Source organism: Pelmatolapia mariae, linkage group LG9 (genome assembly GCF_036321145.2).
Source record: "Pelmatolapia mariae isolate MD_Pm_ZW linkage group LG9, Pm_UMD_F_2, whole genome shotgun sequence".
NCBI lineage: Eukaryota > Metazoa > Chordata > Actinopteri > Cichliformes > Cichlidae > Pelmatolapia > Pelmatolapia mariae.
The window spans coordinates 20,769,960-20,910,562 of record NC_086235.1 but is presented as its reverse complement, the minus strand read 5'-3'; the positions used below and the strand labels follow the sequence as shown (position 1 = coordinate 20,910,562).

At 41.9% G+C, this 140,603-nt stretch overlaps 4 protein-coding genes across 10 annotated transcripts; 3 read left to right on the top strand and 1 right to left on the bottom strand.

Moving 5' to 3' along the window:
* Positions 1-50,054: 50,054 nt before the first annotated feature.
* Positions 50,055-52,536, bottom strand: xkr9 (XK, Kell blood group complex subunit-related family, member 9). The gene is made up of 4 exons (XM_063484196.1): positions 52,444-52,536; positions 51,439-51,896; positions 50,877-51,091; positions 50,055-50,795 (listed from the first exon to the last, which is right to left on the bottom strand). The coding sequence occupies exons 2-4, from the start codon at positions 51,753-51,755 to the stop codon at positions 50,164-50,166; spliced, it is 1,164 nt and encodes a 387-aa protein (XP_063340266.1). The 5' UTR covers positions 51,756-51,896; positions 52,444-52,536; the 3' UTR covers positions 50,055-50,163.
* A 2,219-nt stretch (positions 52,537-54,755) lies between these two features.
* On the top strand, positions 54,756-62,327 carry tram1 (translocation associated membrane protein 1). Its single transcript, XM_063483346.1, has 11 exons — positions 54,756-55,019; positions 57,270-57,333; positions 58,196-58,317; positions 58,399-58,515; positions 58,601-58,659; positions 58,742-58,826; positions 59,018-59,088; positions 59,265-59,369; positions 59,447-59,590; positions 60,021-60,172; positions 60,809-62,327. The coding sequence occupies exons 1-11, from the start codon at positions 54,897-54,899 to the stop codon at positions 60,877-60,879; spliced, it is 1,113 nt and encodes a 370-aa protein (XP_063339416.1). The 5' UTR covers positions 54,756-54,896; the 3' UTR covers positions 60,880-62,327.
* Positions 62,328-66,505: 4,178 nt separating this feature from the next.
* ncoa2 (nuclear receptor coactivator 2) lies at positions 66,506-123,801 on the top strand. 7 transcript variants are annotated; one of them, XM_063483725.1, is made up of 23 exons: positions 66,506-66,768; positions 67,185-67,228; positions 82,306-82,388; positions 92,261-92,368; positions 93,296-93,468; positions 96,537-96,640; positions 99,259-99,436; positions 100,799-100,987; positions 103,211-103,312; positions 104,543-104,683; positions 104,863-105,010; positions 105,603-106,947; positions 113,042-113,240; positions 113,353-113,559; positions 114,350-114,553; positions 114,979-115,108; positions 115,278-115,443; positions 115,562-115,858; positions 116,856-116,936; positions 117,135-117,603; positions 118,404-118,581; positions 118,902-119,106; positions 120,332-123,801. In XM_063483725.1, exons 4-23 carry the CDS (start codon positions 92,280-92,282, stop codon positions 120,341-120,343), a joined length of 4,617 nt encoding a protein of 1,538 aa, XP_063339795.1. In that variant the 5' UTR covers positions 66,506-66,768; positions 67,185-67,228; positions 82,306-82,388; positions 92,261-92,279; the 3' UTR covers positions 120,344-123,801. The 7 variants fall into 7 exon arrangements, with proteins under 7 accessions (XP_063339795.1, XP_063339797.1, XP_063339793.1 ...); XM_063483727.1 differs by lacking the exon at positions 67,185-67,228 and having other exon boundaries at positions 116,859-116,936; XM_063483723.1 differs by lacking the exon at positions 67,185-67,228.
* A 1,844-nt stretch (positions 123,802-125,645) lies between these two features.
* On the top strand, positions 125,646-129,572 carry prdm14 (PR domain containing 14). The gene is made up of 8 exons (XM_063483731.1): positions 125,646-126,279; positions 126,549-126,602; positions 126,713-126,873; positions 126,962-127,232; positions 127,312-127,514; positions 127,845-127,946; positions 128,768-128,987; positions 129,412-129,572. Exons 1-8 carry the CDS (start codon positions 125,646-125,648, stop codon positions 129,570-129,572), a joined length of 1,806 nt encoding a protein of 601 aa, XP_063339801.1.
* Positions 129,573-140,603: the final 11,031 nt, after the last annotated feature.

The window sequence follows — 140,603 nt, the reverse complement described above, 5'->3', positions numbered from 1 at the left end:
GTCAGACACAACCAGACCAGACATTTTGAGAAAGAAAAAGTGGGTGTAGAGAGTGTCGGCCAGCCATTCTGGCTGCTCGGACAAAACAGACGGGAATAAAAACAAGAGCCAGATTGTGTCTGTTTGGCTCGTGTCACTCATCTGGTTTAAAGTCCTCTATCAGGTCTTTAATTTCTGAGGAGTTCTACCAACCTTTGCAGGGCGATGTATGGCCCGGCTGTTACTTGTAGGTTTCACAGTACTTTAATCAGTCTTAACAGTAACCACGTAATTCTCAAGAGGCCTGATCTTCACTGAACTCCCACCCACATCCTTGTAGAAATAAAAGGCACCACTACCTTGCAGATCCCATGTTGGGCATTCCTCTCCGGGACGTCCCAGGAAAGTGCCCGCCCTCCATAAAACTGTACTGCAATAATAAACAATATCATTGGTGATTTACGACCTTGCCCAGACAGTGATTTCATGCAGATTTTCATAGAGGGGGGCCTCTGACGGTGCATCACAATTGAACTAATATTGTATTACATGCATATCAAACTCCCCTCCAAAAAACCTGATCCACATCCACATGAGCCACATCTCTTTTACGAGCAGGAAGCCTATTAATAGTCCTGTGTTCTCTTGGTGGCTAGTGTGTCTCAACTTTAGGGGAATTTGTGTCTGTAGCGAGCAGATGTCCACAGGCTGAGACAATAAGAAAGAGGGGGGAACTGGAGACATTTTGACACAAAGCTTTTACCCTCAGCACTGCTGTGAGGAGTTACTCCTCAATCTAAGAAGCAGAAGCTCATGCTGTTGGGACATTAAATCATGTTTTTCTTCATTTTTGGTTTGCCTGATGCTATTTGTCTTGGGGCTGGATATCAAACCCACTGACACTGATTACAATGCCTCCATGAGTGCTTTCAAGATAGGGAAACGCTTCCAACTCATTTTCCTCAAGTGCATGGCTCTGTTAGCACTGGCAGGCAGCGAGAGTGGCAAACCTGTTGTCATGCTGTGGTGGGCAATGGTGCTAAACTAGGCCCTTTTGTTTACTGTTTGTTTATTTCTCAGTTACTGGGATTTGACAGACAGAGTAGGACAAGGACAGCTGGCAATCAGGAAGCTGTGGATGCCAGGGATCTCGGCCAGGAGTGTCAATGCCGAAGGGGCCGGGTGTCCACAGCTATGCCTGTCCAATGCAGACGAGGCATTCTCAAGTAAATCAAGACTGTGACACGCCATTAGTGTATGTTGGTGGAGGGTCTGATTGGGCCAAAATACTTTGGTCATGGGTGTAAATGAACTTGCTGAGTGGATTGTGCTGCGTAGAGGTCAGCCACGGTTAATTTGCGTACACACATTCAGACGCCTGCTAGATGAGCCATGTATTGTATTAGGATTTTCCAGCTTCTAGTGTTGCAAATTGTGTGAAATCTTACCAGAAGTGGTTGTTTTGATAGAGCCCAGACTGTTTTAATAAAGCATTGAGGTACAGTGGTAGTCACTGTGGATGGAGCCTCTCATCGTGCGTCCCACATCGAGGTCGGAACCATACTCGCTTGCGGACACGGAAAGCTGTGGATAAGAAGTCTTTCCTGTTATATTTTGTTTCTAAGTCCACTTGGAGTACAGCTGAAGGACAAATGCATGGTTTCAGTGATCATAAAAGAATGACGTAAACAGATGTGCAATCGTTGCCCCACTCAGACTTAAGCCGACTCGCATAGTTACACATAACTCAGCAGTAACTGCTGCAGCTTATGTTTAATTAATATGACACACAGCAGTGTGGCACTGCTGTTTCTGGCTAGTCGGCTTTTCTTTGTTGAATTTGGATGTTCTCCCTGTGCCTGCATGGGTTCTCTCTGGATAAAGCATGCATGTTAGGTCAGTAGGTGATTCTAAATTGATCCTATGTGTGAATGTGAGCATGAATGGTTGGGATAGTTGGGATAGGCAACAGTCCCCCTGCGATCCTGAATTGGATAAGCTGCTGAGAAAAGAGATGGATGAAGTAGAAACATGTTATAATGTAGCTTTCACGTTCTCTTGTGATCGCAGTGATGTCGGTTTGGTAGCCTAAGCCCTAACTCACTGCTGTGTATCACCTACAAAAATAGTTCTACAACAACTGATGTAGTTTGGCAGGTATTGAAACTCCTTCTCTAAGCAAATTCAGCAGCACCAGGCATACTTTCAAATAACCTCACACCACAGCTCATAACCTCTGCGAGGTTGCAGTGTTTGAGTAGCTATGAGAGCAAGCAGCGTTGCCAGGCCCAGAGTTGGACCTGTGCTCACTTTCTGCCCAACCACACATCACCTCCACCTGCATCTGTGGTCAAACACACACACACACACACTTCGTAGTATTTACTGGGCCCACTGCACCATTCCATTTGAAGGTGAGTGCCACAATTTTATATGGCCCGGCTAAAGCCACCCCCACAACCGTGAGCGTGCTTGCGTGTAAGTGTGCAAGTGCAACACTTCTAAGCTAACTCAAGAGCTATGAGCTACCAGGTCCCTGAGGGTTTATTTAACAGCCCTTCTAGACCTCCCTGTTTGCTGTGTGTGTGTGAACATGTGTAGCATACTTACGTGAATGTGCATTTGTGTGAGTTTTTGTAACGTTAAGTGTGTGTTTGCATGGACCTCCCTCGCGGGTGTTAATTGGGCCAGCTCCCTCCAGTTAGGTCTCGGACTGAGGCCAAGCTCCCTCTCGTCTGGCAGGAGAAACAGCCTCTGAGCCATTTTAATAAACTCGATGTCATCTGTTAATAAAACAGCCTCGAGTCCCACCTTGGCTTGTTTTTGCTCGATAAGTCATGGGTGATGTTTCCGTTCTCCCCACATATTTCTTCTTTAAGAAGAAATGAAGGAAAGGTGAAACCTGTTCATTTTATTTTATGTCCTCAAACACTAAACACAGCAAAGGTAACTAGTTTTCTCTGGTTTTCCGTGTGTGTGTGTGTGTGTCTTTATTCGAAGAGTGATTTGTTCTAGATCTTTAAGGGGTCAGTTATAGTTAAATGTACCCTGAAACGTTAGGTGTTAGGTGTGCAAATAAAATCCACTGTATTCACTACAACAAACTTAAAAAATAAGGGTGTTTTACAGTAAAATACTGTTTTTTGAGAATACAGTTGAATACCGTTAACCAAATGGTGATAATGATAATAATGTATTAACAACAAGCTACTGTACAATCATGTTATATATAAATTTAAATCATGTTGCATCCTGGCAGACTCAGGTAGCCATAAAATATTGTAGTAACCTAAAGAGATGGATTATGAACAGCCCAAAGAACCATGGAGTTTCGGTTTCAGTTGTTTGGACAACAAACAGTTGTGCAGCACATATGGTAAGGACAACTGTTCCTAAGACTGGTATCTTGTCATAGTTTAAGAAATAAATAAACTGCATTTAGAGTACATTCATAATGGGAAATAATACTCTGTTTTGGGACACAGTTCTTCAGGTTAAATATTTGTTGGGATTAAGGTGGTGTCTACAAGAACATTGGTATTTTAGTAACGATAGTGTTTTCTATGTGCTTTGGCCCTCCGTACAACCGTACACGACATTTTAGGTCAGAAACAAAGGTTCTGACTCGTTCAGCGATGAAGAAACTCCAGTTCTGTGTTTGTATGTGGACGAGGCAAAATAAGATTCTCAAAAAATCCCTGTTTTTTTAAAAAAATGCCAGTGTAGGTTTGGACATAGTCCAATTCACAAACTTGTTACTTGCATGATAACATGAAGCTTGTTCCAAGTATCTCCACTACACACTCATTGTGTACAGCTCCAGCACGATGCTGATGGCAACCAGTCAAAATAATGCTTGTGATTCCATCAAAAAGGCTTCAGAGCATTTCATCGTATTATATATTATACAGTAAGCTTGTGTACTATATAGTGCAATACTGTAATATTGTTACAAGAAGAACCTTGCCTAATTTAACACGCAAGTTTTTTTAATCATTATAATTTTTACAATGTTGGAATAGTAATAGTAACCTCAAATACGGATAACCAAAAAGCTTACAATAATTCCATATTTAGAGTCTAATAGGAGTAAGAATGAAAAAAATCTTACAATTTTGGCATCAACTGAAAATACAGAGGGACATTATGTCTAAAAAGAAGGCGCACAATAGTTGTTTTATGCCACATGTTTTTCTCTAATGGTATCTTCACTTTAGTCTGCTGTTTTGTTTTGTTTTTCTTTCTTGGGGCCGTGGTGGCCCAGTAGGAATGTTAATGTCCTGTTCCAGTTGGCTGCAAATGTTTCTGCCTCTATCTGGGCCCGGGACTCAGAGGAGATGTTAGGTAGCACAGTGTGATGAGCCGCTGTGACAGGAGAAAAATTTTCTATATCCTGGGTGACTCCACTCTTCTTGGGGATTACAAAGGGTTTAACTGGGGGATGAAGGAGAGTAAAGTGGTAAGTGACATTTCTGGTCTGGGAATATGGCATGGAGTCCAGCCAAGTCTACCGGCCCGGCCAGAAAATGCTAAAAAGGCTTGGGAGAGGGTAAACAAACGCAGCACTGGCTAGCAGTGCAGGAAGGAGGGGAAAGGAGGGAAGGGAGGAGGAGGGAGTCCAGGGGGACAGATCTGTTAACCATCAGTGGCTGCGTTTCATCCCGCCGCCCGTCTCCAGAACCTTCAAGGGAGGCTTTGTGTACCTGCTCTGCAGACAGGAGCTGGGAATTTGGGGAACAGGAAACCAAGGCTTGCCTCCATCCCTCCTTCCCCACAACCTAAACCCGTTCTCTTTCCCTGTGCCCCCGGCTGCCCTGCAACACACACACCCTGCATTCACCACATGCGATGCCCTCTCTCTTTCGTCACCCCCCGCTAACTTTTATACCTCTACCCTGAATGAGCATGTTGTACAGTAGGCCATTCAAAACACCCACACCCACACACTGGCAGGTAGGACTGATAAGGGGACACTGGCTTGTCCTACTACTTCTTGATGTATGAAAGAATAAATGTTTTTTCATGAGCTTACTTTTAAATCCAAAAGAATACTTCAGGTTAACATTTCCATCAGCAGTAGTCATTTCTCAGCTTCGACATGAATGCACAAAGCTTGTCCTGCATCAAGGCCTACATCCTACAGGCTGAATAAACCAGAGGTGGAGGTATTTTAACCTTAATGCATAACTCATGATTCTTCCTCTGAACCACCAAACAAGCGTACAACACTGACAGAGTTCACGATGCTAATCTTATGAGGTACGTCACAACTGGTGCGCAACTTGAAGGATATTAATGATGACAAAAAGCTGATAGGCCTATTACTTAGGCCTAAGATTAGTTGGGTAGAGTGAGAGTTCAGAAAAATAATCCATGACAAACAGTGACTGTATTCACTATCTGCTATTACAAAGTACAGCAATGATGTCAATCTTTCGATTTCTCCATATACTATTACGATGTCCAAGATGAGGTCATAAAAACAATCCAAAGCAGAAGGCCAGCCATTTTCTTACCTGCTTATCCAAATCAAGGTTGAGTCGGGGTTGAAAGCTCTACCAGCTGTCATAGGCCAAGAGGCAGAGTACACCCAGGATGGATCATTCAGGGGGAAGTGAAGTCAGAAGTTTCACAAACTGACTCTTGAGGCAGACTCCCAATATATCCCGATGTTAAGCTGTCAATCTTTAAGGACAAAACTAAATATCAGGGCTGCAAACCAAAGGCAATTTTGGCTTTTACATCTCATTTTTTATATCGAATTTACCCCATCTATTTTTTTATCACTTGTGTAATTTGTGTATTCAAGTTGTGTCTTAAATTTGTAAATTTCCCTTGTTCAGCTTCCAGTTCTACTAAAGACTAGAGATGGACCGATCCGATATTACGTATCGGTCCGATACTGACGTAAATTACTGGATCGGATATCGGAGAGAAATAAAAAAATGTAATCCGATCCATTAAATATCAAAAAAGCACCTCAGAAAACTTGCGACATGGCATAACTCGGATCATAACCGTAGCACGTTGGAGCAGTATGCGTCAGGTGATAGAGCGGCTGTGTTTATTTGTAGCCTCGCTACCAAACCAGCATTTCATCTCCGAGGAAGTGATCCCAGAGAGAAGTAAAGCAAGTGTGTAAGTTCATCTCTGAATGTTTGTAAAGCATTCCCACGTTAAGCTTAACAACCGATATATGGAGCGACTGCCTCTTCTCTCTCTCTCCCTCTCCTGCCGCTACTTCAATTATGAAACTGATTAATGATCAGCTGATCGGCTTTTCTGTCGCGAGTCCGTCTCTCTTCTTTGTTTTTGGCCCACTTTGCACCAGAAAGAGGAAACCAGCGGCTGAACAACAGCACCATGTTTAAGCTTGATAAGCTGTTGTTAGAATTTATTTCATATTACTTTCTACACCAGGATCCTTTTCTAGGCAGCTGACGGCTGGTAACTGTGCAGGGGCGGATCTAGCAAAGTTTAGCCAGGGGGGCCGATAGGGCATTAACAGGGAAAGGGGGGCACAAAGACATACTTTTCTTTCTAATTCTCATTTAAAATGTCTAGTTTTAATCTGATGTAAAATGTATAGAAGTCCATTACTGTATATAGTAACTGTTAAGTCTAATATACTCTAGTAAGCTATATTACTTTTTCCTTTGGGAAGATACCATCTGTGCAGTCTGCAATTCTGTTGAAGAAAGATATTGAATCTATTTAATTATTCTTGAAAAATGATTTATTTCTGTGCATTTTTTTTCCACACTGCATCAAATTAAAGTTGATTACGTCGATTAAGCATCATGAGGTGGGGGGTGGTTCCCTATTTTTTTTGCTGGGAGTTTGCAACCCTATTAGTTAGGTTGCTTAATATTTCTGCTAAGTACTCTTGAAAATACCAGAATAGGAAAGATGGAGTAGGTTTAAGTTTATTAGATTGATCAGTATTGCTGAACTATGAAATATTTTGGGTGCAGTGTATTTTTTACATACAGGTATAACAGAATAGCTTTAGTGTTGTTGTTTATTTAAACTTGAGTATGAACTTATACAAAATGCAGCAAGATGTTAAAAAAACAGTTTTATTGATTAAAAAACACTATATCGGATTAATATCGGTATCGGCAGATATCCAAATTTATGATATCGGTATCGGACATAGAAAAGTGGTATCGTGCCATCTCTACTAAAGACTCTCCAAGTAGTTGGCTGTTCCTGCTGTAAGGCTAAATGGCTAAATGGCTAACTAAAGATAAATTATATGAGTGTCACAACTAGGCCCTGGTGGCCAGTAGTTTGCATGGAAAATGAAAAATAATAAAGATACCACATTTGCATTTCTTGATTCCAGGACCTTTCCTTTAGATTTTTTTTCAGTACGTTTACCATGTAGAATCTGTAGTATAGCAAGGAGGCTTTGATTTAACATAAAAATACAAATGTAGCTTTCCTCATTTCTAGTCATCTTAGGTCGCAATCACACAGGCCAAAAGAAACATTTGTAATCCGGGTCGCAAAGAGGTATTCGGTGCTTGTCTGAAAACCTTGTTGCGATTACTTTGGTTGCTAGCAGATGGAAGATGCCAGCTTGTCTTCAAACACTTGCTAACTACTCTCCAAGTGGAAGAAAATCTTAAAAATCTGTGTTCAAATTAAACGTTGTGCCTCAGTACTGCAACCAACACATTTCAAAAGACTCAGCTTTACTTTAAAGGGTGTCCCTTTCCAGATTGTGTTGAAACTTTTCAGTTTTAGTAAAGCTTGGAGAGCAGTAATGGTGAGTGTAATGAAAACTATGGTCGACAGCAGCAAACTGCAAGCAACCAAAGCAAGAAGGGTTTTTCGGTGGAGCACCTTATGCCTCTTTGCACGAGTTTCCCCTTTCATAAATTCAGCATCTTCCCTTTACGATCAGTGGTTGTCAGCTGGTTTCCGAAAGGTCTCTAGGCCTGTTTGAATGTGGCTAGCAATGTGAAGTCTACATTTGTATTTTTATGTCAAACCAAAGCCTCCTAGCAAAGGTGTAGCAAGTTGTCCTGGAATCAAGAAATGCAAATATGGTATTTTCATTATGGAGCCCATTACTGAGCCTACTGACACGTTCAAATTTTAACATTAGCAGCTTCAGAAGTAATTTCTTTTTAACTATATTATAGTGTCTGCTCTTCTGAAGGAAATGGGTGGCTTATTGTCTTTTAATACTAGTGACGAAGAGCAATACTCATCCCTGGCACTGAATTGAAGCAGATCATAAAGGCTTCATTGTGAATGTTGACTTGTCTCCCAGAATGCTAAATTAAAAAATGGATGTAACCTAATACGGGATGGTAGCAGCGATAAGATCTAGAGTCAGCCCGTGTCCCTGCAGGCCCTTCTGCTCCTCGCTACACCGCAAGGGAAGGCAGTGACAAGAGGTGTTCAGGAAGCAGTGAACACCCAACAGATCAGGAGATATTTTTTTTTTGTTTTTAAGGTGAATAAATTCATTCCAGAACCTTAAATTACAATCACCTTTCAAAAAAAATGTCTGCTCTCGAAGCCCGAGGCACTGTTTGTCTAGGACACGGGGAGGGGAGGGAAAGAGGAAGTGCAAGGTGTTAGCTGACGGCAGTTGCAGTCAGCGAGATGTATCGGTGTGCGCGCGTTCTCGTGTGAATGTGCGTCTGTGCTGACATTCATAGCATTAGGTGTGTTTGTGTGTAATTAAAGAAAATTTGAGTCACTCCTAAATAGCTCTCAGAAGGGGGATTTTCATTATCGCTAGACTCAGCGGTGCACATGTGAGCGTATGCATGCAGAGCAGGAGAGTCGCCATGCAGTGCCATGACAACAGTGGAGCTGTCTGATCCTCTCTCTCTCTAATTGTCTGTGACCTCGTAACTGGAGAAGCGCTCTCAAGGCAGGAGGAGGGCCTTTCACACGGCAATCACTTTTGGATTTGTCCTCTATGCAACTCCTGAATACCACTTGCCAAAAAGAGGTGTGTATATGTGTGTGCGCACGTCAGTGTGCGTACGTGCAGGTGCGGCCACTTCCTTAACTCCCACCTCACATGTATTTGTCTTTTCTCGATTGGCTGCGGATTAAACGTAAGGCATGTCTGGATTAGACACCCAGGTCACATCAGGGGTTGATCTTTTTTTTGGTCTTATTGTGACGTTAATGAGAAATTTCAGGTTTGTGAAAATATTCACAAAGCTAACTTCTCTGACTTGCAACAAGGGAGATGATGAAATTCCTGTTAGAAGAATTTGTGCGAATCCAATAATGCTAATTAAAAACAAGTTCCTATCAAACCTTTAAGGTGCTTTTTATTACTTTTAAATTGTTTTGTAAATTTAAATTTTTTCCATATTTGGATTTCAGTATTCCAGTTTTGTGTACTAAGTGATAGCGAAAGTAATTCCAGGGGAATGCACTTTCCTCTATCTCTACACAGATCCCCCCCATCTGTCCTCAGAGATCGGGCTTTTTTGATGTCTCTGTTGTCTTCTGCCATAAAGGGGCCTCAGTAATGGCCCCTGTCACACACAAAGGTATTAAGGCCTAAAGCCTCTCTCTCTCTGACGCCACTGGCAGCTGGACCAGGGGAATAATTTGATTTGGTATTTTATGCTGGAAAAGAGCCTTTCTTCCCAAGCCACATTTGCGCTTGGCTTCGCCTCAGCCCAACAGCCCTCTGAAAGACTTTACATGACATTAACACATTTCAGAGAGCATTACGGCTTGAAAAGAGATTTGTCTAGACAAAGACATGGTTTATTTGTAGTTAAAGCTTCATTTCCTGCCTGTTCCTTCCTTGCACTCTTTCCCTGCACCTTTGCTCACCCCTCCCCAGCCCCCACCGTTGCCGACTCCTGCCGAGTGCACAATGGTTGGCGCCCTGACAGGTAAGAGGATTTCAATTAGTTTACCTCGGAATGGGCCCAGCAAAACGTGATTAATGAAAGCAATTAGTCTCTGTCATGTCTTCAGCACACTCCTGCTAAATCACCGGACTGCTCCTCACTGACGCTAAGAGCAAATTACATCACCCGGGCCCTCTCTTCTCCCTCTCTCCCTTCCTCTTTATGAGCTCCCTGTGTCTCAATGAAGAGAGCAACCGAAAGCAGAAAAAGAGAGGTATGAAACCCAGCTGATACCCATGTGTGAGGGTTTTTTTCTTCTTTTTACACTTTAAAAGCCTACCCTATAAACATCTACACTTTCTAAGGACCGGCAATAAAAATGAATAATCCTCACCGTTTTTTTTTCTAAATACCATTTAAAAAGATTTAGGACACTGCTGTTTAAAAAACTAACAGTTATGATACAGCGAGGAAACATTTCTAAATCATGCTGAATGCTGTATGTGTGTTTGCGTCATGGACTGACTGATAATATTTAGGCAATGAACAGCATTGTGTGTGTGTGTGTGTGTGTGTCTTATTTAATGAGGGGTAAATTAATCAGGAGCTTGGCTTTTGCTCCTCTCATTATAGCACTGATGATCTATAGCATCATACATCATCATACACTTCATAAATGTACTTTTCCCTCCATAGCATCATACTATACACACCGGTGTGTAAACTATAGTGGAATTTAGGAGGACACGGTTCAAACTTTTAAGCTTCAAAGAGCATTATGGGGTTTCTGCCACGACAGCTCACAACCTGCAAAAAAAAGATCAAATCCAATCAAAGGGAATTGACTGAGCCATAGATAATGTTTTGCTAGCTGCAGGCTGAGTGGAGCACAGCCAACAGTAATCACTGCACACTATGAGGGAAACAGCCCCACCTGCTCCAAAACAATTGCATGCACGCTTCTTCTTCTCACAGTATTTGCTTCTGTTGTTTATTTATGCCGCTATCCGTCTGCTTCCACCCATCTGTCTTTCTCTCAACAAGCCGAGAACAGGACACAGAGGCTGGCTAAGCCGCCGCGCACTGTGAATTTTTGCAAAAATGTGTCAGGCTGTTGTAGGTTTGCAAATGATGGGGCTATTTTAGCCTTAAGCACTCCAGTGTACCAACAATTTGCATACTGGCTAAACTATACAGCAATATAATAAGGTGTTCTTCTCAGGATGGCTTCAAACGCGCAGCTCTCTACCCCTCATCAGAGTCGGTCAGGCACGTTACTAAAACGACCAAGAAACAGTGATTGTTGTTTGTACTTCTCTAGTTTCGATTGTTTGATCCACATTTCATAATCCCCCCTTTTTTAAGGGAAGTTTTGTATTAGTTGGCAAGTCTGCTAGACGGCTGCTAGACGTTTGGTTTATTTTACTGTCGTCAACGGTGCATTTTTTTGTTCATGGTTAAAACACGTCTCTTAATAAACTCCATAAAATTATTTCATCTGGCTAAAGGTTAATCTCCTAAGCTCTACGCTGGCTTGTCTGTGGTCTTTGGAAAGGTGTGCTCGGGATGATAGGGCTTGCATATTTTGATGTGATCCGATTTCTTCATTTCCTGCATTGGCTGGGAACCTGGGAGCAGCGCAGGTTTTAGCTAGACCAGACGCTCCTTTTTTCGTTCTCTTCCGCTGCCATTCCTTCTCTTCCTCTCATGCCCTGCCTGTCAAATCTCGGGCTAATTTGACAGGCTTGTTCTGATGACAATAGGACAAATGAAAATCTTTGGCATCCTGGCCCGTCTGTACTCTCTGCGGTTCAAGAAGTCATATTTAAGGACAGCAATATCTGCATCTCCCCTCTCTGCACCTTGCCCTATATGTCAGATATTGGAAAAACCAAAATGATTGCACACCCACACCCGCCTTTCTCTCTCCATCTGTCAGTCTCTTTCACTCTGTCTCTCTCTCTGCTGTTGTCTAAGGTTTTCCTGTCACAGAGCCAAAATCTAATTGTTCAAACTCTGTCAGCCTCCGACACTTTGATATTTTTCCCAGGCTTCAAAAGAGCATGACAACAATAGGCTTGTGCCTGCAGGGCATACCGAGGTAGCCAAGACTATATTAGTTATCACGTCTTTATGTCACTGGCACGGCTCAGAGACTTTTACTGGGTGGAGGCGGGTGCTTCGGAAGGAAGGAGACTTGTTAGTGGTTTCTCAGGCGGCTTTTTCTATGCCTCGGGATATTTTTTTGGTTTGCAACGTACTTTTCGATACCAGCTCAGGTAAATATCAGGGGGTGTATGGTGTCAAAGACTCAAACGGGGCAGTGTCTTTTCTATGTTAATAACAATGTTGAGGTTTCTGTAAATGACACTGTCTTACTGTGTGAAATTTTTTACACATTGTTATTCACCCAACCACAAGGCAAAGTCAGTGTTTAAGGGTCTGGGATTAAGGATAGACACGCTCAGATAATTTGTTACAGATTTAAACTTGGCAGCACTTCAGAAACCCTGTGGGATCATTTCAGAGGCAAAGTTTTAACAAACTTTCAGTTGAACCCAGATCTTTAAAGAAAGATGTGACCTTTTGGCATATTACACCATTTGGTATATTATTGAAATAATACAGAAAAATAAAGCAGCCAAAGTTAGATACCATGCTCAAACTGTTATCAAGCTAAGAGGATTTATTCAGCCTTTATTACCAAATACAAATGTGATTTTGTCTCCATTTTATTTATACATACCTGTTTAACACTGTTACGAAAATGACAGTGCATAAGGAACATTTTACCTTGGGATTACAAGCAGAAGAACATCTCTGAAACGGCAGAAGACCACACTGGGTTCCACTCCTGTCAGCTAAGAACTGGAAACTGAGCATAACATTTGAAATTTGATTTCGTCTTTATTCAGTTTGAGCATTTTCGCTAATTTTCAATCAGACATAGCCTAGTATGCAACCTAAAGACATCCCTGTTGTTATTCAATTACTTAGAAACTGAGGTTACAATTCACACAGGTACACCAAAATTGGATAACACTGGAAAAATGTCAGCTGGTCTAAAGAGTCTGAATTTTTGCTTAGACATTTACATTGTAGGGTCAGAGTTTGAGGTAAACACCATAAAACTATCAATCTATCCTGCCTTATGTCAGTGGTGTAATGCATGGGGATATTTTCTTGGCAAATGTTGCTATCGTGGCAAAACAGACCAGAATCTGGAAGTTGCACCAAGTTGAATCTATGCCACTAATAATTAAGGCAGTTCTGAAGGCATAAGGACGTCCAACACAGTACTAGGAAGGTGTGAGTACAACTATCCCACTCATGAATCTGTAAGCATTTATATGTCCCAGATCTGCAGAGTTGCTAGGAAGAAGCTAATTGAAGCTGTGAACGCTTAGTGGTGGTAACTTTAAAAATATTTAGTTTGTTTATAAAGCCAAAAGTTGCTGCTTTATTTTGTCTAAGTGTCAAAAGATTATATTTTGTGCAGTAATTATTTTCTGAGATCATCTTCAGCTAATTGTTAAAGGAGGGCAATGCTAACATCTTAGCTGGCTCTTAAAAATATCTCTGTAGCATTTTATTAGAATTGTGTTTGCTGATTTAATTCACTAAAATGAGTGTTCTCTGCATGCGCTATTGTTATTGTAGCATTTATGCTAAATCGTTCGTGTTCAACTATTGAAATGCATTGGGCTACACAGTAAATTAGCATTTAGCTGTTAACTAGCTAACTGTGTAACTATTACAGCATCAAATCTGACCTCGTTTAAGTAGTGTGTTGTGTTCGCTTGCCTTCACACCTTTACTCTATGTCTAACTTTCCGAGATAGATGAAAATGAAAACAGGAAACACTCAAAATAAGATAACATTTTAAATTTGATTTCTTCTTTATTCAGGTTGAGCATTTTTGCTAATTTTCAATCAGACGTGGCCCAGTATGCAACCTAAAGACATCCCTGTTGTTATTCAATTACTTGTAATATAATTCTGTCAAGGGAACCAGCACTTGACAACAATAAGCATTAGATTGCGTTACACTTTCTTGTGTTTTACTCCACATAACATTAGTTCACTTTTCACACAACAGTGATCCAATTTCTGTGTTTCTCTGTAACAAGTATTGTTTAGTGTGGAGGTTGCCAGCAGCAGGTTAGCACCTACTCAGCCCTGCTAACATGATATGCATTCACCTCCATTGGGATATGCTCTGCACATTCTATTTATGGATGCTGAGTAAAATGACACTTCACCCTCAAACTCTACTGTCTGAAAGGAAAAAAAAACAGACAGAGGCCATACTCATATGTTGCGTGCAGGACAAGAGGTGGACAACCAGGAGTCATGCATCCTGAAGGTATGCCTCAGGTGGCAGTACTGCTACAGAGCATTGGTTTCATTCAGATTCTCCTAACCTCCTAACCAGACGAGAATATTATAGGTTAGTCAAAACCTCAATGATCAGACCACCAGACCCAAATAAATGGGATTAATTTAGTTCCCTCTCCTCCCATCTATGTAATCAATTAAACTACTGCAAAGACTTTTACCAGCTTGAACAGTGTGTGAAAATGGTTTTCACTGAGTCTCTTTTCAGCTCTGTGGGATTTCCTCTTGTGTCCCAGCGCTCCTGTTGAACAAGGAGTGGGTGAAGACAGAGCCGCCTAACAAGCTCCCTTCTCCGTCTGCGACCAGACTTTAACTCACTGTTGCAGAAAATGGCACTTTCCGCTGGGACAAGCGAGGTTTGGCCCGCGCTTCAGACGCAGATCGCGGCAAGCCTGCTGGCAGTAGCAGTCACTCAATCTCCAGCTCCTCTTCTCCCAGCAGCTGGGAACAGTGGGAGTTGCAGGCCTGTGATTACTGGCCAGGACACCGAGGTGAGGTGAGCTCAGACTCGCTGGTTTTCACTCACTCACCGGGAGCTCTGTTTTTACAAGCCTCCAAATGTGACAGGAAATGGGTAGCAAATGAGCTATGATGTCCTTCGTCAAAACACACCGCGTTACAGTTTGCTTTTTCCCAGGCTAAATATATCATACAATATCTATAATTAAATTCCAAGCTATATCAAGCAGACGTATAATAGAGATGGATAAAGTACAGAGAAACTGTCTGTGTGCATCAAAATGGAAATCTATCTGAAAATAGCAGACAGTGTTTACACAATAACTGGCCTTAACACATATGTCCATAAAATCAGACACACAGCCCGCAGGAAGCAGTCTGCGTCCTGATCTTCAGACATTTGATTCCCTCTTTTTCAGTCTGCTTTCTGCTTTTTGTCATGCATTTGCTGGTGTAGAAAACCCAGTGTGTTATCATGTCTGATATATTTAGGCTTTCCCTTTTATTGCTTTCCTTCCTTTTCTGTCTCCCTGCATGTGGAGCATCACTGCTCCCCCCTCCATGCTGATGTGTTTGCTTTGATAAGGCAACAGTGTGGAGCATTTGTATTACTGAGCTGCTTTGGGGCAGACATTTCTCCCTTAAAGTCAGAAAAAGACGCCTATGATTTGTTGAGACAGATGCACATGGTTCAGTTTTAAACAGTCTAGATTTAGACTGGGAGAAATTATTTATAATTCCCGAGGCTTCTCATTTCTCCTATGTTTGCACAAGCTGCAAAAAAGCCGAAAGAAACTGAAAATCGGAAGGCATTCTTGTCATTCCACCTGTCTTTATGAAATGGCATTAACTATACTGTAAAATGTATTAAAATAACACTTTAAACCTTAAAGCAACATTAAACCAGCGGCCTCTTTAACAGAGAAAATTCTTTTGTTATCACTTTGATAGAAAGCCGTCCTTATGCCATGCTCTCGCCGGGCCATTTCCTCCCATTTTCTTCCTCCGGTGACAGCGAGTGGATTTATGTGTATGCGGTTGCCCAGAAGACCCTGTACTGTACCCTCCCTGCAGAGCCTGTCACGCGGGCTGATGTATTCCCCTCCACCCCCTCTCCCTGGCCGAGCTTTATGATGGAAACTGATACAAACACTGTGATAGGGTTTCGGGATAAATTATTCACGCTTCCAATGCTCTCTGCTGCTGTTTCAGTTCTTAGAGGACGTCCATTTTACAAATGGCCCTTTTTTTAGCCCTCATCCTTTTAATTGATCCGTGGCAAAGACAATACATGTGTGATTGAGAGAGGGGGACGATCGCACGGTAAAAAGTTCAGGCGTAACACTTCGGTCGGGTTGGTGCGCGTCGTCGGTTGCTGGCTGCCTGTGCAGCGGGGCAATAGGTGCCTTAAGATTTACTGCCTGGTAAATGAAATGGCTGTCCATCGGTTGCAGGGGCGGCACATCAGCAGAGTCCTGCACTAATGTCTCTACCATCTGGTAGGATAGGCCTTTAATTGAAAAGAATTTCTGGACTGAAAGGGAAGAGCTGGACCAAGTCTCTCAGTCCCCCAAGAGAGAGAAGTAATGAAAAGAAAATAACTTCTCTCCTCTTTAGTGCCTATGGAACCCATAAAGAATAACAGGACATGGTGATATAACAGACGCACGGCCGTAGTGAGTGGGTGAATAACTTTCATATTACAGCCTACCATCTGCTAAGACGGTTTTGGAGCTAGGAAGCCAATTGGATTAAACGTTATGGCCACTTTGCTCACCGCGGCTTTTAGGGCTACCTTCAGGTGGCAGTTCATAAAGCATTTCTTTGTCAGATTTATTTAGACATGAAAGATGTGTTTTTGCTTTTGTGTCAGACGCACTCACTCCGTACTCCCACTTTGAGAGCGGGATTTTTCTTAAAACAAACAGGGGAGTGAAAGGAGGGGATGGCAGACATCCTGGAGGCCATAGAGGATAACTGATGAGTCTAGCAGGACTGAAGGGAGAATAACAACGCTCACCTTTAATGTGGCTTTTACCATTGGGATCCACCGAGTCCCAGACACAGCCGCTGTTGTGTGCGTTTGTATGCGAATCGCACGTGAATCGGAATCACGCAGGATCACTTCGTGCTTTGCACAAATCACGAATCTGAATGACTTTTGGGCTTTCGTCAGTCGTGAAGAAGATCGAGGCACGTCAGGGCTTCGGTATGCTCCCGCGCCACTTTGAAATCCTTCCACCTGACAATATTAGCTTCTGTGATGAGCGCACTGGCAGTGTGCATGTCTGCAAGGGCAGCCGTGAGCTGTGCTGGCTACGTTTGTGACAACCCTCCAGGTTTCCAGACAACTGGGCTATGTGAGAAAATATATCATTTCCATCCACTTAAAAAAGAAGAAGAAGAAGAAAAGAATCCTGCACCAAAACGTGCTGTATGAACCTATTCCATGCTTACTTTGGTTGACAAGTGTGCATACTGAATGAGGTCATCGTCTAAATCATTTTCAGCACCCAAAGGAATCACCCACACCCAAGGTAAACAGATATAGATACTAAAGGTAAACAAGAGGGGCTGTTTAAAGCAGGCAACATCAATGGGAGATACTGTACTGCAGCAGATGAAATAAAAACAAGCCGTAATAATGATGATTTTCTACATGTATTTTTCCACGTCTTTGTAAACATCAGCAGTGTTGAAATCAGGCAGACAGACCCTCTTTGAGCCCACATCCAATGCCTCTTGTGTGTTTTGGCATTTGCTGCCTTCTACCGGCATTGCGGCGGCGTTCGCGCACGCACGCGCGCAACTGAAAACGTACACACTGCTTTCCAGGGCGTGAACGCAGCAGCAACAGAGAGATACTCATTTTCCAGTTTTTGTCTAGAGGCGGCGGGGTCCAACACGGCTAGCGGCATTACATGTTGCACGCACAGAGACAGGCAAAGGACTGTTTTCACTCTCTGGCCTTGTTTTTTTTAACTTATATTTTTTGAGTCAACAGAATAGGAACGCCGTCAAATCCAAATCAGCAAATAAAGAAGGAAAACGCTCCTGTCAACAGAGCGCGAATGCGCAAGCAAGCCATGAACTTATGGCAGGAAAAATGTAATCAGATATATCTACCATTACAAATACAGCACTCAACAAATTGCACAAGGGTAAAGCGCTCTGTTAAAACAATAGCCAAGAATAGGCGGCATGACATGGGCCCCTGTGTGTGTGTCTGTGTGTGTGTGTGTGTGTGTGTGTGTGTGTGTGTGTGTGTGTGTGTGTGTGTGTGTGTGTGTGTGTGTGTGTGTGTGAGTGCGCAGACATGGGTCACAGCTTGTCCACTGACACGGACCCCATTAGATCAGATGACAGCACTTCATAATATTGACACATTCACAGCATGAGGTGCGCTATTCAAGAGGTCACAGTGCTGATGATATACTGTACGCACCTGACGTGTCACAGGCTAATTCTGATTCGGTAAACCGCCTCAGTCACGACACTAAACAAGAGAAAGCTGAGCTACATGGAAATATAAGAGTTTAATAGATGGCACACACATATATGCACACATACAGGTAGTGCATGCTGTAGTCGTGCATACATAAAGTTGTATAAAAGCACAAGTTAAACATATAGAGTGTGTGCTCCAATAAAGCTGTATATATGTATTGTATTTGTCTCTAGGCAGATTTATGAGAATTTTCTTTGGAGATTAGAAATGTTTGTTATTGGGAAAGTGAGGCAGTTACAAATGCATTTGCGGCTGACAGATTTTCATCCAAGCCACATGTTTTTAGGGTAAACCAAATGTGCTCATGTTTTTTATTTTACCTCCGTTGAAAGCTCTTGCGCATGTGCAGATTCGCCATTAAGTTTATAGCCACATCCCAAAAAAAGTGCCTGTAACAAAGATCCTTGTGTCATTTGAGTTGTGCCGATTTTTAAACTTACACACTTGGGTGACAAAAATGCAATGGTCAATGAGCTCTTAAAAGAAACAGGTGTTTTCTAAACTTTTGGCAGGGTTTAAGCTGATTTTCTGTGCTCATTTAGGGTTATTATTTTATGCCTATGCACTTATTTTAAAAAAAAAAAAAAACAATCAGGGAATCAACCCTGTCCACTTTCAGAGCTGGTCAGATTACCTCAGAATAATTTGTCAGTGTTTGGAGGGCAAATGGGATAATTATGATGCTGACGGCCAGGAGATGATTCAAACTCATGCTGAAGCCTCCCCAATTATGTGTGTGAGGTAAAGTGGCCTCCGCCAAAGCCAATGAGAGCCGCTGTGGCTCTCCTCGCCTCCTTGCTCTTGAACAAACACGCCAGTCAGACATCAATAGGAAGTCTCTCTGTTTTAGCATGCCTGACCTTTAGCCGCTGTCTCAGTCTGTGCCCACCAAGAGAAGGCCTGCACGTCCCACACATTCAGCGGTAATCACTAATGCCCGCATGAATAACATCATAAACCTGGTGTGACCCTCCTGTGGCTACCCAGCACCAAGCTGATCATCAAAGCATGATGGACAGATTGCTGCAGAAGACTAAAATAAATAAAACGGGCCTGCTGGGTGACAGCGAGGGGCTTTAAACGGTTGGTGATTGAGCATGGGAAAGAGGAGGAGAGAAGAGGGGAAAAGAGTGAGAAGACATGATGGAGTGTGTGTCAGAGAGCAGGAGAGAGAATAGCAAAGGCGGGGCCCCTTGTGGGGCTAGCATAGTCTGTGTTGTGCCATGCCACGGGGCCAGCTGGCAGGGCCCAAAGCTGGCATGACAGAATGTGACAGAGGATCCGGAGAGCAGGGACTCGGGGAATCCCGGCACAATAATGCGGATGGCAGAGGCTAAAGCCCAGATTTAATCACAGCCATCACACACCTGCCAATAGAAAATTACACAACAGATATCAATGGCAGCCTCTCCAAAGCATCGAGCCCTCAGCAGTGTTTCCAGGCAGGGCTAAGCTGTCGGTCACTGTGATACACATTCAGATCAACATTTATTAATCCCAAAAGAAGGACGATTTGCTCACAGCCTACTCCCACAGTCAAACTCACACAACCACTAATCACAAACACTGTTACACGTCAAGGCAGAGCTCAGCAACAATGAGGTCAAAAAATAAATAAATACATTAAAATTATGATAAAAAATAGAATAACAGAGAGAAATGTTTAAAAAATGAAAAACTGAAGGAAGATTAACAGCATTAAGTGATCGAATAGCTGAGGGAATGAAGGATTTTAGGTATCTGTTTGTTCTACGCTGCAGTACAAGTCAACGGTGACCGAGATGTTTCTAAGACTGCACTAACTGGATGTCAGTGTCATGAATAACACTGGCTTTATACTCAGTGTTAAAGCATCAACTTAGTACGAACGACTAAAAGTTATGAAACTACTCCAAGCAGTAAAAGAAGTGGCGCTCTTTTAACAGCCAAACAACGTGATGATCGTTTACCAGTTGTCCTGCAGATTCACCGTCTCAGCGGTTTATAGGTGTGTACATTTCCAGAAACATAATTAAGGTTTTTATCACCGATCCTTACACATTAAACACACGTTTTCATTCAGAAAATCTACAGTTTATGGACATTTCAACATGATCTTTGTGGTTATGTTTTATAATATGTTTATATTTTCAGTTTCAGATGTAGCTTCCAAGTTTTGAATATCGTACAGTCTTACAAAAAAAAGAAACGCACACACACATCCACACACAACGTTTGTTGGGTTCATCAAGGCTCGGTTTCGCTGCAAATTGACTTTTTTTCTGCGTTGTCAGAAATCAAATCACAGAGAATTTAGATTATATAATGACGATGTCGGCCTAGAGCGGCGCAAACACTCTGATTCTAACCAGAGCTTTTTTAGTGTCCCAGGCAGGCCTCATTTTCAATCATATATAATCATATACATACACACTAATCTACACACACACACGCACACATTCATCAAGTCAGTACGCAGTGCTCAGACTTGACAGGTAACGGTCCTGTGGTTTGGATACTAATCAGTCTCCAAAAATGTTTACATTTTTCAACCGCGCTGCATGCTTTGACTCTCAGGTGCCCCTGTATGGATTGCTCGGCCACAATTAAGATCCACCAAAATTGGAGCAATTTTGCTTGCTTAACACACACACATATATATATTCCCTTATGTGATGCCTTATATCTTTAGCTTTCTGTTAGATTAAGTTTGGGTGTTGTTGTTGTTTTTTCTGTCCAAAAATGTGCTAGGGATTCTAATTTTTTACATTTTCAGTCCTGTAAATTTCCTTCAAATAAAGTGACATCGTTCTCCCCTTCCCGCCGTTCATAACATCAGATCAGACTCAGCTCAAATCTCTCACATGCTCTCGATTTCAGCCTTTCTTTTATGTGCTTTTGCATGGACTGCGTGTGTTTATGTGTGTGCGTGCGTGTTTATGCTTCTGTGTGTCAGACCCTGACAGCTATCGCATCTGACACAAAGTGGTTGTTTTCTGAAGGCTTTGCCCCGTTTCATGTTCTAATAGCTTCCCTGTGATGGCAGGGAGGACCTCTGCTCTGCGCTGCTCTCAGCCATGACTCCTGCAATATTTACATGTTTACGCTCACAATTTCCATCTGTTGTTTCTGGAACAATCAGCAGCAGAGGCCTGGAGAGAAACATGGGGAACGGCTGTAAGTCGCGCTCAACTTGGGTTTCATGATTGGGAGGCTGGGCCTGATTATGCTCGGCTTGGGTGGAGGGGAGTAGTAGGCGGGGAGGGGGGGTGGTGGATTTGGTTTTCTTTTCTTCAAGGCCTTCCCAAGGTTTTTGATGGCGGGCTGGAAGTAAGCGAGGGGCTCTGGGGATCTGTTCGAGCTTGCCCTCGGAGAGATGCTTCACTAGGGTGAGATCAGTCGTTGCGGCCCGCTCGTGAGCCAACTGGCTCGGGCCGAGCTCACTAATAGATTTCAGATATGACACAAAAATCAATTGCAAGGGTTCATATTTGGTCAAAACCCATTTTTAATGTGGCTGATTATAAACTGGTATGTTTACAACAACCATTTCAAAAGGAGTGGAAGAAAATACAGTCATGGTTAATAAGTGGCTTGAGCTTAAGGACGATTTTCAACTTTTACCCTTTCTTTTTTTTCACTTTTATGATGTTGACTTTCAAAAAAAGACATTTCTTGACTTTAGGAAGAACATTTTGCACATGTGTTACTTAGTTAGGAGTTAAAGCGCAAACCCAAATCTTGTGTACTCTGCAGACCAGAAAAAATAAGGAAGGTTATTCCTAGAGGCTAGTTAGATATTATCAAAGTATCAGCAACATTGTTATGGGCTTCAAATGGAACACTAAATAATCATTTAGAAGTCAAAAGAAAACTATTACTACTGAGAAGTAAAGTTAAAACCCCCCGGGGACAAGTGGGAGCTCTCAGAGAAAGGGTGATACTGATGACTGTGTGGATAGAGGGAGAAAGAAAGCAAAGAAACACAGGCAGGATGAAAGGGTGTGTTGGTCCCTTGTGATGTGGCTGCAGACGCACCGGGTCTCAGCGTCAGCCTGGCCCAGCGTCGGGTTTCCCCATGCCGGAAGTGGCGCGTTTCCCCCTGGCGACAAGCTCTTCCTGCAAAATAAAGAAATCATTAGAAAGATGACAGCTGGGCCAGCCGACAGAAAGCCCAGGGGGCTCAGCCTCAGAGAGCTGCCACCCAGCATTAGCTGGCTACATTTGGCTTCGCCATCGTTTCCTTTAGAGAAGGTAAACCACCGCACTCCAAAGCGATTCCCATCGAGAGCAGTGCTCACTATGTCGTCCTCTGTCCCACTCCTAATTTTTCTTTTTTTCCATCTCTGATCTCGGTAGGCCTATTTGACATGCTTCTCTCACTCGCTCACATCCTTCAGCTTCGTACAGTCCCTGAGGATGACGAGTTAAAGAACAATGTCGGGTTGGCCATCAAGCGGTGAAATATTCTGACCCTTTGACCCTGAATCATATGAAGCTGAAGGGTTCGGGCTCAGGCACTGACCTCTGGCAATCATGGCGTGTGGCAGCCACACTGGGGCCTCCATAGGATGACTGTTTGGGAGCACAACACGGCACATTCCAACTCAAAGTCCTCCCAAAGCATTTCCTCCACAAACCATTGCTTACTTCTGTCTGCCAGATGAACATAGAGCCAGGCGACTTAAGAGTGCATTAAGAGAGCTCTTCCAAAAACCATCAGTACTTGACCTCAGCTGAAATGATTACACTGTAAGGAAGATATTTGAAGTTAATCCCAAAAGATAGGCTCATCATGAGCTTAAAGGCCTACCGAGGATCAATTGATGCGGCCTTACAGAAATTATGCTGTACTTGAATTTAGTTTTTTGTTAATTTAGGAGATGTCTCACTCATTCTTTTTTTACATTATGAATAAACAAATCGTTAAAGACTTGGGGAAATAATTATTGCAGAGACAGTTAGCTTTGATTTGCATTATGTCTGGGACATTATGTCTGGAACATAGACTGAATATTAAAGAAGGGCAGCCTCTGGATCTGAAAAGAAAAACCAGTGCCTTAAAATCCACACTTTTAACAGCCAGCAGGGGGCAACTCCTCTGAGTGCAAAAGGAAATCTGGTTATATAAAAGTCAATGAGAAAGTGACATTATTGATTACTAGACCTATAGCCTACAAAGACAACAACACAGACCTAGAGACCATCTGACTACCACTTTGTCAAGAGAGAAAACTGTGCAACTCGGGGGTTGCTGCCAGTTACAAGGTAAAAACGGTCACAAAAAAAGGGATGCAGTGCTGCACTGAAAACCTTGCAAGTGCTTTGGTCGTTAGCACGCAACCACGGTTATCTCTAGTTTGCATGGAAGACACCAATTTATCTGCAAATACTCTCCAATTGCTAATGAAAATGTGTGACACAAACTGGAAACATAGACCATTTGCCTTCAAAGTAAAAGTTGCACCTTTTGAAGTTTTACTTACCTATTTCTAGCTTGCATTGCACCTTTTCAGGTTTCAAGCAATTGGAAACTGTCTGTCCATGCAATGTCCATACACCTACTAGCAACCATGGCAATCTGCTAGCAACCAAAGAAATTGCAAAAAGAGGCTTTTGAAGCAACACCATCATTGCATCTGCCACCACCAGGAACCAACCGGTTGGTAAACCCAGATTTCTCTGTATCAACCAGACGCATAAGTTGACCAGCGTAGCAAATGGTCCTTTGAAGGTCTTAAAATAAATGTAATAATAGGGGATGCACATTTTCTAAGATATTGATCTATTCAGAATACATCAGATGACAAAGTAGGGTATGTTTTAGGGGATAGCTACCCTATCACATTTCAGCGTGCATCATCCTCGCTCAAGCTAGAAAATGCTCAAGTTGAGATGGGTCCTCACAGGTATCCACAAAAGGGTGACTACTTTCGTCTTTCACATACAGTCTGCAGTCTTGATAAGGTGACAATCAAAAGTCAGTTTGATTTTTAAAAACTAAATACCTAGTTACTTTGATTCATATATAAGCAAAAAACAAATCACTCCTCTGGGCTTAAAAATAGGCTGGTAGACAGTGGCTTGCGGTAAGTTTGGACTTTTGTAGGGAAACAGAAGTATATGCCCATTTGTCTGTTAGAGGTCACAGTAGCTGTTTATGATAGTTGTCAAGTTGTTTTAAGCTAAGCTAACAAGTGGCTGCTAGCTCCAGTATATAGCTGAATCTAGAGTAATCAGCACTTCTATTAAAACAATTATTTATTTATTTTGAAAGAAAAAAAGTTAATTTGAATCATTGGGCTTAGGTGATGATCAAACCATGACACAGCCTCACAAACACCTCCAGGTGCCATGACTCTGTTGCCATGGCGATTAGGAGTGACATAGGTTAACACCTGCTAGCGCTCACTCATGGAGATTAATGTGGCTGCTCGAGCAAGACACACATACAAAGGCACACACACTCGCATACTCACGCTAGACTCCTGTCCCCTCTAATGGGGACTGATAAAAGACAGGCTCCATCTCTCACAAACAGGACTGACTGGGCTGCTGGAGGTCAGCTCCGCTACAACCATTTCCATGTGCTGCTGCATTTAGACATTCAGACTCATGACTGGAAAGCGGTGCGCAGTTTCTCTGGATGCGCTACACTTCCTGCGACACTGTGACAGAAGGCGGGTGGTTGCACGAGGCCACTGTGATACTAACTTACAAAATTACATGTCAGCCAGCCAGTGGGTTTTATGTTGGTTTCTCTTTATTGTTTGACATGCTTTACATAACCAAAATAAGAAAGACCCTCTCCCCAACCCTCACAGAAAAAGAAAAATCAACTTTTCTCTTACAAATAAATGGCATGGTAAAACCTAAATGAAGCTGGATGAGCAAGTTGATATAAGCTGCTTTGAGGCTGTTGACACACTGGGGCTCATTTCCATTGTTGATGTCTGAGCCAGAGGCCATTGTGGTCATGGTTCAGGCTTATTTACACACACAAATGAGGCTGACAGCAGAGGCAGACGTTACACTGATGGGTAGATTGCCAGAATCAGCACTTGTCAGAATAGTTCTGTTGGATGCACCTAGAAGCGCTTCTGAACTTTAAAAGCATGCTAATCTAAATTCTAGAATGCATCTTATCCAAACATGATGATAGTCAGGGATAAATTTTGTATATATAAATTATATTGTTGTATATAGTTGCACATAGAGAAGGATTGGCTTTATGTCACATGACCATACGTCCAGGATAGTGCCAAATTAGTGCATATATGTGGATGTGTATGATTGGTTCTTTTGTTTTTACAGTTACCCTATTTGTGGTCCGATTTATTTTTTTATGACAGCTCAGCAAAAGGATGATAATAAAGGATCAGACAATAAAGTTGCTCTATCCAATACTATCAATGAAATAAAGTTTGCCAGCCAGAAGACTGAGGTTCATTTCTTGATCAGGACTTTGTTTTCCTTTGTTTGCTGATCACTTGCTGCTTATTTTCTAATGTGCAACACATTATTTCTTAATTTGCAGTGTTAGGAAAGATAAAAATGTTTAAGCTACAAGCCATCAGCAGGGCTGATATCAGTAAGTAACATCACTCGAATGTTTGTTTTCCTATTTGTCAAGCCTGAGCACCCATACAAGTGATATTTAGTTTAGTTTCTGGCTTTTTACTTTCAATTTGACTTGCTGGGTAGGTTTAGGCACCAAAAAAGCTTGATTGGGTTGAGGAAAAGATTAATATCTTCACAACTCTGCATATTGAAAAGTAACACCCAGTGCATTTCAATTTGATGGCAAAGGGCTTTTTTTTAAGTTGTACTTTATGTGACAAGCTGGGAACGAAAGACTCGTCTCATTGTCGCCATCAAAGCACTGATATCTAAAGGCAAGCTGTGCATGTCCGTTAGACGCCAGCAGCTTTTTACAGAATGGCAGTGTGTCATGCCTGCAGTGAAAACTGAAATCAGTCCATTAAGTACTACATAGAGATGTACTACTAGGAGTGAGGAAAATATATTTTTTAGTAGATGAACCTTTTAAACTGGTATTGCCCACATTTTCAAAAATAATGATGTAATTCTCTTTGATCACTGTCCTGCAATTAAAGACTTTTCCTTATTCGAGAGTTCACCACTGACTCCACAAGTGGTTTTCATTGGGCTGAGCCGCCTAGAGCAGCTACTAGCCTCCATGTCGGCCGGCGTGTGTCCCGGAGCAGTGACTGTAAAATCCATTTGGGACGCTAAGCCCTTAATGATGACGGGATGCTGAGGTAAGGCAGGTACTCTGCCTAGCCTCCTAAACTCTGATGATTTTGGGGCAATTCTAACTCCCCTGGACTTGGGTGTCCATCTCAGCCAAATCACTCACATGGTACTATTTACTTGGCCTGTTAGCGGGATAATCGGACCTTTTTCTTCTCTTTCCCTCCCCCTGGTTCTAATAGGAATTGATATGCGCTATTAGAGGGTATTCGCTGTGTAGTTTTTCCCCACATGAAAGCGGTGGTCTGTTTACAGAGTTCTAAATAATTGGGATTTGGAAAGCATTGTCATCACAGTTAAAACCAGGGGAAGGATACAAGGCACTTAATAACAACAAAGAAAGAGATCCACAGGCACGCCGCACAGACAGGGCAGAATGTTCAATCCATACACTGATATGTAACCAGTAAACTGTGGGTTGGCATGTTTTTATGGAGCACATATTTCCTGGAGAATTTAAGGAAGCGCATTATTTTGTAATGACTTGGAACAATCTGTGAGGCAGAGGATTCCTGGTTCACTGTGACATTGTTTTGTTTTGTTTTTTTTCAGGAAACTGATTTGATATCAAATGTAAAAGACCATCCAAAACTGCTCCTAACAAAACAAGCCCAATCAAAATGAGCAGCAATATTTCACTTTTTGGAGGGTTTTCCCCATCAGCTAAATCAAATGCTGCAGAATGCAGTTATAGAAATAACAAGATTACTAATAGCAAGACTTTTTCTTTCCCACATACTTCATATGCCAACTGCAGTACTCTTAATTCATGGAACACTGAAGATCTCAATCTGTTCGTGATTATCAACAATGCGTCGCTCAGCACTGAATCTAAAAAGAGCTGCTGTCACAGTGCTGTCACGCTATGGTTGCCACCATAATGGCAGACAACAATAATAAGGCCTTTTGTGGAACAGCCCTATAGGCCACACTGACCTATTCCAGTGTTCCTTAAATTCTTATTCTTTCTTTTTCTCTTTTTTCTGCAGTTGATCTGCCCTGTCATTTTGTGCATTTCTGAAGAAGACAGAGGATGGAGTACAACAAAGCTTGGAGGTGCAAAAATAGCCTTGAGGCTTTAGGATGCATTGTTTAGTGTCTCAATACAATAGGGAGGAGTGAGACGAGCCAAGGCTGGGAAACACCCCAAGGGACGAGAGTGGTGAGGTGGAGGCAAACTAAGAAACAAAGTCCCAGGTGACATTCTAGTGTCAGTGTCACGCATTTAGGGCACGGCACAGCGGTATCGGTGACAAGAACCACCGCGGGCTCCGGGACTCTGTCAGTGCTGCTGTGATCCCAACAGGGAGGAGAGGTTTTCAACACAGACCTTAAAGAACACAGCGTAGATCTTATATAAGGCCCCACTGATTGTACATGTTAAATGCTGTCCCTTTTCATGTGGTGATGGATGTCCCTGTGTCATACAGCGTATGCATAGGTGAAGTGAATGATTCTTGCTTATCTCCTCAGTGCTGTGGAATCCTGCAGAGCTTAACCAATTGTGCACTGCAGTTCATTTTAATAATACATAAAACCAACTTTTTTTTATTTGTTGCACTTCTTAGTCAAACTATCCTGGTGTGCAATAGATTCATGGTCAAGTTAACTTAAGCAAAGATAAATACGGTGCCTTTTAAGATAAAATTACAAGGAAAACAGGAAAAACAGCAGAACAGGAAATAGAAAATAACACAGTAACACACATTAAATGCTACTTGAATACCAGCTTAAAAGATAAGTCTTCAGCTGCTTTTTGAGCTCATAGATAATACAGACCTAAGCCAACAGACTGGACACTCTGCTACACAGCTGAGCATAGCTGCTGCTCCCCAGTGTTAAAAAAAAGCCAGATGAAGTGATTTAAACCTACCAGTTGCCTAAAGCTACAGTCACACAAGGGAAAACAAGTGATAATTTTGGTTGCAAATAAATTGTGGCTGGATTAATTTTATTTTTTGTCGCGCTGCAGTTGGAGATCACAGCACGACCAATGAAATAGTTGCTTTGAACACAGGGAACAGATCTGTTACCCTCCATAAAAGTACGTTTGGTACAAGAAAGTCAAGACAGCAATAAAATGACAATAAGACGGACTCAGCCTGGAATCAGTTTTCTATTGAATTTGGTGGAGTTGGTAATTATACGCAATCCATTTTTAATAACCTAAACACGGTGATAAATTTGTTGCCCAGTGCAAAGATATTCATCACAAACTAGTCGAGCTCATCGGCATAGATCGATTGCTCCGATTGATTGCAATGTGTCGGCAATCTGTCTGCGTTTATAAATTAGAAGGCAACTGTTTGCAAACCTTGGCCAGTTTATTTGAGAATAATCGAAGTCAGTCTGAGTCAAACTGTGATTGTTTGGAGACAGGTTGCCTCCCACGAGGTGACCTGTGCAATCACGATCAAAAGTAGTCGTCCAGAGGTTGAGGGTGTTGCCTGGGCAACCAGCTGGTCTCTGACAGCAAAAAAAAATGAAACGCAATCACCGGGCAACCGCTGATTTTTCCTGGTTGCAGTGAGGTCCTATTTTTACTCTGGTGTGAGTGAACCCTAACTACAGTGATTGCCTCCCACTTGGAGGGCAAGTGCAACACACCCTGGAGGTATCAGCTGGTCCAGTAATGATTAAGGATTCCTGCAGGAGTCGGAGGACATTCTCACGAAGGACATCACATCTATTTTGTTGGGACTCAGATAAGCAGCATAAATGGATTCAGATTACATTTCAGAGCTTTTGCGTCTGTCTCTTTCAGGTGTGAGTCTTTTCTGTTTTGAGATCCAGGCTGGGCCTCCTTCCAGTCACTGTGGTGGTCGAGCATTTTCCTATGACGAAGCAGGGCCTAGAGTAATGGATCCATTTAGCAGTAATATTCCTTAATGGAAACAGCCTAATTACAACCGCAAATAACCACAAGCCTTCACAAAGGATTAAATATACAATAGCAGAAAAAAGGCAGGTATACATTTTCCAAATGATGAAAAAGTGAAACATCTGCAGTTCTTAGCAGGTTCAAAAAAAAAGAAAAGAAACGTCTGGCCACGGGCTTGGAAGGAGAGAAAAAAATGCTTTGTCACTTTAGATTTCACAGCACCAGTTTGAACTACAATGCAGCCGGTTTGGATTTCAAAGTGCTCTAGTTCCAGAGAGAAAACAAAAACAAATGTTTGTTTTGTGGTTTATTGTGTTTTAATATGGCAGCAAGATGAGACACAAATTGAATGCAGGAAGAAGTAAGATGCAGCTGCTGAAATCAACGAAAAGGATCTCTCTGTCCAACAATCACGAGTAAGCCATGACCTAATCTTCCTTTGAGGAATATTTGTGATTTTGATTACCGACCAGTTTGATTATTTGACTTTTAATCTTTTGATTGTATTGCCCAGATACAGATTTCTTGGGTTTTTTTGTTTTGTTTTGTTGTGTTTTTTCACTATCTCAAAGGATTTGCTTGTTTTAGTTTCTTCTGACCTTTCAACTTACAGTCTAATCCACAGTTCCTAGCTCCATGATCTCAGAAATGAGTTTCATTAGAACTTCAAGGGGCGAAAGGGCAGAAAAGTGAAATGACCACTTCAAAAACAAACACTTAATATCAAAACTCAGCGACAAAACTATTCAGGCCTTGTCAAACTGTTCATGTCAAAAAAGGCCTGAATAGAAAATCCAAATGTCCAGGCTTATTAATAGCAGGCCACAGTAAATGACAGGTATAGTGAAACGAGGCCACCAGGGACTGTTGATTGTGAGTGAAGGCCTATGAGCATCACTCATCGCCGGTCGTTACACCCATCGCTCCTTTGGTTAGCCCCACTGGCTGCTAAAATTGAATCTCAAGTTGTGTCCTATTTTGGTTGCAGGAACAGGTGATGTGCTTGGCCCAGCTTGGTCCCTTGCCTCTGCACCACCCCCTTGGGGCTGTTAGTGAATGCAATGACAACATAGTTTGCCAAGAAAAGGAGCAGAGGCGAAATGGGCCCTCTAATCTTACGTCGTGGATCGATACCTGATTAGCACGGCCTGCGTGTGCACTGCTGTGCTTAAAATTGGGAATAGACATATTTCCTAATGAGCATCTGGATAAAAGACACCCGTCCCCCGATTTTGTTTGGTAAAATAAATCCACCTTGGACAGATAGTGGTAATTAGTCCAGTACTGTTTAATATTACTGTCAACTCGTGTGGCACGGAGCTTTCAGTCTCGCTTTGTTGCCCTTTGTTGACAAATGCTCGACTGACTTGAAAATATCTATCCAAATGAGGCAAATCTTTCATCCCCTGTGCCCTCTAACAGAGTCGCACACCATAAAGCGACTTAAAGCAATAATTTAACCAAGTCACTTTTTCAGTACATTCTATTATATATTGCTCTGGTCTCTAAATAGAAGTCAACACAGAGCAGATTTTTTGTCATTGTCAGCACACCTGGACTTTCCCTTGCGCCGCACCTGCCTGTCTGCTTGCTTTCAGTGTAAACTTCTCCCGACGCACTATTTACATGCCGGCCAAATCCTATTCAAATGCCTCCATCCAAACAGAGGAGCGTTTCAAAACAGACACCCTCAGTTGACTTGCGATCATGCATCAATTTGTATAAGGTCTCCTCGGATGCAAAAGCTAGAATAATCAAATCGAAGCTGCAGACATAATCCTTTATTGTTAATAATGCCACGGTAGGCCTTTACATATCAAATCTTCAATCTGAATCTGGCAGAATATAAATATCTTTCCTGTTACTCTGAGAGGGGCCCGGATCGAGGGGAATAATGCAAGAGTGCTGTGACAGAATAGTTGTTATTTGCCTGGCACACTACCTAAAACTTTCCAGCAATCTTTCAGTTATTTATACCATGTGCATGATTACAAGGACAGCAATAGATATGCACAAGCAAATTATACTACAATCTGGGATGCTTAGATTCGAATACCAGCATGCTTAACTCCAAAGGCCACACTAGAGAAGCGCATGAATCATGTGAGAAGGAGGAAATAAGAGAAATACAACATGCAGCCAAGAGTTCCACATCCCTGGTTTCAGAGGTACGGAAAGGAATATTAGTGTAGATTTATATATTTTGGTTAATTATGAGAATGAATGTGAGAGAAAAAAGTTCTGAGAGATGCTGAGAAACTACATTCAGGGGAGCCCTGGTGCTGTAACTTCAATTTGAAGAAATGAACCGTTCATATTAACTACAACGAAAGACCAACTAGTACAGTGGTTGCACTTTCCTGTGAAAGTGATCACATCTTTATGGCTCCCGTCGCTGCTCTTTACAGATCTGTTTCCCAGAGGTATTCGATGGGGAGAGCCAAAGCAGGAGGAAGTGTGGGTCTGCAGCCGGCATGTTAACAATGGCTCCCCTCAGACCCCCAGCCCGGGCCCAGCCAGTCATGAAACACCGTGGAGATGTTATTGACCTCAAGGTTAACTCTCCTCAGGTAAGCCTGGGAGATAATGGACAAAGAGCAGTTCTTTTACAGGTGGAGTGACACGGCATATCCGCGCCGCGCAACTCCTCTCGCATTGACAGATTTTCTAATTCACTGCAGATTCCCATAAAACTGGGTGGCCAGGGTCAGCTCTACCCAACAGAGGGCCCATTCATGCTGGGTGGGATAGGGGGCCTGGCCAAATTAACCTGGATTAATTTAAAAGAGCAAAGGGCCCTTACATCCGAATAAAATGAAGATCAATAAATTAAATGTCCAGGTCAGGATGTCAAGTTGTGGCGATGATCGACTTGCATAGGGAAAGCTACGTTCTTTGGCTTAGGCTGGTTTCTTCCTCCCCACCCCCACAAAAAAAAAAATGAGAGAGAGAACCTTAATTACTTTATTCCAAGGAAGAGAAGTGCTTCCATGCGTCTCTCTTTACATGCTAGAGTTGTGCTCCTATAAACACACTCATGTCAGAAAAGAATGCTCATTACTTCTCTCATTTGGCCCGGGATTAGTTACTGCAACAGAAAAGTCATCAAAGAAACCACTCAGAGGTTTTTAAACATGTTTGTATTTCACAGTAAGAATTATTATTTAAATGTGTGATTAATCTCTCTCATGGTTTTTCCAGATTTTTTTTCTATTTACAGCTAGATTGTTTTCCACTATATATATAGTGTCGGTGATTTTTTTTTTTTTTAAATCAAGTCTCAATGCGTACATCTTTAATTTGCCAACCTGAGAGGAATGTAAACTTATTCTTGAAGAATGCATGGGCCATAAAGGAAAAAGAAAACGCTGATCGTGGAGAAGCTAGACCTAAACCTGAACCACATCATGTCATTCACTGCACGATCAATTATCCAGTAAGGGCGGCCTTGTAAGGAGGCCATCTCATCATGCAGCCATTAATATCTAAACAGTGTCTGCCTGGAGATGACATGTAGGACAATGGAAAGAAGGTCTAAGAAATGACCAAGTGGCCCAAGCCCAAGCTGTTAGCAGATTAAAGTGACTTAAAAACGCAGGGGCATGAATTCTCCATGACAAAAAGATAAGACAGGTGACACAGAGAATTAAGGTTATGTGAAGGTTGTCTGTAATTTTAAGTCAAAGACCAAAAAACATAAAATACACGTTCTTCCTCTCATATTCATATGCAAAAAACACACACTTCACTGTTTAAGGAGGAATTCTTTGTGACTGTTTTGCTATGTCTTCAGTGCAGATGTTAACTCAGGCCTAAAAGTGAAACTTATTGTTCTCACGCCTAACACCCCTGTATACCCACATTTGTATTTTTATTGACTGTTTTTCAGATTGTGTACTTTTGCCCCTATATCTGATATTTGGAGTGAATAAATAGTTTCCCACTGACGTTTTACATGTGCAGCCACATACAGAGTGCTATATTGTTCTGAGATGGGTAACAGGGGTTTAAAACACTGTGGGACACTGTACACTAACCTTCACACCAGCCATGCTGGCTATATAGTGGAATGGGCACCAACCAAGGACACAAAGATGACGCCCAGTTAGCTAGCTAGCCAACTGTGTCGCTGTAATAGACTGTATGAAATATGAACGTAGCTTCCACTTTCAAGTGACTTACACCTGCATTCTACCTGAAGGCCTCAAGATGGCGATAGCTGTGGTTTCCTGTCGTTTTTCAGAAGTCTACCGGAAAATGGTCATTGGGTTCAGAGAAAGATGGCGGTGGATGATGACGGTAATCTCAAGGCCTCGAGGACTTCATAAATCAATGGAATGGTTGATTTTTTTAAAGGTAGCTTGCACCATCTTTTATAATGTGGTGTTGTGTGGTTTTTGTCCCCCTTACATTGACATCTTTGATGTTGAAGATAGATCAGAACTGGAGGTGTGACAAATACAACTCCTACTATGGCAGTAAGTGTACATACTGCAGTACATGAACTTACTTTTTCTTTTTTTTATGAATGAAAGGCATTTTTTGTTGTTGTTTTCTTTTTCTTTTCTTTTTTTGGCACTGAAAACATTTTTTAAATTTCCACCTCGACTATCAGTTGCATAACATTCGCACTGGCTTTCCAAATGAAATACCAAAGCTGTTGCATTGGTTGTTTGTGTGTTCACTACACAGGCTTGCTGAGACAGGCTTCACAAATATGCTAGCACGATACTTCCTCAGATTAGCAGTGCTGTTTACACAGTCCCCTGGTAATCTGGGCCACAGGGGACATACCTGTACTGTGTCAGAGACTGAGCTAGAGTTACACAGTGGGACCAACCAGCCTCAACAGCCCACACCAGAGTAAGATCCAAAGGGTCCAGTGGGATTGGCCTGGTTCCAAAAGGGTTGGCACTGGGTACAGCTGGCCTCGGCTCCCCCTGACAGATAAGGGGATGACTGGTGTGTGCATGTGTGTAGTTTATGTAAGGTGGTGAGTGGAGGAGTATACTTGCTGCCACCTCTATATCCTTCCTTCCTGTTCTTATTTTTTTGGGTGGATACTTTTGTAATTAGCTTGTCCACAGGTCCATAAGCTATACTGGCAGATACACATGCATGAACACAAAGAGGAAGCTTTCCGTCAGGTTAAAAAAAAAATGTAACCATGCCTTATGGGCCTGGACAATGACAGCACACAGATAGGAGAATACTGGTGTTATTGTGTACTGAGGGGAGGGCTGTTTTAATGGAGCCTAAAGCTGATGGAAAGATAATAGGAGAGAGTTGCCCTGTTTGAACTGCATGTATTGTAATCAGGCTTGCACACACACAACCACAAAAACACTATTCTGTGATTCTGTGCACCGGTGAGTGTGTGTATGTGTGTGTGTACTCACTGGACAGGGCCTTTCTTCCAGGCTCTCTTCATCCTTCAGCTGCTTCTGTCTACAAGCAGGACAAAGGGCAGGGATGCTCAGCACCTGTCTGCATACAAGCAAACTCAAAAGGTACTATTTTTGTTACTCTGGTATATGTAGAATTTGCTGTTTTGGATAGAAATCCTTGAGGAAAAGCTCGAATGTGTGTCTCTCCTCCAACAGTAACAACGCCAAAAATGACACCACCATAATTTGCTGCTACATGTGTACCAAGGAACAACAGAACAGGTTTGGCACGCTGGCCCTGTTCTGCATATTTCTGTGCCCATCTGCACTTCAGGTTATCTGTATGTCCATCCATCTATCTTTACCACACAAGGATATTCTAATAGTAGGTAATAGTTGACGACACAAAGGCTTTCTTTATCACATCAGGATTTCAGACCATGAGTTCGGTTTTCACAAGCCTATAAAGATCTTCTGCAAGTGCATTGAAAAGACATTCAAACACTGAAAAAATTTCACCTAAAGAATTACACAAACCACCCACACACATATATTAAGTATGTGGTAAGCTGCAAGCTGCAAAAGAAGCCAACATAGGTCTTCTGGGCTGAAAGAGCAAAGCAAAAGTGAAAGATGGAGCTGGGTGTAGCTGACACAGGAGTGCTGGTGCACTGATCTACTGTGCAGCATCAAGAGGCAGCACCGAACAATCATCAGCGGGAAATGCAAGCAGACATCTGAAGTATGCAAGCAACAGTGACGGCAGTCATCGTGGAAACAATTGCTATTGACATAGTTTTTTTATGTTTGGTGAAAAAAACAAAAAGGAGAAGGATTTGATGATCGGAACTCCTTGCCGACTGTTCAGTGGGTGGAAAATATTCAACTTTGAGGTTATGTGACACACACAGAGAATTCCACGATATGTCAGCAAATTATGGAAATAAATATCATGCAGTCAGCCAAAGACAAGAAACTGAAAATAGGCTGGCTTCTACAATAGGACGACGGTCCAAAACACGGCGCAAAATCTGCCATGAACTTCTCAAACACAGGAAATCTGCGGGTAGATTTTAACTTGTTTAAGATCTCAAGGAAAGCGGCAGAAAATTCCTGAGACTTTTAGCTGGCTACACAAAGTATTTGCAAGCTTTAATTCTGCCTGAGTGAGGTAACTAAATTCTGACAGCTTAATCATTTTTTAAAAAATTATTTTTCGCTTCAATAAATAAAAAGTAATTTGCTTCTTTTCCCGTCAAAAATCAGCAGAACTTTTGCATACAGCTGTGTAGTTCAGCTGAAAAACGAACATAGATTTGCACATCTGGTGCACTGCTGCAGTCAAACAGTGGCAAATGGAGAGCTGACAGATAACAATACTGCTTGTGACAATGACAACAATGATGAAGCCATTATCTACCCCGCCCTCCCTGGTCCCCGCCTTCTTCCTTAATGTAGGGGGCAGCTAAAGGGTGTGTTTAACATGCTAGTGAAGCAGGAGGATGATTCTGGAGTAAATCACTTGTGGAAAGGTGAAATGTGGCCAGCACGAGTCGGCCTAATCCATGCCAGACATGTGCAGAACACCAGAGGAGCAGGTGCAAACAATTGAAGCAGCTGTCAGTGAGCTGCCGTGATCTCTTTTGATATCTTAATTGTTAGTCAATCCAAGAGCAATTTTGGCAACATTGCTGTCAGCCCCAGGACTTGCCCCGCTTAGCTTCAATCTGTCAGGGCCTCGCGGGGCTCTGGTGCTGCTGCTCCCTCCCTGACTGAGGGCCCGTGTCTCCTGGATGTGTGTGTCCAGCCCATCGAGCATCTCCGAGGGAAATCGGGCCTGATTGCTGCCATTTCCGCTCACTTTGGAGGTTTGGGTCGGGGGTGCAGGCTAATGCTGATAATTGCCTTGCTTCAAAACTACTGGAATTCCTCCCACCCAACTCCGTCCGGCCCCGTCCCGACCCCCCTCGTCTGTTCAATATTCCCAAACATTGTGATTAGCATAACAGCGGAGTGTGTGTCAGTACTGATTTAGGTCTCCAATCTGAGACTCTCCAGATACCTCTGCTGCGGAGTCATTTAGGACAGGGGCGATCAGGAGCTACGCGGCTCGAGCTCGACAGATGTGGGATCGAGCAATCAGACTGTAAGAAGCACCACCAAGCTATGAGCTAATGCAGCTCTCAGCCAAATCTAGCTGAAGCAATTGTTCTAATTTAACGTGATAGCTACATTAAAATTCAGAAGTCCTTATATAAAAATGAAACGACACATTCATATTTTCACACACACACCCAAGCACACACACACCCAGACGCTCACACACATTCGCAGACATTCAAGTGGCGTCATTATAAAGAGATAACTCACAGTGCAGTGACAGTGAGTGACCTGTCTCTATCCATTCAAAGTGAGGTGAGGCCCAACTGTAAGGCCCAGCCTGACCCTCTCCGAGTGATTTATGTGGCCCCAGTAAGCCGGGTCTATTTGAGGGTCCGACGAGGAATGAAAGTGTTAACAGCGGGTGTTGGGGAAGGTGGGTGCTGAAGGAGAGTTATGAGTTTTCTCAGCTGAGCGCCCAGCTTTGGGTTTCTGACATTGTTTTCATCGGGGAGGGAGGGCAGAGTGGAGTAGTAAAAGGTTGGGGGGGGGGGGCAAAAAAGATGGGAGCAGGGAGGGGAGTGCGTGGAGCCCGCAGGCTTGAACTCCACAGCTGAACCACTGACCCCGACCATCCATCAGTGCAGGGGTGTGACAAGGCAGGGGCAAGGGTATGTGACAGGAGGGGGCAGGAGTGATGGGAGATGGAGGTGGGGGGAAAGGGACTGAGGGCTCTAATGGGCTTTGGGACATGGGAGGGGCTGGTCACTGAGGAGTGTAAGGAAAGGCTAGTGTACTGTAAAAGGATGCAGCAGATTAATAGGCGGAGATTTCTGGTTAAGATAGAACACTGATGTAGTTGCTGTGCATTACAGTCATTTGGTAGTGTGCAGGTCTAAAGATGGGGCTTGATTGAGGTTTGACTATCATCATATATGAGGTCAGAATGCTTTGCTCGACTCCTTTTTGAGCAACAATTGCAAGTGACCAAAATGTAAGTAATTAAGAAGTCAAAACTTCTACTGAGTACGTTTCAAAATACCTAAAAATAAAACAAATGCTTATGCTTTTGGTTGTGATCTCTACTTTTATTCACCGTGGAAACAAGTCGGTCTGTTTGAGCACAACCGGCTGCAAAGTTTGTCATATATTAGCTTTATATGCGACGCCACTTTTAGAAATAAAACTACCAGTGCTGGTCAAACCACCCAAACCTTTAAGAGGCAGAGCAGGTTCGCAACTGACTGCAGTAAATGTTTTGCACATCGCAGTTTGCTGATAGAAACTCAAAGAAAATAAAAGATTTTATATTTATCAAAATGTTGCTTTGATGAGTCCATGTGTTTTACCAACATTGATCAAGAATTTAAAAAAATTCAAAATGGGAGTCGAGCCATTCCTCTTCTGTAGACAATGGCTACAATTCTCTGTTACACTGTTTCCACTTTTAGGAGATTTAGACTGAGCTCAAAGCCAGACTGAACCCTTCCCCCATTTAGGCTCACGCTGCCAGCGTCTTTCAGCTGTTGCCCAGGACTCACTGTCACTTGGCTCCACTCACACAATGCATGGCCAGTGGGTAGACTGGACCCCGGTATCCGTCCTCAGAGGGGCATTGGCCCTCAGCCAGACAAGCCTGAGCCGCCCCCCTCGTCACACTGAAAGACTAGAGGAACACTAATGGTTAACTCTGAATCGGGACATGAGGAAGAGTCTGGGAGAGAGGGAAGGATGGTTTTAATATGATCCAGTTTGAAACTCCATAACACATATTCCGATTTCATTAGGGGCCAAAGATGGAGCCTTATGTCGGCAGCATTAGCAGTTATAGGGGTGACTGTGTTTGTCTGCTTGACACTGTGTAAAATAGGGTTAGGGTCTGGAGGATGAAGACACGGAAAGCGAGGAGGGGGCGGTGGAGAAGAGACGAAAAGGAAGAGAGAGTTCTGGGCCCTCCCAGTTAGGTTATGGCACTGCAGCATGGACAAATCCATGAGCAAGCGAAACCACTGTTTTAAATAGCAGGTATCTGGTGTCAGCCTACCCTGAGAGAGGCCCTCTCCATCAATATGTTCCTTTGCCCTTGTCTGCTCCTGATATCTTTATCTTGTCAGGACCTCTCCTGTATGTTCCACCTCAATGGCTTCCGTCTGTGCTCGCCCTCTCCCGTGCAGATGGACCTCTGCTGGTCGATCCGCTCTAGGCTCTCCAGGCTGGATGGCAGAGATGGGGGTGAGGGCGGGCGGGGTTAAGGTGCAGCGGGGGTGAGCTGTGAACGCAGTCTTATGTCAACCTGTAGTCTACAGGGGCCTCATTACAAAGACGCCAAAGGAGAAGCTTTTAGGGGGTAATTAGACCATTACAGATAGCCAGGGGAATAAATGGGCACTCCTTATGTTGTCTGAATAAATGAGATGTTAAAATGTGCAACTATTCTTTTCAGCTTCTACTACATTTGATACATTGTTACTGCAGGGAATAGTCAAATATAAAAAAAAAAAAAAAACAGCAGTTTACATGCTGAACAAAGAAATTATACTGCACAGGCATGTTTGATTAATGTAATTCTTAACATTTTAAGTGTAAAACAATAAAATATCCAAAGCAGTTCAACTTTTCTTTTTTATTATTTATAAGCCGCAGAACAATAACAACAATAAGTGCTTTTTCTCAGCGTAGATGCCAAAGACCTGCTCCTATCACAAACCCACTGTGTTGAAATAGACTCAGCGTGGATTGTACCAGAGTCCCGCTGGCCAGGAGGAAGCTTCCCCTGTTCTTTCCTGTAATTTCGAGCTTACCCTGAGATGAAAATGGGCCCGGGATTGTGGGAAATGACAGATGCTGCTCAGGAGGGCCATTGAAGAGGTCATATGTCATCACGGGGTCGCACATGCCCTTTGAGGAAAGGCTGAGGTGGAGAGGGGAGGGGGGGTGGGAGTTTACCCTTCCCACACTACCTGGGGAGACGAGACTTGCGAACACAGCTAACCTGGACCCGACTGACTCCTCTCACCTGTCAGTCTGGTGACGAGCAGACAACCCTGCATCGGCGTATGCGGTACACTGGCAGCTGTATGTGGTGCTGTAGTATAAGAAACTGCTCCAGCAATGCGATCCAACCATAAAAAGACATGAAAAGGCATTTCCCTTGTCTGACTTTCTATGTTGCCTACACTTTCGCCTTCGCGTCTATAGTGGGAAGCCTTGTGCTGTAGATTTACAAATATTACACACATAAATCATCACCATCATCAGTGACATGCTCCTTTGCCTGGTATGTCCTGTCTGTGTTAGAGTTTCTGACAGACAGGCGCCTGCACTATATTTCATCTCTGCCTCCCTCTCCTTCTCTTTTAGACTCTTGCAGTAACTTGCAGTGTGTGTGTATGTGTGTATACGTGGACTCGGTGTGTGAGGTTTTAATGGCCGTTGGTTACCTGCTCACATATGATACCCCTCCAGCTTGCTTGGGCAGATGGCTATTACTTTCCAGTTGTGAAAATCAAGCTTATATAAACACAGGCAAGACTGAGATGCACCAAACCAACTGTAGTATCCATCTTATAGATAGTATTTGTGTGTGTGTGCGTGCATGTGTGTGCGCGCAGGGCCGATTCTTTGGCGTCTGTCATGCACAGCCTATCCTGTGGAAATCATTAAGTAGGAGCATTAGGCCGTCACTTCCTGGCAAGGCATGCAAGTGAGATGAAGAGCTTTATCACTTTCCAGGACAGGTGGGAGCGTTATTGAAGGCAGGGCAGTATTAGTGTCGGATCAGAATCAAAAGTGAAAAGCAATTTTCACCTGTGGTTGATTTACTTTTGATTTTAGCTCTTGTAAAAAAAAATAAAATAAAATAAAATAAAATAAACGTTTTGTGGAATCTTTAGACACTGAAGCCAGTTTTTATATGCTCTTTTTAAATAGAGAAGAGGTCATTAACATAAATCACTGCAGCAAATAATCCACAATTTATGTTATTTTCCTGCATCTCATAAAAAATAATTAGCTACTATATTAAAACCTTTACGGGACAGCTTTGATTTGAATTTTCCGGTTTCATTAATTGCGGGATCTCTATGTTAGGCATGAAACCTGAACTTCTCACTGTCTTGAAACTCAATATTCCTTTTAGTGTCAAGGTTGGCCCTGTCCTGTTGCCTCTCTTATGGAATCTGCCGTCATGTGACTTGCACCACTGTCCCAAACTCCCTGGATTATTGATCACTCGCTGCTGTGAGTGAGACATTTACTGTAGCCCATATCGCTCCGCAGGAGAGCTGCGCACGGATCGCTTCTTTTCTCAATCGATAGATAATACAGTGGTAAATTATTCAGCCACTAATCTCGAAATCTATGCATAATAATAATAATAATAATAATAATAATAATAATAATAATAATAATGTGTTGTTGTTGTTGTTGATGATGCTTTTGTTATTATTTTTAACGCATTTACATTTTATAGCAATATTCTAATAGGCATGCAGCATAAAGGGAATTGCTATGTATTTTGTGTAACAAAATAGACCAAACAAAATAAAATTAACACACAACAAAATAAATAATTTCGCATATGCGTAAAATTAAACTCTAAGTTGTGCAATTTAAACGATTAGATTAATTGAAACATTATGCGGTAATATTTAGTGTATTATTCAGTTCTAAAATTACAAGAATAGAATATTACAACTTTTTTCACATTTTTTATGTCATCGACGTATTATTTTAGTGGAAAAATAGCTTAGTCTTTAAAAAAATATAATGAAAATTGGGAGTAAATTTAGCCTGTTACATATTAAATTCCTTTCCTTTTCTTTACCATCACTAAAGGAATATGATCCAGAATTTATTTTTTCTTTTCTGTCCTTATTACTATAATGCGTGCATATTTTTTATAATCGTTTACGACATTAGTTGCACTGATTTCCGGAATTCTGGAAATGCAACGAACAGCTTTGCATCGAAGACACAGGAGTGGCGGGCTAATTGTCTCAAATCACTGAACGGTATTTATTGAAAATCTAATTAGGCAAAGCACAGTTTGCTTGAAACCAGCCGAAGCGTCGGGCTAATTATTGCAGAGTGGAGATGAGTGTAATGAGGCCGATCAGGTGTCTGGCTCTCTCTGACTGCTGGCCTCTGGTCACACAGGGGCAGCCGGAGACTGGAGCCCTGGAAGGCCGAGGCCGTGGATGTGTTTTCGTGTATATATACCGCCATCTACTGGACCGAAATCAACCAGCTATTCACACACACACAAAGTCAGATAGTATCTTAAAATAAATTCAGAAGTGTCTGCACTGACACTGAGTCCAAACCAAACCATTTGTAAAAAATACACTAACCAGTAGAAGTAAGAGTAATAATTATAGGCTTAATAATAACATCATGGGCTTGATTAACTACAAAGCAAAAATCTGCTGTTATCAAAGTAAATGAACTTTTATCATGATACTTAAAAGCTATTTTTCATGCCATATCAGCATGAAAACCACTATCAGCATGTTGTTGTTGACTCGATATATGTGGTGCAGTTACACTTATATTTTTTTCTGGTGACCACTAGTTGACAGCCTGTGGACCCCTTGTAAAATTTTTAGAATCTAATACATTAATATTATGTTTCGTCTAACCTCATGATTGGCAGATTCAGATGCTCCATCAGGAAAACGACACAGCAGGTAGTCTGTATATTTCCTCTAATGAATCCTAAAAGTCCATTCAGAGCTGCCCAGTGGACCATATTCCTAAAAGTTGAAATCTTTACCGTTGCAAATGTGATCCGCATCGACAGGCAGACCTCACCCCGTTGGTTGAGAAAGCAGCAAAGGGCCTTATAAGCTAAATATTTTACACAAGCCAAAAACCCTGAACAGAGCTTTGTAATAATGCTAAAAGTCTCTCTGTGTGTATGTGTCTGCCTGTGTGTGTTTCCTGGGAGGAAATCCCACATGTGCCTGCCTGAACTCAGAGCCCTATTTGGGTATGCATGGAGCCCGGTGTGGACGGGACCCTTGGGTGGCCTAAACTATACTTTTGCTCCATAAAATGATCAATAATAATTATGTCAAATGTAAAACTCCTATCACAGAAGACGTTGCCAATCTTGAGAAGCAGGGGGCTGTTTGTTTGAGCTCTCCAATGACTTATTAAGGATAAAGCACTTCATTCATTCTTGCTTGCTTGCTCTTATGTACGTTCCCTGACCTTTGAGCAAACCAGCAGACATTCTTTGTCCAAAAAAAAAAGAAAAGAAAAAAAAAACAGCTTTTAATTCATTTCCACTTCCCCTGGTCAACTTTCACCCAGAGTCACCTCTGACCGCACTCCTCTATCTGAAACCTTCATAAGCTTTCCACAGATTTCTCCAACAACTTAAACTTTCAAACATCTTTGGCACAAATTACAGCCTGAGATCCTCTTGGCATAGGCAGAATGCAAAATAAACTGCCTCTAATTGTAATGCTATGACCATCTTCCCTCTGACTGTTATTTAGCTTGGCCACTGCCTGGGGCTTTGTGGTTTCAACCAAATAGCTCAGTCAGTGTGAGAGGGAGAGCGCATTATTATTCTCGCTGCCCGCTACACTGCACATGCTAATAAGGGAAGACCACTGGGATGGTTTTTTTTAAAGAGGGGGAGACGGTGATGTCATCAGTGTGCTTTATCTGAGTTGAGATCTGAAGGTGCTGGTGGTGGTGGGGGTAGTTTCCTCTGGTAGACTCTGGGGCCCAGGAGTGAACCCGTGGCTTTGCCAGGGACCCTTTTTAAGGAGATTACCAAGTCACCACACCTTTGTTGCATTACGGGCTAGACCAAAAGGCCTTGCACTGTGCACATCCCATTGAGATGCCATGCTGATAGCTTTTTGACACTCAAATGAAAACAGATAGCAGCAGTCATGTGAGCCGAGCATTTCTGCTTTCTATAAGTTTGAGGAAGTTGGAAGTTTGGTTTTTTTAGGCAAGGGGGTGACTTTCTAGTTATCGGATTCCTGATTAATTCTGTGAAATGATGCTGGCGGAACGTTTCATCATTAATTGTCAATAGCAGGACCACGAATTCAGACAAAACTAAAGACTACCTCTTGTATATGTGCTAAACAAATTACTCTTGGAAAAAAGAGAAAGACACATTTTGAAAAGAAAAGAAGGATCACTTGAGAATTGCTGCTGATCCACAATAAAATGAGGTCCTTATGGCCTTGTGAAAGTCCCCTGTTGGACTGTATTTTCAGTAATGTTAGAGGTATGAGCACTGAGCATTTCTAGATAAAAGGCAATAGCAAACCACAGTAGCCTGTTTGCTCAAAACTGTAAAAAGCTCTGACTTATTGTTTTGCCATAATGAAAAATTGTATGCCATGAAAATGTTTAAGTTGGTTTTAGTATTTTTAAAAATTCTCATCGCATTTGCTATTACAGAAAGAAGCTAGCTAAAGAAGCAATAAAGCTATGCTAAGTTTAAACTATCTGCCTGTTTTTGTGGATGTCTTTAGCTACAGCTTAAGCAAATGTTTTACCCCAGTTATTAATAATAATAAAAATCCCATTAATAATATCACTTTTGATAAACTAACACTTTGATACCGAGGTGCTTATTAACAAAAAGAGACTGTAGCTAATTTTATTAAGCTAACTAGCTTAGAAGGTCTCAGCTGCCATTTTATTAGACTATTGGAATTCTTATCATTCTTATCATTATATTTGGTTTTGTCAAGCATAAATTCACATTGAAACTAGATCATATGTAAGTTAATTGATTATTTATCGGTATAAAAATATATCTATTATATATGTATACGTGTAAAAAAAAAGAAAAGAAAATAATTTGTGTAAAATCTCAAATGATTATAAGAAAATTCTATCTTTTGTTCAAAATATTTAACAAAATATTTAAACTGCCATATCCAAAAGATTGGGCATATACTGCACATGGCCCATCTGGATTTTGTAGGTTCTACAGTAAAATAATAAGCCTAAAAAGCAAACTGAAGGCAAGTTTCAGTCTGTTGTGTTGCTTTTTAGCCAAACTTGAGGTAAACTTTCCCCTTATTGGCCGTGGCAGAAGAGGAATGGGGTGGCAGGCTGAGACTCGGCCCAGTCCCAGTAGGCGGGGGAGTTCCACAGTCTATTCCAGCCACACAGAACCTGATTTTATTGCCCTGATAAAACGTCCTCTGGGGTAATCATGACAGGCAGTTGCCCTCTTTTCATGCGCACGCTGGAATGGCACCGCAAGAAACCAGAGAGAAAATCACACATCCCATTTCTCACACCGACCTGTCCCTGTTGCTCAGGCCCAAAAGGAGTTTTATGGTCATTTCCCTCCCATTCACTGCAGATGGGTTAAATATTACATCAAAGGGTCTTTAATGTTTCACCTCTCACATTTCTTCTCAGTATCGAGTTCAAAACTAGTGTAGGCTGCATTTTTACAGTAGATTTAATGGATCAATGTCCATAATCACATTAGCACTAGCTTAACGTATAACAAATTTCACCATACCAGCATCAAAGACCTGACCTCTTGTTATAATCAGGCATAGCATCTTTTGCTCTACTCAAGATTTTTGGCCTTTGTGATACTGGGCAAAAAAGAAAATTGTCAAGGGGGTGATAAGCTGTTGTGTACGCGGCTCAGAGAGAAAATGTATGAGAGAAAAACGTTTGTCCCCCCATACTCATAAAGTCACAGATGCTTTGTACGCCCCCTTACAGTTTTCATGGCTCACCCTGATAATCATTTCCTTATCAGAAGACTTTTTTGCCATTTGTGTTTCTCATCGGGGTAAAGCTCTAATCCACAGGGAGTCCAAGGATTTTACAAACTTTCACTGGTGGCCATACTGATTGATGCCATTTTGACAGAAGGAAGAAAAAAAGAAAACATGATGTATGATGTTAAAAACTATACCACAGTGGCCATCGCTCAGCACTTCCTGTTTAAGTCCAACGGGCCATCAATGAATAATCCAGATTAGCAAAAGATTCAAATAGACAAACTGCAGACAAACTAGAATTGATGGCTTCCACTGAACCGCTCGAGGAACAGGCCATGACGTAAAAGGAAAAACATGTCAGGTTTTGCCAGCCAGGTTAATCAAGACAAGCTTCCCTTGCACAAAGATGTGTGTGTGTGTGTGTGTGTGTGTGTGTGTGTGTGTGTGTGTGTGTGTGTGTGTGTGTGTGTGTGTGTGTGTGTGTGTGTGTGTGTGTGTGTGTGCTAGTGTGTTTGATTGCAGACTTGTGCATATGTACGTGTGAACCCATTGCTCATTCATAATATGCAATCTTATTTTACGGCTGATTGTATTTGCCATACATAGGCTGTATGCATGAGGTCCTCTTACCCATATTTCTACCCTGCACAGCACAAATAAACAAGAACACTGGATAATCCATCATCTTGTGCGCTGTGGGAGTGTGCCCAACATAAACATGGCTTCTGTTTTCTATCTGTGTCTATGTCTGTGCGGGAGAGACCGCGTGTGCGGGCTGGGATGGGTAGCACCATTATGTTAGTGCACGCTGATTGTCCGTGGCTGTGAAACATAAACCTCCTGCACTAAATGAGGATTATACAAATGAGCTTCCTCTTCGCTCTTTGTTTCTGCGTCCCACTGGCTGGACAAGACGCAGAGCAGGGAGCGCGCTTTGCTTCAGAGCTTTAAAGTCCTCTAAAGATGACTCACATGTGGGTTTGTGAAGAGCCGAAATGGGGTCAAGGTGACACGCCTGTAATTGTTTTAACGTTTATTTTCTATTAGCTTAGCTCCAAGGAACTGGTTTTGATTTAGGCCGGTAAAAGAACTTATATCATACAATCGTGTGTTAGTCTGCATAGAAGGGAGCGTTAAGTCTCAAGCAGGATCAATCTGCAAGCAGTAGGTGATCAGCTACAACCCCCTTCTCACAGTCATAAACACCAAGTTTCTTCTTAATAGAGCTAAGGTCAACAGTTTAAGACGTGTTTTCCACATCAATGCACTGATTTCCATTTTTCAATTAAAAATATGGGGCTATATAATAACCAGAGCAAATATTAGGGCCATATAATAACAGACTATCCCTTTAAATCAACATTCATATTTCACAATAAATATCTAAATAAGGAGAATGTCTCCCCAGAATTAAGATATGTCTATCTGAAGTTAATTCTCCACGCTAGATGACTCGTTGCTTCGGGCAAATTGATGCCTTATGTCAGAATTATAGCAACAACTGACCTCATCTACAGTAATTTCTGCTTAATCCCAGATTGACTTTCCCTCTTGACATACAAGACCAACAGCTACTCCGTAGCAAAAATCCTAGTAGTAACAATGGTAAGACCATTGTACCCACCATAATGCATACAATATCCTCATTCATTGTACGAGAGCTTTATTTACAGAACCCTCTGGGTAACGCAATGCCACGCTGTGATCACACACACCAGCCCACTGCATGTAATTATACTCAGCCTGCTCTCCAATCTGTCACTGCCCAACCTAATTTGTAAGTGTGCATGTACAGTGATTAAAGAAATTTCTGTGCCACTGCAAAAAAAAGGGGTGGTGGTGGTGGAGGGGGGGGGGGGGGGGGGGGTCTATCACTCCCTTCCTCCACATTTGAGGAATTCTCCCAGAATGAGGCGACGCTGCCATGTCAGAACGAGCCAGGCAGACGTGTACAGATCGCCAACATTGCTAATGCATCTAAGGCACTGGTGTAGCAGTCAAGCCATAATAATTAAAGACATACAGCATCTTAGGGCTTCATTAATCATGGTTTATATGGACTTTGAAGCCCTAATGAAAAACAGCCTGCCTTCCCGGGTTTATTGTGTCTGTACAAATTGTGGGGATGGTGTATGCCAGGAATCCCCCCCCCCCCTCATTTCTCCAACTCTGACCGGCTGTTCCAGGATGTAGTGATGGAAAACAAAAAGATAAGATTTGGTGAAAAGTTTAGCGGTGGTTATGGAAAGGTCACCGGTCAAGACTGTTTATGTAGACATGGAGTGCCATTCAAATCAGACAAATCAGAGCCGGTGCTGAGGCGGTGACAGTGGGTGATTGCATGCCTTTGTGTTGGTACTGCTGCCGTGTTGTGCGAGTGTTCGATAGCACCGCAAGATCAGGCCTTGACTTGGCAAAATGGAGACCTGTAGTGCTCTGGAGATTCATCTTTGATCTGGGTCTAGTTTCTCAGATTCTCACCGAGCGCTCCAGCATTTTCTGGAGGCGCATTTCAACGAGATCGGAGTTAGAGATTACTGGGTATTAAGCTCTCAGTGCCAGAAGTGGAAATTACTGTGAGGCTGTCAACGCCAGCGTTCTCTCTGCTTGTTTTCTCCTGGAGACAGGGAGGTAATGCTTTACTCAACACATTTTATCCCAATGGCTTGCGACTGTTCCCTGGCAGTGCTATCAGTGGTGAGTCACCGCCATATGTAGTTCGACAAAGACCACAGAGAGAGAGACTGCTTAGGACTCCAGCGCAAGACACATGTGTCTTCTCCCAATAAAAATCCCTCTGGCAGATTTACATTGCATTAGTTCACTGAGCCCGAGGAAATATACAGTAGAGGGCAGAGAGGTGCGCATTCATCATCTTAAATCCAAAGGTTGATGTGATTTTGGTTGAGCTGCAGTGAGAGTCCTCCTTGCAGGTGCTAATACCCAAAGGTAAGTTGTTAAAAATCAGCATCACGGATAATCTACACATACATTTCTGTCTTTTTGAACTATATCTAATCACCTTTGTGTTCTCTAAATACGCACAAATCAAATGCACGCCGTGGAGTTGGAGTGTGTCCGATGAGGTTCCACAGTAAAATTCTGTGCACTACCTTGCAGTGATTCATTTCCTCTCCAACAAAACTTCCTCACTTAAATTTGTCATTTTATGGAGTGCTTCTGACACGACACAACCGACAGATGAAAGTTAAAGTGGCCTCTTGGAGTAAACAAGTCAGAAAGCTCCGAGTTTGGCTAAATTAAAGGAAGGCCAGGGGTGAGGGTGGGGGTGGAGGGGGACGTGCTGCGCTTATTTGAGAGCCAACAACCATCGTGCTCTCTGGACCCTGCGGTTTGTCAGCGTTCCTCCCAGGTGAGCTCACACTGGGCCACCCTCCCCTCCCCTCCTTTTCTGCCCAAGCCAGGAAGAAACAGCGTCCGCAGCTCTCTCCGGCTTGACTCATACAATATTTTGCTGGTAGTCAAAACAAAATTAGCACTGGTTTGTTATTACTGGTTAGCTCATCCATGACCCCCTGTCTTCACTACTTCTCGGGGGGGGGGGGGGGGGTGTTTAGTTGCCACCTTTCAGTTTCTGAGTATTAGGATGGTGAGGATCTTTCTGGTAGCTACATTTACAGTAATATTCAAGTTCAGCGACATTACTGAAGTGGTAGATGATCCACTCATCAACTCTTGGTGAGCATCTCGACTGTCCAGCTTTCCTGTTTTGTGTGTGAGCCTGTACTTGATCAGCTGAACTATTCTTTTTTACTTTTGGCAAAAAGAAGAGATATAAGGCAATAATATATATGTTTAAGGCTTAAATAGTATACTTAAGAGTCATAAAAAATCAACTACAGTATAATTTTAAATATTATGAAAAATGTTAAGGAGAAAACATTAGAGGGATTAAAAAAATGGCTTGACCCCATCTTTAAGTAATCTTTGATGCTTTCTTACTAAAAGAACAACTTTGGTGGCTTTGTTACTGTTGCTCACGCTACCATTGAGCTCACCATTACTTAGAAAAGTCAGCCTAGATAATGGCGCCATCCTGTGTTGAGCGTATGCACTACAGGTCCACTTGCAAGATTTGGATATACAAATGTTACACTGCGCAACGCTTTGGTTGGTGGTTCACCAAGCTGCTAAGCTTTGGAAAATAATAGGGTAGAAATGCTAATATGGGTGGGGTGATGCACTGACAAACAAGCCTTTAAGAAGCAGGGGAGAAGCACAACAATGTTTTTATGTTGCTCTCATCACTGCTATATTATACTACACACACTTGGGGGAAATTGTTGATTTTATTAATCTTGTCTTTCAGTTTCTTCTAAGATTTAAAAGTCATGTGAAAACATCAAGAGATAATTCTGCTTTCATTAATATTTGCAGATTACCTGCTTTATTGCACATTGTAAGAATAAATAGGTAAAGAAAAACTAAAATAGACATTCAACCACATATATTATTGTCTAGCTAGCCACCAATAGTGCAAATGGTACCTTCAAAACCTCTAAAAGCTCCTTTATTTTATCTCCGTGTGAAATCGTTAGGCCGGTTGAACCTGTGCGTGTCTGTTTGAACCCTGTCACGCTAATTTGAAAAGGAAATTCTTCATTAAGGTTTCAAGAAGTTCTTGATTCTTGCAAGTGACTTTGTTTCCTTTGTTTCCAGGCCGTCCACCTCATCCTCTTCGCGCTGCACCCTTCTGGGGTGCAGTTGGACGTAGTACAAAATGAGGCACACCAGTCCCAGCACTGAGCATCCACAGATTAAACCGCTGATTGTCAGCAGCAAAGTGCTTGTTTGCAGCTCCGGCTTTAACAAAGCCATCAATGACGGCGACATAATGTTAATAACAGTGTAGAAAATGTAGTAGGTGGTCATGGCTACTTTTGTGTCTTGTCCTTTCACATTAAAAAATGTGAATGTCAGGATGACTCCTACAACTGCCCTGTAGAGAAACTCCAGGCTTCTGCCTGAGCAGAATTTGGTTTCAAGCAAATGTGTCCATATTGTTGCCAGCAGCCAGAGGACAGTGAGTGCTACTGTAGTGTAGATACTCAGTATGAGGAGGAGGCTGTAGCTGAGAATGAGGCTGGTGATGGTACAAATTTTGTAGAGGAGGTAGATTGCTGTGGGGAGGCCAGAGGGCATTTCTCTGATATGGGGGAGAGATCTCCGCAGGCAGCGGCGATAGTCCACCAGTGACCATGCAATGTTACAGAAGGAGAAGGCCACAGATAGACCTGAAAGACAAGAACAGGCAGTGTAAGTAATGATTCTTCAAGTTCGCACACATGTGTAGAGTATCTTTTGTCTCTACTTACACTGCATGACTGAGACCTCGTTGTGGCCCAGTAATATGTAAAGCTGTAAAAGGAGCTGGGGGGCACTCTCCAGGAAAGTCTCAAAGAGCTTGAGCATGCTCAGATCGGTGGCCATGCAAAACAGCTTCTTGTGAACTTCTCTCAGCTTATCCACCCCATCGCCATTTGTTTTCGTCCAAACCACTTGGAAACCCTCTTTCAGCAGGTGGTAATACCTAGAGACAAGGCAAACACAATGAAAACAAACAAGCTGCCACCCTGCAGTGCACGTGTTATTGCATAGCGTGCTATTGCTGCATAGATGGTGATTCATTTGTAAGGCTTTATCTTAATGCCATACAACAAGTTGAACACAGCTTGAATGTGGGCATTCCAGTTTATTAAATACCACTTTGTCAATGTGCGTGATTAACATAAAGCACGTTTTGACTCACAACATGCAGGCACTCCTTTTTATAGGTACAACAAGCAACTTCAAGTTAATTTGCAGGTGTTAAACTCAAAGGTCATATCCTACTTCGGCTACTGTGGTCTCATGAAAGCTGTAATTTTAATGGCATACCTGGTAAAGATGCCCAAGCCAAATGCATGCAAGACAACAAGCCCAGGTTTTGACATGTCTGATATTTCTTTTTTTCCTTCAGGGTTTAAGAGAGGGTCATTCAAGTCATCCCAATACCAGGCATAGCTGAAGATCTGAGTAACCAGTAGTCCGATCAGAATAAACATTACGGTGAACCCAGTCCAGACGTATTGTTCCTCTTGAAAATATTTCACAGCCAGTACAATGTCTGTCCAAATGTCCCCGACATACAGGAAGACTCCAGCGATGGTTAATAGCCATCGCACTTTGGTGTACCGAATGTCTGGCTGAAGCATCGTGTTGTCACTTGAAACTTGAAGTATCCGTCTGTGTTGCAGGCAGATGTGCTTTTGACTGAAGTTCAGTTGTGCTTTGAAGGGTCTGGAGAAATGCTGCTGTGGACCCTTTCCAGTGTTTCAGGGGCCATTTTGGTCAATCTGCAAAGAAGGCAAGCAAAGAAAGAAATATATATAATATACGTGTGTGTATGTAACATTTTGTCTTGTACAAACTGCTGCTTGTTTTTGTCATTGATATGAAATGCAGCGTGAGTTTAGTCAGGTGCTGCATGATACTGACCTTTGATCCATGTCATGAACACATAAAAAATCCTGATAATCACTTAATTTATGTAATAGAACAATTATTGATTATTTCTATCAGTGCAAATCAGAGCATTAGAACTCTTACATAAGAGACTGGATTGTTCTTACATTTCACACAACAAATAAGCCAAATCTATGTTGTTCAATTAGGAATTTTCAAAAGCTGGCAAAAGAAACATTTTGAATAAAACAGCACTGCAATTTAAAAAAAAAAAACAATTTAGTTTATGTTCAGGTACCTGATTTATAAAATTTTCAGATGTCATTTACAGATCTGTTTGATAATATTCAGTCTACACAGTTATCATTGCGTGTTATCACACTGAAATCAGGCTACAACAAAGCACTCTCACACACACACACAAGCATTTTAACTTACCAGTACACTCTGAGAGGAGAGAGGTGTTCATTCAGGGAAGGAAACTGTAAATGCCACTGTCCTTTCTCTTTTAAAGGGCTCCACCTCACATAACTATACAGTCAGGTCGGAAATGTGTATACGTGTATAGGAACAGGGTCACAGTTCACACTTCCCTGCAACAGTTTCATGTCTGATATCACCAGCAAGTGACGAAATGCCCGGGTTTCCACATATTTCAAAACTTGATAACAGAAAACTCGTGCACAACGATCTGTGTACATACCTTTTAATTGCTCTGAGCACATAGGCGTAGACAGGTGAAGTTATGCAACACCTCAGCGGATTTCCTGTAATCTGAATGATTACTGCAAGCATGTGATTACCTTTGCCTGAGCTCAATAAGCAGCTTGCCCTTCCCTTTTTCCAAAAGTGAAACATAGAAATGGCAAAAACAGAATTTAGTTTAAAAAAATAAATAATATATTGATAGATAAACATTGATATTGGCATAACAATGACTACTGTAGCTTCCTGTTATGACAACAGGCACAGGATCCTCACTGTAAGTTTTTGGATCTTGTCAAATATTCAAATAGGCTAAATCAAGTCCATAAGTAAGGATTCACATATATTCATATCTTTTTCACTTCTTTTCTAATAAAGTTTGAAGTCTATTTGTTCATAAGGGAGCCAAGATTTGAGTTCCTCCCTTGCTATATACATAAAAATCACATGAGGGCAACAAACACTGTGGCCTGAGGCCGGGTGTGGCTTTGCCCTGTATATTTTCTGAGTCAAATAAGCAGCTGATATCATTAAAACCTCTGGCATATCGATCAGAGGAAGGTGTTAATCAGTTTCAGCTGCTTTAGTGTTAATGAAATTAACCACAGGTGCACTAGAGGAGCAACAATGAGACAGTGTCCTAAACAGACCACTGACATTTTTCCCTCTTTGTTTTTTCTGACTGTTTGTTCACTAGTTTTGCATTTGGCTAGGGTCGGTGTGACTACTGATATCATCAGCTGATACCTGGACCCTACAGAGGTTGCACAGGCAATCCACCTTCTCCAGGATGGCACATCAATATGTGCCATTGCCAGAATATTTGCTGAGTCTAAGTCTAAGAGCATGGAGGAGATTCCAGGGGACAGGCAGTTATTCTAGAAGCTGGATAGGGCCTTAACCCATCAGCAGGACCGTAACTGTTTCTTTGTGTAAGGAGGAACAGGATGAGCACTGCCAGAGCTACAAAATTACCTCCAGCAGGCCAGTGAAGTGAATGTCTTTGTCAAGACAATCCGAAACAAACTTCATGAGCGTGGCCTGAGGGCCTGACGTCCTCTTGTGGGCTCTGTGTTCACTGCCTGGTACAGTGGAGCCTGATTGGCATTTGCCATAGAATACCAGAGTTGACCATCTCTGGCGCCCTGTGCTTTTCACAGACGAGAGCAGAATCAGGCTGAGCACATGTGACAGACATGAAAGGGTCTGGAGAGCCCATGGAGAACGTTATGCTGTAACATTGTTCATCATGTCTGGTTTGGTTCCTCCTGGCATGCCACAATTCCCAACCTCATGAACAGAGTTAGTTCCTGGAGGATGAAGGAACTGATACCATTGATTGACCCCCACACTCACCTGATCTAAATCCAATAGAACACCTGTGAGACATCATGTTTCAGTCCATCTGACGCTACCAGGTTGCACCTCAGGTTGTACAAATCTGAGAGGAGATCCACCTTGGACACCATCATCATCTCATTAGGAGCATGCACCGACTTTGTCAAGCATGAATACAAGCACTTGGGGGCCAAAATGGACTCATTTGCCACATCATTTTTTCACTTCAATTTTTTGGGATGTTTCTGAATTCAGCCCTCTGTCGGTTGATCATTTCTATTTCTATCAAATGATGTAGCATCCTTTCATTCCAAGCACATTAACCATTCTGTATCACTGTGGGTATCCAGCATTATTTTTCCTCCACTGAGTTTTTTTTTTTTTTTTTGAGCATTTGCTCATAAATTGTGTTTTTCCCTATCCCTATCCTTAAACAAAATGACATAAGAGTGCAAACTAATTCTCACTTTCTACTTTATGAAGGTGTGGCTTGGTCCAGTTTATTTTTAGAGTAAATTAAGCAGCTGATATGATAGAAAATATTTTAAGGGAATGCTTTCTCCAGCCACTAAACTCAGCTTACATCTTGTACTCCGAACCTCTAGGCAGCGACAGAGAGCCCCAGCTGTTACTCTCCTGTGCGTAAAGATGGCTCGTTGGTCAGGCGCACCAGCGCTCTCCGTGGACCCTCCCACTAGTGGAAGAGTGACACGCCATTCAATTGCTGCCTGGCCCGCTGCATGTAGGAAACAGGAGGGAGCTTTGAGCACAAGGATATCTTACTATCAGGCAGGAGGAGGGAGAAAACCCGGCTACAGTGAAGCAAAAGTTAGACGAATCGCGTCGACATGGGGATCCGAAAAAAGACTAACAAGAATCCGCCGGTGCTGAGCCATGAGTTTGTCATCCAGAACCATGCAGATATTGTTTCCTGTGTTGCTATGGTGTTTCTCCTCGGCTTGATGTTTGAGGTGAGTCCACATGTTGAATGGCTTATTTTAAACTGTGGATCACTCGAGGGATGCTCGGCAGGAAAAGTGAGGGGGATTATCGCTAGACGGAATGCCGAATACTCCCAATCGGTTCTCATGAGAACTGACATGGCTGTCTGATCTATTCTTCACACTACTTCCTCTCGTAATCGAAACTTTTCCCCATCACGATGGCCTCGCGTTTGCGTTTCATTCCAGAGCGTTCTAACCTCACTCAACTGCTCTCGGGTAATGATATTTACAGTGACTAAATATGATTTTTTTAAGCGTTGTGGGAACTAGTTCACTCACATCTGGCTCCTTTCCCACCTAAAATTCGACAGGCTATTTAAGAAAAAAAATCATCGACACTAAGGCCCGCGGTTCGATCATGCACGCAAAAAGAAAACCAAAAACAAAAGTATTTTTTTGCGATATGTTTTACAGAAATTTCCCATCAAGCGGCAAGTTTGCATTGCAGCACTTTATCGAGCTCAGTGGTTACGGTGTTTTGCAACACTCTGGACTTGGGTTAGTTTGTATGTGTTACGTGGCAATCGCGCAGCGGTTCACAGAGCGCTGTCATCGCCGAAACCCGCTTTCTCCGTCACTCAAAGTTGTCACTGGAGCTGGGAGAGCGCTTCAGACGTGACCGGACACAGCGAGCTGACACACGGGATCGTGTCACACAGCACGGCAGTCTCTTAACGCGCTGCAATCTGCTCTGCTTTGAAGCAAATCTGCGTTAATGTCAAAGCGCGTTTCATCCTAGGCGGAAAAAAGCACCGCCGCTGCTGGTGTCCAGCCGGCCATAATTAAAACTGCTTCCTGTTTGTGCTTTCCAAAGTAAAACTCCTGGGAACTACGTGCAGTTGGCAGCGTGGATGTTGAAAAGCGTGAAATTTGCAGGAATTGTTAGTTTTATCTGTGCTACTTTAGCTTTAGCTCTTTTTTCTTTGCTTTGAGATATTTATTTGTTGCAAGCCGGGTTCTCTTGCTGTGAAGGACTAATATGCAACTTACAACTGATATCTCCTTAGCTGCCTACCTTGATTAATTTCTGTTTACTTTCAGTGAGCGTAAAGACATTGTGCTCTTCATAATTCACATTTAGTGTCATGCATTATCTCGTGTTTTTAAATTATCAGACTAAAAATGTTGTATACAAAAAATACATAAGCAAAATGAAAGTTAAAAAAAAAATTGGAAGGCATAGAAATGTCAAGTATTTGTACCTGTTGTTTTGCTTTCTGTTTTAGTTTTCCCTCTTTAGGCCAGGAAAACAAATATCTCCACTATAAATATAACTATAACTGCACAAAATTAGTGGGACACAAAGGAAAAACTCTGACTTCTTGTATTAGTAAAAGCCTTTTTACTCATATGGACACGAGTATCTGGCCACCTGCACACTGCACCTGCAGGAGCTTTTATGACATCCCATTCTAAGTACATAGGTATTACATAATATGGAGTTGGTCCCCACCCCCCCTTCCTTTGCAGCTACGACAGTGTTCGCTCTTCTAGGAAGGATTTCCACAAGAGTTTGGAGTGTGTCTGTGGAAATTTTTGCCCTTTTATCCAGAAGAGCGTTGTGCTGAACGAGAGGCCCTCGCTCAAAGTCTTTCTTTCAAAGAGTTTTTGTTTTTGTTTTTTTGGATCAAGGTGGCACAGTCAAGTTCTTCCTAACCAAACGCATCCACCCGTTTTCCTTGCTTTATAGACGGGGACACAGTTGTCCTGGAACAGAAAAACCCTTCCCCAAACTGTTCCCACAAACCTGGAAAAACCTAGAATTGTTCAAAATGGCTCGGTAAGATTTAACATTCACTGGGGCTAAAGGGCCCAGGGGCCCCAAAAACAACCGCACAGCATTCAGTGATTAAAAGATAAGGCCCAGAATCTTGTGTCTATATGGTGTATAGCTTAATAAAAAGACTTTTACTAATATAAGCTGTAAGTTGTTTTTTCCATTGTGTCTATTGTGCAGAAAAGTTGTGTTTATAGTGACGATATGTTTGCTTTCCTGGACCGAATATGGAAAAGCATAACAGAGAAAGCAAACAGGTAAAAGTACTGAATATCGGTAAGTTTGTGTTAAACATAACAGCATTAACGCAGGTGTGTTATATTACCACTATATTCATACACATCCTAAATGTATCATTTCAATATTTAATAAGCATTTTGACTTGTATTTTGTACAATTGCTGTCTGACTGAGATTGACACGACTGCCTTTTGTCTGCAGGTCACCTCTAAGTTTGCAGTCTTCTTCATAACTGTCCAGTACAACGTCACCATATCAACAAATGGTAAGTTAACCAGTGGTGTGTGGCGAGAACAGATGTTTCAGTGCAGTACTTTCTTTTACTTGCTGCATTCCTCTCATTTGGATTCTAAAGTGGCACTTACGCAGCCCTACACAAACCCATTTCAGGGCTCTTCCCCCCCCCCCCGCTTCCGAGCTAAATTTAGTCTGCCTGATTTATAAAGTTCTCTTGTGGCAAGGTTGCGCCGGGCGAATTTGGGCTAAGGTGTAATATAGGCCTCACAATCTGAGTCCTGCTCCTTTCAAGGTTAACAGAATCTCTGCCAGCTGACTTCAGATACCGAGACTGCAGGACCTGTTCGTGCTGTGTGTGGTGTGCAGGCTTCCAGCTCGGTGATTCAGCTCTTATCTGCTGGACCTGACGACTTGCCGTATTCTGTAACTTATTTACAGCTCGAATCTCATGAGCCACATAGCATCCAGCGTCCTAATCTCTCTGCAGTGAGTGTTCTGAAACAATTTCAATGATGGCTGCTGTATTTTTATTTTTCAAGCGACCAATTGGATTGATTTCTTTGCAAGCTTCTGTAAATGATGACCAAAACCACTCAGTCCATCTAGAATACTTGCTCGGAACTGTGTTCACGTATCGGCTATCTCTGTTTTTATGGAGACTGAGCTCAAGGGTGCATGGAAATAAATGTAACTTTAGAAAGCTAGGAGAGATTCAGTGTGTATATTGGTGCAAATACAGTCTCTTGCGTTTTCAAAGCGGTGTAATTCTGCACAGCCGGTGCTCACTAATCCAAACATCTCACTCCAGGAAAGCGCACCTGACATTTTAATGTGAATCAATCACGGATGGGTGTTGATTTTTCACTCTGCATGACTTTTGTGTGCTGCAGAAGCACCAGAGGAGACTGCCGTGAACCACTTCCACCACGGGATCAAGGACTTGGCAACTATCTTCTTCTACATGCTGGTGGCTATCATAATGCATGCCATTATCCAGGAGTATGTGCTGGACGTAAGTGGGATAAAGACACGGAGTTAAGTTCATCTCTGTTAGAAACGGTTCTGTATTGTTCACTGCTGGTCATCTTTGCAGAAAATCAACAGGAAGAAGCACTTCTCCAAAACCAAACACAGCAAGTTCAATGAGTCCGGCCAGCTCAGCGCCTTCTACCTCTTCTCCTTTGGTTGGGGCACAAGCATCCTGCTCTCTGTACGTACAATAGCCAGCTGCCTTTGGTTTTTGTTTGCTTATGCCTGACCCCATAAAACATACTTAAAAGCTTGCTTGTTCTTAGGAAAACTTCCTGTCCAATCCAGTCAGCCTGTGGGAGGGTTATCCACATACACTGATGCCGTAAGTTGTGATGCTGATTGTGGAAATTCATCAATCATTTGGGACTTTTCTAAGCTTTTTGTAATGTCTCGCTTTCTTTCAGATTCCAGATGAAATTCTACTACATCTGTCAGCTGGGCTACTGGCTGCATGCTCTACCGGAGCTGTATTTCCAAAAGACAAAGAAGGTAAGAGGACGTGCGGAGCCAGTCGCTTTGGGATGGGACGATGTGACGCAGTTTCCTGTTTGACTTCCACGGCCAAGCCGCATTGTTTCAAAGTCTCATCATCCTCTCGCTTAAATCACCATGTGCAGAGCCGCACTGCTGTAAATATTTTGACCATGTTTGGCCTCCCACCCTTTGTGTTTACTGTTTAGGAGGATATTCCACGCCAGCTTGTGTACATCTCCCTGTACCTGGTCCACATCGCTGGCGCCTACATTCTAAAGTAAGAAGCGCCCACTGTAGAAAGCCTTTAATTAAGTGTGTGAGTTGGTGTGGCTTGTGTTTGTACACTGCCCTTTAGGAGAAAGTTTGTGGTGTCTCCTTGTGTTTTTGTTTTGTTTTGTTTTCCTGTCATTTGTAATGAAAAACTCTCTAAAGATGTTTCCTTGTGTGTTACAGCCTGAACCGCCTGGGTCTGGTCCTCCTTGTGTGTCATTACTTTGTCGAGCTTCTGTTCCACATTTCCCGTCTGATCTACTTCAGCAATGAGAACAGGCAACTGGGGTGAGTTCACTATTAGGAGGTTTTAGATCGAAAGCGAAAGAGGGCAAAGTCTTAAAACTTGTCCTCTTGTTTTGCAGTTTCACCATTTGGGCGGTCTTGTTTGTCCTTGGACGTCTGCTCACCCTGTCCCTGTCTGTCCTCACCGTGGGCTTTGGCCTCTCCACAGCTGAGAACCAAGGTTTCGATTGGGCCGCAGGAAACTTTAACGTCCTTTTTGTTCGGTAAGTGCTTCTGAGAGTAGAAATGGAAATATCTGAACTTGCTGAAATTAATTTCTTTTGCTCGGACAACCTTTTTTAAAATGTGTAATTCGTGGAGATTGAAGCTAAATTTCTTGATATTTTTTTAAAATTCATGTGCGGCAAATGTAAATTTGAAAGAACCGCTCATTGACCGCTCACAGTGGAGACGTGAGGCCTTCTTTGTAGACCTTTTAAGAGCATGTTGTATAGAGCTAAAATAAACCTACAGCAAGAACATCGTCATACAAAAGGAAGTGCACTCCTGCGTCCATAAATGAGCATGACGCGCAACCACAATGCGTCTTGTGCTAAGCAGATTAAACACTTCCTACTTTGTTTTTGTGTGCCGTTTTTACCAGTGTCTTATGTGTAAGATAAAGTGCGATGCTTTTATCCCTCTCTCTACTAGGGTAACTGTCCTGGCTGCCATCTGCCTCACACAGGCCTTTATGATGTGGAAATTTATCAACTTTCAGCTGCGCCGGTGGAGAGAGCATGCCCAAGCTCAGACCTTGAAAAAGAAACAAGCTCCTTCCAAGAGCAAATCAAAGAAAGACAAAGGTGAGAGCACGAGCATGAATTAGCTCCCAGGATTAATTAAGCTAACAACTTTCCATATTTAAAGCATAATATCTAGCTATTTTTTTTAGTGTAAATAATCCTTTCATGCCCTAGAATGGCTTGGATGTAACTCTACACCTTTCTTTCTTGGAGTATGTTCAGCTTTGTGGTGCATATGCAAATTAGAATTACATCTGAAGATAGACGATCCACTCTACCTTCACAGCCGCTGTGTCAAAACCCATTTCATGTAATTCTTTCTACAACATTAAAAACCTTGAATACCATCCAGTTAATAACATCTTTCCAATGTTGCATAAAACTCGTTCTTAATCTGCAGCCCTGTAGCTCATGCTGTGAAAAGTCTAAATCTGTGCTTTTGAGACCGTCGTTGATACACTGCAGCTCAGCCATATAATTCTTGCTTTTGAAACAATTCATGGATATGTTGGATCTTTACAGTAGCTACTTTTGGCTGCTTCCTTGCCACATGGGATCACCACAGTTGTACTTTAAAATACATGATTAAATGTCTTTTTTTTTTTTTTTTTTTTAAGTTTTTCAAATGAAAAAAACAGTACACAATTTAAAGGCTTGTATGCTCTTTCACATTTTTGATCTCTCCTTTTTTTTAAGCCAACGGAGTAAATGGAGTTAACTCTCACCAAGCTGATTCACCAAGAGCCAGAAAAGAGAAGTCCTCATAAAAACATTCCTCTCAGCCCTTTCCATCGCCTCCCCACCTCAGAGAACTCTCCTCTCACTCTCTGTCCCCTCCTCACGTCCGGCCCAGCAGATCCTCCAGCTCCTTGATCTACGACACGCATCTTCAGCTCCCACACACGACTGACCTCCCAGCTGGACTTCAAGGACCAGAATGCAGCTTCGCTTCTCATCCAGCACACCGTCATTTCTGAATCTTTGCCCTGCTGTGCTATTGTGAATGAAAAGAAAACCAATTTAGAAAATAAACTATGAAAAAAAAAAAAAAAGACCTTTATTTAAGAAGTGCCTATTGATACGGAGCGTTTTTTGTACAGAGTGTAATTTTAAAATTTCAGGAATGATCACTGCAGTGTTTTAATGTTTCTCCCATTTTATCTTTTCATGCTTTTTCTAAATACTGTGTATTTCAACTCGTCTCTTCTGTTTGTTTTTTTTCGTCTCCTTTTATTTATAACTGCTCGCTCAGCTCCTTTTCTTTGCCACCCCTCTGTGGGGGGATTTTGCAGACACTATATGTGAATTTCCCTGTAATGTCTCTTGTTTTCCCCTAAGTGAGGGATGCAAAGAGGAAACAAAATCTTATCTTTGTCTTTCAGATTAAGACTGGGGTCACAAATCGACTCAAACTCAGTGTTTTCTCCATTTCGTTCTTCAGCGGACACCTATAGATGGAACGTAAGGTAGAATATGGAGGTTTTTAAAGTCCCCTTATGAAAATAAGGGTGAGTGTGTAAAAAGCATTCGAGGAAAACAGGAGACATTGTTGTGTAATAGTGTAAGTAGATTCACGGTTCAGTATTGTGCAAAACTGCCAGCAAAGTAACCTGATGTAGCATTAAGTGTCAGAGTTCAGAACAGCTTTGTAATCAGATCATGAACTGTTGCGTTTGTATCTATAGTTCTAAGAAATAAACACGCCTTGTGTTTTAGCTTTGGATGACATGACTTTCTAAGAGAGACGGAAAAGACTTAATCAGGCAATATGTCGGTTTAGTGAGTTTGAATCGCTGTCTTGTATGATCCTGTCTCATTTGCTGTTTAAGTGGAATTGTTTCCCTGTGTTTGTGTGGCCTGCTTGAAAAATGTTCACATGAATGACTTGTTGTAAAAGCATGGACCGAGAATGAAACATAACTATGTTTTGTTTAGCTTTTAACACCCCCCCCCCCCCCCCCCCTCCCTTTACCCTACTGTTGACTGTGCCATATGAGCCTGGTTGATATGCCTTTTATTTACATGCCATAAGATAAATTTGCAAAGCTACAAAGAGCAATCAAATACGTTTTCAAGTAGTTTCCCAGTTAACACCGGCCTGTTCCAAAAGATTAACCTGTTGGGTATGCAGTGGTTGCCTTTAAGCCGCATGTGGATTTCTGAACCTGTCCTGAGGGGCTATCTTGATAAAGGAATAAAATGTATTGAAAACAAATTCTGAGTTATGACTTGTGTGTATTAATATCTGTGTGCACATTTTAGTTTTTATTTGAAGAAAGAGGCTCACAGTTGAGATCACTTAGATGAAGCCTGGTATTTAACGTTTGAATGCAATCGCTTCTTACATAGACGCAACACCTGCTGGGAACCTGGAGTGAAAAATCAAGAGTAGTTTATTTCACTAATATTTAATGCGAAGGGGGCAGTGTTACGACGAATTATGCCTCAACACTGTATGAAGCTTTTATTTTAGACTATACAAGTTAAAAGGGGGCTTTGTGTTTGTCGTGATTTTCTGTCACATAGGTATATGCAGTTGTGGTCAGAAGATGACATCCACTCACTATGGGTATGAATTTCATGGTAATTTGGGGATTTTAATAAATCGTTGAATCGTCCAGGATTGGACAATTCAACAACATAAATCTTTAGTGGCTTCAAAAAACAAAACAAAAAAACACACAAGAACTGGGTGCACAAGTTAAAATTTATTTGGGATTTTCTCTAATCCGCATTGAATCAAAAGTATATGTACATACACCCCCACTAATTTTTGGTTAAGTGTCTTTTAGCAAGTTGGATCACAACCATATACTTTTAGCAGCCATCACAAGCTTCTGGCATAATTCTGGCTGGATATTTGACCGCTCTTCCTTGCAGAATTGGTAGCATTTATTTCAATTGGTTGGTTTTCTGGTACAGACCAGACTTTGAAGCATAGCCCACAAACTTTCAATAGGGTTGAGGTCAGGGTTTGGGAAGGTGGTTGTAGAAGTACAATGTTAGCCTGCTTTATTCGTTCCAGAACAAGTTTTGATGTGTGCTTAGGATCATTGTCCTGTTGGAATACCCAGCTGTGTCCAAGTTTCAAACATCTAGCTTTTGACTTGAGGTATATTAGAAGAATTGGGAGGTAGTCCCCCTTCTTCATTATTCCATCCACTTTGTTCGATGTATCACTACCACTTGTACCAAACCAGACCCAGAGCATGATGTTATCACCACTGTGCCTGACAGTTGGTACAGTGTTATTAGGGTTTGAAAGCGTCACCTTTACTACTCCAAATGTACCTCTTGTCATTGTGGCAAAATAACTCAATCTTTATCTTGTATGACCATAAAACATTTGGTAGACTTGCAAATTTAAGTCGAGCTTGAAGGTGCTGATTTTGGAGCACAGGCTTCTTTCTTGGTCAGCTCCCTTTTAGCCTATTGTAATGTAAAACTTGATTCACCAATGGATAGCGGCACTGGTATTCTAGCAGTTTCCAATTCATGGCAGATTTGACCCTTGGTGGTTCATGGTGGTGATCGTTCCTGAACATCATGAACAATTTCCTCTTATCTGAGAGTGATAATATGGGTCTTCCTACAGGCCATGGCATTGGTATGTCCAAATAACTTGTACTTATGTACAGTTGTTTGAGCCAAAAATAAAGCTACAATTCTCCTTTTTAGATGTTCACTGAGGCAACTGGACATTCCTTTTGTTCTGAGTATTGATCAATCCAACAAGTTTTGTCAAACAAATTAATTTTTGTGCTGGCAAAGAGAATTAACCTGTTATAGTCAATCACGATCACTAACGAGACGTTAATAGGTCTTGGCCTTGGCCTCAAAGAAATCATTAAAAGTCCATAACTACTATAATGTTCATGCCCATCACTAGTGGATGTCAGCTTCTGACAACAACTAGTTATATGACAGAAAATTATGAACAACATGAGACCCCTCAAAACCTATATAATGAAAAATGTGTAAATTAATCTACAACTGAATACAAGACAGGAATGACTTCTTTTACCACTCAAACAGCCAGTTTCAAGCTATACATCCAATGCTCTTCATACAGTTAAAACCACATGCCAGCCTTTTTGGTTTGTAGTTTCATGCACAGGTAACAAAAAGTAATGTGTTTATCCCTACTGTAACCGATGCAGTCTTTGATGCCTAAAATCTGGGATATGGTCACTGTATGATTTATATATAGGAAATAGCTTTGCCTTCTTTTAATAGTTTTTCTCAAAAAAAAAAAATATATATATATATATATATATATATATGTAGGCCACACACACGAAGCTATTTGCAGCTCAGGTGTTTGGTTTGATCTAATTCAGATTGTCACCTTTTATATCCTGGCCAGTCAATTTTAGATTGATTTTTTTTAATGCAAAATTGATTCCAAAGAGATTGTAAGTAGAATCTGTATAAAGCTACACAGATTGCGGAGTTCCATTTTTGGGACGTCTTCTAAATTACGCGGATAAACAGTAAATCTATTTCTATTGATTTCACTGCTCAGGGTTGGTCTCATTAAATATCTCTGTTAGTGAGCATGATGTGAACATGATTGTTCTCTCTTCTCTGTTGGCCAGAGTGTGCATTCTTTCGAGGTGGAAGGATTCTCTGCGCCCAACATCTGGCTAGTAGATTAGAGGGGTTATATGTTATATTCATCTAGAAAGAAAAGATCAGGTACACCATCAGAAGATCTGCTGGGAAAGTCTAGGTTACCTGGCAACCATTCATATCCTTTGTTGAAAGCATTACAGCTGTTGTTATTAACACGTAAAATGACCATTATTTTTATATATATATATATATATATATATGATTGAGTAAATATGCTAACGATGTCTGACTATGTTCATGTCCTGAACATATCAAGGACATGTGAGAGAGTGGAAGACGGCGCTGGGTATCATGGCATGCCATCTCTCGGTTCGCTTGGTTCTGAAATATTTATGTTATCAGTTTTTAAGTTGTATTTTTTTCTGTATTGTTTTTATTTATTTATCCTTTTTAATCTTCAAATAGTTGTTCAGCACTTTGCTTGAAAGTGCTTCATAAATAAAGTGATTATTATTATTATTATTATTATTACTATTATTATTATTATTATTAACATAATCAAACGGGTGGGAAAGGTCTGATTTTTTTAAATAAAATAAAATATTTAATAAATTGTAATAAGAAACATCTAAGAAAAATAGTAAGGGCACCATAGCGTTAATTATCATGTTTTTTTGTTTTGTTTTATACATGTTTTATACATATACATCAAATGCCATGCCATATCTTGGAAGATGTTTAGCCACAGTTTCTTTTTTGACATTATTACAGAGTTACAGCAGCTTCATCAAGTACCACAAAGCAGTTGTTTCGTACTCCAAAAAAAAAAAATCTACTTCAGTGTGCTTTCTGTGTAACATTCACATTCCGATGAAAGTGAGTGGAGCAGCCAGGGTTCAAACCACCAACCTTGCAGTCGGTACATGATCTGCTCTAACCTCCTGAGCCACAACAGCCCTGTATATGTTAACTTCATTGAACTTGATTTGCAACATAAGAATGAAAAATTTTGCAAAAAGTCACACAAGGTAAAAATTCTAAGGTTGTAATTTTCAATTCCCATGTATTTCAAATAGGGTTAAAGGTCTCCGAGGGATTTCCATTCTAAGCCTAATTTTTCAGCTTTGCACCACTAGGAGGTGATGTTGTACAACTTTTAAATGTAAAGAAAACGCCTGCTTGCTCATTTGATCCACAGATAGTTGACCAGACAGTAAATCAAGGTAGCCAGATAAGCTGGAAACGCCTTGTCATATTTCTTAGGTTTTTAAAGCCCCTTTAGTATTTTTAAAGGCCCCTTTCGTTAAATAGCCACCAAAGTGGAATAGTGTGGCGAAAAATCATGGCCTTGCTGTACATTTCCCTCATGTATTTACTGTATCTGACGACTGTAATAGCGATTTTTAAACTAGGGTTAACCAGGACAGACCGAAATTGCACTTTTAGTGCTATGGTTGAAGTGAAACCCAACTACACTGCTTTCACCAGGCGTTTTATTCAAGGCACAGCGCTTACACACATCATTTATAGGCACACATAAATCTTTATGACCTTACATTTACACACATCTTGATGAGCCATTTCTCCACAGCTCTGGGGATATTTTCTAAATATATACATAAAAATGCACTTGTTCCCTGTGTGAACCTGGAGTTGGGGAGTTGCTCGATCTGCGCATAAAAGTACAACACATTTTTGAAATATTATTGACACTGACGTGGCACAGTGGCGCGTCAAAGTAACTGCTTGTCAGATAAAATGTTGCCAAATCCGACGCCGATCAATCAAACTGCAAGTGGCCGGGTCATCGTGACAGGTAAATCGCCGTAGGACTGCTCACGAGTCCCCCGGTCGTAACCGAGCTCATAGCGCTGTGGAGCCCCCGTGATGTGGTGTGGCGTGTGTGTGGGGGGAGGATAGGATCGCTACCAGCCAGATAAACACTCGGCATTGGTTTGCAGAGCAGGAGTAACATGGCGGCACAGTTAGCCAGCAGAAATGTTGTTTCACTATCGCGAAGGTCAGAGCTGCTTCGGATAAGCGGAATTTAACAGCGAGGACACGGCCAAAAGTGTTAAATCGTAAGTAGCCACACGCGTTTGTGCTCCTTGTCGAGACGCGGCTTGGTGTTTTTGTTTTTTTTTTCTATGTTTTTTTTTTTTGTGTGTGAAATCCGCTGAGCAGGAGCGAGAGGTTCTTCAAATCTCGGTTGTGTGTCTTGTCTGTCTGGCACAGGCTCTCGCTTCGGCGTTAGCTTAAATTAGCAAGCGCTAGCTGCTTGGCTAAGCTCGCCGCCTGTATCGGTGGTGTTTTCTGCAGCAAACTTAATTAGACGACACGGGCAAAAAGCGAGCCTTGCAGCGGGGAGTTACTGCAGCGTACGCGCTCCGCTTTTTATTCGGCGGTGGCCGCATGTGAAATGGGCAAAAAGTGAAAATGCGAACTGCACAATACTTTCATGTGTCATTGTGTGTGTGTCTGTTTTTTTTGTGCTGAGTGAGCGAGAGACCGTGCCTACAACACCGGACGAAGTTCGCCAGGGTAAGCAGGAGCCCAGTTAGCATGCTAACGATGTAGCCGCACAGGCTGGAGTCCCTTTTTTATGTTTTCCTTCTTCTTTTTTTTAACGTTGTTGTCAGAAAACGTGAGTCAGGACAGTTCCCATCACCATGTGCTTGAGCGGGCTGTTGTTGTTTGTTGTTGTACTATCCAAGCCTCATTACTACTTGACACATTAGGGTAAGTTGGCGATTCCCCCCCTTTCTCTAGGGAGCATAGACCACTTTTTTTGTTTTGTTGTTGCTGGTTTTCATTTCTTCTTCTTTTTTCCTGAACTAATGTTTCTCCTGTGTTTGACGGTACTACTCGTGGACTTGGTTACAGCAGTCAGAATGAGCGCTTTGTAACTGTAACTTTGTAGCAGTTTAAGTCAAAGTGTCAAAGTTGCCCATGGACACATGGTCACATGACACGAGCACAGATTGTGCACTACACTTAAGGTTGTAAGAGGATAAATCTGGAGGAGTTTTTTTTTGTTTGTTTGTTTGTTTTTTTTGTAGTGTATTTTGGCTTTGCTTTAAAACAGTAAAATTGCCATGGATTCAAACATGCACCAGTCGCATGTTGGTGGAGGAAGGAACTTAAACTGGAATACAGTTTTAGGCATTAATGCAGTGTCTGTTTGTGTGTGTGTGTGTGTGTGTGTGTGTGTGTGTGTGTGTGTGTGTGTGGTGGTGGGTCTGCTTGTGTGTTGCATTGTTGTGCCTGTGTTGAAGGAGTGCAGCACTCTCCTTTTTAAGGGCCCCTCTTGCATGACTGATTCTGGACTATACAGACAACACAGCTTGTGCCATTTCAATGTCTGTCAACTGTTCTCTCAGTAATGCTGCAGGAGCGCATCCCGTGGAACCAGTTGAGCAGTTTCTGTTGCATCCCTCTCCCCACCTGATGGTGCACGGGGCTTGTCACATCACCGATACGAGATTTAACATGACATGCTGTCCAGCTGCAGGTTTGACTATGGCTTCACTGCTTATATGGAAATGGGATGAGATGGGATTCTGTCAGATCTCACAGTAGTCATATGCAAATTCTGGAGAAGATGTAACAGACACAAATGTGGTTTGTTGTTTTCTTTTTTTCTGTGCTGCTGTGCATGTATGTCTGCATGCATCTTGTATTCATACATGCTGAAGTATGACCAGAGGAATATGCAAAAAAGTGTATTTCTTTAACTTATTGTGGGTTTTTTCAGCCCCCCCATCCATGTGTGCATGTGTTGTGTGTAAACCGCTTTGAAAGTATCCCTCTTTGCAAGCCTGAACAGCATTTAATCTCCAAGGCATAGAAGTTGTTGACTTTGTAGTTTGCACAGAAAGAAAATTGTTCAGGTATTTCAGTGTGTGGTGGATCGAGGCAGATTAAACTGTTCGTCCTTGTGAGAAAGTAAAGATGTCCTCCTGAGCTGACCCGATTTAAATTTTCAGGCTGTATTAGATAAGGGGTGTGGATCTCTTGTATGACGTGTATGTGACAGCCCACTACTGGTTAAAGGAATGCAGTCCTATTCAGAGGCAAACCTGCTTTCCAGCGCTGTTGTTAGATGCCTGTATGCTTTTTGTTTAGTTTAAAAGAAGAGACATACTAGACTACTGAAGAAAGGGGGGGAAAAAAAGAGAAAAAAAGAAAATATTTTTGTATAGCTTTCACTGAACAGAGTGAAAGAATGACTGCTGGGATTCACACAAGCATGTAAGCAAGTATGTGGATGTTTATACAAGGATAACTGGGTGGAAGTTTTCTCACACTCACTTGGCACTATTTGTGCGATGGGCGTTTCCTAAAAGCAGAACTCAGCCTGAGCGCATTGTAAACTGTAGCTCCAGCAACAGGTGTGTGGCACAGACGTGCCGGCCACGTCACATGATTCAGAATCAAGCCTTTCTCCTGCATACTTGCTTTCTTTTTGTTGTCTCACTCTGTGACAGACTTTTTGTATATTGCCCTTAAGGTCCTTGTGGCATCCTACTGCCTGTTAACCGTGTGTTCATAATTTCCTAAATCAAGCCAACATGTTGCTGTGAACTTGGAGATAAGCCCCTCCTAATATACGTGCTGACTTTTGTCCTAATGTGAGTTGCTTTGTTGTGTCACACGAAGTGATACTGTATTAGCTTGACCTTTGTTCTGCTGCATTTGTGTTGCCAATTCTTGGCTTTTTATTTTTTATTATTCCATTATCACAGCTGGACTAATATCTAGCTCCAGTAATGGATCTATTTTGGATTTCAGTCACACGGCAATTCTGTAATTGCATGCAACTTGTGTGTTTAGTGATTTGTGCAGACTTTCATTCAAAATGTCGTCTTTGGCTGTGAATTAATATAACTGAATTTTAGGGAATTTAATATTTGTCAGACAAAGCAGGGCATATGAAGGCAACTTTGACAGTGGTAAAGGAATGATCGATTTATTTATTTATTTAGATACAGGGTGTATCAAAAAGTATAATCCGATTTCAAAGTGCTTTAATTCAGTAGGTGTTCACGGGTAGCGTTTGAAACACGTACTGTTAAGAAAGAGGGGATTTGTGAGTTTCACGTGGTTGCTGGTAGGTAGCAGTGGCTGCAGTGATGCCAGATGTGCTTGGAAAACACATGTGAAAATTGAAAGTTTTGTATGTAAAACTGTAAATTTAGCCATATATTTTTACAACTTACTGCAAGCTTATGTGTCCATTACTTTGAAAAATATAGTCTTTTGAAACCGGATTATTCTTTTTTTGATACACATTGCATTTTATTGACCGATAAGTTGGCAAGCTAAGTTTTCCATTAACCTGTAAAGAAAATCCTCCCACAGCACTATAAACAGTTTTGTTAAGACTGACCTGGAGGGGGGAAAACTGTAATGACGTCTGGGGTCATGTTGCAATTTATAAATGCTGTCAAGACAGTAAAATAATATATAACAATAATAATAATATCATGTGATTCTGTTAAGTTTGAGTCCTGTTACGGGGTCTGCCGGCCATAACTCTTATCGCTGTGGTCACCTGTGGTCTCAGCTCGTTTTCAGTTTTATTTTATTTTATCTTACTTTATTTGTACAGTGTGAATAACTGTATACCACATGCGCAGGTGAATTCCTAAATCATAAGATTCCTGTAATCTTTGTCCATTGGTATTTGAAAGGAGAGGTAGCACTCAGATGCTGGCAAAATTACTGCTTCGCATTTTAGGGGATGGAAGATTGTAATTCAGTATGATCAATTAAACTAAACAATCGCATAAATTCTTAACTAAACTTTGGGAGGCATGCAGTAAAGAGAGATGTGTCAAGATGACGCTCGGATAATGTTGCCATGGGTAGTTTCACAGCTGACATCTGGCACCCTGACATGTGTTCAGACAAATGTGTTTTTAACAAGAGAGGGGGAAAGACAGCACTGGCATCAACAGGTTCTGAATGACGCTGCATTGGATACACAGAAACTTGTTATTGGTATGTTAACGTTTATCTTAGCAAATCTGTATATTTTAGACTTGTAACCAAAATTCTATTCAAATAACAGTTAGTTTTAGTAAAATGAACAGTGACTGAATACTCGTGTCTAGGATTCGAAACACAGTTGCCGTTGATGACTTATTGAGTTATTAATATGATCCTAATATGATCTGTTGACTGTAATCACTTGTATATGTTTTGGTGAGATTGTTAAGAGGTCGTTGTAAGCTGTTTTCTAGTTCGAGTTTACAGTTTTTAATTGTAGTTGGTTTCTTTAGTCTTCTTGGAGAGTAAACTGGTGGTCACTGGGGTTGTTGGGTGCCTAAAAAAGGAATTTCAAAAGGAAAATTATGTAGAACTTGGATCTCCCTCCAGGGAAAGCCTTGCTGGAGAAATCAGCCTTGTCATATGGTACCTCTGTGACCCATGAGCAATCTGGTGAACAATGATACTGCTGGGTTAATTTTAACACACAACTGTTTAAATAATGACATCAGAAGCCTTTTTAACCATGTCACATTTTAGCGGTGAACAAAACTACTCCTCTTGTTACTACACAGTTGCTAACATTATTAAATTGACTCATTTGAACCAGGCTGGAAGATGACATCCATGTGTCTGCTGCTTAGCACAGTCAGCTCTGACCATCACCACAGACCTCTGACTTACTTGAGGGCTTTAATGTTTTAAAGACAACAGCTAGCACTCACAGTTGTGCAGCTTCATATTTATGAGAATGTTGAAATGTATCGCTGGTCTGTTTTCAAGTGTGCACATTTAATTCAGTGTGTTTCTTTGCTTTTAACAGAGTTTACAGTGACCACTGGGGAATTATTACCTTAAAGTGGCTCTTATTTGTAGGTAGGTTAGATGTACCAGATTTACCTATGCTGTGTTATCTATCCATCACATGCTGTGAGTGTTTTCTTGACATGGTGCACCCCTCCCCTTGGTATCTATATGCCTTGTCTTGCTGGGCATCTCACCCTGCTGTCTCTGCGTTTGTGTTGTCATGGAAACAGCAGTGTGACAGGTCCTGGGTGGGCGTGAGGGATGAGCTGTGGGGTAATGGCCAGGTTTTTACAGCAGAGGGAGAGAAGAGGGTGTAACGGCAGTGGAGAGGTATCTGAAGCAAGGCCGAGATGATTGGTGAAAAAGCTGTGAGGGCTTTGACGGCAAGAGGAGAAGTGGGGGGGAGTATTTATCCCCTCTCTGCTTCAAGACTGTTTTCATTGTGTTATTAAATGAACTCAAATCAATCATCTCATCTATTTGCGATGTGGAGTGGAAAGAGAAACCACATTGGATATGGTTTCTCTTTTTAGTTAAACTGCTTGTGGGCTTTCTAGAAAAGTTCTGAAGATGCTTTGTCATCAAGTTTATCCAAATATGAGTAAAACCGCTGCTAGATAAGTTGATATACAGGATTTGAACTGATCTATTGGACAATTATGTTAATTTTTTTTTTTTTTTAATGGATATGTCCTTGTACTATGTCACGCGTCAGTACAATTTTGCTAGAAGGCAAGCTACATAGCGTTGAAAGAGCTAACAACAAAGGGTCTCCAGTATGAAGGCATTAAAGGTTCACTTTGCCAACAAGTTCTCTTTGTTTGTGCTAATTTGTGTCAAAATTGCGATTTAACAGCAAACTATGGGCAAGTTCTTTGACAATGTCGCTCCTGTCAGTTTCACTCTCATTTTTTCAGTTTATGTGTGTCCTTCCTTCCCATGACGAATACTGGATATTAATTTCAGTTCAGTTCACTTTTATTTATATAGAGCTCATTCTCAACAGATGTCAAGGTGCTTCATGAGGGAGTGAAGGAAATTCTACAGTTTGAAAATCAGACTTGTCTTATTAGCAAGTAATTGGCAACTGTAGGAGGTTTTGGTTTTTTAAGCAAGAAATCTTTAGGCCAGCCTCAACGATCAGATTGGGACCGTATTATTCAGTAAACGGAGCAAAGGTAGCTGTGCTGATATCAGGACTCTAGAAGTTTGATTCTGAGGTTAGAGTTATAACTTGTGCCTTAAGCGTGCTCAGTATTTGGCATTCAAGGACACCAGTCTGTGCTAAATAATGAGTATGTCAGTTTAATGTAATATTTCAGAACATTTAAGCTCAGTAAGTAAATGTTATTAATCTTGCATTTAATGATAATAAGGACGGGCTATTTCTCTGTGGCAGTTAGCTTATGAAACACCTGCATTGTTAAGGGTGTACTCCTGGCTTAAGAAGGGCCTTTGGTGTAATTGTGATACATCAACTTGCAGTCTGTGTAGCCTTATTTGGACAGCAGTGCATTTTCCTTTTATGACCTTTAGTGAAACTATTTAAAGAGATGAAATCCCATTTAGCAGATCTGTTTTAAAAAATACTACAAATGCTGGTGATTTTCCTCTTCTGGGGGTGCTTCTGTGCAGGAGAAACCCTGCGAGATGTTTGAGAATGTTTTGACATTAATGTTTTAAAAACATCAACACACAAAGATTGACTCATGCCCTACTCCCATGGAGACTCCACCAGGCCTCTCGGGATGGTGATGCTCACAGACAATCCAATGATTTCAACATTCTGCGCTCCTCCACTTATGTAGGTCAGCCACAGCAAAGTGCATATTGATCTCTTAAGCTAAATGATATTGTGATATCTACTGCTTATTGAGAAGAAGGTGCCCTCAGCCTGTTTGGCTTTACCAGAGGAGACAGCAGAGGTCACATGTCTATGTGGCTGTTCTTCTGCTGCTGTTTGCCCTTTTGTTTGTTAACCTGGTATGGCTCAGCTGTACAATACTGTAGATCTAACAATGCGTAAGGTGCTCATTGTTATTTTAGAGGAGCTCCTTCCACAGTCATCGCTAGTGTAATGGAAAGATTACTTAAATAAAACTAAATAAATGTCTAAATAAATAGACATTCATGGAGAGCTTTATGGTAAAGGGAGCTTGGCGTTTTCTAATTTGATGCATGACAGGATGTAGTGCGTTGTAGATAAGGGTCTTTGAGTATGCTGTCTTAATTTGTGTGAGTGGGTGAATTGCCTTTTTCCTCTGCCACAATGTGTTTGTGGCTCTGGGTGCTAGCATGTGGTTGGCATCTTTCCCACTGCCCAGGATGGAATCCTTGGCACTGAAGGAGGGAGAGAAAACTTGGATTGAGCAAGCTGCCTGCTGGAGTTGGGTGGGTGGTCCAAAAATATGCAGTGTGAATTGGTCTTGAGAAAGCCATGCATTCACTCTTGTTCTAGGACAGAGGTAAACGCCGCACTTCCACCGCCATCACAGGCCGAGCTAGGGTGGCAGGGAATGATGTGCAGAGCAGCAGCATTTCTCACCCGCTTGTCATAAAGCCAGAGGAATGCGGGGATTCAGTTTCAGGCTTTTCACTTCTGTGCACATTGTGAGAGTCAAACTCTGACCAGTGCGTTTTCTCCTAACCCTCCCATCTCTCTCATCTCTCTGTCGACCTCTTTCTGCTGACTCAGCAGCGTTTCGTCAGTGACCTATAATGTGGTTTTGCGTGCTTTGTCTTTACTGCTTTCAGTGGGCCAGGGAATCTCCTTAGCCGACCTGTGTTTTCAATCTGGACTAGAGTTTAGGTATAAAGCTGAAGCACTGTAACCAAATAACACCAGCACTTCAGTTGTTGGGCTTTTATATAATTGAGCAAATAATTAACAAGAATTTGCTGAACTAATCTGCTTTGATTATGATAAGTGTAAAGTAAAAATTGAAAGATTTATTTTTTGTTGTTGTTGTTGAATGTAGAAGAAAGCTTGTGATGAGACCAAACAGCAGATGGGTTTGAGCATAGTCAAAAAAAATTGTCTGACTGCTCAAATTATTCAGCTCTCAATCTAAATCTACTACATGCTAAACACGGAAGGAGAGAGAAGTAAAAACAAAGCAACACGTAAAGAGTTTTTCCTCTGTGATGTTTCACTTATGAGTGGTTTTTTTGTTTTGTTTTGTTTTTAACACAAAACCATCTTTTTTTTCTAGATGTTAAGTTTAACAGGCTCACATCATGCAAATACTGACGGCGAGGCTGACAGCCTTAGAGACGTAAACTTAAGTCTTTGTTCAAAGTACTGAAAGTATGCATGCATACCTCCATGCAAAAGTGTGGCTCTGACATTTGCTTTTGATTTTGGTTAACAGTGGAGTTTTACCACCTAAGATACAGACGAGAACAATTTTGCAGCTTGCTTGTAGGATAAATGCCTGGTTTGGGTTAGTTGTTTGGTAACCTTAACCCATCCAATTCCTACGTCAAAAAACTAAGATGCAGTTAAAGCCCACACACATCCTTAAAGGCCAGCTCTTATAGTGGCCTTAAACTGGAACCTGGTTTTGTTTTTGCGAATTTTATAACATTTGAGTGTTTTTCTTAAGTGCCTGTTTTCACAAAAATCTCTAGTCCGGATTTAAGCAAAAAAAATAGTAATTGAAATTCACATGTGCAAGCATTCAAATGCTTAATAACTTAATAAAATGTTTTCTTTCCTGTCGGAACTGTCAGATATTTGTCGCTCGTGTTTGTATGTGAGTGTGCATGTGTTTGTTTGCATGTTAACGTGCTACCATTCATGCCTGAACTCTAGAGATTTGTGGTTTTGGCACCTGAAGATGTGGGCTGTCAAAACAAAACTCCCTCCCATCTCATCTGGCAGTGGAGTTCAAAACAAAGGCCCTCGCTGGAGAGGAGATTACACAGGAGAGGCTGAGCACTGATGCTACGCTGTGGAAGCCAACTGACAGTATCTTAATTTAACAACTCTTCTAGTGGGGAGAGCTTTCTTTGGTATTAAAAGCAGTGCTGACAGGAAATAATTTCATATCCTCATAAACTGAATATTTAAATAATGTATCACTAATGTTTGGAAAGTTGCCTGGCACTTCAACTCCTTTTTTCTGATTCCATTTTTTTTAAATCAAAAATGTACTTATTTTCTTAAATAAATAACCAAAGAAAAAGTAACCAACAGAGACAAAAAAGACAAGAAATTGCTCCTCCAGTTTCACTCATGGCAGTCCATAAAGTCTTTCCTCAGAGATAAAAAGGCAATTATAGTAAACAAAATTCTAAAAGAAATAAAAATCAATTAAAGAAGAGCTACATAACCCGTGACAAACAGCTACTCTTGCTGTTCTCTGCTTGATTTAAACTTTCCTAAACGTTTGGAGTCTACAATAATTTCCAAATGCTTTTATCTGTTAGTTTATGTGTTATTCTTTCAGGTACAAGCTGGGCATCATTTATCTAGTGCACAATAGCCATCTGCACTAAAGGTATAAAACCATTATGCACTAGATAAATACGCACTAATAAGGACTGAAAAGTATTGTTCGGTCTAGTTAAAATTCTTTTGAAGTCGCTGAATAAAACATTTTGGAATGAGGCCAAACGCAGTAAAACGCTACGTAGACATCGTCGAGAAGACCTGCTGAAGTTCAAACTGAGCATCAGAATGGAGGAGGAGGGTGTTTTTAAGTGACTTTGAACGTGGCATGGTTGTTGTTGCCAGATGGGCTGCTCTGAGTATTTCAGAAACTGCTGATCTACTGGTATTTTCCCCACACAACCATCTCTAGGGTTTACAGCGAATGGTCTAAAAAGAGAAAATATCCAGTGAGTGGCAGTTCTCTGGGTTAAAATGCCGCTTTGATGCCAGAGGTCAGTGGTGAATGGTCAGACTGCTTCAAGCTGATAGCAAGGCAACAGTAACTCAACAACTGCTGGTTACATGCAACCAGGATTTGCAGAAGAGCACCTCTGAACACACAAGTTGAACTGCAGGGGCAGAAGATCACACCAGGTGACACTCCTGCCAGCTGGGAACAGGAAATTGAACCTATTAAAACTTCTAAGCAATTTTCATTTATAATCTTTTCAATTTAGATTTAATTTGTGTTCTTCAGAAAACATGACACCAGAGTTTAAGTGATCCAGAACTTCAGTCTTTTCAAGCAATTTAGAGCCTAACATCCAATGTGTGCCCAATAAGGAATATGTAACCTCCAGCAATCACAAGGCAAGTTTAAGGAACATAAACCAACCCTGGCTTTTCTATTTGTCCATCTCTAAGCAATATTTTGAAAAGTATGAATTACTGTTGTGTTAGATGATTGTGTGTGGGATTTTTCTTTTTCTTTTTTTTTTCTTTTTTTTTTTTTGGCAAATTATGAAACCAGGAAGTGAAACTGTTGAGATCAAGAATCTTTTGTGTGGGTTTTTCCCCGCCACCTGGACACTAAGTTAGTGCATGACATTTACACAAGTTTGAGGATAACCATGCTTGCATTTGAAACCAGGACCTTCTTGCTGTGAGGCAGTGGTGCTACCAACTCAGCTACTACTGACTGCTTCCTGTTAGTGATTTCCACTGAGATAGTCAGTGTGTGCTTTGCCAAGTGTAGGTCAAATAGGTTAGGGTCTACTTGACCTGGCATATACAAGTGTTTCAGCGGGATACTGTATAAATGGAAGGAATGGTGAGAGAGGAAGAGAAGGGTGCTTTGCGTAGGTCTTTGGTCTGTCTTGTCCAATTACATGTTCCACTATCAGAGCAGCAGCAGTTGTCTTAATCAGGTAATGCTGAGGTTTAAAGTCATCCCCCTAAACATGCTTCACAGATGATTACCGTGCTCACGCTTACAGTGTAGCGTGAAGCAGAAGACAGCATTTGGAACCGTTTTCCTATCCTTGCTATTGTCACAGAACTAAAAGCTGAAGCACGTTTATTTAAGTCTTTTGCAGATTCATCAGTCTTTGTGTGTGTTTGCAGTGACTGTTAGCCTGTCACATTGTCTCAGTCTTTGGCTGAGAAAGTGACATAGTTGTGTCAGCTGATCTGCCCTCCCCCCCCCTCCCCTCTGCGCTAACATGGTGCCTTATCCTGATTCTGCTTCCACTGTACAGCTTCAGGCGCCATGGGAACTAATTCCTTACAAACTGTGACAACCAATAAAAGATGGCAGACCCACCCCCACACACACGCAGATATGCAGTCGATATACAGAGAAGTCACAAGACAAGTTCCAGATCATCCTAAAATTTGATACAATTGGCCACAGATTGCTCTTTCTGTTCACACCCTTTCTCAACCTCGTGTTCCCGTGGCTCTTTTAGCTACACACACATGTATCCATGTGCTTCCTCTTGTCACTGTGACTCACCTTTTACATCACACGTTATTAGTGTCATTACGGTCGTTATACATTTGCGTTTACTGCCAGTGAGGTCACAGTTGAAGGTGCTAGCTATTGCTATTTGAGCAACATATGTAAGGGCACCAAACACAGGGCTTTATCTGCACCAGTCTTTTGAATTATTAATGAGCATATCTCTGTATATGCTGATCTCACTGATCACTGGATTAAAAATCACTGAATTTTTAGTCAAATAGTTTAGATAGCAGGCTCTTTCCTTCTCTCCCTTTTTGTGCTTGCTGCTTGTATTCTTTGTAGCAGTAAATGAAAATCTGTACAAGTTGTTCAGAGTGATTATCATCATCTTACGATGACACATTTATTTCCTGATAAGAATGGTATTCAATGGTGACAATGTCCCACTTCATAAGATATGAGTGGGGACTCGGTGTTTAAATAAGTATGTGAATAATGTGAATGCTGTTTGCGTTTGCATTTGCGGTCACTAGATCTCAACCCAACACCTCAGGCTGATTTTGTTTAGCTAGCACTCACCATCAGCATCATCATCATCACAACTATTCAAGATCGTAGGAAATCTCAGTTTGGCAAAATGCTGTTCAACTGATTGTGATTGTGATTTCCTACACCTTGCAGTTTCTCCTTTGTGTGCCTTTTTTTACCACAGCATCTTGACCATATCTTGACTTCACAGTGGCTTAAAGGACTTAACGGCCAGATATTCCCATGAGGATAGGCATCAACCTTTTTTTTTTTTTTTTTTTTTTTTTTAAATTAAATTGATGGCCATTAGTGCCATATTCAGAAGGCACATAGCTGTAGCTCCATTGGTGGTTAACCCTTGTGTGACCTGGCTCTTATGGTCATGAACTATCTACCCTTTGTCCAATGAAAACCTGATTAGCTGGCTTTTTAGCATTTTTTAGCCCAGCCTCAATGACAGAGTCTTTGACTCAAAATGAACACCTCACCAACTCTCGAAGCAGTAAGGGATTGCAACTACTAAGTTTTGGCTTTAGATAACAGCATCAACCAGAGCAAAAATGTTACCCATCAAAATTGCTTTGGTGTGAGGTACCCAGTTTTGGCTTTAGAAATTTCTGCCCTCTGAGTATAATGGAACTTGATGGCACTTGCCTTGCGGTACTCAATGTGCCAAAAAAATACATTTGTCACTTAACAGCAATGTCTTTCCAGGAATCATGACCCGGTTCCTACAAACTAAGGCTATGAACTAAGGCTTGTCTGGGGTCTGATATATCTCTGAGTACAATAGTTTTCAAACTGTGCAATGTTCAATAATCTGTCTTGCTGTTAAGGTTCAACAATACAATATTATCATGATACTTAACTTGTTTTTGCTGAAAAAAGCAACGTGGTCACTAAAAACTGTTATAAATGTTACCGTAAGACAGAGTCAGACTGCTGTCAGTCTGCGGTTAAATGGGATCAAGTTGGCAATTACATGCAATCTGTTTCTGATAGTACAGAAATTAACTGTGACAAGTTGTCGATAATCATATATCTGTTGCTGTGTGCATAGACAGAAATTCACATTCACCTATTACATTTGTGCTTAACACCTTTGCTGTACTACCTGGTGACCAACTAACTCAAATCTACATTTATAAATTAAGAGGAATTGTTTGCAACCCTCACTCTGATAGTGACTGTAGTCTGACCAAGACAGACCGCGACTGTGTGCAGAAAAGTTGCGTCCTATCAGGCGACCTGTCCGATCGCCTTGCGATCACAACTGGTTGTGAGTGTGTGACAGCCTTCGGGCAACCTAGTTACCACAATAATAATTGGTTTCATTTGTGGTAAAATGTTTTGTTTTTTTTTAAAAATCAATACAATCACTAGCAACCAGTTTGTATTTTATTTTATTTCTTTGTCAAAGATGCAAGGAAGTTACTGTCGGCACCATTAGTTTGCACGACTAATATTATCTCAGGGATGTGGTATGTGAGATGAACCCTCGCTAGAGTATTGATATCTGTTGTCCCTATATTGATACAATATCTATTTATTTTATTCCTGTACTCTTCATTTTTCTGCCGTAATGATTTCCCAACTGTAGGACTAATAAAGGGAATCTTATCTCGTCTTATCTTATCTTGTCAATTAGCACTGCACTTATCTACATGGATAATGAGCACTAAAGCCAAATGTAAAGTACACCATAACTGGCTCCTTAGAAATGCTGATTAGGTCTTGAATAGCATATCTGAAGAGCCTGTGGCAGAGTATGCATCACAGCAGAGCAAACTAATGCCAGGATATAACACAGCGGCAACATGCTGCCTCTCTAGTAAGCCCCTCTTCCAGTGTGGTCGACTCACAACTTCACTAACTAAAAATGTAGTGGGTGATTGTAGTCCCTGATTTAGTGAGATCCACATAGCAGCATCAGCTCTCCATCTGATGTGTCATATCAGAGAGTGGAGTGCAAGTCTCACACACACAGTTGATTCCACCTTATAGCTGTGTAAACCTGGAAGTAAACGCTATTGATAAAATAGTAGTTCATAGTTCCCTCATAGTTTGTAGCTTCACTTTCATTCAGCTGGGATTTTTTCTCATGTTAAGGATAATGGGAGGTTTTGCTGCGTATAATGAAACTGTCTTTTATCAGTTAACTGTTTAATTGGCTGAAGTCTGTTTAAGAGGAACCTGAACTTCTGACCTCATGATCTTTGACCTCTTTCTAAATGCCAACAGATGGTTGGACTGAGACCATACAGAGCGCAGTGACAGGTTTCGAGGTTTGTGTGACCAGCACTGTTAGTGAGTCTGCAACTTTGTGACTTCGAGTACTGAGGTTTTGTGGCCTTTTTATTAGCGAGTGTCTTTTGTGTGTCTGTGTGTCTTACTGGATAAATGTTAGTACATAACTCAGTTAATGTTGCGGCTTAAGCACAGTGGTATCTTGGCTTGACAGTGGTGTGTGTGTGTGTGTGTGTGTGTGTGTGTGTGTGTGTGTGTGTGTGTGTGTGTGTGTGTGTGTGTGTGTGTGTGTGTGTGTGTGTGTTTGGTTTTTTTTTTGTTTTTTTGCAATCACAACATGAAGGTTCCATGGATCTAAAGGGACACCGCCTTTTTCTTAGGGGCAGCTCTGCTCAGTTTTAATTACATAATTTGTATGCTTGTGTCTTGCATATTTCTGCTATGACTCTTGATCCTAGTCTGCGATGACACCGGTAATGTCACCACCGGGTTCCCTATGTCACAGGAACTATTGATATTGTTAGATGAGATTGGAGAGATGCTACCTGCCAGTTAAAGTGACGTAATGGGAAGGATGCTTCAGCATTACTCGTAACCCACCCTTTTCCCCCCTGTGGTGCATCATAACAATAACTCCTCATGATCCAAACAACAGATCTGTGAGATCCATTTTATTTTTGATTATAGCTTCTGACATGTATTGATCCAGTTGAGCATGTACAGAATATTAATGTTAAAGCAACTCTATAGTGTTTTCACACTCAGCCCACAGATTAAGGGTTTTTTGTGAGTGCGCATGTGATCGCATTAGTGAAAATTCCTCCAGAGGATGAAAACTAAGAGCTATGCAGGAAAGAGGAAATGAAAGGTGGAGCTGATAAGTACAGTAATACTGACATTTTTCTTTAAATGAAATTGACTGTAGCAGTTTTTTCCCAGACATGTGAGCTAATTCGTGCAGATTGACAGTAATTGTTAATTTATTTTTGTCTTTAAAGTATTTGGTAACCCTTCCCTGACTCCTCTTAGATGCCAGGTATTGAAGTGTGTCGTGTGCAGCAGTTGAGAAAGCCGAATATCACCTTTCCACATGGCTTCTAGCCGTGCAGTTGTGCAGCGTTCACGAGAGGAATCAGTTTACTCTTATGTCAGCACATGACATCACGTGAGTGAATTCCTTCGGCTGACTCACTTGGCACCTTCATGAAGAACGACGGCTGCGTGAGGCTACTGAAGCCTTTCATTTACTACCCCCCCCCCCCTCCCAGTGTAGCCAAATAACTTGGCAGAGTCCTTTTTAAAGTTACCATTGCATTTTATAATTACCCAAGTGGGAATATCATTTAAAATTGAAACCTTTTTTTTTCTGGATCTAATTAATTGTATGCCATGATTAAAAAGGTGTTCACTGTCTTCCACGATGTAATAGGCTTCACGATCCCCAAGGATATTATAAGACTGCAGACGACTAACTTGCAGTTTCACACTAACTTAATGTAAACTGTTAATGCTACAGTTGCAAGAAAATAAGGCCAGGCTTTCTGCTTCGTGATATGTCTTTACTTTACAACATGCAGATGTTGCATTATTGACTTAGAACATGTTCTAATATACCACAGTTACAGATTTTATTTATTTTTGTCCTGAGTTGTGCTGATTCACCCTGTGGACTGTGGACCCCAATTCTGCTGTTATTTCTTTCATCAGGGAGAAGTGGATGATGCATAAAGGTTTCCTAGCATTAACGTCTTGCAGCAATGGCCTGAGGGACTCTCTGGACTGAAGCCAAGGTGAGAAGCAAAGCCAAAGCCAATTCTTATTTAACGCAACTCTGCTGTGCAACATGGCAAATAAGCACTCCTCTCCAAACACAGAAAGACCAAATGTACTGATGATGCAAGGCTCAAACCTTTTTTTTTTTTTCAATTTTTCTTTCTTTCTTTTTTTTTTTTTTTAAATCCTTAAGTTTGGGGGGGGGGGGGGGGGGGGGGGGTTAGATTTGTCCTCAAGCTTGTCTGAAAACAATCTTGCATGTCTTCTTCAGCACTTTGTTCATGTGTTCTATTATCTCCAGCTTCTTAGATCAGTTTTGTAGTTTTAAGAGAAGAGCAGCTACACAGTGAAGATTTTGGTTACAGGTTAGAGCTCCCTTTGGAGGGATCAGTCTGCCTGATGCAGATATTACTGGGAGATCGAGGCCTTCTTAACCCTCTCTCCTGATTTACCACAGCTCTTGCCTGACCCCTTTCTTTGTGTTTAAACGGTGTCCAGATTCAGCTGTTCTTACAAGTGAGAGACCTTTTCAACCATTTTGTGTGTGAGGGGGGAGAAGGTTTTACTCTTGGAACCAGTACTACTACTACTACTACTACTACTACTACTAAGTTTCTGTTATTTTAAAGGTTACATTTCAGTTGGGGCTGCCTGGGATTATTGTATTGCTCACTGTTCTTAGACCATTTTCTGAGGGGATTCATCATCATAATAGTTTGCATAAGATGGCATGGTTTTGGTTGCTGTTGCTAAAACTGGATTTTCTTCTTCATGTGCTGAGTTTTGTTGTATTTTTGATGCAGCCTGCACTTGTTTAACGTAGCTACACTCTGAATCGACACAGACACACTTAATGTGCTGCCACGTGCTGATCCACAGTGGCACAGTGAATGTTAAAAAAAAGATGGTATGCAGTTCTCAGCACCGCACAGTACAGTTGCAAAATAAAGTTTGAGCTGTTTGGAGTGCTCTGTTTTGTTCTCATCTACATCCAAGTCATAGTTTTAGACACACAATCAGACTAAACTATTAACATGAAACTCTCTTTAGTAACAAAGACACTCCTTTCCTGCAGATACTTATTGCACAATTATTAGGAGGAATTTTAGACTGTTCCTGTTCCTTTTATACTCGAGTGTTTTGTTTTGGGGTTTTTTTTTGTTTGTTTGTGTGTTTGTTTGTTTTTTTATTGAGTAGACCTTTCTGTCTTGCCAAAGCATCTTACTTCAGTTAAGGTCAGTACTCTTCAATTCGGCCTTTCAAAAACCTGAATTTTATCCTTTTTAAACTTGTTCTACTCCTATGACGATGACTACATGATTTGTAGACATTCTTAGTGTCTTTTTTACTTCATGAATGCCAAAGTAATTAGAAATGCTTTTCTAACCTTTCTTAGATTTTATGCCACTTCCTCTGAGATCATTTGAAAATTCGGAGTGGTTGGTGGGAATTATGCCTCAATCTTAAGACATGACATAAAAAATGGCTTTATCTATAGGGAGGGGAACCTTCTGCAAGTCACACTTTCAGTAGCATCTCCTTGATTGAAACACCTGACTCTAGGGGGATTCATTAAAACAGAGATTTACTCACTTTTAGTACTTTCGTCAGTGCATTTCTACAGTTGTGGTTTAGATGAAGATCAGGCTACATTTTTATTGACCTTTGTGGAAACCGTGGTAATTCCTTTAGTACTGCCATATAAAGCTGCAAGTAAATAATCAAGCAATTGATACTTCAAAGATCAGGTCATAGTTTCCCTACTTCCACCTTCTTCCATAATCTGATTTGTGCAGTGATATCGGAATCTCCTTTCTGGCATTGCTGTCAGCCACAGATGAATTGTTGACTGGATTGTTGTGGGGAGTCGCTTACTTATACCAGTTAATCAATCAATTTCACCATCCCTTGATAGCTGACACTTCACTTCACCTATCCGACCAATCTTGTGTGTTTCTCGGACAGCCAGAGGCCAGCACTCTGTGCTTATTATACCGACAGACCTCTGCTTCGCATCCTGCGACATCCTGAAGTGACTGCCAGCGTTAAAGATTGATGAGCGTGATCAGCTTTCAGTAAATGGGGACCGGGCTCTTGGTTGCACTCGGGCACTTTAGAGCCATTACCTTGCAGTGATTCTAGAGTGGACAAATGCTTGAGTGGGACTTGGTAGCAGGCAAATATCATACCTCTCTGTTGATTTAATCAGCAGTGGTCTGTTTGTGTGTTTGTGTCTAACTTTTTGGACACATATAATTTGAATAAAGAATTTACTTTGTTTACTGGCTAACCCTCATAACAATGGTTGTTTAAATGTCATGGTAAGCGTGTAGGTGGGTAAGTGATTATGTTTTTGAGGAGAGAACTGAAAGTTAACCTTAGTTGTGGATTTGAACCACTCATTTGAACCACTAAACACAAGCCATTACACTCTGCAAACCTTCTCTTAAATGAGGGGGAAAAAAAAGAAAAGACAAAACAAAACGTGCTGTGTTGCTGTCCCCTCTGTTCATTTACTGACTCTGAATTCTTGTAATCACAGTTCACCATTGATTCCTCTACATGGAATACATCTACAGGGAAATACCCACCACTCAAGCGCCATTGTCATATTGCTCCAAAACACTAAATCCATCACCACATACATCCCTCCATCTCTTTTTGCCTCTTTCTCAACCCAAGCCTAATATCACAACATCTGGTTTAAGGTAATAGCAGCTGTCAGCAAGGTCAGAGTTCACTGCAGACCCCACCCCACTGGGTATTTTGCTGATATTTATATTGTTTTTTAAAAACGTGTTTGTCTTTAATACCATCTTACATGATCCCGTCATGTTTCTTTGTGTTTTGGCACTCTCTGCACATCTTTTCACCCATCGCAAATATCGAGAGCGTAAAATGAGAAGCCACGAGTCCTCTGTGCCCCTCCCCTTTCACTATTTCCCCTTCAGTTTGTGGGAAATAAATGGACCATGTTGCAGCGCTCCAGAAGCAGTCTTTATTGGTGCACTCTTGCTCTCCGTTTCTCTCTCAGGGGACCTGTTGAACCAAGGAGCCAACTGAGGAGAGATTACACACCAGCGAGACAATGTTCAGTGCCCCACAGAGGCTTTGCACTTTCTGGAAGGGCTCTCATTATTATAGTGCAGGAGACTTCAAACGATTCCCCAGTAGCTTTTGATGCAGTTTGATGCATAGTCATGCCCAGCTCTCCCTGAGCTCCAGAATCACTGGGTGTGTCTCTATAATCAAAGCCCTGCTAACCCACATGATTACAGGAATGGCACACTGGCACATGCCCTCTCCTCTTGGCAATCAGACACAGTCTCCCCCTTCCCCCTGCGTTGCATCCCTTTCCCCCATCATTATAGTATGACTAGAATGGGTGATTCAGTGTTTTTTAAAGGCCCCCTTTGGTGGCACGCATTAAGCCTGGTTCACCTTTTGTGGGTATATGAGCTGTATACTGTTAAGAGTATTACAAACCCATTTAAGGTAGCAGAAACCGTTGCATTGTTAACGGTTTGGAAATACAGCTAAAAACATCAGGGTAGGGCTGGGCGATATGGCCCAAAATTCATATCTCGATATTCTTTAGTTGGATGGCGATATACGATATATATCGCGATTATTTATTTATTTTTTAAGCCATAAAGTAAGAACAAAAAAAGAGTTCTTAGTCATGCTGTGTCCCAGATCTCATACAGGCACTTTTATTATCATACAGCGTAGATGTACATAAAAAAAATTACTCAGAAATAAATTATCAGCATTTATTAAACAATAATGCTCCATAAATAAAATAAAACAATGTTGGTTTTGTGCATAACAAAAAGCTCACAATTGTGCAGTCAAAATGTAAACTAAAAGACGCTGAGCATAATAACAAATAATAACAAAGAGACAGCACTAAAATCGTAATCTCCAAATGTTTTCTTTTTACCGACCAGCTCCTCTTTGATAGCTGCCGTGTCCATCTTGTCATTGCCTGCAGGTGAAGCGATGGGGGAGGGGGAGTTGTGTTCAGTGAAGGAGAAAGGCGAGGCAGAGTAACATTATATATCGATATAAACGATATTGTCACATATCTCGTATAAAAATATATTGATATATTTAAAAACTCGATATATCGCCCAGCCCTACGTCAGGGTGTTGTAAATGTTTACAAAGTCCTATCTGAATTAAAATGCTCTTTCCCAGCCTCTTTGTGTGCATAAATGAAAGTTCAATTATTAAAATTGCTCAAAAGATTTCTCACATATTACCCCATGAAGGTGGAGATTACTGCACATTAATCTATCCATCTTACTGTTTCCCAGCTGAGTAGCTGCAGAGCAAATTCCTCTGGTTCTGTGTATTCTTTAAGTGAAGTGTTTTGTATTGTGCCATTCTCTCCTCACAGATGCAGATAAAGTCTATTTTGTGCTTTGGATGTGCTCATTGCCATCCATGTCATGTAAAGGTTGAAGCAGCTTAGTTTGATCAGAGGAAAGATGGTTGCCTCAAGCAGCAGAGGCAACCTTAGCAGCAGCCCCTCGTTGTCTCTTCAGTCCATCCTCGCCAGACTGGTTGGCTCCAGGTCCGTTGTGGAGAGTCTGCACTTAGGTGACACCTAAGATATAAGCAATGACACTCACCTATGAGCACCTCCCTCAAGTGCACAGAGTACTTTCAAAGTCAATTGATTTCTCCAGCTTTTTGCTTGCGTTTGTTTTTTGGTTTATTTTTATTTACACTTTGGTGTTTTAAGACGCTCGAAAGCATTACATATTTGCATTTCTAAGTTCTGACAAAATCAATAATTCTGATTAAAACGGATCGGATACTTTTATTGGAAATTCATCAGTGTTGTGTTGCTATGGTAGTGGTGTTGCTGTTACAGAGGTTTAATTACCTGACCTTTAATTCAGCCTTGTGAATCAGTCACACAGATGCGCTAAAGATGTAAAACTGTAATGAAGTGTCAATTTGGGGCAGTGGGTAAGTGTTTACTGCACTTACATGAGCTGAGACCTAACAGCTTTCAAGTTGTGGAAAATCTGCATGGAAACGTGTGTTAGAGGACCTCAATGACCACAGGATAATTTCCAAGCGCATTATTATGCAGGCATTATAGTTTCCACGGCCAGTGTGTGATCGCTCGCTTGTGTACGAGTGACGTTCTGTAATCAGATGGTACATGCAAGACTGTCTGCAGGCGACCACATGCCTGCCAGAGTGTTTGTGAAAGACACTAGACCACAACACGTTCAGCAACTACTGCATGTGCCCTTGAGGAGAATTTCTCAAAGTGGATTTGAAAAGTATAGAACAGGAATGGCTGCATTTTCATGGTAAATCGAATTGTACTTTCCCATTGATTTTTTTTTTTCTTTTCCCTCCTCTCTCTCTCTCCTCCCAGCCCGCTACAGCCAGCCGTAAAGTATGTAAAAGACATCCCCCTTTTAAACAAATTGATTCCAGATAGTCTCTTACAGTCTGGCTAATGTTTGTCATGGTTGCATGGTCTTCCTCATGATATAAAAAAACAAACAAACAAAACTGACTTGCTTACTACCATAGTTACTACTACACTCCCCATGATGCGGTATTGTTTGGCCTGTTTGAAAACTGATATAGTTAATCACATTGAGAAAAGTGAAAGACATTATACATGAAGTGTATAATGAAAAATTGGTATAAAAGGTTGTGTTTAATCCAGTGTATACTGATATGTTAAAGAGGATTTCATAATTTAATTTTGATTATGATCCATGCCTTATAGTTGACAAATGTCAAGAGCAACAACAAAAAAAGCATAAAATGACATTATATAGCAAAGCAATTTTTTTTAATGAGATGTAGATTATGTCTTATTGTTATGAACCATTATGAAGTGCTATAGGTACATAAACTACAAATAGATGGTTATAACCCATTGGTAGGAGGCCGCTAGGCAACGTAATTACATCATAATTAGATGTGGGAATCACCAGAAAGCCCCAGTGTATGATATTCCACTTTTTAATATTTTGTCATATGCTGAGTATTGCAATAACCTTGTGATTTAGCACCTTTTTTAGAAATGTTTTTCCCTGTAAAATGATTGTCAAGCATACAATAGCAGAACTAAAACCTGCCATAAATGTTAATGTAACATGGAGTTGGTCTGCTATCAGTCTGCAACTGAATGGGGTCAAGTTGGAGATTACATGCAACTTGGAACCGTATCTGATAATACAATAATTAGCTGTGATAACCCATCACACCCATATCTGTTGTTGTCTACATACATAGGAATTCACATTTAATTATTACATTTGTGCTCATCAGCCTTCCCGTTCTATAGGAATATGACCAGAATACAGCCAGCAACCAGTTGAGTCTACATTTATAAATCAGTATTATTTGCAAACCTGTGGCCATCTCTCTGAGTGCAGTGGCAGTCAGTCCAAGTCATGCCGGGACTCTTTGCAGAGAGATTGCACAGGTTGCCTGGTAGGAGTCAATCGTTGCCACGCGAATGCACATTTAGTCAACACAACTCGTAGTCGTTGGCAAAATGTGGGGGAAAAAAAAAATCAGTACACTGTCCATGAATTTTTGTTTGGTGGATGCAAGGAAATTGCTGACCAATTTTTACTCATTAACTTGCTCTGAATTAGGAGGTATCGTTTTTGTTTTTGTTTTTTTGGGTTGATTTTAATGTAAGTTTGCTTGGCTAATGTTTTCTCAGGATGGTGGTGCATGAGATGAGCCCTCTTGTTGCTACTATTCCCTGACTATTTTAATTTATTTAATGAAATATCAATATTTGGTGTCTGTGTATTGTTACAGTATCGCCATGTAAAATACCACAACATTTTGTTTTTTATTTGATTTTTTTTCCCCCCACTCCAATCATAATATACAATATTGATAAAAACATGTACATGTGTGCTAATTTGATTGTGCAACTCCTAATTGCGTAGGAAGAGTTCATGGAGAGGCCAAAATTTTGTGTATGGGCACACTTCTCTTTTCAATTTCACTTTCTTACTCCAGTGGACATGTGGTATGACCAGCTGAGGTACTATCCGTCAGTTCTGTAGCTCTTTTGGCTTGTGAAGAATATTTGTTTAGAAGTGGCCCGGCTCTCTCTTATTGTGACTGTGCGAATCTTGGCAAAACCTGCTTGGTCTTACACAGATGTCACACTGTGTATGACTAACATAAGGTAGCTTGTAATGAGTGATGGACCATATGTCTCAACTTACAGCACTAATGAACTAAATGAGCTGACAGCTTGATGAACTGAACATTTGATAGATGCCTTCCAGAATATGCCAATCACTCCCCTACATAATGAGGTTACTCTCTTATGCGGTCATTAATCTGTGTTGAGTCTCATCAGCCCTGTTATTGCAGAGTTTAACATAGCCTGCATTAAAATATCATTTAGTCCAATTAAATTGTTTTGAATTGCACTTCTCCCCTCGTGCTACTACCTAGTCTGCTACAAGCAAAATGCAAGTATGGTGTTAAATAATTTTTTTATTTATGTTTTTTTTTTTTTTAATTGAATAAAGCATATGCATATGGGAAGTCGGTAAGGATCACGGCAGAGTCGTTAGGCATAGCAGCCCTGCATTTGGAACTATAACTGTGATGTTCTGTGTTACCTCTGAGATCTCTGTCATCTGAAGTGATGTACACAATTATGGTCTGGGGGATGGGGATAAGAATTTATCATGCCAGAGACACACTTGGGGAGCATGCCACTATTCGCTTCCTTCATACCTACTGTGTCCAAGAGCATTTAAGCTTTGAGGAGCTCTTCCCGAGGGGGTGATGTTGATAATTAAGTCAAATCTTAGCTCCCGTATAGTAAGTACTAACACCAGTGCCCAGCTGTTTATAGCTGCCCTGGGAACCAGCGCATTCTCCAGGATTAGAAATCCTTTCCTAGTTTGCCCATGTGAAGATCAGAGCCCTCCCCCAGCAACAAAAATGGCCTACCAGCCTGCTTGCCAGGGTGTCTGGCTGTCTGTATTGGTGTCATTGAGACGTGCCTTCTACATCCAGTCTCTCTTATTTGTCTCAACGTACAATGACCCATCATTACTGCCATGCCAAGGAGACGGAAGCAACCAATCATATCTGGCCTCGCGGGGCTGGTGGAGCCAATCAGGTCTAGAATTCCCATGGTAACTTGTGCCTGAAAGCCAGGGCACAACCAATCGGAGCAGAGAGTGCCACTTAGCTATTAGGGTTTAATTGCCTGTTTCCGTTGTCATTAATAAAAGTTGTAACCTCTCTTTTTAGAGACTGTTATACGTTCAGTGAACAGCACAGTGCCTCGGCATGAAAGCACCCTAATGGCATTTGAAAGAGCGTAACACAAGGGCACATGCACAGTGACGTTTGTGTATCATGCTCTGTTCATTCACTGTACAGGCCAACAACAGTGCTCAAGTCGCTTGTCAACCGAATGTCTTTTACCCTTCAGATTCTCCTCTGTCTCTCTGGCCAATCCTGACTGCTTCATCCATTTGTGCACAGACCCTACCATTAGCTTAAAGTAGGTCATTTCAGGCCAGGAGGGAGCCAGGCTCAAGTTTGCATGGTCACTTTCTCTCCTTTTAGTTTAGCCTGCTTCTGACGAGCTTTTCCTTTCCACTCTGCTCTACATTGTGTTGTTTTCTGCTCTGTTCTTCCTTATGTAATGGCTGAGCAGTAAAGCGGCGTGTGTGTGTGTGTGTATGTCATAGCCGTTTCCATGGTTAGAGTGGCTGAGAGCGTAAAACAACACAGCATGCCCCAATCTTGGGCACTGTAGTGAGGAAAGACTTTTCCATTTTCTTTCTCCAGGTTTGTCTGTTTCTTAGTCTTAATTGCCTTTAACCTCCCCTCCCTTGCTCTGTCAAACTCCGAAAGCAGAAAAAGGTGTAGCTGATCATGTTGCATGAGCCAACGCAATGTTGGGTTGTTTTTTTTTTATGCATTTTTTTTATAAAGAAAGATATCCTTTTATATTGAAACCCAAGTCCATTAGGCACCATCAGATGTTCAGATCAGGTGGTAATTAATAAGACATTACTCTGATCAATAATTGATTGTCTTTCATTTAGTGGCAGCCTATGGTTGCTTTCAGGGTTGGAGTAAAAACAGCATTCAAAACATGTTGGCATGTAGGGTTTGAGACAAATTCAGCAAAGTCTCTGAAAGCTCTGGGCTCGCTTTAAATTATGGACACGGCGCATTCATACTATAACTTTATGGCATTCAATTTAAACCCAAGATAGCTGCGTGCGTGGGGTTTTTAGCAACTGAAACAGCCCTCAGCTTCCTTGTCAGTTCTGATAACACAAAACGGTCACAACATGATTTCTTACTCACTAAAATCTTACAGTCTGTCCCATAAGTTCAGAGAGAACAGACAAGATATGATTCCTGCATTTAAATTTTAAGCGACTCTTACAAACCAATGTGAAGCATTCTCAGAGGCACTTAAACAAAGAACACATGTTGTCATTGTAAACCCACTCTGCTCTTAATGTGCGCCAGCTTTGCTTTGGTTTTGTGTAACAAATGGGTTTTTCTTGGTACATGGTTGAGCGTGCAGTCTGGTGCTGTGGGCAAGGTGCTGTGTTCTCATTTCAGTCTCTCTAGGGAGAGCTCCACCATCAGAGAGAAATGATTGAATCTCTTTCTCTGCTCCATTTTCACTCATTTCTCCTGGAGTGGATCTGCCTGTGCCCCCAGCACATTGTAGAGTGTGCGTGTGTTGTATGCAGATTCCGATGTTGGCATGTATACAGGCCAGCATGGGTGTTCTTCACATTATATAGCTGCCTATGCTCGTAGTGCTGAAGCATTTCTTTCAAATGTAAAACTCTTTTTTTTGTGCCTCTTTGTGTTCATTTTCCAGACGCTGATATGCATTGAGGATGAGTGGAGTCGGCGAAAACTCATCTGACCCTGCCAGGGCAGAGTCACGGAAACGCAAAGAATGTTCTGCTGAACTTCTTGGACCCAGGTATTTGGTCCCTTTAAGAGTTATGTTTTTGACATTTCTGCGAGTTTTTTGCTGTGTACAGTTAAATGTAATGTGGGGCAAAGTAGTTATCATGCACTAAAGGTCAGATCCAGTTTTAGTCGGTCCACATGAATGAGTAACGACTTTGCAAAGTTGTCCGGTTCACAATCTCCTGCACACATTTTTCTTTAACCTATTGTAACATAAATGGAGTAGACCTGATTTATTAGCAGGCTGATAATATCGACCTATATTAGGTATTTGCCAATCTATCGGTATCTGCATTTATAACCGTTAATAAAGGAAAAGACGAGAGAAACACCCTTCAGCTGATTGACATTGAATAGTTTGTGGACCAGAGGGCACTCTGCAGTTTCCCAATCACAAACACAACCACCTGCTGACTGAGCAGAGTCTGGCAAATCAGAACGTAAACAATAAATAAATAACTATATAGATCCAATGTGGGGGAAATGTTTGTTTCATGTGTACGAAAAAGAAAAATATTGGCCAACATATTGAAATAAAGAGTTTTTAAGTCGGCAAGAATGTTAAAAATCCTATATTTAATCGGGCTCTAAGTGTAATCTTGGCTTACCCTCGTGCCATGTTAGCAGCGTGAAAGCTCCTAGAAGGATGAATTGACACTAGTGTTGACTCTCCTCGATGCTGCAGTAGATATATTGCACTGTCAGTGTGCTGTCATTTGGCAGCTTTCAAAATGAGAGGCCTCTTCAGCCCTACTCAGGAAAAATGTGTGGACACTGGAACCCTGGTGTAGTTTTATAGATGGATGGACTTTGCTACCCTGGAGCTGTTTGATACACTTCCACTCTCTTGAACCTTTCGCCATCAATCTGTATTGCCCGTGTTGTGTTACTGCTGTCCTCAGTGCAGTTTCTCACCACTCTGTTTTTGTCTCTGCAGTCCCAAACGGAGCAACGAGAAGCGTAACCGCGAGCACGAGAACAAATACATTGAAGAGCTCGCCGAGCTGATCTTCGCCAACTTCAACGACATCGACAACTTCAATGTCAAACCTGACAAATGTGCAATCCTGAAGGAAACTGTGAAACAAATCAGGCAAATAAAGGAGCAAGGTACAAATGGCAGCCTCTAATATTTTTGAAACTTGATACTTTGTTGCAGAAACTGTCAAGATCCCTACAGTGCAGCAGTGAAAGGAATACTGAGTTATTTGAGCTGTTTATTTTATTTATTTTATTTCTTTATTCCCATGAAGTTCTGTAATTTTCCCCTTTCAGCTTTTTGTGTCGTAAAGCCCAGTTTTATACCATGGCTAACCTTAGTGAAAACACGTTAGTGGCTTTGACACAGCTGCAAATCAAATTCGTTGCTGTGTTCTTAGTTGTGCTTTTAAAGTTCGACACAGCTTCCACGGGTGGCTTTATGTTGACAGAAACCTCAGATCTGATAGCATAAATATTATGATTTGGGATCTGTTCCATACACAGTAACTGGTGTTCTTATTAAAGAGCAGCACAATTGATTTAATGTTCCCTCCAACACTCCATCATATAATGTGGATGAGCCAGAGCAGTTTTTTTTTTTTTTTCTTTTTTTTGTTGGCTGCCAGTCTTTCCCAGGAGCGCTCTGAGCCAGAACATCAGGCAAATCGATCAGCATGTTTGGTTGTACTCACTTCTGCCTCTTTTTGTGTGTGTGTGTGTGTGTGTGTGTGTGTGTGTCTGTGTGTGGTAGTAGGGGTCTTTAGTAAGTGGTAGAACACTTAAAGCTTTTAAAAAACAGGGCTTCTTCTCTTGCTTCAATTTGAAGGAACGTGCTGATCTTAATGTTTTACCATCGCACAGCCAAAAAAACAGCCGAGTGGCTGGTAGACAAAGAGTGGCCCACTCGAGGTGTGTATGAATCAGACCAGCTGATGATGTCATCATGTTTTGTGACTCACAGAGCCAACTGTTATGTAATGGTGATGCAAAAATCACAATCAAATTCTTGCTAGTGTCTGTTGCTCCCACCCCCTTTGTGATGTCTTATTCTGTGCTGCCTTCTTTTCTACCTCCAACACTTCCTCTCTGCATTGTCATCTTTTTTTCTCTTTTTTAACCCTTTGCTATAGTGACATCCTCTGCCTGACTCTGAAGGCAAAACATTTTAGTACAGAAGGAACCCCTGAGGGAAGGGCTAAATTTTCCTATTCTGCTTTGTCCTCCATACGTCAGCGGCCACGTAGATGAACCTTTTTTTGTGTGTGTAGTTAAAGCAGGGAGCTACTGCATCTCATCCTGCACAAGTGAAACGGGGATGCTGTGAGCTTATGTTATGTCCTACTGTTATTTGCTTTTCATTGCACCTCATGTGTTTAATGTGATCTGAAACAGAGGTGTAGTTATTTTTTAGTAGTATATTTTTTTTCTGTTGTCCACATTTAGTTTACTCTCTGTTTATAGCAACAACATTACATGTATTCAATTACACTTATGTGACTTAATATCTCTCTCCGATTGGTGACTTCCTGTAGAGATGTGCCATGTGGTGAAGATGGCCTTTGGAAAAAAAAAAAAAAAAAGCAGTGAATTCATCCCTGTTTGTTCCTCTCACACTGTCTGCGTACATTTTCCACCCTGATTTGGAAACTGGTTGCAATTTTCTGCGTGTCTTTTCTCTTTCCAGCTTGTTGCACCTTCACAGACAATATGTGGAGAAATATGCTTATAGAGCCTTTAGAATAATGGCATAGCCAAGAGTTTTACAGCTTTTTTTCTTTTCTTTAACACTCCGTGTTGGCAGGAGCACCCAGTTAAGACTCATAAAAACTGTGGACTGGGCTCTGTGTAGCTGCTAAGCTGAGCCTAGTACATTATTTATTCCAATATTCAAAATATAAAAATAAACTCTGAGCAAATTGTTAAATATCTAAAAGAAGGAACAGTATATAGCAAATGTCTTGTTGGTTGTGTGTTAAGCAGCAATTGTTACCCAACTGGTCAGTCCCTCTCTGTGTCTGGCACAGTTCCACAGTTCTCCAGACAGAAAGGCAGGGAGGGCCGCACTGACACTGAGTGATGGGTCTGCACCCAGGGCAGCTGTGCTGGTCTACAGGGCCCCGCTGGGCCCGGAGAGGCCCTGCTGATGCACACATCATTAATGCTGAAAGAGATGAATTTGTGTCTGTGCGATGGTGCACATACTCACAAAGCCAAGGGAACCCTGCATTTGCTTTCACCCTTTCAAAAAGAAAATACAAGGGACGGGATAATTTTGTTTGATTCTTACCACAATATTTATTCACCATATGGTCAGCCTGCTTCTTGGCATCATGCGAAAGCAAAATGCCTGACCCCCCCCCCCCCCCCCCCCCCCCCCAAAAAAAGCCAAAAACAACAACAACAAAAAAAACCCCAATGATATTCCGCCTCACATCGTCATCTCTAAAAGTAGGGCAGCCTACGCTTTGAACATAAGGCTTCTCTGCATGGTTATTAACCCACTCAAACGGACACATGCATCGCACTATAGCACAGGTACAGGATTTTTATATTTATTTGTTTGTTTGTGGGGTTTTTTAAAGTGGATTTTGATTGGACATAAGATGAAAACACAGTAGTAAATTATAAGCCATACGTATCTTTGTGCTCAGTAATTCATACTCTCCATATCCATTAATAGAAAATCAACAGGAGTATTGACTGCTACAACTTGTTTTCCAATTTGGAACAACATTGCTTGGACACCATCAGTGCTTAATTGTTTCCATATTGGCCTTTTTTGTTTGTTTGTTTGTTTGTTTGTCAGGGCTTTGGCATAACAGAGTAATCTAAACAGAGACTCCCCCCCACAAGGCAGCTGTGTGCTCTAACACACCTTTCGCACTGTGCTGCTGCTCTGTGCTTCGGTGTGAGCCATGGCCACATGGTTTCACAAAGGGGACCGATGTGTTTGCTTTGCAGCAGCATGGATACCTGTTAAAAGACTCGTCAGTGGCTGACCTCTTTTATAGTATGTGGGTTAGTTTCAGAGGAAAAGTAAAATTGTTTGTTTCAGCCTTTTCTTTTTCCATGTTTGACAGTACAGTACGTTACAGGGTTTTTTAGTTTTTTGGTTTTTTTTAGTAACTTCCTCATTGTGAAACAGTAAGGAGCCCTGACACAGTCTCTTAAATTTTTACTAACTTTGCTTTTAACAGAAAAAGCTGCAGCAGCAAACGAGGAGGAGGTGCAGAAGGCTGACGTCTCATCAACAGGCCAAAGTGTGATCGACAAAGACGCCTTGGGACCAATGATGCTAGAGGTGGGTGCACGGCCTTTTCCTCCTTACTCATAGCGCCATATGTGAAGAGAATATTATGAAATGCCAGACTCGAGCTGAAGTACCCCACACTCCACTCATGTGCTACCACTCACGCAGGAGATGCTCTCCTCTTTAAATCATGATTGCTATATAAAGTGTCCCATCTACAGAGAACAATTAGAAAAAACGAGCCAGCCGTGGTTGTGTGTGAGCGTTGCGGAGTTAAAGCTGCCAGCATCTTGTATCTGCCCCTGATTGGCTATAAATCACAAGCGGGCCAATGGGCCCCGTTGTACCACGAAGGACCACTGGAGTGCTTACATATAATAGGAAAGAAAGCAACAGCCTGGCAAATGAATCAGTCCATTGAGCCTGTCCTCTCACTCACTTCCTCCCTCCCTTTCTCTCTCCTGCTTGTTCAGTTCTCTTTCCTCTCTGTCTCTCCCTCCCCATCTTCTCTTCCTTCGCCTCTAGATCTGTCCTGTCATGGAATATTTATAGCTCTCCTGGTCCAGCGTCACTGAATCGACATACTAACTCGCAGCTAAATATAGACCAGTGCAGCCTGCAAGCTTTCCCATCTGTCAGCAGCCCCAAAACACAGCGATCGGCCATTCACACCCGCTCCGCTCTAGCCATGTCCCCGTCCGCCAGCCCAGGCTAATTACAGTGTGCTCTGCGGAGTATGGCTGTCGGCAGGAAATGCACCCACGCGCCCCATGACCCTCCTTCAAGGCCTTCTGCTGCCCACTCTCATGCCAACTCAAAGACGGACAAGGCTGTGAAGAAACATTAGTGTGCTGTTGTTTTAACCTTCTGGGAGCAGTCTTCTTCTGTCACATGATTTATTGTGGCATGTAGTTTGCATCCTTGCTAGCCCACTCGGTACAGAGGCTGTTGTGCGTTTCATGTATATTTTTGCCTCTACCAACAAAGTGTTAAGCATCACTGTCATACAGTACTAGAGGCATGTTTGAATTGCTTTAAGACAGAAATGTAGAAAATGGCTAATATTAAGTGAGAATTTATGAGAAGAGAGAACTCTGGTTGCAAAGCACTGCTCAGATTTAAATAATCCAGAGAAATTCCCAGATTCCTACCCTGCTGCAATTCATTACCTGCTGTGTAGCAATATTTAATCATATGTGAAAACAATAGGTTCTATGATATCACTCACAATGTATTTATTCAGGCTTTATTAATTTGTAGTCGCTGTAGAAATGTCTCTAGTGTGTATATTTAGTATTTAGGGAGGGTGTTGCAAATTAAGGTATTGGCTAAGAACATTATGCAAGAGTGTCTGGAGGAAGGCAGGCGTTGGCACTAGAGTGTGTTTGCTCTGTTTTTGTTTGCCCTACTTGTGCAGTTCATGGCCTTTCTTCATGCAGACTGGACTTACACAACTGTGTTGCATTTTGGAACAGCTCTGCTTCATGCGGTGATAGATGAGATCTCCTTAATCTATTTTCAGATCGTGCTGTGTTAAGGCGTGCAAAGGAAAACTTTCTTCTCAACATGATCATGTGTTCCCGGGATATGTGTTTGCTACATCCAGACTTTTAGCATGTCGGTTCACTGTAGATTTGTTAGGAAGTGTAGTTTGAGACATATACACTATAGTTATAGATGAGCAAGGATGCAAAAAAACCAACACGATACAAAATAAACATTTACGTTATAGATCCTGTTGCTACCCGTTGAACAATTCATGTGCCATGTGTGACCCTACACGTTGACAAGTGTGTGTAGTGTAGATAATGTTTATTTAAGCTGAGGTGAGACACCTTGAGAAGAGTCTCTTGCGTCTTATCTTGACATCAACTTTACAGCGTTACAGGCAGCAGAATTCCCTTTTTAAGAGCTCCCGGTGATTTGATGGCCTAATTGACACCATCTTGTGTGTAATGGCTGACCTGGGGCTGTATTCTTTCAATTAAGTACTGCTCCTCCTTCACATCCGCCCGTCTCTGCAGGCACATGCTTTTATCCTGCTTTTTATCAGCCACAGCGATGGTGAGCGTCTGTGGGAGTGATCCATGTACCCAGCACATGGCGTACTAATCGTTCCTCTTCAGACACAACTAGTACGTGTGTCGACTGTCATGGGGATGTTAGCATCAGCAAAGCTGGATGTTGCGGTCGTTGGAGTTTTTAGATAAACTGCGCCTTCACTTAGTCGCCTGGCATTATCTGTGAGATCATAGAGGTAACAGTGCATTAGATGATGTTGCGGAGAATAACCAGACATGGTGAGATTTCCTTTTTTGTTAGGGAGTTGTGGAAGTACTGCGTATTATAGAATTTGCCATGATTTGTGCCAACATTTTTGTGCTGTATAAGCATTCTTGCTGGAGCACACTAATCACATCTCAGGCACAGTAGGCGCAAATAGAACATCCCTAATGATAATGAGCTAATGAGCTAATTGGTAATTAAGTTACAATAAGACAAACAAACAATAGAATTCAGCAGAATATACATCTTTCTCTGCATCTGTTTGTGGAGTTTATATGCTTAAAACTGGATAGCCTGACCATTAACCAGTGAAAGAAAAATGACCCAGTCCATAGTGAACAAACTTCTGAACTGTCTTTTTTTTTTTTTTTTAAATCCTCCAGGCTCTGGATGGCTTCTTCTTTGTGGTGAACATGGAGGGTAACATTGTGTTTGTGTCAGAGAACGTGACCCAGTACCTGCGCTACAACCAGGAGGAGCTGATGAACACCAGTGTCTACAGCGTGCTGCATGTCGGGGATCATGCTGAGTTCATCAAGAACCTGCTGCCTAAATCCCTCGGTTGGTTCAGAGATTGTTTTTTTTCCTTTTTTTTTTTCTTGCTGTCAGTTTCTGTCTCACTGTGTCTCTTTTATTCCATGTCCCTCGCTTTTCCTGACTCTGCATGTATGTCCTTTGTGCTGTGCTTCCACTGCCTCTTAACACCCTCGCCTCTCTCGTTCTCCCTATTCAAACAGGTATGTTGTAGGTGGCTGTTGTTACAGTGATGTCAGATTAATTAAAACATTTAAACGGTCACGGTCAGAAAGCATTTGATTCAGCCGTTTAACAGAGACTTTTAGGATGCTGCAAAAACCTATAGGTTCTTCATTTTTCCCTTTTGCTGACACTCAGCCCAAACATTTGCTCGCACTCTTCCTCCCTCCCTTTTCAGCTAATTAACTTCCTTTTTTTGGCTTCTCTCCCCTGTCAGCAGCATCGTGCGCCTCCTATATTTCCATTTCATGTCCTTCCTTCTCCTTCTCTTCACTTATTTGTGTCATTCTCTCTTTCTCTGCCACAAACGCTCACCAAGTTCCTATTTTCATGTTCTCACTTTCCCATTTTTTAGCCCACACACGGAAAACATTGCGTTTATCCTCACCTTACTCCATTTATTCTGTCACGTAAGATAGAATTTACTTTCATAGCCGTGGCCATTTAACATCCTACCTCTGCATGTCTTCCGCACGAGAGGTGTTTCTTTTTTTGATCTGTGTTGTTGGAGCTCATCAGGAGCTCGAAGTTCTCCTCTCCTTCTCTCGTGGCGCTTCGGATTGAGGTCTGAGTACCCAGCCATCTGGGTGGGAGAGCAGCGCAGAGCGAAGCACCCTGGAAACGATCAGTGGGCTGTGTCCCAGATACTGGGAGATTATCAATGCACTGAATGAGATCACAAACCAGATGGAGTGTGATGGGAGTTTGTTAGAGTGAACAGAGTGGCATGTGTGACTATACGTTTCTTTCTTTGTGCGCACGTGCACGCACGGCCGCTTACACATGTGTGTGTGCCCTTTCTTGTGTGTTTGCTCGTGCCTGTGTAAGTGTTGGAGAGAAGAAGAAAGATTGGCAATGATGTTTTACAGGACATGCATATGGAGGCCTGGCTGTGATGCATAGCTGTGGATAGATGGCGCAGGGCTCAGGGTTCCAACTGCTCATTATGACTGATCTCTACCCAGCAACAACCCTCTCTTTTTTACACTTTTTCTGCCTTCATTCTCTCTGTCTTGCTCTCATTATGTCTTTCACTTGCAGTGTGGTAGCCTCTCTTGGCTCGCTCGTTGCAGCTCCCATTCTCCGCGTTCTGTTGTTCAGTTTTTGCTGCAGTACAATTTGCTTAAAAAAAAAATCTCCTGTTCCCTTTCCTCCCCCTCGATTTAGTAAATGGTGTCCCGTGGTCCAGCGAGGGTCCAAGAAGGAACAGTCACACTTTCAACTGCCGAATGCTGGTCAATCCACACAGCGAGAGCCAGGAAGAGCCGCACGAGCACGAGCCGCAGCAGCAGAAATATGAGACCATGCAGTGTTTTGCCGTTTCGGAGCCCAAGTCCATCAAGGAGGAAGGAGACGGTATGCAAGGAGGGAAAAAGGGAGACTAAAGTGGCACCCTATGAAACACACTTAAGCATTTCCTACTAGGCACAATTGCGTTGAATGTTATAGTTTGCTTTGATTAAGTCTAAACCATTTGCAGTAACCTTTGTGATTAGGTATAATAGATTTATAGTATGATTAGGTTCCAAGAGCGAGCAAAATAATATAGCCTGAAGTGCAAAGGTGTTTGAATCATCTGTGGAAGCATTTTAAGCATTCAGCAACCCGACCCTTTTAGAAATTGCACGCACTTATGTCAGCACGTTAAAACACTTGACAGAGGACTGAAAGACCGCTTCAGAAAGTAATTCAGTTAAAACTGACATTTTGCTTTTGAGCGTTCAATTAAAAAGCAAACAAAAGCAAGAATTTGTCTACTCGTATAACATTAGACTGAATTCTGCCCTCTTCAGTGGAGAGCTGAGTCAAGGTGAGCGGGATCAGGTTTTTTTTTTTTTTGTTTTTTTTTTGTTTTTTTTTTGAGGTAGTGTAAAGATATACACACACCATCGACAAAACCTGGAGAAAGAAAATAAGAAAGCGTGCTTGTGTTTAAGAAACACTGGTCGCCACCCAGTGTAAAATCATTTAAAGTAATAATCAGCTGCTAGTCATTCATAGGGCGTTGATTGTTGACAGTTATCTGTCTTATAACTGGATTTGTATAGCCAAATGATGAAGAGCAGTGCTGCTGCCACTCAACTTACACCCATGAAAAGTTAAGTGACACAAGGGAGACGGGAGGTTGGGCAGCTGTCATTAAAGCTCATCTATAATTCATGTACATCCCTTCCAAACCTGGACTTATGACTCCAAGGGAACCATGTGCTTTAACCATGTAATGCAACAGCAAAAGCAGTCATTCAGTACCTTTCACAACAGCTTGAACACAACAACAGAATACAAACAAACTCGACACATTTGGGAGCATTTGTGTGTAAAGAAAGAAGAGGAATTTGTGTTAGCCGCTGGTATAAACATCTGCTCGCCTTTCCAGGGAAGCGATTTTAAATTGTATGTTGTTTCTGCTCTGCTTTCGGAGTTCAGTCACTGAGAGGTCACAGGGCTATTCCAGTGGTATTCAAGGCTTTAGATGGGAGCATGAGATGCTGAAGAGTGTAAAATTCCATTACAAACGACCTTTAGCCAGAATATTTCAGGACTTATGATTGTACAGCGGCCTAAATCCCTTTTGTTCAGAGGCTATATTGCCAATCTTTAACTCAGCGGCAAATTAAAACAATAAGCAAATGTTTCACTCCAAATCTAGTTAGAGCCTTTTTTCCCCTACTCTCTGGCTTGCTTTTTGTGAACCAGCTGTTTGCCAGCCATACTTTGGCAAGTAGGCCAAGTAGGACTCGGGCCAGAGGTGTGCCAGTGTTTGTGTGTACTGAAGTGGCAAGGCAAGATGAGTGGTTACCAGTGCAGGAATCTGTCCAGCTATAGACAGAAACAGGGGGGAAGGGAGGCGATGGAAAGCAAGAAATTAATGTAGATTCACAGATTTAAGGGTCGGACCACCCAAGAGGCTGTTTAATAGGACTGTGTGTGTGTGTGTGTGTGTGTGTGTGTGTGTGTGTTAGTTCTGGCATGCATTCATTTACAAGAAACGTGTATGGGAGTGTGGGTATTACTGGCACCGAAAAGTTAGATGGCAGACTTTTTGGGGTCACCCCAGTCCTGGACTTGGCAGTGTCATATTTGCCATCAGTCAGTCAGCGCTTCACACACACACAGACTTTAATGTTGAGCCAGGAGAGGTGTCATCAGTGTTAGATGTTCCTGCAGGTGAGAGTAGCCAGAGATGGGCATTCAAGTTCGCTTACACACGTGCACACACACACACAGACACACAGGCCTTCAAAGGTCACACTTCATCATTTCCCTTGCCAGCGATAGCTGCTCCTCCTCATGAAAGGAGCGGAGCCCTGATCCCCATGCTCATTAATAACTGTATTAATTATGCTGCCTGGGAATAACATGCATTTCATTTTCTTTCCCTCCCTCTGTCTCTATCATTTACACCCCATCCCTCCCCTCTCTCCCATCCCTTCCCCCCTTTCACCTCTTCTGTTTATCTCCCTGTTTTTGTTTTTTTTTTTTGTTATATACTCCATCTCCTATTTTCTTTCCTGTGCTATTCTGTTTTCTCTTTCTGAGTTTTTAATTATTATTATTTTATTTATTGAATTTTTTTAGACTTTCAGTCGTGCCTGATTTGTGTAGCTCGCAGAGTGCCAACGAAGGAAAGACCCATGCTTCCCACGCACGAGAGCTTCACTACACGTCAGGACCTACAAGGTACACGAACAAGTCAGCCGGCAGTGAACTACAAACCACTGTTCACAGAAAACTTTGCTCTTGATTTTTTTTTATTGCATCTTTGTTTTAGCATAGCATCTTTCCATATGTGGCTTTTCAAATAAAACTTGGCCCTGCATCAAAAGAATGGTGTAATGATTCTAGTAAGGCAAAGTTCCAGCAGTACCTTATTTGATGTCAACAGCTTGTAAATCACTTTACACTACAGTTAGGGATTCAAAGAATATTATATCCTTGGTAAAGATCCTTAGGATTGAACAACTTAGTAGACCCAGCTTCCTACCACAGGCTGCTCTCTGGGAGGTAAAGTACCTGCCTGAACGCTGGCACATAGACACAGACAGCTGTCTGTGTTTCACCTGGTCTTTGATGTACCCGTACCACTTGTGTGGCACAGACACACACACACATTTAGTCACTCATGTATAGTAATTTACTGTGGTTTCCCACACAGACCTCAGTAGCCATGCATCTAGGCAGGGCTATTATTTATTTGCCTCTTTATTTGGACTGCACAATTTTAAATAATTGCCGTGATTTGTTTTATTCTAGATTGACAGCATTATTTTTCTCTCATATTTTGCTGAAAGTACTGCCTCTACATTCTTATGCCTACAAGAGCTTCTTGGACATGGTGCAGAGCTGTGAATAGTTCTATTATGGATGTTAGTTTGACAAGTCTTTAGTCAGTCCCTATGGCTGTCATTCAAGCAGCAGTGTGCTTGTCACCCTTTCAAATGCATCATGCTTTCATTTAAATTGCATTCCAGTGAGGGACAACTGTTACACTGCTGTGACTGTGTGTTTACACACGCAGCATGAGAGTACTTGTTGGGCTCTAAAGATAGTTGAGGCTGAGCTGCCCTGAACTCATTACCTGCTGTAATGAGTGTCTAAATGGTGGTCTTTTTAAATTTATACTGACAGCACTTGTAATTGTATTTCCATGTCTAATCCTATATAGTCAGGACCTTCTATTCGGTTTACTAGCACAGAAGCTATTTCTAGCGTTGGGTAAGCTGTAATTAGAATGTAAACAAAGATTTATAATGTATTCTTTAAGTAATATTAAACCACTGAGATCCTGGCCGAGTCAACAGAAGAGACATTTATTTTTAATGTCGACATTAAATCTTTACATTTGTGTATGTCAACCGAAATGCTTTCCTTTATGACTAAGATCTCTCTAATCCGGTACTGTGTGCTTAGGTAAGATAACATCCCTAGATACCAGTCTGCTACGAGCATCCATGAAGCCAGGCTGGGAAGATCTTGTGAGGCGCTGCATCCAAAGGTTCCACCTACAGAATGACGGAGAGATGTCTTTTGCAAAGAGACACCAGCAGGAAGGTAATTCCATTAACTATGAGGACAATCGTGTTTAATTTTTTGCTCTGGATATTAGAGTCATTGTGCATGGCTGCATTAGCATGAAACGGTTGTTTAAAGAGGGGCTGCAGCCACATTAAGGAAATGGTCAAATGAGAAGTGTTATTTTGCCATCAATAAAATTGTACATGTGTGCCTAGTGCTGCGACACGGCCAGGCGTTCAGCCCCATCTATCGGTTCTCCCTCTCTGACGGAACCATCGTCTCAGCCCACACCAAGAGCAAACTGGTACGCTCGTCTGCCACCAACGAACCTCAGCTCTACATGTCCCTGCACATCCTACAGAGGTATGTCCTACCTGCTCCATGTGAGTCAAAAAGAGAGACATAAACCCGAGGCATCAACTTGCTAGCATGTTTTGTCCTGTGAGTTCCCTGCAGCACTGCCTGTTGGCTTCATGGAAATTGTGAGGATGGCACGGTTTTCAAAATATGTGCTTCCAAGTGTTCTTGGTCAAAATCAGACAGCGATATGTTACACCCCCCAAAGAGAAACAAAACCAAAAAAAACAACCAAAACGAACAAACATATTTTCTCACTTCCTCCTCATGGTAAATTCATGTAGTTGTATTCATACTTTGTCTCATTGTTGGCAAACAGAAGAGTTTTATTACATGTCATATCCCATCCTTGGCATGCACATTGACATTTTTCTTGCAGTATAGTTTATACTGTATAGATTATTTACCCTTTACACTACTGATTTTCTGTGCATCTCATTGTGCATGCATTCATATGATAGTAAAAAGCGTATTTGAAGAAATGCAGAAATTTTCCTTTTCAGTTTAAAGCAGCCAGTTTTCTAAGATTTCTAACTCCCATGTAAAACTTTTGGTATTGTGTTTTTTCTAATGTATGTGTTTGTGTTTTAAAATCCAGGGAGCAGACAGTATGTGGAATGGGTCAGGACATGGGCCCTGGCAATCAGGCCACAGGGATGGCTCCCAAACCAATGAACTCCTCCACTCCCTCCATGACTCCGCCAACCCCAGGCAGCTTGCCAGGTTCAGGGCCTCAGGGCCAGGACACTACCATCAGCAGCAACAGCACGCCTTTCTCCCCCCCAGGTCCTGCTGGTCCCAGAGAACCAACGGCTATGGGGGGGCATATGCAGGGCTACCGCTTTGGCTGTCCTCAGCCACACAACCACAATGGGAGCATGCAACCACCACAGCAGGGCCCCAACTGGAGGATGAATAGTCCCTCTCGTGCCAGCCCAAGCCCAGCCGGAGGACCCCATCCACCTCAGCAGAACTCTATGCTATCACCCAGGCACCGAGGGAGTCCTGGGGGTGCAAGCAGCCCTCGTGTAGCAGGGGGTCTGCATTCACCCTCACCAGTGGGGATGTGCAGTGGAGGGCCTGGAGGTGCAGGAAGTAGCGTGGCTAGCACCCATGCTAACAGCTACACTAGCAGCTCTCTGTCAGCTCTGCAGGCCCTTAGTGAGTGCCATGGTGTAGGACACGGGCATGGACCCCCTCATGCACATACACTAGGGTCTCCAGACCGGAAAATGGGCTCCCCAGCTGGGGTCACACCAGGGTCAGCGGTAAACGCTCATCTGATGTCAAAACTTGGAGGATCCACCAGTGCAATTGGTGGTTCAGGAGACTCATTTGGACCTCATTCAGAGATGAGTCAGGGACACACCCAGGCCCAAACAGAGAGCAACTTAGTGGAGCCCAAGGAGGAGAGGGATGGACCCCTCGAGGGCCATGATGCTCACAGCCGTGCACATGACAACAAGGGCCAGACAAAGTTACTGCAACTGCTCACCACCAAGCCAGAACCCCTGGAGACGCCTCTTTCCCCTGGTGCAGGAGTTGAGGGCAAGGACCAGGCTGGGACAGGGGTCCGGGGTGGCAACACTCATGCCACGTCCCTTAAAGAAAAACATAAAATCCTCCACCAACTGCTTCAGAACAGTACATCCCCCGTGGATCTTGCTAAGCTCACCGCAGAGGCTACAGGCAAAGAGATGGGCCAAGACCAACCCCAGGGTTCCGGTAGTGCTGCTTCTGCGGCAGACATTACTCCTAAGCAGGAGCCATTGAGTCCCAAGAAGAAGGACAATGCCCTGCTACGCTACCTACTGGATAAGGATGACACTGTAATGAAGGACAAGGTCCCTAAGCTAGAGCCTGGGGAAGTGAAAGTTGAAGGGGGCAAACACCCGCAGGTCAAGGCGGAGAAACAAGATGCAGGATACGACCGTGCTGAACAGGTCAGTTTAACGGAGTTAATCTTGTTTCCTGTCTTTTTCTTCTTTGAAATGAGTAAGAGTAGAGTTACCCCAAAACTAACTGTAACCTCTTTAGCCTGTTGCAAAAAGCAAAAGTTTTCTGCCCTCTATTGCTCCACTTGCCTCTTCTCTCTGTTTTGCATGAATCTGGGTTAGGTAGCAGATGCCACGTCCATGCAGGATGTTACAGCTAAATGTACAAACAGTCAGGGAATGCAGAAGGCAAACAATATTTGTTGCGCATATATACATTCCGAATGACCATCTTATACACTGAGCTCATTGTGTATGCTCTTTATTAATGTATATAAACACATCAGGTCCTTTCACTGCCTGTGTGTTGGCAGCTGAGGGAATTTATCCGCCAGCTTCAAACAACTGTGACATTTGGAAGGAACCCCTGTGGTTCTTCAGCCATTTGATCCTGGTTGCTTTTGGCCAGATTCCTCAGGTTTGGCACCGTGCTCAGGTCAAGACTGGCGCTGAAAGAGAGAAAGGAGTCAAAGGAAGTGAGCAGGCAGAGTGTTGCTGGTGAAACTCAAAATTTCTTTGTAGCTGATGTTCTAGCAAGGCAGAGTGTTTAGAACAACCTGCTGATACCCTAATGCAGGAAAGAAACCCGGCGTCACCGACACTCACAAGCTTTCATACAGGAAACCTGCGCATGACACGCGCTACTAAACACCTATGCAAGCCTGCAAGTGTCATTCTATCACATACTCTTCACTGCTAAACCGCAGAATTACAACGAATTACATATAATTACATAAATGCCCTTCCTTTTCTTTTCTGTCTCTGTATCATTAGCTTCCTCTTCTTCGACCAGTCACGTAGTCTGGGTTGCATGCATGCCATTTAAATGTCAGTAACACTGAACAGAGGTCACATTTTTTTGTCAAAATGCATGTTCATCTTTTTATAAAAAGGTAATCTGTGTGCAAACTGTGCTTACTGTGGTTGAGGGATCAGACAGTTCAGATAACCTGGTTTGATTGTCCAATTTGAAATGTCCGCCTACAAAAGAATAACCTGCGTCAGAGTGGGTTTTAAGGGAATTTATAAAAATCAATCTTTTTTTTTAATTATTATTATTTATTTTTTAATATATTTTAGGGTTTGTTTGTTTTTTTTCTCCATTCAGAGAGAGACAGCGGCACAGACTGTCACGCAGCTATGCACGCTCACAGTGTATGTACAGTATGTGCTTGTGTGCTGGGGTACATAATGTGAAGAAGAGGGAAAGGTGATTGGTTGGATAATACAGTAAGAGCCGCTGTTAAACTGAACAAAGAACGGGAGAGGAGAGAGGTGTAGATACCCCCAGGAGAGGCCAGCCTCGGCAGGCAGAGTGAAAATGATGAGCCATATGCTCCTGCATGTCCTCTCTGCTACCATGGAGATAGAGGGGAGAGGGAGTGGTGTGTTTGCAGAACGTGCAAGAAACAATAAAGAGAATTAGAAATTGAGAGAAATCCAGATTTTAATGTGTAATGCCAAAGGGTTTTATTTTGTGGAAGTGGCCAGTATACAAGGGAACACAGTTAGACTGTATTTTAAAAGGATTTTGTTTGCCCTACATTTAAAGTGCAGCTGAAATGAGGGAATTCTGGGTTTTTGCCTTTAGTACTTTAACACACTCACGACTTAATGTGGTGACACATTCCAGTTTAACAGATCTCATTAACTAGAACAAGAGCATTTTGTTAGACGTGCACTAAGCTGAGGCTTCATTAGAGCCTTTACATGTGTGTGAGTGGGCTTCTGTTCCTTACTGGTGACTTGCTGCTTGGCCATGTGTGAGAGCTGACTGTACTAGTTTGAGTCCACTCATCCTCCTCTCCACTAACCTCACCCACTATTTTCTCGCTGACGCTCCTTCCCTTCCTCTGCCTTTCTCGTCCTCATGATTGTTGAGGGCTGAATTATTGATGGCTGGAGCAGAGCTAAATGAGAAATCAGAGCAGAGCTCTGAAGGAGTTATGAGTATGGCTGAAAACAGGGGTGGTTCAGACTTGTACCAAACTGCCGATCAGATCGACTATTAGCGATTGACGAGACAGTTACCGGTTGTTTTCCCTGACAGTGATAATCTTTGATATTAAATCCGTAAAAGTGATTCTGCTCTTTAATCCCTAATTTAAGGAAGTCAGTTTGTTATTCCTTCATCCGATCTTTAACTTCATTTTTCATGTGCTTGCTCATGACCAAAGCATCTGGCTTTGTCACATGTTCGCTGTGTCACATCTGCTAAATAAGATTAGAAGTTTAGGTGACCAATGAAGTAATAGGCTGTATCTGACTCACTCTCTCACCTGCTTCACTATCTTTATATTTTCTGTTTTCTTAAGACTATCTCTGAAGCTAAAATTGACTTCTTATTGTACCATATATACACCAATAGGCCACACCGTCAAAACCACCTACATTGTTGTGGTGGTGCACCGTGTTCCCCGTTGAGACATGGTACTCACAGGATGTCTGAGTGTGTGCTTTTAGGTTTTCAGTTTCAGGCACCAAGAAGTTTAAAGTAGATATATTTCTTCAAGTTGTTAGGTCCTTCTTTCCAGCATGTTCCACAGATGCTCAGTGTGATTGAGATCTGTGAAATTTGGAGGCCAAGTGAAAACTTTGAACTCCCCACCATCGTTCTTAAATCATTCTTGAGGAATTTTTATGATGCAAACATTATCCAGCTGAAAGAGGTCACTCCCATCATGGATTAAGGTGTTTCTGTGGTCTGTAATATTTAGCTAGGTGATATATTTTAAAATATATCACATCAATGCGTGAATCTAAAGTTTCCCAGTTGAACATTCCCAGAGTATTAACGTACCTTCACCAGCTTGCCTTCTGCCTTCTCTTCCCAGGGTTAAAAGCCCACAGGTGGTCAGACTAGGCCACATTTCCCAGTAGTGGTGCTTTCAGTAGTGGACATGGGTCAGCATGCAGGTTTCACCAGTTTTTTACAGTAACTCTCAGACTAGTCTTCACTTCCTACACATCAGCAAGCCTTTGGTGGCTTCTTTGAGCTATCACATTTTGGCTCTTCACAAAGTGAGTCCAAGTTTTTTTCCGCTGCCTATTTTTCCTGCGTCCACCAATGTAACTTCAAGAGCTAGCTGATCAATGGACACCTAATTTTGGATCTAACTGGGGGGGGGGGGGGAATTGGTTTAAATTCTACTTCCAAAAAGCTGGAATTAAGCTAGCCTCAAAAAACTCAAAAAACTGATTTACTCAAAAAAGTAAATCAGAATGACTGAAATAACTTTTCTGCACCAAATGCAGAAGCAGAAAATCTTCACTTGTACTCCCAGTTAAATGTCAGATGTCTGTGCAAGTGTTGCAATTAATGTTGGAGCCATGTGTTGTCCTGACTTTTATTTTATTTAACACTTGTTTATATTTAGCTAACAAAAGAGCAGCATGACTCTGGGGTGACTTTTTCCTTTTTCCTTACTTGACAGTGCCATTTCTGCTTTTCTCGGCCTTTCTCACTTCCCTTTCCTACAAAATTTCATGCACTAGATCAGGGCTTCTGGAGGGCTCCTGTGTCCTTTTGAAGTCCACATCACCATTAGGGCACTGGACGTTTAATGGAAGAGTTGGAGATTACTGAGTGCGTTTGAATCTAATGATTCCAACACACTCGCATGTCACACTCGCAGTGTTGGTCCGTTACTGAATACCAAATCAAATCAAATCACTTTTATTGTCACATCACATGTGCAGGTACACTGGTACAGTACATGTGAGTGAAATTCTTGTGTGCGAGCTTCACAAGCAACAGAGTTGTGCACAAAATACAATAACGTAAAACAAGCAAAATATAAGAATGGCTAAATCTGAGAGTAATAAATATATGTACAATATATAAGAGTATATGCATTACTGGATGTGTATACTAAATATGTTTTTCTACGTGTGTGTGTGTGTGTGTGTGTGTGTGTGTGTGTGTGTATACATATTTTACAAATTAAATAGAGTAAACAATAAAATATATAGAATATACAGAGGTTGGTAGTTGGACATGTGCAAAACCAGCTCAGTACTTTGAAAGCGTGCTTTGAAACTGTATGTTAACTAATGTTTCGAATACAACTATTGCAACAGATAACAGAGTTTTTAAGTAGTGCATTTTGTAGTTGCCATTTGGATTTTTTTTTCTGCTGGACCTTTTAAAGACTCAGTAAAGAAGTTGTTAGGTCAAACATCACGATCTTACTACACTCCCTGAAAATTGCAGTGCTCCTTTCATACAGGAGCGCTGGAATAGTTTACTTGCAGTTTACTTTGATGCCTTTTATGATACAAGTGCTGTTTATAACTCACATGTGGCTTCAACTTAAAACTAGACATGTGTCCCACTTTATATATATTGTGTATTTGTCCTACAAAGGCTGCTGGAAATGTAAATCAGCTCTGCAGTGAAAAATGATCCTTTTTATGGTTTGAAAATCTTTGATTTCTTTCATTGTTTTTAAAAAAAATGAAATACAGTAAAATGGTGAGAGATGCAGAAAAGGAGGGCTCACATTGCATTACATGCACCGACATGCATTTGAAAGTGGAGTGTAACATGAATTGATAGAAATGGGACCCATTAAGGGTAAAAGCAACTAGAGAAGTGGAGAGAATAGAAAATGGGAGGAGAGAGAATCGAAGAGGAGGAGGAGGAGGAGAGCAAACTGAGAGTGTACAGAAGCATTACATCATTCCTGACCTCATTAGGGCTTTTCTCTCTCCCACCACCACCGCCACCCCCACCCCTCACTCTGTTACTCTCTCTAGCTTTCCTACATATCCTGTCTGCTTATAGCTGTGATCAGCTATGTGCGGCTGTCTGTATTCGGCTGTACTGAGATACTATTTAAATAAAATCTTCCAAGATGTAAAATAAATAAATAAATAAATAAGAAGTGCATTTGGGCATAACCGAGACAAGGCTGCAGTCCTTGAGCCGTCTAGATAATTTGTTCTATCAGGCATATTTGGCAGCCTTCTATCTGTAGCAGCAGTTACATGCCCAACAAATACATGTCATTGTCAAGTACAACATTGAAACAGTGCTGGTGTGCTGCTTTCCTGCTGTACAGTATGTCATGATCAGGGGATTCAGTGATTCTGTGTGTGCTGCACTCTGGTGGACAGTTGCAGCTAGTGCAACTTATTTACTCAAAGTCCCTCAAGCCTTGCTAGAAAGTGCCCAGATCACTTTTGTGGAATTGTAGTTTCTTTTTGGTTGTAATGCTTTGACAGTTGGTTTTTTTGTTTGTTTTTTTGTTGTTTTTTTTAAAGGGTGTGGGTTACCGAGATGTTTTACTGAGCTGCATTATTCGAGAGTTCCTGTTATTGTGTTGTCCCCCGCATCTGTGACAGAAAGATAAATACACGCCATGCCAGTGTTGTGAAACGGACACTAAGAAGTTTATTCTTTTGTGGTTCTTCCAGTTCTTTTGTTCAAGATCAGGTCCACAGCATGCCCTTGTGTTTGAGTGTGTGTGGAGAAATGAAACAGAAATTGTATAGAGAGTCCAGCTGTGTATGAATGCAGCTTCAGGCTGCAAAGAGTTGGCTCAGTACAGCTGTTTACAGTAAGGAGGCAGAGAGGAGTTCAAACAGTTGGCATTAGCCTGACTGCTGCTTATATCTGCTCTACTGTTTTACTTTGGCAGGACAAAGTTTAAGTAGCCACATGTTTTCTGTATTTGTTGTTTTCTTAGTTCAGTGGGAGTAAAATTTTGGATTTAAAAGTAGAGAACTTGTAATAAACCTCCTGAAAGAACCACTCAGCAACAGCAAAGTAGAATGAGAATCTGGGAAGCTAAGTCAAAGTGAAGTCTGGCCTAGATTTGATGTAAAGTGCTCCTTTTTTTTTCTTTCTTCTAGTTATCCTGTTTTATAAACAAGGCCAATCCCACTGAAAGACATCTCGTGGAAGTTTGCTCTCGGTAGATGTGCATAATAATAATTTAGATTTGTGCATTTACAGGTGAATGAGTAAAGGGTTTCCTAATGGGAGCCTTAACAGCAAATTTAATTCACATTTTTTTCCGCTTGTCTATCTGTCCTCTAGTCATCGGAGCTGGATGACATCCTGAATGACCTACAGAACGCTCAGCCACAGCTCTTCTGTGAGCCGCGGCCTGTTTCGTTGCCCAGTCCCATGGACAAACAGAACATCATCAATGACATCCTGCAGATGTCTGAGAGCAGTCCTGTCATGGCTGCACAACCGCAACACCGGGGCCTCGGACCCGGCATGGGACCCACTAGTGAGTCCCTTTCTTTGTTTGAAAAACAGAAAAAAAGTGCACTAACCACATTGTATATTCATAAAATACTCCAATGAGCGTGTGGCCTAGCTGCATTTATTCCTGTCTTCAGATTTTGGCGGTGTTCGACCAGGCCAGCCAGGAAGGGGTTTGTCTGTTAGAAGTGTGTCTCTGGACGTGAATATGTCCCCCCAGCAGCCGTCATTACAGTACCCCATAAGGACCACAAGCCCATACACTGTTATGCAGCAACAACAGCAGCAAGGCATGGTGGGGAACCATGGCATGATGGGTAACCAGGCTGCTATGGTCAATGCAGGTAGGTGTGATGGTTATGATTTGCAGAAGCTTGTATTTGTCTGAGTGTGTGTGATACTGCCTTCACACCTCAGTATATCCTAAAAAAAATGAATTAAATTAATGTTTAAATGCTTGTTTATGCGCAGATTGCTAGATGAAAATATTCAGTCTGTAAGAGTGGCTTATCTTGCTTGTTACTGTGCAGGTATTTAGCTACCAGAAGCTTTCTGTTTTAGTTTTGTAGTCTAATGATAAATCACATTTGAGCAGGCTTTAGCTGCATGAAGGAAACCCTGAGCCATCGTGCTCAGAGGCTAAATCTTGAGATCATTGTTTCTCAGATTACATAGTGCTGAATGTGTTTCCTCAGTTTAGATTGACTGTCGGTAATGAATCTCTTTTCAGTTTTTGACAGGTTTTTGTGAAGTGAGATTTCCACCTTTCAGTCTCACAACAGCCAAACAAGTAGAGACAGAAATGTATTTTTCTTCTCCTAGATAACTGTGGTAACACTTAGAGCTGCTCCTGAGTTCTGAGGAAGGACTTCTTTCCTCTTGTGTGTCTCGCTCACCCTTTAACGTATCATGCCATGGCACTGTGACTCACTTCCTGTGACAGGAAACAATCACCCACACTGGCACAAAGTTCTCTGACTGCTACTCCCACATATTAGTCTTTCCTCCTTATGTAGCATCATGGGGGCAGCGGGCATCTTGTGAAATCTGTCCTGAGATTTTTCTCATTGGCTCTTATCTTCGTGTGTGTGTGTGTGTGTGTGTGTGTGTGTGTGTGTGTGTGTGTTCCCCCAGCACTGATGGCTCCAAGTGCTCCACGGCCAGGCATGCAGCAGCAGGAGGGCTGGGTAGGCCCAGCCTCTGCACCTCCTATAGGAGCGCCGGGCCCTGGCCATCAAAATGCCATACAGGGCAGGACAGGACCCAGTGGTACTCCCATGAGGCCCAACAGCCAACCAGGGCCCCGACAGATGATGCAGTCTCCAATTATGCCTAATGGTAAGAGCACTGTGTACCAAAAAATACATATTACAGTGTTTTAAACGCAGAAAGAACCACACTGCCGGTTTTCAGACTGAGCAATGCAATAAAGCTATTTTCCAGCCCCTAAGAGTGTAACAGATTCTCCAGCATGTCAGTATAGAAACCCAGAACAAAATTACTTGTACTTTGTGGAAATTAGATCTGAGTTGTCAGGTGTGATCCATCTAAAACTCCTTAGCAGATATCAACTTGTCATACTTGTAAAAGCTGCCATCTAGTGGTTAACCACAGTGCAGCACATGGCGTTAACTCAGATCTGCTACCCTGCATGTTCCTTTATTTTAAAGAGTATTCACTCTTGATTCAAGTTTTCAGCTTCCTCATCATGACCCATAACTACTTCACTGTCTAATATATATCTTTTTTTCTTCCCTATTTAGCCCAATCAGATATAGACATTGGAATGGTTGGTGACCATTTCTCACAGCAACAGGCTCCACCCAACCAGACGGCCCCCTGGCCAGACAGCATGATGCCAATTGATCAGACAGCTTTTGTAAACCAGAGCAGGTAAGCTCATTACCAACATAGCTCAGTGGCATAATTTTACACAGTTAACATTTTTATTCTCATGAGACTTCTATATTTTTTAATAGTTTAACTGTTGGTCTAAATGTTTGCTGTGGCATATACAAGACAATGTTTTTAAAATATTTGTTTGTGTCTCCTCTTCACTCAGGGCTCCACCCCAGGATGATCTGCTGTGCAATACAGGGCTCAGCTCAAGTGATGGCAGCGCAGTGGACGAGGGGGCTCTGATGTCTCAGCTGTACACTGCACTAAAAGACTTTGATGGCCTGGAGGAGCTCGATCGTGCTCTGGGGATCCCTGCTCTGGTAGAACAGGTGGGATTTCCATCCTGCCAAACCTACATTATAACATTCTTGGTTTTTAAGTGATATTTTATTATTTTTGTTTGCGGTGCTGCATTTTTTAAAAATAATATATTGCTGCCTGTTTCAGAGCCAATCACTGGAGCCAGACCAGTTCCCCCAGGAACCCTCGGTGATGTTGGATCAGAAGCCCCCCATGTACACCCAGCAGTTCGGTCCCCCAGCATCACACATGGCACCGAGAGGCTACCCTGGTGGCCCCATGCAAGAGCCAGGCTTCCACCCGATGCCTGGCCAGATGGGTCCACGGCCAGGTTTCCAAATGATGCGAATGCCGGCCCGGCCAGGACTCAGGCCTACTGGAGTCGTCCCCAACCAGCCCAACACACTACGACTGCAGCTCCAGCACCGGCTTCAGTCACAGCAGGTACACATGAATCTAGACTGTCCTGACACTGCTGGAAGTACTCTTGCTCACTGATTCTTGACTCTACTATAACCTCACTCTTTAGGATCGAACACACGGACAGGAATTGTGTTTTTATCCTTGAGGGTGACATTTTAGCAGCTTCGATGACAAAACAGGAACTTTTAAATCTACCTGCCACACATTAGGCTTCCAGTGGACTTTAGCCTAATTCTAATGTAAAACTATAGATTATGTTATTTTCAAATCCCGATTAACAGTGTCTTCATAAAAATTAGAGTATTTAAGGGTTTTAACCCTCCAGGGTCAAGGGTATAATTGGCCATTTTTTCCTACTTTTAATTTACTTTATACTTAATTTTAAAAGTATAAAGTTGAAATGATTTTTTTTAACTATGAAAACCACAAATATGTTTAATGCATCATATTCATAACTTGAAATGCAAATATAAGTTGTTGTTTGCTAAATTTGTACACAAGCATGAAACCTTGGAGGTGTGTGACTCCTGTTGTCCACCTGGAGATAGCGTGTACATTTCAATCTGCCTTTGGTGGCTTTTTGGCCATTTCTGATATTCAGTAGTGGCTTCATTGACACACAATGCGTGGCCTCGTTGTTTTGACACACACAAACAAAAACATGACTACACTACACACTAACTGTAGAATCCAAACATGCTAAATGTCTCGAAACTTGCTATTTATATCGCTCTCTTTCGCCATTACTCTCACAGGTTTCTCCTTTTCCTCAGCAACCAAATACCACATGTTGCTATAGAAGTTTGTGATTGGTTGATGTGATGTATTTTTTCACCAATAGGAAAGGAGGTGTCTTGCTTTTGTTTTGTGTTAGTGCTTTGAGGGCTTTCCTTGAAAATCCTGTTTGGTTGTTTGTTTTTTTGTTTTTTTAGACACACGGCATCTCCGTCAGCTACAGAGGGTTAAAAAGTCTATATTTCCCTCTGTAACAACCATTTTCTTCTGTTTTTTCTTCCAGCAGAATCGCCAACCAATGATGACTCAGATGAGCGGTGTGTCAAATGTGAACCTACCTCTTAGAACTAATGCTCCAAACCAGGTATATGCCCACTGTCATTACATGAGCCGCCTGCACAGACATGTTGTGACTGTAGGTAGGGTTCTTCTCTTTAATAGCTTGCAGTAAATTAAAGGCTTTGATGTCAGTGTTGTGTAGACTTGCTTTTTTAGATAATGTTAGCGGGTTTTTTGGTTTTGTTTTGTTTTTTTATATTCAAACCACCTCTCTTACTTGAAGGGAACCATCAATGCTCAGATGTTGGCACAACGTCAGCGGGAGCTGCTGAGTAATCACCTGAGACAGAGGCAGCAGCAGCAGCAGGTGCAACAGGCCCAGCAGGTCCAGCAGCAAAGGAGCATGGCCATGAGGGCTCAGGGCCTCAACCTGCCTCCCAACATGGCCACCGGAGGCATGAGTAACCCTCGGAATCCCCAGGCCAACCCCCAGCAGCTCCCCTACCCGCCCAGCTACGGTACCAGTACAGGCCTGGCCTCGTCACCTCCCCCTACCAGCTCCTTCCCCTCTCCTCTCTCCCCCAGCCTGCCCTCTCTTACCCCCAACCTCCACCTGCATGGCACTTCCTCCTCTTCCTCCACTCCCTCCTCCTCACAGATGATGATGGGAAACACAAACATGATGGGCGGACAGTACGGGGCCGTACTCAGCCCCCAAATGCAGCACAGTGCCTTTCAGTTTCCCAACTCAGGTACTGCTCCACCACCCCAGCCAACCACACACCTCACCCTACAACCTGTGTTCGTGTGTGTATGTGTGTGTTGATGTGACCACCTGAGCTGCTTCATGTGCTTTTCGGTAGCTGCTATCATGCAATTTATAGCTTTATATACTGATGACTATAATAATCAGCTTCCATTGCATCATGCAAATCATACTTAATATTCTCCTCTTTAAAACGGAATAACTTGTGAGTAGTTGTCTGTAAGTGTGGCCATATGTCTTTATTATTTTGTGCGCTGTCCAAAAGGGTGACCTGGCTATTCACTCTTGCTCCACCAGGGGACACTAGAAGCACAATAAAGCATTATTTCATGATCCACACTGATGCCAAACTCTAAATATTGTGATCAGTAAGGACATGAATCATCTCTGGTACCTGTCAGTCTAACAGCTTGACATGCAGCCTGGGTATGATCTATATAATTTGGTAATCTGGTTTGTTAGAGAACTTTTTATTTATGGCTTATGGGTGCCTGTAGAGCAATAGTTTGGTCTCTCTCTCCCCTTTCTCCCTCCTCACCTATCTCCCGATCCATTTTCTTCCTAGTTCTCTGCCTTCTATTTGTCACATGCATGAAGGATATATAAAATTTTTACTAATAATTCTAGAATGGGCTATTATCACGCGAGGTGTTCGTCAAACTGTTTTGTCTTTATGTGGCATGTTTGTGTCATTTGCATGGAGTCGACTACACTTCCTTACTCATTGGATTGGTTTATTAACGAGTCTCCGTGGGCTGAGTCGGGCTGACCTCTTTTGATCCACAGGTATGAGCCAACAGGCAGATGGAACATTTGGAGGTCCCGGCACACCACAGAGCCCTCTGCTTTCACCCCGCATGGCCCACACACAGTCCCCGATGATGCAGCAGGGCCAGCAGAGTGCTGCTTTCCAGGGTTCCCCTGACATGAATGGATGGCCGCAGGGTAATATGGGAGTCAACAGGTAAGGATGGCTGATGCACCTCATTACAGCATCAGTTCATGTTGTCAACTCGAGTTCTATGAATATATGCGTAGCTATTTTTAGGAAGGGCTCGTGAGGAGATTCATGATTATCAACAGTATTGTTGATATCCATAGAGAGTATTGACATCCATTATCCATAGAGTTGTTTTTACCACATGTTAAAGATGAAAAACTTGCCAGATTTCTCTGGCTGACCAACCAGGTCACACCCCAAAGTGAGTGTTGTCATGTACTTTTCTTTCTGCATTCATACTATTGATTTTGTGTTTACTTACACAACTTCTCTCTTCTCCGCAGTATGTTCTCGCAGCAGCAGGCATCGCCGCAGTTCAGCCAGCAGAATAACAGCAACATGTACAACGGCAATGGCATGAACCTTAACAACGCGTCACTGGCCTCCAACATGGCAACCAGCAGCATGGGCCAGATGGCCGGACAAATGAGTGTCACGTCCATGGCCTCGGGTCCCTCACCTGGCTTGCCCTCCATGGGGCAAGAACAGGTAAATACTTTCAGGCCAGTCCAGATACATTGGTTCTTTAAATGAGACAACATTAGGAAGCTTTTTTATTTTTTCTCATTGGTGAGAGCAAAAATGGTGAAACTTGAGTGGTTTAGGAAATACCCACTGGGGTTTCTCATCCTTTCACAGTCGGGCATCATTAGGCTTGGCCTGACTGAATTAGAGGTGTTCAGGGGCTCCTGTAATATCCTCAGGGTATCTCTTTACAGTAGTACTCCGTAGAAATCAGTTCCAGGTTAACAGAATGGACCCCACAAAGTTTTACACAGTAATCAGGGGACCAAGAAATACTAAAAGGCTTTTCACTCCACTCTTGGCTTCTACTATCAGTGTTTGTCTTATCATACGACCCCGAGTGTTTGGGTACACTTACTGAACCAGCAGGCTAGTGAATAATTTAGTTGTTTACGTAACTCTTCTTGCTGTAGTTCTGCTGCATAACTTGAACTTAGAGGTCAGTGATGTAATTAGCAATGTGCACTTCCAAGCCGGAGCGTTGAGACTGTAGACGGCTAAAGACTGGTATGCCGATCAAAGACCGGTCTCTGTCAGCTGTGGACTCACGAGCTGGTTGACTTAACATGGAGAGCTTGACTCCTTAAGGCCTCAGATCTGTCAGATCGCCACAGCCTTTACACATTCAGGAGAGTGACCCTATGTCATTAGGAGAGGTGAAGTCATACTTGCATGTAGATAAGCTACTTCTCCCACTCACTAAATGTGAAAATGTTTTCACTTTGGCAGCACTTAGTTGCTGGTGTTTATCATTGTTTTAATGTCGTCCAAGTTAATCCTTCTTCCTTTGTCTCACTGGTATTGTTAGCTTGGTATATGGAAAGCACTGTTGTTGTCCGCGATGCTTTTAAGCCAATAAAGGGCCATGAATATTTAACCAAGGGGCTGCCATTCGATGTCTGCACTTGAGACTGTTGTAACACACCAGTATACGTGTCACTTGATTTATCTCCCTTGCAGGATTATAGAAAAATATTGGCACTTAGATTATTTCAATTATTTACTGTTTGCCCATTAGTGCGGGCATCTGTGATTTACCGACTTGTTTTTGAGCCGACGATGCACTCCGCTCTGCAAACAAGTTTAGGTTCTGCAAGTTCAAGTTAACCAGTCAGATGTGCTGCTGTTGAATTGCGGATTCAGTAACTGCCTTTCTAGTTGGGACTTACAGTGTGCCGTTTCTCTGCAGAAATACTGTTGACCCCCATGGAGCTACTCACCTGGACCTCAGTGATCAACCTGGCTCAAGAAGCGCGTCGGCCCTTTAATTATTTAAAAAAACAAAAGAGAGAAAGAAAGAAAACACGTAATCAACCGACTGCCCCTTGAACCAGCCAGGCCGTGCCCTGACCCCTGACCCCTCGCACCTCCCCAGCTCAAGTTTGCCGTCTGTCCAACTGGACCCCACTCAGACACTGGCTGGGGAAGGATCGCGGATATCTGTCCCAACAAGCCTAATCCTCCTGGAGGGAGAGCCTCGTGACGAGCCAGTCAATCTGCCTGTCCACCTGCATTCACCGTAGTGTGACTTACTGTAGGCCTCCTGGTGGGGTACACTGACTTAAGGGGGCAGCAGTGGGTGGATTTTGTTCAGATGAATGTATTCCTCTCAGTGGACAGCGGCCATTTACAATCTCATCTCGAAAGATCACATACACTGATTTCTTCTCTTCTCCACCCCCTCCCCCAACTTCTGGATCATTGGAGACATTTCCACATAGTTCCGAATGGCAGCAAATACTCCCAAGTTATGTTCACACTTATGGATGGAGCTCAGACACTTAGCCGATTTTGCCTTTTTGCTGTTCTTTATTTTATTGTTTTTGTTATTATAATTATTATTGTTGTTGTTGTTGTTGTTTTTTAGATTTTTCCTATTTGTTTGTTTCTGTTTGTATTTTTCTTGTGAAAATTTAAGATGTAGAGTGAAAATATGGTGTTTAAAAAAGAGAGTGACAGAGAGAAACTGAACGTGGGGGAAAAAAGAAAACACTGCAGAAGACTGGTTTGAATGGTGAATTCTAAGATTAGATTAATTAAAGAGGTTTATATAGTGTATTAAATTAAGTTTTATTTTCTGTATAGATTCATTTTAATTATTGTAGATTATTCTTTATCTTAGTAGCAAGAAGAAGAGTATTTCTAAAATTGTGAAAGAGGCACTTCTTTTTATAATTTTAACAGCAATGGTTGTATTCTTTCTGAGAAGATTCTTCTATTAACCTGAATGGTGGATTTTGCTTTGGTCATGTAGTTTCAGAAGATGTCAAAATCAAATATAGTTTGAAATGAATTACAGAGTTTGTACATACCAATAAGTAAAATCGTTTTCTTTCCTATTTATTTTATTCCTTGGGGCTTAACGTCTCCCAGCCTGGTCCCCAACTGCCTCCTGAAGCAGAGCAGTTTTTTGGGGGGATTTGTGTGTGTGTGTTTTTTGAGGAAGTGGAGGGAGTACCTTCACCTTCTTAAAGTTCTGGTACAGTGCAGACAGGGGTGCGGGCGGGAGGTAGGGAGGGTTGTAAATGGGTGTGCTGTGTATACAGTGTACAGATTATCGCTTGCTTCTCTGCCTTTAGCATAGAACACAACAAAAATAAATAAAAGAAGAAAAAAATCAATTCAACACAGCCATACAGTAAAAAAAAAAAAAAAAAGATAAAGTGTGCTTTCTATGTTGTCTGGAGTGGAAAAATGCTTCATACAAGCTGCTAGGTGCAAACTGTTCTGTGTGTTGTAAACAAGCAATAACAATTACTTGAGAATCTTTTGGTTGGTTTGTTTGTTTGTTTGTTTTTTTGGTTTGATTTTTTTTTTGTAATTTTTGTACAGTTTCCTGGGAAAAAAGGACACGTTTTTCCTCTGCGTTTGGATGCAGTATTAAACACAGTTTTTTATTGCAGTTTGTACCAAGAAAGTCTACATCCACAGACACACACACATACACAGCGCACACACACACAGCGTTCCTATTAGATTATGCAGCATAGGCTGAGATCTGGAGAGGGAGTTAGTTTGTGGTCCCCATATTGACACATGCCCTCTCTGCCTCCAGCCGTTCTTCTATAGCAGAGGTCAGAGTTAAGACTGCACGCTTCACAAGAGCTGCTCTGACAGACACTTAGCCATATTTTATGACCTCAGGCAGTTAGTTCACCTATAAAGTGTTCAGTAATGGCCTGCTTGTTCTTGTGCCCCACCAGACGGGGGGGTTGGTTTGGCCTTCACAAGATCTAAAGCGAGTCATCTTCTCTAACCTCAGAAGATTTTCCTCAAAAAAAAAAAAAAAAAATTTTATATCGACTATTTTAACCCAGGACAGACTTTGAGCAAGCCAAATAATCTTCACATTTCAATTGGATTTCTGAATTCTACTCATTTTCTTTTTATTTATTTATTTTTTCTAAGTAACCATTTGATGGTTACCATGGTTTGGCCCACAGGAAAAACAAGAAATTTATGATGATGTCACTCAACAGGGTCTGATGTAAATGTTACATCATAAAACAGGAAGAGAATCACTCTGAATGTATTGTCCATAAAGGCCTAAGGATGTGACTGATGGTGCATTGAGGTGTGGACAACATGTTGTGCGGTTACACCGTGCTCTTCTCAGTGTTTCTGAAGTTATCCATTGTTGCTTCTTTTTCCTTTTTTTTCCACTTTTAATTTCTGTATGCAATTTGAAGTTGTAGCAATTCAACTGTGGAACAAAGGAAGCCTGCATTAATGCTTTGGTTGTTCTGCAGGTGCTTTTTTTTGTTGTTCTTGTTGTTGTCGTAGACCTACAGGAGATCCCACCTTTTTGATAGATGCTGTTTTGATTGTACAAGGAAAAAAATAAAAGATACGGCCGTGCAGAATCAGCCTTTTGAGCCATTTTAAAAAAAGGAATCACAGCCCTTTGCAAAATTTCCAAAGATTGTCAAGATTTTAAAAAGACTTAAAGCCATGTTGGTAGCAGTGCATTTTTTTTTTATAGCACTTATAATGAGGACAGGAGCAAATAAATGATTTTTGCCCCTCACAGATATCCAGGCTTTGGACCCATGAATCAAAAATATTTTTTTCCTCTGTAACTTATGGTTTTGAAGAACTTTAAATGCCCTTTTGTATTGTCTGCCAATTTCTTAGAGCTAAGATGCAACCTTGAAATGCTAAAAACCCTAGCATAATGCCTTAGATTTTGTCCGTTCTTGTACATTACACCGCTGTCTGTATAAATTTGTATAATGACTTGTGTACAATATTGAATGGGTGCATCATTGTTCAACTCTTCTCAGCTGCTGGGAACTTGGTCACGGTTCTCCTTTGCTCTCTGTTCCGTGTTGGGTCATCTCCTCGCCCTCCGCTCACTGTTTGTATGGACAAAGGTGATGATACATAGGGATACCGAAGCAATATGTAATATACTCTATGGACTTTCTGAAGAAAGCTTACTGTTGTGTTTTACCCTCCTCCCCCCGAGATCTTTTTTCTGCATTGTTCACGAGTCACACTGTATACCCGCATCGATCATTGTACCCCTAGTGTGTGTGAGCGTTTTATGCAAAGTTAGATATACAAGAGAAGTTAAAACCACAGTTATGCAAGTTGTGAACTAATATGGCTTCGCTGATGCTATTTGCCTTGTAAATAAAGAATTCTGTTATTGCATTATTTAATCGAGCTACTCTTATTTCATTTCCCAGCGCACGAAGATTTGTGTTCAGGTTTTGTTTTTTTAACTGAAACATAACAAAGTTATTAGCTGGCTACTTAGTGACCTCTTTATTTAGTTTTTCATTGACATAACAAAGTTGAACAAATATATTTCAGTATATGATAAGCTATTGTAAATGTTATATAATTGGTAGACTTTTTTTTATTAATATAAAAGATCACAAGTCATCGAATCGCCAAAAGTTTCGAATGAAATTTTTCATTCGCCAGTAAAAACTGAGCTTTTTAAATGGTTTTATGAAGGTGTAGGCCTCTTATGTTTGTTTTTCTTTTCCCAAAAAACACAAGAAGCTCCGCTGATCTAGAGCACAAGAAAATTACCTGTTTAAAATTAGCAATAAAAACCTTTTATAAAAAAGCAAACAACTTTACATTTGCACTTTACTGAAGTATTGATGGGGATTGGTTTAAGGTTTTTTTTCTGTATTCAATGAAGGTCGGAGCAGTGATCTAATAAATGCCTGGTCATTTCCCCGCTATTTTTTTTTTTAATCTCTTCTTTATTTCTAGCGTCTAAGTGTTAAGCACGATAATACACTCCACGCCTCGTGAGCAAATTGAAATCTTAGGCTCATTCTCATAATCGGCCTCACTTTGGCAAAGAGAGCCGACTCCGAAGTGCAAAGAACACGGGGGTGGGTTGGCCCTGAGAAAATCTATTCCTATGGGGTGGGTGGCATTGAAATGCATGAGGTTGAGCTGACTCCCGGCCAATAGGAGTAAGGAGATGGCTGTATACGGCATAGGTGCCCTCAGATGACCACAGAGCAGCACATCCTCTCTTAAGTTTCGGCTGCTCCCGGCAGAATCTGAACGTTTGTCTGCAGTGTTTGATTTTAGAGCACGGGAGGTTGTTCAAACTCTGGCCTGTGGGCATGACGGAGACATCGCCCGCGTGAAGCTCCTCTAATTTTTTTCAGAAGGTAAGCTTCTTTATTAAAGTTCACAAAGATGTTTGTAGCGGTCCGCTTTAATTTCACTCATTTCACATGATTCCTAATTTGTTTGTACCTTTAAAAAAAAGTAATTTTTAAAGCCCCCCCAGCGGGCATTACGCACTCCTATCACGACCCTATTTCCCTTCATACAGCGGGCTGATTGTAAAAGTCATTAAAAGCTTCATTAATGTTGACCTCTGCTCTGGCCAGCGGTTCTTTAATTAGTGTCATGACCCTGATTTGTCTCTCTATTTACTGGCTGACTGGTAAACTGTTCCTAAAAAGCACACCACCACGCAGTGGGGTCATTTGAAAAGCCTCTGATGAACATTTGATGTGTGGCTTGTGTGTGACCCCTCAGCTGGAAATAATGCAAAATCGGCTGTCCGAGTTCACTGCGGATTGCTTTCCCCCTTTACTCGATATGTGTGCAGTATTTTCATTTGTCGCCGACAGTTTCATTGCTTTTCATTTTAAAAGAAAAACACTGCGAATCTGTTGTAGATTTCAATTTCTTAGCCATAATCATCTGCAGTTTGTATCAGTTCCATATTTAACCAGAGGGTTACCAAGCTTCTTAACACGTTTGGAAAAATCTTAAAATATTTGGAGGAAATGTTCATAACTGGAGAGCGAAGTAAAGTCTTACGTTCATTAAAATAATCAGTTCTGGTGGGTTCGGCCTCTTTTGATGTCCTGTTTCCTTTTTTAGATTTCTTACATTAAACTTTTATGACTACACCCCCTCCCCTCTACCCACGCTCCCACTTGCTTCTATCTCTCTCTTCCCCACAGAAGGCTCATCATCTCCATTTGACCCTTTGCCTCACCTCCTGTGCTGTCATGTCGGTGTCCCTGTCCAGCATCCCTGTAATGCTGAAGGAGAAGAGCTATCCAGCCGGCATGCTGAAGGGCAGTCCTGCCCGGAGCTTCTACCCAGTTCCTCTCCCCGGCCCTCATCACTATGTGGACTTCTTCCCGCGTACGCACAACCTTCTCCACCCGCTGAAGTCCCTCGGTCGTCTGGTGTCGGACGCTCAGGCTTCCCTGCCGCTCAGCCTGCACGGCGGGGCCACTCCCTTTCTCGGCCAGGCCGGCCACAACGCCTCGGTCCTCCACGAACACATGTTGAGCGCCTCCAGCATCCCGTATCTGAGCCAGATGTTGCCCGGACACCCACTCTACTCCAAACCGGAGGAGCTGGCTGCTGTGGTGACCGAACACGCCGCCGGTCCGCTGTCTTCAGACTTCAGCAGCCCGTCCAGTGAACGGTCTTCTTCTGCTCCTACATCCGCCAACACACCGCCCAAGGAGAGCTTCCTTCGGCTCCGGAGCGCGGACCATTCACCAGAGAAAAAGGGCGCATCGTACAACTTCAGTGAGGACGACTTGTTCACGGTGCTCTACGGATACTCCGGCAGCCAGGAGCGTAGCGTGGGTCACGCCATATCGGGAGTGGCCCTGCCGGAAAACTCAAGTGAGAATTCAGATTACGGACTATGGATTAAAATGACTGGCGTTTCATTTTGTTTGGTGTGCGATAATAAAAACTGCCCTTGATTTCACGTTATCCCCCAAACATAAATGTTTCCCTGTGACTACTATTATAGCCGAATATAACACATAGATCAGAATCTTTGTAATGCAGTTAAAGATGAAACACTACTCAAATACTCCCGTTGAAATAGTAACGAGAAACCTTTTTTATCTCCCTATTTTGTTCACATTTGTTTGTTTTCTCTTTAGTTTCTGACTCACACATTTTCCCACTGGACAAAGAAACTCTTGAACTTCCAGAGGGTAAGAAGCCACCATTTTTATCTATTTATTTATTTGAATCACCTTTACGTGTGTCCTTGATTGCATGATAGAGTGCTGAAATCTGAGACAGCTTTGGCTCTGTGCTGCAGGGTTAACCATCCTCCAGGCATCCTGGGGAAACGCTTCGAGCTGTGGTGTTTTTGCGGATAAACGCAGTATTCCTAAAGGCGCCCGTTTTGGACCTTTCCAAGGAAAACTGGTCAACACCAGCGAAATTAAAATATACGACGATAACACCTTGATGTGGGAGGTAGGGTGGTGAATTGTCTCCTCATAGTACTGGTCTTTAATTGGATATTTTTTGTCGGTATTTCTAATACTTTTAACACACCCTGCAGGTGTTTGAGAACGGCCGCCTCAGTCACTTTGTGGACGGAAGAGGGGGATCTGGAAACTGGATGTCTCTGGTGAAGTGCGCTCGCTTTCCCGAGGAGCAGAACCTGGTCGCCGTGCAGGTCCAGGGCCAGATATTTTACGAGGCCTGCAAGGAGATCACGCCAGGCCAGGAGCTTTTGGTGTGGTACGGAGACTGCTACATCCAGTTCCTCGGGATCCCCCTCACACTGAAAGACCCCAGAGAGGACAGCAACGCGGTGCCTCCCTCTGAAGGTCAGGATTTAATCTTCTTCACTTTTTTAATCATCGTACATATATTTAGTTTGTTTTTAAAAAAAAAGTTTTTCCCCAGATGCAAGCGAAGGCTTCAAGTGTGACAGATGTGGGAAGGTGTTTGCGTACAAATACTACAGAGACAAACACCTGAAATATACGCGCTGCGTGGACCAGGGGGACAGGAAGTTTCCGTGTCACCTCTGCAACAGATCTTTCGAGAAGAGGGACAGATTACGGATCCACATCCTCCACGTCCACGAGAAACACAGACCTCACAAGGTAAAACATCCCTGCATCCGTCTTGCTTTTGTGAGGGATTTCCACACAAACCTCCCTTTACATGGTTGTGGTCTGTGGAAAGTTTTAGATGGTGCTGAAAGAACAGCTCCCACACTGCGTCACAGGTATCTTCAGATTTTTATTGGACGTAAAAAAAATAAATAAATAAATAACATTTATACGAGACTTGCATTTTGTTTTGTTTCTGAAAAGCGAAAACAACTCCGAGATGTATTTAAACACATTCACAAAATGAGGTTAGGTTCTTTTTAGCTTTATTTTGAGCTTAATGCATTCGAGTGACACTTTGTGTATGTGAATTTGCTGCAGTGCTCGGTTTGTGGGAAAAGCTTCTCCCAGTCCTCCAGTCTCAACAAACACATGCGCGTGCACTCGGGTGAACGTCCGTACAAGTGTGTCTACTGCAATAAGGTAAGAAGCTTTTTTTATTCTTTCTAAAGTTGCGTTTGGCTTGACAAAGACAAGACTGTTTGACAATTGGCTCGATACCAAAGAAAAATAGGAATAAATCCTGGAATTCGACTTAATTGCTGGTGCCAGAATATTTTGAATACGCCATGGGTGTGCTGCCAAAAATAAATATATACAAATAAAATAAAATGAAAATCTTAGAAACATTAATTGTTTTACAGCAATAACGACACTGTCCTCTGAGAGGTTTTTCCCACCCTGCTTCTATTAGACCTGCAGGCTTTCTACTCGTTCCTCTTTAAACTACATCCGCAACCATTTCGGGTTTCCTCCTGTTACGGTGCATTTGGCACGCGCCTCTCCTTATTGTTCCTCGCGGAGGGCACGCTCTGCATAGACACTTACATGCTAATTATCGCCAGATGTACACTCACCCCTTTGTCTGCCAAGATTATACTTTTATTTTATGGCCCTGGAATGAGCAGAAGTTTTTCTTTGTGTTTTTCGTTCTTTGTTCTCGATATCCTTCCCTTTTTATGTGGACTGTGGACGTTTTGTTCAAGCTATTCCCCTTTATCCTTTATTTCGACTATTTTAGGAATGTGGCACGAGCCCAAAGGTTTTTGCCGCCTTTGAGCACTAGGCTGCCCCTAAAAATGCCACAAAAAACAGGAAAAAGTAATCCTTTAACAAAAGTGTTTATGAAATGTTAAGGAGCATTTAAAAAAATAAAAAACAAAAACTTTTTCTGGCAAATATATATATTTTTTAATGGCTCCCTTATTTACGCTTACCCAGTGTTTTAAACTCCACTCTCCCAGGCCTTCACTGCCTCCAGCATTCTGCGCACACACATCCGCCAGCACTCCGGCGAGAGGCCCTTCAAGTGCAAGCACTGCGGGAAGGCCTTCGCCTCCCACGCCGCCCACGACAGCCACGTCCGTCGGACGCACGCCAGAGACAAGCCGTATCCATGCGAGCTGTGCGGAGCGTCTTTCCAAGAAGAGCAGGAGCTTAAATACCACATGAAAAGCCACAAAAGTAAGCGCTCGATTTAAAATACCCGCCTGGGAAGTGTTTTAGGCTAACAGCATGGCATCAGGTGTTTTTTTATGGGTTCAGACGTTTTTATGGGTGCTGTCTAAAGGAGTTCATTACAGTAAAGCAATTGAAGCAATCGAATATTAAGAGGAATAGAAGTTCAGTACAATTATTATTATTATTAATAATAATAATTAGACCTGCAGGCTTTCTATTATTATTATTATTATTAATAATAATAATAATAATAATAATCCATAATAAAATTAGCCTAAGACAGTTGAAATATTAATTAGCTTTGCTACAGACTGCTGTTATTGGCAATGCCCTTCAAAAAGAAAAACAACTACTGCAAACTGCCAAACTAAAATGTTGCATACTTTTTTTTTAACTACATATTTTCTGGTACTTTTCTTCCCCGCAGAAAGGCAAATCTTGGACAGCACCATTCTCCCGTCTTCTCCGGAGAGAGGATTGCAGGAGGAGTCCCTGTTTCCGCTGAAGGACCATCAGAAGAATAGCGGACAAAACTTTCCTTACAGCGGCTTAACAGTTTTAAATCCAGAATATCGGCCCTGGAACTAGACTCTACTTTCTTCTGTAAACATGACTGATCCTGTGATATATATTAGATGATTTGAGACAGCACAAACACAGCGAAGAATCTTTACGCAGTGTTTGTGGTGAGACTGTGAAAGATGAAGGTAAATTTGTTGTACAGGCCTATTTAAATAGGTGGATAATAACTGGATAATTTGAGCTGCTGGGCAACTGTGTCCGCGTCTATTTATATGAACATGTTGTGTATTTTCATGTGGCTTAAAGCTTCTCCACTATTGTTGTGCGGGACAGTTTTGATGCATTGTAATGCCTATTATTATTATTATTATTATTATTATTATTTCCTTGCGTCATCTACCGCTTCAAAAGCAAACCTATTTTATCGCTGTAGATTTGAGTCGATTTGTGTATAAATGTACCCCTCCTAATTTATAATGTATGATAATGTTTTTTACTGCAATGTTAAGCTGCCAGAAAGCAACTACAAGTGTCGTCGTTTGTTCACTTTGAGCGTCCACTTTTTCATGGTTAACCTAAAAAACAAAAATCAGCGCATGCAACAAGAGTGTTTTTGCTCTTGTTTATTTCCGAATGTAGAAAATGTATTTCTAAAAAGAATAAAATAAATTAACACTGCCCAAACTGTGCACTCTGGCTTGTTAATAGTCTTAAAGGGTTTTGTTGTTGTTGTTGTTGTTTTAATTTATGTTTTCATGATGAATAAAACCTTTAAACAGTTGTTATTTACCATTACAACCAAGAAGCAAGAGTTGTATTTTATATAAATTAATATAACTGCATCTCAACATGCCTAATGCAATCTCCATTCCCAGTTCCAGACATGCATCCATCCAGTCAGGCACATGTCACTCCATATGCATTTACAGTCTGCCGAGCTCTTGTTTTTTAAGCCACGTGATGAATTGGATGCATCATGCTCACAGTAAAAATGAACAAACCCCACTGGACCAAATGAATGACAATGAAATGAAGCAGTAAGGGTCATTTCTCCACACACAAAGGCAGTCGCCATGACTGACATCTGCCCTCATGCTGGCACAAACTGTCCCACATGTGTTCCCCTGAGATCAGATAGATAGAGAAAAGTGTGTGTGTGTGTGTGTGTGTGTGTGTGTGTGTGTGTGTGTGTGTGTGTGTCTGTCTGTCTGTGTGTGTGTCTTAGGGTTAATTTAAGGAAAGCCCCAATTGGTAGTGTGGTGGTGGCAACAGCATGAGGTCTGACAGATGACACAGTGTCCAGTCTTTGTCTCTGTGCTCTGTTATGTCACCTTTAACCTCTTGGCTGCCATCCTTCAAACTGTTTGGATGAGTAATAACAATCACACTGCAAAGGTAGGTTCAAGTAGAACATAGAAGAGGAAAACTATGAAGCAAGACACTGAAGAAAGTGATCGAAAACACATCACGAAGCACGATATTTTACAAGAGCCAGTAAAAAAAATTAGACATTCAAAGTTGCTGTCAGCTCAGAGCAATTAAAGACTGAAAATTAGACTTCCTCCTGGGTTGTCTGCAGAGATAAGAGCAGTAAAGAGATTAGCAATCACTCCAGCCTCTCTGTTTATTTTCTATAATGGATGGACAGCAGTCGTCAGGGTCAGGGGTCACCTCCTTACTCAGTGTTTAACAGCCTCCCTCTCTCTTCAAATAGCCAAACTATGGATGCTTGAGCAAGTGTAGATCAACCTTCAATGGACCAGCCCCTCCCACGTATACAACCCCTCAAGCCACCATGAATGGGCCCACTGTGAAAAGACAAGATACTCCCCTTTGTGGTCTTCCAGGAGCAAAAGGGGTGGAGGAGAAGGACGGGACAAGAAACAAAGACAAAAAGAAAGACAGAAGGAGAAAAGCGAGAATGAGCTGCCAGAGCTGAAATACTGAGATTGTTAGCATGCTGTGCTAAAAGACTGGTTTTACTAGCGCCTCTGTGATTGGCTGATTTAGAACTCAGCGCTAAAGCCTGAAAGAATTTTTATCTAGGTCGTTTATGTGGATTGATTTCACACTTAACCTCCTGGCAAGCTAACAGGGCCCTCTAAAGGGCAATCCATTGGATTCATCTCTGTATTAATGTGATATTAATGATGGGAGGAGTGGAGTTTTTATGGCAGTTAATTCCCTCTGAGGTTGAAGCAATAGAGCATAACATTCCACAAAGCAGTTTCAATACTTTGATACTCTGTAACACTCAAATGTGTCCCGTAAGAGTGCAACATTCAGTGGTATGATTCAAATATATTAGCAATCACTCCAGCGCTCCCTCATGTAAATGCATGATTAGCTCTTCTCTTCTCTTCTCTCATACAGAGCTGAGTAGTCAAATGCTCTGATGTATTAGCTTCTATCGATTGCCTAATAGCTGTCAGTGTGTATGTGTGTTTGTGTGTGCTGTAGTCTGATGTTGAGGCTAGCCGTTGCTCCAGACAGGCCTCAGACCTTCAGCTGAGTGGACTCGTAAAATACAACCACAGCAGCTCTGCGTCCATCTGTGCCTGAGCCTGCGTCAAACCACACAGCAACTCACTGATGAAAAAGATACATGAGAAACTTTAAAACATGTTTCTTCTTGTTCTTTATAAATGGTCAAAGTTTATTTTTGATTCCTACTGCCCCCTTCATCCAGCGTTTACCTGATTGTGTTTTGCATTTCGGTCAAAATATGCAATTTATGCACAAAATATACACAAAAGAAAAAGCTGACAAGGGTGACTTTCTGTACCACCTCTTGCCTGAACTCTCTTAGCCAATATACAGTTCAGTTTTATTTCTATAGAGCTAAATCACGTGTCACAGGTTCAAGGGGCTTTATATTGTAAGGTAAAGACAGTGCAATAATACAGAGAAAACCCCAACATTCTGACGACCCATGAGCAAGCACTTGGTGAGAGTGGGAAGGAAAAACTCCCTTTAACAGAAAGAAACCTCTACACCAGTCAGGGAGGGGCAGACATCTGCCAGATTATTAATCGACATAAATAATTGAATATAACCTTACTGCTGACGACTAGTATTTCACCAGTGGGATGTGATCCATTGTTCATTATGGTTCTCACTTTAGACAGAGTTCTCCTCTTTGTCACCATAGCGGCTCTGTGGTGTAGCGTTTTGACCATTTGATTAACTAACAAAAGATCCCTGGTTCAATCCTAGGAGAAAGCTCAAACCCAGAGGGATTCGTGTCAGGGAGGGTGTCTGGTGTAAAAACTCAGCCAAACCAAGCATGTAAAGCTTCCTGCTGTGGAGACCCCCTGTGAATAAGGGAGCAGCTGAAAGTAGATTCTTTATCACAATGTCCAGAGAGTCCGAAGAAGAATCAGAGGAAAGATTCTGGTCCTCTCTCAGTGATTTGTTTATTTCTCTATCATCTGTTGTTTCACTTGTACTTCGAATGACTGTAATGCATCCTTCATTTAATTTAATTTTAATGAATTTTATTAGTTTCATGTTGTTCAACAGCATGTAGGCACTGACTCTGCAGTTGTTTTTGATTTTTGCATGTGTTAATTCCGTCTTTTAAATCTACTTTGTTGCATTTTTAATCCCAGCTTTCTGACATTTGGTTCATCCTTACAGAGAAGGTGTTCTCTGTGTGACCCTTTCATTCAAAGAAATATTAGACTTAAGTCATTTTAGTTTGAAAGGACCTACTGAGCTATGCCACCCCCTCCTGTTCCCTCAGCTGAGAGATGAAGCTGATCAGCTTGTGTCCTGCCATTCATGCCTCGGGTTGAAGATGTTTTCTTCGGCCAGTGATTTCCACTGGGACAGTGGACAGTAGAGGAGTAGACATACAGAGAGGATCAGCATCCTGCATGCTGCTGGCTGGATGAAAGCAGATCAAACACTGTCTGCAAAGCCCCTCCATATTGCTCCTGAGAGTGTGTATCCTCTAGGTGGGATTGGTGTGTGGGGTGGGCAGATGGCCTTATCCTTCCCTGTGGGGGCTGGTGTGAGGTTCCATTGTGGTCCCATGGGGCAACATATTTGCTGACACACACGCTTACAAACACACACCTCACATAACCCCCTGCAACTCACAAAGCAACCTATGAGAATCTACTGTATACATTATATCTGAGTCTTCTGGTACCTATCTATCTATCCATCTATCGATAACCATCCATCCTGTTTGAACTATTTAACCCCTGATGGATTGCAGGGCTTCTCTTTCGAGTCAATTCATATGCAACTAAGCCGAAAGCAGTGATTCTTCTTGTAGGCTGACATGTGGCATTGTCATTCGGGATGTTAGAAAGTGTTATAGAGTTCTCCTCCCCATGCGTTGCGCTTTACAAAAGTTTTTCTCCGTGTGCTATCTGAGTGTCTTTAGCCGCAAGGCTTTTGTCCGCGCCCAACTGTTATTCCTGCAAGTGATGAAGTTGGTGGTAGGTTAGTGAGGAGAGGACTTAGTGTTACTGTACTCCCCTTGCTCCCTCCCTCTTTCTTTTGCTTCTGTTTCTACAGTACATCATCCCACCTTTTCTTGTGACCCCTCTGATGTGCATGCATTGAAATACTTCTTCAGAACCTTTTTAAGGTTATTTGATCCAATGAGAACTGGTGTAAATACTGTATATGTTTTTTGTTGTTGTTGTTTGTTTTTTCCGCTGACACACACTGACCATGTAATTCCTTTGGAAGAGCTGCCTCATGTTGCTAGACCCCCAGTTGTGCATGAGTCTTTTCTGGGGTGAGTGTTTCCTTCGTACTGGTGCATACATGCATTAAGGCACTTCAGGCATCCTTAATGTTTTTTTTTTTTAAATCAATCTTTTCTGCAGTAAGTGTAGTGAAAGCTGCAACGTTTAAAAGAAAAACTGTGAATTAGTAAAAGAATAACTGCATGTGTTGTTCCTGAGGGAAGGATTTACAACATATGGACACTGTACTCCTGAAACATGCGCATGCATGCACAGACAAGGTGACCTCTCTGCCTCCAAAGATGTTTGCTGTTAGTCCAGCTAATCCTGACTAAGCTGTCCACCTAGATAAACACTTGGAGGGTGTCGCTCCTGTATGGTATACAAAGAGTAAGTGCCAGAGTTCAGTTCACTTTCTCACTTTTACTGCCACATCTTGGGGGATGGATCCTTCCTTGGGGGAGAAAAGAGAGATAAAGATTTAGAGACAGTCTTACACATAGCTTACTGTACCAGTGTCACTTTTCTACAAATACTGAAGAGCACAGAAGATGTGAACACGGAGGAAGTGGAAGATTTCATTCCTCTTGGGGCGGATTAGCTAATAAGCACCCTTGTCTTTTCCTCATCTTCCTTGTTTCCTTCATCAGTTTTTCCCTGAGAATGCACAGTCACCAGCCACACAGGACAGCCAGTGATTGATTTTCCCACTGACTATCACGAGAGCATAGGAGTGAGCTGTGCAATCTACTATAACCAGTGAGTGTACACTGGACAACCACAAAATTAAAACCACTGACAGGTGAATTGAATAAGATTGATCATCTCATTACAGTAATGTGCACTGTAACGTCATCCACACACAGCCCACTATAGTAATGGCACTCACTGATGGCAGCAGCCTCCCCTTGGAGGACAGTGCGCCGCACCAAACTGCAATAACTGCTCATAACGGCTTGGGGAACACAGCAAAAGGGTGTAAAAATTGAGTTTTTCCTTCCCACTTTCGCCAAGTGCTTATTTGTGATAGGGTCATCTGAAGCTAGTACAGTCTCTGTAAATATCATGCTCTTTCCTTGCCTTTAAAAATGTTGTAATTCTAACTACGCTTCTATTGTTCGTGAAATAATTTACTGTGACCCCAGTCAGCTCCCGCTGGTCTGTGAGGTCAAAGGATAGAAGAAACTAAAAGGCCCCAGGGTGTGGATGTTTAGCAGCTACCTCAAGACTGACATGACTGTTTAAGCACCTGATGGTTCGCACTGGTGCCAAACATCGGCAAATTCGAGGCCAAACGGTCATAAACCTGCTCATCCAGGAGACCAGAGGTAATGATTCAACAGAGCGCGTGCTGACAGTGATGGAGACGAAATGATGAGGCGGTTACTGAGTGCACTACCACAGCTAAAAGTACATGTGCTTCTGCTTTGCAGGTCACGCTGTGCATGCGTGTTCCTAAGTGTATTGTCTATCAAATGTTTGTGACTGTGCCCTGCCACAGGAAAATAAAGCGTCTTGGCCCTGGAGCCGCAGCCGTCCATCCCCACCCCCAATACTGAGTCATGATGGCTTTTTGACAGTAGAGCTTGGAAGACAAATGCCCCTGTCCTGCTGAAACATTCATGTAGCCTTATGATCCTCTCCTCCAACTAATGTACCCTAACAGGCCTTTATGGCCTCACTCTAGCCTAGCGTCACCTTAGTGCTGCTTCCCGGCATCTAAGTCCTTAACACCCAGCTGGTCTTTTAAGCCCTTTCAGCAGTTTTGCTGGAGAGGCCTTGTCTTAGGAAGTTTTCCGTAGCAGACAAAGGAAGGCTGCATAGTCATTACTCCAAGAGACGCTCTAAATAAAGCTGCATATATGCACATGTGTCTCCTGCATGTCTTTGGGGATGGTTAAGGCAGGCTCTGTCATTTGCTTCCAGGTTCATGTTGTTTCCCTTCTTGTTTCTTTCATCCTTCACATGTGGTCATTGACAGTTTTTGTAACCTGACTCCTAAGCACTGCATTGATCTGTTAAGATTGTCACTTTAAAAAAAGCCCCATTAGGGTTTAAGGTTTGACAGTTGATATCAGCATCCGTTAGTGCTGCGTAGTGACCCGGAGAGCAGAGAGGAAGGTGTTGAAGAGCAGGAAGGGACCACTGTGTATAGTTACATAGTTTGCTTGTATTATAAAAAAAAAAAAAAAAGACAAAAGTCAGAAGATAAAACTTAAGAAAAAATCAAAGTGCTGTAAAGCTTTCTGCACTGAGCAAAATGACCTCAGCGTGTCATTGGACCGTGTCCTCTGTGTGTGTCCACCCTGTGTGGGTCCACAGGGAGATCTGGCCTGAGCAGTGTGTTTTACTATTCTCTTGGCCTCCCCACTGTGTTTACCTCTCCGTGGTAAAAAATGCCATATGCTAAATGGGCTAATGTTACGGCTCTTGTTTCCAGGCGGCCCATCGGCCCCACACACACTCCAACATCAGTCAGAATGGATATCTAAGCTATATCTAAGCCTATAAAGTAGAACATCATTGATCTGTTTATGCTTTTTTTTTTAACAATCTCCAACACATGAGATTCATCTCGGTCACAGACAATCTTCTGATGGTCATTGATTCATTTGGTAACACCAGACCAATTAATTAGCGGTAGCAATCATTGCCGTCCTTTGTTTTCAGTCCTCATTGAAGCATGATCTATTACCTCACAGTGTTTACCAATTCAGGAAGTCAACTGAATAATTGTTGTTTGGTTTGTTTTATTTTTAATTAAGTATTCAGCAACACATATAGGCTCACGCCACACAGCTTTACACCCCAGACTACATTATTGACAATGTTCTTATTGACTGAGATAATAGTCATAGAAAATGTCTCAGGATACGGTAAGGGCCAGCCCACATCTCTCTTAATGTGCAGGTCTGCACGTCTGCAAGAATTTTCTTCACTTCTGGAGTGAAGTGAAGAAATGGTGCATAGTGTCTACATACCAGATATAAAACTGTGTCCAAACATCTTTATTGTATCTGTTTTACTAAACAGTTTACTAAATTTAAATGATCCTAATTATAAGTTGTAAATCACTTCAACTGAGGGCTGAAAAGCACAACACGATACAGGCAGGCAAAAAGTGGGCTTTTACTTACGAGCTGCTACGCAAAAATCTATGCTAAGCTGACATTAAATTAAAAATTAAAATAATGCCAAAAATTAAATCATTTCAATTCAGGCTCAAGGAAGATGGGCTACAAAAAGAGGAAGGATACACATATGAACTGACAAATAAAGGGCAAAGAGGAAGTTTTTCCAGATGTCCAGAAATTCCAGAAATGTTTAGTGTCACGAACAGAAAAGAAATGGACATAAATGTGTTATTTCAATTAAACAGATGACCAGATGGAAGAAGACCATTTGAAATTTAAAAAGGCTGAATCTGAGTTTTAGCCTTTGTTACATTCCCTTAAAAGATCCAGGAGATGAGGGAAAGGGAAAAAAGGAGATATGGGGGCAAAATGGATAAATTAAAGGGTTTTATTAATGTTCCTATTACTAACTAAACTGAAAGAGACAGACAAGCTGCTTTCAACTTTTAAAGAAGGAAAACAACAAAACCCAGGGGTTGGCCAATAAACTGAAAAGTAAGTCAAAAAAAAGGGTTAGTTGCTAAAACACTCCTTTCCACAGAGCAGGAGCAATCAGCCACCATATACACAGCTCACTAGCTGCAAAACCACCAAAGCTCTCTGGCACTAGGGCTCACCTTTCTCTGGCCCTAAGCACTCTTAATTGCTGATGGGAGTTAGCTGTACAAAAAAGGTGGCACCTAAGGCAGGGGAGATGGCATAATCCTGAAAACACACATCACAGACTGGAAACAATGCCAGTGTGATACTAGGTGTCATCAGATAATTGAGTTATCACACACACTATGGGAATTGTGGCTTTACTAATCTGTGGTACTGACAAAAAAATAAGTATACAGTAATTATCATCCATCGAGCAGTGCTAGGAAGAGAAAAGACAAGAGGAGGGAAGTAATGAAGTACAAGTATATCTTTACTGTACTTAAGTAGCGTTTTCAGGTATCTGTACTTTACTTTAGACAACTTTTTACTCCCTACATTTAAACACAAATATCTGTACTTTGTACTCCTTACATTTACCAGGCTCATTATTTTAGGTTCTACTGTATAATTTATGGCTTTATAGGAGTTAAAGTGAACCAGAGCAAGTTGTGGTACTTTAGCATTTAGCTAGCGCTACAGACGAGGGGCTAGCTTAAAGGGAGCAAGGTTATTTCAAATGTAAAACAAACTGTTTGTGTGCAGTCTGTCGCACAGTGTGTTGGCAGCTGCTGTATTTCACAGGGAGAGATAAGGATGAGAACGGTTTTAGTCGGAGGTGGAGAAAGATGTAAGAAAGAGGGAAAGGAATGGAAGAAGAGATGATATATTTAAAGATAAGAACTGATCAGTGACACTTGATATACTGCAGATTTAAAGAATACATGTCATTTTACTATTTATAATCTATATATGATGTGTTTTCATAAATGATGTATTTTCATATTGTGAAACATCCAACCTTGTGCTATTCAAATGTTGCATGAAAGGACTTTTTGTGCAGGATAAACAGGTCAGCTTGGTGTACTGTGGTGAATTTACAGTAAAGCACTGTGTTGGACTGTTGCACAGTGGCTGTGGTGTTCATGGTCAGGTGTAGGTTGAATTCAGTTGTATAAATCCACAAGAGCAGCAGGTCAGCTGATCAAAGTCTGTACACAAACAAAATCTGTTGGAGCTCACGTTTGAATTTTTTTGAACTTGTACTTGTTTTCTCTGCGCTGAGCAACTGCAACAGATCTTAGGGTTACCCCATCTGCTGAAGCTCATTACTTTTACTAGTGTATTTTTTTTAACACAGATATATGTACTTGTCTGTACATATATCTGTAGTTTTTCCACCTCTAGAAAAGACTTCATATTCACTTATGAGGCTGATAGGAAGTTAAGCCACGTCTCAAACTGAAAGGAGGGGAGTAGACAACTGCAACATACATAGACTGATGAGGAGAGTGATCTTAAGACATATGTAATGTACTCAAATAAAGGACTCAGCATGTTTCTGCAGAAGTTTTCTTTAACATTGATTTATTGTCTTCTCTGAGACTACCAGACCCTCACTAAACTACCTTTTAGACGCTGTTAAAATGCCATTTCAGAGGACCAATAAAAAAACTAAAAGTTTCAAGACCTATTAAATATATCTGCAAATTTTGTTTTATTTAAGAAATAACTATACAGGCATTTTGTTCTTTCCAAAAAGTGTGAGGAGAGTTAATTTGTTTGGATTTTTTGGGATACACCGATGACAGGTCTGAGCAAAGATAAGCATGTGGCATTAGTACCCCTCATTGCATGATTTTATATCCACTCTGGGTCCGTCTCTCAGGCTCCACCTCAGCTCTCGCCCAGCGAGCTCCAGGAGCAGATCAATGTGTCTGAAATGGAGCCGACCCGCAGTCGGCAATAATGGTGCTCATATCATCTTAAAGGGCTCTTCCCAGAAGACCTTCCTCCTCACACTCTGATACATGCGTCAAACACAGTAGCCAGCAGAGGGGAGACAGAGGTCAGTCCAGTGTTTAGCTTAGCGAGCCCTGCTAACAGTCAGAAGCTTACATTACAAGGTCCTGTTCATTAAGGACCCCAACAAAACCAGCGGTAGTTCTCAGACTTGGTGGCGTATCGCAGGGAGGGTGGAGTGGGTGGGTATCATATGATCTGCATGTTCTCTGCAACAGGAAGCATCTGTTTTCTTGACATGAAAAATAAATCAAGCACCTTTCAGCCTTCTTGTCTCTCTCGCTCTCTGTGTATGTGTGTGTGTGTGTTTTCTTTTTTTCTCACCGACCGCAAAACATCAATTATGGCACCTCCTACCATAAAAAGATTGATTCACGGGCACCAAAAAATTCTGAATATGATTTTTTTTTTTCTTTGCAGACAGGGATATGACCAGTTCATGTGGATAACAACTGGAGATGTCACCTTCACCACTGAAACATAGTGACTGCTTATTGGAAGCCAAATTAGCTTCACTGATGAGCCACTCATCTCTAAAGGTCCTGGTGGACCTGAAAGGCCTCCTCGGGGGAGAAGGGTTTAGATGTGACCCTTCCTTCCTCTGCTTTCTACTGTGGGAAGGCCTCCTGAGGACAAGCAAGCAGAGGGACACGGTAATGCATGAGGTGACAATTTTTATGGATTTTTTTCTTTTTCTGGTGGTCCAAAACATATTGGTACCATATTTATAAGTCCACCTTTTCTCGCAAATAAGGTCACTTGTCTTAAAAAAAAAAGAAAGAAAACACTGAACTCAAGGCTTGAAAACAGCCTAG

Bases quoted from the DNA above. Each gene is read 5' to 3' on its own strand.
- xkr9 (XM_063484196.1), bottom strand. From the start codon at position 51,755: ATGCTTCAGCCAGACATTCGGTACACCAAAGTGCGATGGCTATTAACC. The intron at 51,092-51,438 runs GTATGCCATTAA...CCTTGTCTCTAG, and splicing joins GGCTTGGGCATCTTTACCAG to GTATTACCACCTGCTGAAAG. The intron at 50,796-50,876 runs GTAAGTAGAGAC...CTTGTCTTTCAG, and splicing joins CGAGGTCTCAGTCATGCAGT to GTCTATCTGTGGCCTTCTCC.
- ncoa2 (XM_063483726.1), top strand. From the start codon at position 92,280: ATGAGTGGAGTCGGCGAAAACTCATCTGACCCTGCCAGGGCAGAGTCA. The intron at 99,437-100,798 runs GTTGGTTCAGAG...CCCTCGATTTAG, and splicing joins CCTGCTGCCTAAATCCCTCG to TAAATGGTGTCCCGTGGTCC. The intron at 105,011-105,602 runs GTATGTCCTACC...TTTAAAATCCAG, and splicing joins TCCCTGCACATCCTACAGAG to GGAGCAGACAGTATGTGGAA.
- prdm14 (XM_063483731.1), top strand. From the start codon at position 125,646: ATGTCGGTGTCCCTGTCCAGCATCCCTGTAATGCTGAAGGAGAAGAGC. The intron at 127,515-127,844 runs GTAAAACATCCC...AATTTGCTGCAG, and splicing joins AGAAACACAGACCTCACAAG to TGCTCGGTTTGTGGGAAAAG. The intron at 127,947-128,767 runs GTAAGAAGCTTT...CCACTCTCCCAG, and splicing joins AGTGTGTCTACTGCAATAAG to GCCTTCACTGCCTCCAGCAT.
- tram1 (XM_063483346.1), top strand. From the start codon at position 54,897: ATGGGGATCCGAAAAAAGACTAACAAGAATCCGCCGGTGCTGAGCCAT. The intron at 55,020-57,269 runs GTGAGTCCACAT...TTTTGTCTGCAG, and splicing joins TCCTCGGCTTGATGTTTGAG to GTCACCTCTAAGTTTGCAGT. The intron at 58,516-58,600 runs GTACGTACAATA...GCTTGTTCTTAG, and splicing joins GCACAAGCATCCTGCTCTCT to GAAAACTTCCTGTCCAATCC.